General features: G+C 42.8%; 1 pseudogene; it reads left to right on the top strand.

Moving 5' to 3' along the window:
- The first annotated feature begins 106079 nt into the window (after positions 1–106079).
- LOC126096039 (5S ribosomal RNA) lies at positions 106080–106197 on the top strand (annotated as a pseudogene).
- Positions 106198–144179: the final 37982 nt, after the last annotated feature.

Below are 144179 nucleotides of genomic sequence, written 5' to 3'. Positions count from 1 at the left end.
TGTAATTGCTTATTTCATTTGATGTCTGGTTTCCAGCTGTGTTGCAGCATTGCTTTTATAAAATGAGATGCATTTGCTAATGTGAACTCTTTCTGTCAACAGATCTATTAAATGATAATTTTGTAATCCACATTCTTTAAAAAAGGAGCACTTGGAAAGGAAAGAACAATAAGAAGTAACTCGTAACAGTAACACTTAATTTTCTTTTCAGGTACATGGTAATATTTTTTTTACAATAAGTTGTTATGGTGCACCACTTTAATTACATAGACATTAAGATGACCACTTTAATTACATAGACATTAAGATGTGAATATGCATTTCCCTTGTCTGCATTGTTGTTTTTACTGTAATATTTTTTCTGCTTGCGCTATGTCATGTTTAGGTATAAGTTGCTGCTGTTTGCAAGGCATAGTGTTATTGAATTTGACTTTTGCTAATTTATGCTGCTAGCTTTGCCAATTTGCATTTCTTTGTCATTTCTGTTTGTGTTGATTTGTTGTGATGCTGCATTGCCTCGTCCTTTGGTATATATATCTGAGCTCAGTAGATTTAAGTTAGCTTAAGAGGGGGTAGACTATATAAGAAACTGAAGGTAAAGAATGCATTGCGAAGAAAGATTTGGGCCCCAATGAGTATTGTACAATCAGAAATAATTATTTTGAAAGAAATATGGATAGAATACAGGAACGAGGTATAGGTAGGATTTTCTTGGAAATAAATGATGAGGTAAGCAATGTGTGAACATATAAATACAGAAAGCATGCTTGGATAGGATTTTTTTGGTGGAAACAAATGTTGAAATAAGACGAAAGATCTATCGAATGAAGTTGTGGGGTGGACTGCAGTACCAAATGTTACACTGAAAACAAACCCTGTCCTTTCCTTTTGTGTTATCCCACTATGTGTTTGGGTACCCTTGTGTATTTGTGTTTTTCCTGTCTTTATGTGTTTAGCTGATGAGAGCTCTGTTGTAGACTTTTTCTAATAATATGTTATTTACTTTGTAAAGATGCTTAGACATTATTTATTCTGTGTTGTTTTAATGCTCATGTGTGAAGTTGACGTTTCAAAAGTGATTCTGATCTTTTATTTTTGTACTCATGTCATCATTCCTGTAACACTGATGTATATGTTTATTTCTATTGTTTTGTAAAGCCTGCACTACAAATATTATCTGTATTGTTATGTTTTTAATGATGTATTTTGTATCTTTGTAATTGTATTCTTATGTTATATAATTGTAATTGACACCAGTTACTCAAATTAAGTAACTTGTAAGCATTCATTTCACTGCACACATTTCTGTTGGTCATAGTATATGGACAATATGTGAGAAGTAGGGACTGTTAGTGTTTGCACGTGTGTTAATAATTCAGCAAGGGACTGGATAACAGCATTGCTGGTTCTAAGGACAATTCCAAAAACTTTGTGAGTGCACAAGTGGTGGTTATGGACTTGCTCTATTATCCTCAAGACTCTTCAATGGTGATTGTGCACCTGCACAGTCGCAACAGATGGCTGCTGGCCATCTCTACAAGGACAACAGTGGGTCTGCTCCTCTGGTGGCCCACCAATACCATACTCTCTACCAGGACTACAGTGGGTCTGCTCTGTGATGACCTACCTACCAATCTTCTTCAAAACGTCGAATGACTCTGCTGTGGGTTTGCTCTGTTGTGGCCCATTACCTGTCAGCATGTCAAGAGTCAGCACTGTCTTTCCGTTGTAAGGACAACACTACTTCTTCAAGACTGCATGGAAATCCACTACTTCTGTGTGCAATTTTTTTTACTAATGAGACTTTGTGAACAAACACCTGTAATTACTATTATGATGAACAATCTGGACTGTCTTTATGGACTGTGAGAAAATTTTAGCTTTTGACCAACATTGTATCAATAAGTGTGTGCATTGCATATCTTTGTTAGTGTAATTATGAAAAATTTTATCAAATCATTATTGGCCACCGGCCAAAAACATTTTGTAAAATTTTTTGTGGGGAGCATGGGGGCTATGTAAGTAGGCTGTTTAGGCTTTCTTTATGTAAGTTTGCTGTTTATGTTTTTTATTGGCAACGTTACATAGCACTCTGTATGAAAATCACTGGCTGTGCTGTGTGCAGTATGTGGCTAGTTTGCATTGTTGTCTGCCATTATTGTCATGAACTGCTATAGCTGGATGCGAACAGCGCGTAGCGCTGGGCAGTTGGAGGTGAGCCGCCAGCAGTGGTGGACGTGGGGAGAGAGATGGCGGAGTTTTGATAATCTGTAAGACTGAATGTCAATTATGAATATTAAGGTAAATACATTGTTTGTTCTCTATTAATATCTTTCATTTGCTAACTATCCCTATCAGTAGTTAGTACCTTCAGTGGTTTGAATCTTTTATTTAGCTGGCAGTAGTGGCGCTCGCTGTTTTGCAGTAGCTTGAGTAGCGAAGATTTTTGTGAGGTAAGTGATTTGTAAAAGGTATAGGTTAAAGTTTGTCAGGGCCATTCTTTTGCAGGGAATTTTGATAGTCAGATTGCGTTGCGCTAAAATTATTGTGTGCCAGGTTAAGCACAGTCTTGTACAATTGTTCTAAGTGGACGTTTCACATGTACAATTGTTCTAAGGGGACGTTTCATATTATGCGATATGCATATGTTGTTCAGAAGTAATGTGCATGTCCCAAGGAAGAGGCGTGCTGCCACTTCGACCGTTATGAAATACACGAAATGAATTCGCAGTTACGAATACGGACAACAATCAGCTCTAGAATGCAATTGCGACAAAGAAAATTTGTCTTGACCGGGACTCGAATTTGGATTTCCCACCTACTGCGAGCGGTCACTTTATCAGTAGACTATCCGAGCACAAATCACGGCCAGACCCAAACTTCCATATGTCGTAATTCGAGAGTCTACAACCTGCAGACTGCTAACTAAGGTATGAGCATATGGGATTGGTTCCCAAGTATGTGAGTGGCTCGGATACTTCTTAGGTAATAGAACCCAGTACGTTGTCCTCGATGGTGAGTGTTCATAGGAGGTCAGGGTATTATCTGGAGTGCCCCAGGGAAGTGTCGTAGGTCCGCTGTTGTTTTCTATCTACATAAATGATCTTTTGGATAGGGTGGATAGCAATGTGCGGCTGTTTGCTGATGATGCTGTGGTGTACGGGAAGGTGTCGTCATTGAGTGACTATAGGAGGATACAAGATGACTTGGACAGGATTTGTCATTGGTGTAAAGAATGGCAGCTAACTCTAAATATAGATAAGTTTAAATTAATGCAGATGAATAGGAAAAACAATCCCGTAATGTTTGAATACTCCATTAGTAGTGTAGCGCTTGACACAGTCACGTCGATTAAATATTTGGGCGTAACATTGCAGAGCGATATGAAGTGGGACAAGCATGTAATGGCAGTTGTGGGGAAGGCGGATAGTCGTCTTCGGTTCATTGGTAGAATTTTGGGAAGATGTGGTTCATCTGTAAAGGAGACCGCTTATAAAACACTAATACGACCTATTCTTGAGTACTTCAAATGGTTCAAATGGCTCTGAGCACTATGCCACTTAACTTCTGAGGTCATCAGTCGCCTAGAACTTAGAACTAATTAAACCTAACTAACCTAAGGACATCACACACATCCATGCCCGAGGCAGGATTCGAACCTGCGACCGGAGCGGTCGCTCGGTTCCAGACTGCAGCGCCTAGAACCGCACGGCCACGGCGGCCGGCTCTTGAGTACTGCTCGAGCGTTTGGGATCCCTATCAGGTCGGATTGTGGGAGGACATAGAAGCAATTCAGAGGCGGGCTGCTAGATTTGTTACTGGTAGGTTTGATCATCACGCGAGTGTTACGGAAATGCTTCAGGAACTCGGTTGGAGTCTCTAGAGGAAAGAAGGCGTTCTTTTCGTGAATCGCAACTGAGGAAATTTTAGAGAACCAGCATTTGAGGCTGACTGCAGTACAATTTTACTGCCTCCAACTTATATTTCGCGGAAAGACCACAAAGACAAGATAAGAGAGATTAGTGCTCGTACAGAGGCATATAGGCAGTCATTTTTCCCTCGTTCTGTTTAGGAGTGGAACAGGGAGAGGAGATGCTAGTTGTGGTACGAGGTACCCTCCGCCACGCACCGTGTGGTGGATTGCGGGGTATGTACGTAGATGTAGATGCACTCGTACGGAATACACATAACGGAAGTACTAGTGCAGGTTGTAGACAAACGGTTGATAACATATGGAAGTTTGGGTCCGGTTGTAGGTCATACTAGAACAGCCAGATGCTGTGGCGACTGTTCGTGATAAGCGGGAAATCCGGGTTTATTCCATTATACAACTGATGGTTGTTTATATTCCCAGCTACGAATACTTTTCATATACCATGTATCAGGGGTTAGTTACCATTTCATTTATCTCTCTCTTCGCTGGACGAACCGACCACAGACAAAACGGTACGGTTACCCTGAAACGATAACAAATGTCCACCTAGTGCTTGTTTTCTATCTTGATTGCCGAGAAATACAGCCGGCGGACGGGCCAGAGAGTCACGTTTCCCCCTGGGGCGCTGCGTATCACGCAGTTGGCAGACGGCGAGAGCAGCGCGAGGTGGCCGACCGCAGCCTATCGGTAGTTCCCGCGATAGCCACTAGTTCCGGGAGCGCTGCACGCCGCCCGCCGCCTCGCAACCCAGTTAGGCACTCGCAGACTGCGCGGTGTACATACTAACAGCCACAACGACACCGTACTCCTGCTGTCGTCACCCCACCACTCCATTTCTAACCAGTATACAATGTCTGGATGCGCAGGCCTCTGTGCGTCTTCCAAATGTAAGGTCTCGCGATATTATACGTTTATACAGTTATCCGAAGAAGTTCACGTATTTGTTTGAATTAGGTCCTTCCGGCCCCAAATGGCATCGGACCAAGGCTAAACACATACAAAAATAATTGTTCACAGTACAATTACGAGGGTCACACCAAAAGAAAAGCACTCTATTTTTGTAAAAACACAGTTTTCATTCCGCATGTGTGAAAGTTTTACAGTGTGTAGATACATCCTTCCCGCTTGTTTTCAAATTTAGTTCAACTTGTTCCCGTGAGTGGCGCCGTCACAGCGTGTCTTGAAGATAGCTGCTGCACTTGACGTTCGTCAGAAGCAACGTGCTGTCACAGAATTCCTGTGCTGTGAAAACGAGACACTGGGAAACATCCACAAGAGGTTGAAAAATGTGTATGGAGATGCTGCTGTCGATTGCAGTACAGTTAGTCGGTGGGCAAGCAGGTTACGTGATGAACGCGGGCACAGCAATATTGAGGATTGTCCTCGCAGTGGCAGGCCTCGTGCTGCACACACTCTAGACAATGTGCACAGAGTTAACAAATTGGTGACTGCTGACAGACGCATCACAGTGAAAGAATTGTCACGCTACGTTGGGATAGGGGAACGAAGTGTCTGCAGAATACTGGAAGTCTTGGCGTTAAAAAAGGTTTGTGCCAGGTGGGTTCCCAGGATGTTGACAATGGCTCACAAAGAAACAAGAAAAACGGTATGCAGCGAACTTTTGGAACAGTACGAGAATGGTGGAGATGAATTTCTTGGAAGAATTGTGACAGGTGATGAAACATGGCTCCATCATTTTTCACCAGAGACGAAGAGGCAATCAATGGAGTGGCACCATGCAAATTCACTCAAGAAAAAAAATTCAAAACCACACCTTCTGCTGGAAAAGTTATGGCTACGGTGTTTTTCAATTCCGAAGGACTCTTGCTTGTGGACATCATGCCAAGTGGAACCACCATAAATTCTGATGCATATGTGACGACACTGAAGAAACTTCAAGCTCGACTGAGTCGTGTTCGACTGCTTCGGCAAAAGCAGGATGTTTTGCTATTGCACGACAATGCACGGCCTCATGTCAGTCAAAAAACCATGGAAGCGATCACAAAACTCGGATGGACAACACTGAAACACCCGCCTTACAGTCCTGAGCTGGTTCCATGTGACTATCATCTCTTTGGGAAACTGAAAGACTGTCTTCGTGGAACAAGGTTTGAAGATGATGACTACCATGTGCACGCTGCCAAACAGTGGCTCCAACAGGTTGGTCCAGAATTTTACCGTACGGGGATACAGGCGCTGGTTCCAAGATGGCTTAAGGCAGTTGAGAGGGATGGAAATGATGTGGAGAAATGAGAATATTGTTCCTAAAGGATGTATCTACACACTGTAAAACTTTTGAACATGTAGAATAAAAGAGGGATTTAAAATAAAAATAGTGTGCATTTCTTTTTGAGTGACCCTCGTACTTAACGTCAACGGCTGTGCCGCAGTGGTACCACCAGGTCCCGTCAAATCACCAAAGTTAAGCGCTGTCGGGCTTGGCTACCACTGCGACAGGTAACCGCCTAGGCTAGAGAGCACTGTTGGAAAGCGGGGTGCCCGCAGCCCTTGTGAGGCCAACTGAAGATCTACTTGATTGAGAAGTTGCGATTCAGGTCTCGGAAACCGACAGCGGCCGGGAGAGCGGTGTGGTGACCACACGCCCCTCCATATCCGCAGGGCCGGCCTTAGCCATCCAGGTGCCCCGGGCGAGTCGTCCAGTTGGCGCCCTTTATTGTATAAATAGCGAACCTGGCAGTGCTTTGCAACACGGTATTTGACTGTTTTCTAGAAATCGTCTTAAGTGGTTAATGGCGTCATCTTATGATCATAACATGGTTTTTTCCATCGTAAATTTGAGTATTTTATTTTTTTAAATGGAAATGAAATCCAAATAATCTGAAAGCCCGCTAAGACGCTCCATGTGAGTCTTGTGTAGCCTGTGACGTCAGTCCAGCATGCTGCTGTCGCTGCCGTAACAGTCAGTATAGCAGTGATATATTGTTTGGGCATTCACATTTTTGGAAATTATCTAAAAATATTGCGTAGTACTGCACTGTACATCTACAAAAACTCCAGAAAATTGTTTTTGCGTGTTCCAAACAAAGAAAAGATGGGTAAAATGTGGTTGAAACAGGCCCGTATATCCCAAATATTTCTTTTCTTTTCTGAAGCACCCCTGTACTAAAGCGAACAAAACAAAACAAAAATTATTCAAATTGGTCAAGCCATTTCTTTGTTTTGGTGAGACTAACACACAACAATTGATTTTTATATATAGGAGGTAATATGTATAACGAAAAAACACTAATTTTGAATTGGGTACCATATTTTTATTGAATTTAATATAACTGTAAGCCATAAACCTATATTTTCTGTCAGTCATCTGAACACAAAACATATTACGCCTAATGAAAAAAAATTATAAACAACTAAAATTTTACTTTTCTCGCTTTTCTGTCGGCAAAGTCTCTGATCAGATTAGCAAAGTCCAGGTTTTCTGCAACTTCATTTTCAATGGACAGTGAGGCCAAACTGGTTAGTCTTGTTTGAGACATTGTAGACCGCAAGTACGTTTTTATCAACTTCAGTTTGGAAAAACTGCGTTCGCCGCTTGCGACAGTCACTGGTATTGTTAGCAAAATACGTAACGTTATCCAGATGTTGGGATATAACTCTTGAAGATTATGCTTTTTTATGAAGTTTAAGGCTTCAATAGGCGTTGCCTGGCTGTCTTCGAGATAGTGTTGCAGGCCTAAAATTTCGTCGCACAGCAAATTTCCATCAATATCTTACTTCATGTTGACAGTTAACTTTTCTTGTAATTTAGAACAGCATTGTATTAGTTCTTCTTTATTTTGATTTTTTTAAATGTCAAACAAGAAACACCACGTCGCAGAAAATTCTTGCATCTGTTCAAATCTTTCTTTCATGGATATGTGCACGGTGTCCAACAGTGCATTGAAAAACTCTACTTTAAACTTCTTTTTTGGGTCAGTTATTTGATCATTGTAATTTTTTTTTACATGCGTTTAGTACGTGGCGCCCCTTGGGCCCCGGCGCCCTGGGCGACCGCCCGGGTCGCCCCACCCTAAAGCCGGCGCTGCATATCCGCATCCAGTGACACCTGTCAGCTGATGATGACATTGTGGTCGGTCGGTACAGTTCGGCCTTCCGCGGCCGGAATTATAATTACATAATGATAAAATTATAATTAGTAATACAACACCTTTGAGAGAAAAATCTTCAGATATTAGATAAGCAAAATGGGAATGTCATAAAACAATAAGAGATTTACTAAGTTTAATAGGAAGCCAGATACAGTGCGTGTCGCTAGCAGAGACAGTAAAGAAATTTTTTGCCTAAGCGCAGTATAGAAATGGATTTAGAAGACCTTGTACCTGTCTTTTGTGCGACGCCGAAATAAAAAGGGAATGCGGCAAAGTAAGTAGTATAAGTGGGCTGCTTCTGTATTGGCAGCGCCGTGTAGCGCTTAGCATTGGACCTCTGACTGCGCTTTCTTTGTAAGAGACTCTGTGGCTGGTCAGACTCGTTGTTGGAAGTTAATCGCCAGCACTGTTGGGCAGTTGGAAGTTAGCCGCCAGCAGTGATGGAAGTACTGTTGGGCAGTTTGGGTTAACAGCCAGCAATGATGAATGTTAGATGTGAGAAGTTAGTATTGATGGAGGGTAGAGGTCTGAAGTGTTAGCGTAAGCTAACGATCTGTACATGTTCGACTTGGAGATTGAATTTTATTCATGATTATATACCTTTGTACTAGATGTCAATGACGATTTGTATTCGTGTTTGGACTGGATGTAACATTATTATGGTAAAAAATACATTATTTGGTTTGCAACAAAAACTTTCCGTTGCACATCACATGTCTACTGGTAGTTAGTCGCTTTAATAGTTAGAATCTTTTATTTAGCTGGCAGTATCGACGCTCGCTGTATTACAGTAGTTCCCGTGATGAAGATTTTTGTGAGGTAATTTCTTAATGAAATGTATAAGTTATTGTTAAGATTCCGTTTTAGTCAGGGCCATTCTTTTGAATTAATTATTTGAAGTCAGGTTGTAATTATTTTTTGAGCAGTGAGATTGCGTTGCGCCAGAATATTGTGGGTCAGTGTTGACATGATAAGAAAAAGTAAAGAGAAAATAGGCTCAGTACGTTCAGTTTTACTCAGCTGTTTCAGAATCAAATGACGTAGAAGTTTCATCTTCTCAGTCATTCTGCAATTTAAGCACAGACGCACTCATTTAAATAAAGAACTTTCAGTAGTTACGAGTACATCCATTATTCCTAATTGTGACGTAAACGGGTTATTTTACAGACTGTACAACAATTTAAGAAATTAATGTGATAAATTTTTCATTCAGATGAGAATGTCAGTGCGTTGATTTGACGAGCTATTGGAAATCTGCCGAGATGATCTGAGGGAGAAGGGTACGGTTTTATGGAAAAATCTGCTAGCCAGAGGAAAAGATTTCGTGACATTAAGATCTAATCCGTAGGTAATTATTTGTCGTTTGCAATCATTTTTACAATTTTAGTTATAACTCTAACGTATACATAAAGTGCTTTTTCAGTTTTGTTTGAAAAACACTTGAAAATACCTCAAATTCTATACTGCTTGTATTTGAGACAAAAAATAGGAGACTTACCCTATTTGTTTAAACGACTTATTTCTTAAACTAATTTTCCTGCGTTGGTGTATCGGATCCTTTATCGACACTCGCTGCAGAAGGAGACACAGCAGCTCCATTACGGATGTGATGCGCTTTGTCTGTGTACTGCAGTTCTTGTAACTGGAAAGGAACCCTGGGAACAAGGTGCGAGGAAACTGAGGGCGATAATTTACACGTTCTCTAACTGGCAATTGAATGAAAGTGCGTTGTTGTAAGTACTTTGAATGTGACTGTAACGAGGAGAGGCGATTTCTTGCAACTGGGCGTCCTTTATGACGCTCACGATTCTAGTTTTATTGGTCATTTCTTTTCCTTAGGAATACTTTGTAGTTGCTTCGGTAGAAACAATAAAAACGTTCTGTCTTCGTTCTCTTCTCCTTGCCGCACGCATAGTTCCCTTTGCTGTTCAAACCAGGTTGGTAGGTACTCAGAGAGCTCACAGGATAAGGTTATGACCATGGATGGGGCTGTAAACAGTTACTGTGAGTTGCACAATCAAAGACACAACTTTATTTTCTAAGAACGACTGATTTCTAAGAACTACTCATTGAGATGCTTTCTGGACTGAAGACCCAAAACCACGCCAAAAACAAGAAAGGCTGAAGACCTGGATTAGAAATCAAAAGCAATTAAAAATAGAAAGTATTTTTTTTCTTTTTAAAAAAAAAACATCTAATTGAAAACAATTAGCGGCTGAAGGCCTACACTACACGCCTGGAGGACAACTATAATTAAAACACATTAATAAGCAATTTTCCCAACCAAGAAATTTCTTTTATAACTTACAACAGAAAATCCGAAAGCCTAATTAAAGAAATATTAACTTATTTCACGGCAGAAGGCCACAAACAAATTTAAAGCAACGGCTGAAGGCCTGAACAACAAGTCAGACAAACAATTTAAAATGAACCCCTTCTCTCTTATAAAAAAAAAGTTCCTTTAAAGAATACACACGGCTGAAAGGCCTTATTAAAGGGGTTCACTTAAACCCTCGGCTGGAGGCCACACATAGCACATCGAACAACTGACGGCTTACGGCGTGGATTACAAACAATTTCAGATAGAACAAATTTTAAGAAAAAATTTTTAAAAATAAAATCAATTATCAAAATTTTTAATTTAACATGGCTGAAGGACTTTAAGTAAAATTTAAAAGAACTGAATTAATACACGGCCGGAGGCCTCGCACAATACTTGACACTAAAATAAAAATTACAATCTAAATCAAACAGAATAAATGGTGCTCAGAAGTGTTCCAAGGGATGGCCTGAGAAGGTAGCTCAAACGTAAGGTGAGGTGAGACAGGCAGCCAGGAGTTGAAGTTAAATAATTGGATTGCAACCCAAACTAGGGATGGCCCAAAGACCGACCAACAATTTAACCAATTCCCTTCCTTCCGACCAACGGCACAACGATGGAAAATATCGGCCGAGGACGAGGATACGAACAACACTACGTCTTCAGAAATTGGCGTTTAGAAACAGCTCTAAGCAAATATGAACCAAACAACTTAAAAGGCTGTCAAACTACATGCCGTGCCAGACAGCATCAACATGGCGAGGAAAGGCACACTGCCGGAAAAATACCCTAACGACCAGGGCAGGTAACTGGGGCGTTAACGGCGCAGGGCAGAAAATACCGCTGGTGCACTTCACTGGCAAGTAACAGTCAATTTAATAATTAATCACAATATAGGAAGACGGCTGCAAGATTTCGCCGAGTCCAGCACATGATACACTGCTGCTAGCCTGAATGGCCCAGGGAGCAACAACCTGCAAATGAACAAAGAGATGTCACAATAGTTGGGGTTTTATAACAGGTTAACTGCTCACTCAACTTCAGAATCCCGGTTCGATGGGCAACAAACTTTGTCACTCTCGCATCTAGCGCCTCTCAACCCGACAGCGCGTGCACGCCGCTAGCGATCCCGGCCTGGCCCCGCGCCGTGGAGACTTCCTCGCTGCTCTGTCCCAACCGTTCTACCTTTCCCGATTACTGTGGCACGTCGCATGTTGGCAGCGATGCCATCTTTCGTCAGCTCTGGGCTGTTGTTCAAAGTTAACTATGCAACCCTTACTCTTCCCCGTGAACGAGGTGGGATAGGTCTGTTTCACGTGCCGGATAGAGCTCGCGCCCTATTTTTTCAGATCCCAGATGACGGTATGGAGACGTTGCCCAACGAGCCTCACTGGTCTCCTCCTGTCGGCATATTCGCCGGTCTCACTGTCAGCCCCAGTGATGATCTCGGATGTTCCGGCCCAGTTCCATTATATACGGTACTTCTTTCTTGAACTCAGTTATCTACGCCTCACCTTACCAAGACCACTTTTACTCAAGACAAAGGCAGTATACAATATCCTCCAATTAGGTCGTCCACCTAACCCGATTGAACAAAAGTTCCCCCAGGTTGACTGGCGTCATGTATGGCGCGCGGTGTTCGCCTGTTACCTTGACACGAATGTTCAATGTGTCTGGTACCTAACTGTCAATGGTAAGCAAATCAACCAATTTCGCCTTCATCGTATCCACCTCAACCAATCACCTCTATGTTCCACGTGTGGAGTGCCAGACAATGACGAACATCGGTTTGTTTGCGGACCGGCGGCGGAGGTTTGGCACTTGGTTCGTCGTATTGTGGCTTTTCTAACGCGGGACATTCCGGATCGGATTACTCCCCTTTCATTATTATTTTCGGAACGTGACTATTTTCCTCGGACAAAGAGCAATGCTATGAATTGGATTCGCGGACATGCCATTCACTACCTATTTGGACACACTGTAGACTCTGTACTCGATTTTTGGACGTACCTCAATGACCGTCATTATGTCGTTGTCCGTCACCCAAAATACAGACAATTTTTCTCAAACTTCCTTGGGAGTGCTTTCCACGACCCGCCTCGCAGCTGGAAAGTGTTAAGCCAAGAGAGAAGAAGGTTTCCTGTTTGAACCAATTAACATTTCTGAACAATTTACCGGAACACATCAATTTCGAGAAGACGTGACTCAACATATTACCAGCGGGGCGCAGAAGGCCTCTGATCAATTACACAAAACAAAAAAAAAGAGGAAAAGAAAAAAAGAAAAAAAATAAATATAAAAATAAAATTCAGAAAAAGGAAGATTTTGTTTTGTTTGTAAGGTTCGAATGGTTCAAATGTTCCTTTTATCATATAAAAAAAAACTGACCTCCACACATGCAGACAGCATTAATATAACTGCTCAGGTGAAACCACCCAAGCTACACATGGTTGCGTGGAAACACTTCCACAAACAACTCGAACAATATTAAAAGCAGTGATTGTGGAATCACAAGTCGACACACACAGAGAACCCAGAAGCGGTCGGCGACCAAATACACGTCATCTGATGAGACAACTGACTGAACGACCAGCCAAGGTCGTTCCCACTCAAGTCATGTGTGTCGGCAATGGTCGGGCGAGTCATGACTGTCCAGACCTCGCTGCTGCTCCGTCCTGGCTGAACTCCTGACACACGACGACCCAGAAATATTATCGGTTCCTCCAAAGATAGTACGACAGTTCTCTTATCGATAAGCACAGCAGCTGCCACTCATGGACCGGCAAGCCAGCAAAATAGTGATGCCAGTAAATCGAATAAGAAATGGGACGGCAGTCCTCAAAGACAAGATGTCAAGCAATAAACGGCACAAACACGAGCTGCACACGGCTCAGCTGTATGCCTACATAAAGCTTCTTTATTAACAGGTCATCACCATCTTCTTTGTGCCTTCTTTTATTCTTTTGTAATGCAGCGGCTCTTTCTGTGCAGCTTCAGTTACTTCTTGTTCTCTTATGCCTGCAACGGTCTGGGAAAATGAATATTTTCAAAAATGTATTTTCACTCATCTTGACTTTACACATTTGCTATGGTGCAGTTCATGACTGAAAGAACCTCTGAAATCCTTCCTCCTCTTCTATAACGAATAATGAATGCTTTGCTTTTAAGGCAGAGGAGGATGACCTTTGCTTGCAGTGAGGAACAGATTTGCAGAACATATTGTCAAACATGATCCCCTTGAGTTGCAAAATACCCTTCTCTCACTCTTTCTCTCTCTCTCTCTCTATGTATATATATATATATTACACATTTGCTATATATATATATATATATATATATATATATATATATATTATGTGCGATTCGACCCATACGGATCACGCAAAGCTTTTCCGATTCAATTTTTTAATTCTCCAAACTTCTCTCATTCTTTCCCCATGAATTCTCTTTCTTTCCTCTGTCCATTTTGTCCCCTGTCTCTTGCAAACTTCATTCTCGGGTTGTACTTTCCAACTATTGGTTTTTTACCTGTATACATTTCTGTTTATAACTTCTGAAGAATTTATTTGTGCATTTGCTAGATCTGTTTTGGTTTCTTTTATCCAGGGTATAGTTTTCAATTTTTCAATGTATATTAAAATTTTGTGGGAGAGTCTGGGTGTTGGGAGTCTGTGGATATGACCGTAAAATTTTAGTCTTCTTTTCCGGATGTCTGCGGCGAGGTTAGATAATTTTTCTGTAGTTTTCCGAGACTGTAACCTGTATCCATCTTCAGTTCTTTTTGGGCCAAGAATCTTTCTAATAATTTTGCGTTCCTCTTTCAGGATGCCTTCCAGGTCGCCTTTTCTATGGAGTGTGAGTGTTTCGCTGGCATATAGTGCTTCGGGCTTGATTACTGTATTGTAGTATCGTATTTTTGAGTGAATGGAGAAACATTTTTTATTGTAGATGTTGTGGGTTTTCCAGTATGCTCTTTTCAGTTTTTGCAGTCGAACTTTTTGTGCAGTTTTCTCTCCCCCTGTGGGTTCTAGGACCTCGCCTAAGTATTTAAAGAATGGAACTCTCTCAATTTGTCCATATTTTGTAGTCAGTTTTTGAGTTTCAAATTTTGAGCAGATGAATTTGGTTTTTTGGAAGGAAATTTGTAGCCCAACTTTTTCGGCGCATTCTTTGAGAATGTCTGTCTGTTTAATTGCTGTGGTCTCGTTTTCTGCTAGAATGGCCACGTCATCTGCAAATGCCAAGCATGAAATTTTAATACCATCTTTCGATCTTCCTAGTTGTATAGGCTTCCAGTAATTTTGATTCTTCAGTTCTTTTTCCCATTCTCGGATGACTTTGTCTAAGACAAGGTTGAAGAGGAGTGGAGACAAGCCGTCACCTTGTCTGACGCCGGTTTTGATCAGGAAGGGCTCTGATATTTCACCCAGGAATTTTATCTTAGAAGTTGTGTTTGTGAGCGTTTCTTTGATAAGGTTTAGGGTTTTCGGATCGAGTCCTAGCTCCTGAAGGATAATAAAGAGAGATTGCCTATCGATTGAATCATAAGCCTTTGCGAAATCAACAAAGGAACAAATGATCGGACTGTTTCTGACTGCTTTGTATTTTAGTGTTGTCTTCAAATTGAAAATTTGTTCTGCACAGGATCGGTGAGGGCGAAAGCCAGCTTGGTATTCACCAATATTGTGTTCGAGTTGTTCTTGTGTTCGTTGAAGAAGACAAGCTGAGAGGATTTTATAAGTGACTTGGAGAAGGGAGATTCCTCGATAGTTGTTTATATCTGCCATGTCTCCCTTTTTATGCAGTGGATGAATTAGGGCGCATTTCCAATCTTCTGGTAGTTTTTCTGTCTGCCAAATGTCTGTGATGATTTGAGTGAGTTCTTTGAGGAGGGAATTTGGTCCAAGATTTTTAAGTAATTCTGCAGTGATATTATCTTCTCCGGATGCCTTGTTGTTTTTCAGTCTATGAATATGTCTTTGGATCTCCTCTAGTGTAGGTGGTGGGGATTCTGGATTTGTGTAGGCAGCAGTTTCTTGAGGGAATCTTGAAGAAGGTTCAGGGCAATTGAGGAGTCCGGAAAAGTATCTCGCCAGCTCCTCACAATTTTCCCGATTTGTGAGCGCTAGTTTTCCATCTGGTTTTCTGAAACATAGATTTCGTGAGCCGTATCCATTGATTCTCCCAGCAAAGGTCTTATAGAAGTCTCGTACATTATAGTTACGGAAATTTTCTTCAATAGACTCACACTGTTCCTTGAGGTACTTCCTCTTGACTTGTCTGATTGTTTTTGCCACTTGTCTTCTGGTGTTGTGGAAGTGATCTAGATTTTCTGGGGATTTTTTACTGTTATACTTCAGAAAGGCTTTCTTTCTTTCTTCCAGCGCTTTTTCACATCCAGAGTCCCACCAGGGGTGTTTTGTGTTCTTTTTCAATGGGATCAGTTCTTTTGCCTTCTTTGTAATTTTTGTTCGAAATTTTTCCCAAGAGTCAGCTGGTTCCTTTTCCCACTCCTCCTTCAGATTGGTTTCTTTGATTGTTCGTGTGTCAAATTTCATCATGTGTGTTTTCTTCGGATAGAATTTTTTGGGGTGAATTTCACTTTAATGCGTGTTAAGTAGTGATCTGAGTCAATGTTCGCCCCTCTGCGGACTTGGACATCATGGATCTCTTTCTGTACGAAATAGGAGATGGCAATGTGGTCAATCTGATATTCGCCGATCTCTTGTATGGGGGACCTCCAGGTCTTTTGTTTTCTAGATTTTTTTCTCAAAGATGTAGACATTATTTTTAGATTATTTTGTTGGCATTGTTCAATAAATCTCAGTCCGTTTCTGTTGGTGAATCTGTGTGCTGGATATTTTCCTACAGTTTTTTGGTGTTCTTTCTCTCTGCCAATTTGTGCATTGAAATCTCCCATTAAGATTTTGATATCGTCCCGGGGAATTTTGGCCATGACATCTTCAAGTTTAGTCCAGAATTTTTCAGTTTGTAGTTGGCGTTTTTTGTTGTCTATGTTTGTGGGTGCATGAACATTTATCAATGTGTATTTCTTGTTGGCGCACTGGATACGCATGGTCATGAGGCGATTATTTATGGAAGAGACCTCTCTAATTGAGCCTAATATATTTCTGTGCACCGCAAATGCCATGCCCAGGAGTGGCGTACCATTGGCAATTCGTTTGTCAGTCTTGCTCTTGAAGATGCGATAGTTTCCATAGTCTATTGTATTTTCATCCGTGAATCTAGTTTCTTGTAACGCTAAGATCTTAATTTTTTGTTGGTCTAGCTCTGTTACTAAGTTGTGTAATTTTCCAGGTTGAATTAGGGTCTGAATGTTAAAGGTACCAATGTACATGGGAACCTTGGGACGAAGTTTGCTTGAGAACTCTGATCGTGATGGCCCGGGTTCCCCAGAATCCGAAAACCCAGTTGTCGTCTGTCGACGAGTGGATTGGTTACCACCTGGGGTAATTCTGTCATTACTCTCACGAATCATGATAGCTTGTAAGTTTTGGTCCAGTGTTTCCACTGGGTGTTTAGAACCAGGGATTGTCAGTTCCTGGATCATATAATACAGCCGCACCTACTAGATGGACAGACGCTGACCTCGCTGCCGCTCGACTCGAGTACAGACGCATTGAGGATTTGGAATGTGAGATTTTTTTTCAAGGTTTTCTCCTATAGATCCGCCGTGTTCTGCGTTAACAGGGTCACCTCGTGTAGGATGTGGCTCTTCACCACGCACGGACGGTCTTGGACGTAGCTTCCTCAGAGGCAAAGGTCTTGCATACCTCCTCAGCTCATCCCTGGGGTGGTGAGGACCAGTACTGAGTCAACCCCAAGCAAAGGTGCTACCTCTACCAACCACCTTGTTATATATATATACAGGGTGTCCCAGCTATCTTGTACACCCAAAATATCTCTGGAACAATAACAGCTATTGGAAAACGACTTTCACCGGTATCAATGTAGGGCTGGGGCGCATGAACGTACATATTTGGAAACATTCTAAAACGAAACCATATGTGTTTTTTAACACAAACTTATGTTTTTTTAAATGGACCTCCTATATTTTTCTACAGCAATCCATAGCATGACAAAGCACATACACAATGGCGTTGATTGCATCGCAATATTCCCATTACATCCCGAGATATTAAGACGCTTGAAACACCCGACATCCGCTGCTAGCGCACGTCCTGAGGCTCAGGCGTGAACCCCATGCTGCCCGTAATCGCGATGTGATTGACATGCGTAATCACACTTCCATACTTATCAAGAGGTCCGAAACGAATAATACGGTCTGCTGCCATCCTGCATTAACGTCGTACATTGCAGCAGGTATTTATCCCATAGGCTAGGGGTGATGCGGTTCTGTAACATATCTGTGTACCGCAACGTTAGTCACAAAGTTAACTTCGCTTATCGTTAATCCGTTACTAAAAAGGTAAAGCCGTTCAACGTTAAAACTGTACTTTACTGTAGATCTAGCGCAAGTGACAGTTAATCATTCACTCGTAATACTATAATTCATGTTGATGGTTTTAGTGAAACGAGCAAGTGGACTGAAAGTTTTACCGTTGTTTAGGTAAAAATGTTTTGATTTGGGAAGTTCAGGTAGGACATAGAAGATGAATGTAAACATGTTTAACCAATTAGTTTTATTCTCACATAATTATCAATGTTATGTTTATCTAATGCATTAAATGACAAATTGTTGCAAACAAATGTTTCTTAACATCACTGGGTAAAATGGCCCTTTGTAGAAACTTCCACTGTGATACCAGCACTACATACTAAACATAGTGTGCACATCTCATGCTCAAAGTTATGCCCATTGGCTTGCATACATAGGGTCACTCTGCGGATGAAGGATGCCCTACTTCGTGCTAATGTTTCCTCTTTGATGGCTGTACAAGCATCAATAATGCGTTGCTTCATGTCCTCTGGTGTTGTTGGTTCATGTTGGTAAACAGCATCCTTCACTGCTCCCCAAAGAAATTAATCCAGCGGTGTAAGGTCCGGAAATCGGGCAGGCGACCTAACTGAGCCACCTCGTCCAAACCACCTACCAGGGAACTTACGGTTCAGAAGTCGTCGTGCTCGTAAGGCGTTATGTGCAGGGCATCCGTCATGCTGATACCACATGACCATTCTCCGGTTCAGAGGTACGGTGTCCAAAAGAACAGGAAGATTGTATCGTATAAATCTGGAGTATTGTCTGCCATTTTGGATGTCATTTATAAAGAAAGGTCCGATAATGGTATCTCCAATAATTCCACACCAAACATTAACTTTCCACGGACGTTGATGTTCTACCTGACGGAGCCATTTTGGATTGTCTGCGGACCAATAATGCATATTCCTCATATTGACAATTCCTTAGTTGGAGAATGATGCCTCGTCGGTAAAGAGAACATCTGCAAAAAAATTTGGATTAGTCAGAAGTTTTTGCTGAGCCCACCGACAAAATGTTACCCTATTGCGGAAGGCATTTCCATGAAGATCCTGGTGTAAATGAACATGGTAAGGATGAAATTTATGACGTTTAAGAATACGCTGTGCACTTGATTTCGACACACCAACTTCACGTCCAATTTGACGTGTGCTGATTTGAGGATTCACAGCTATGGTAGCGAGCACAGTAACTTCAGCACGTTCATCCATGCATGTTCTAGGACGATGTCGAGGTCTTGGATTTAAGCTTCCCGTTTCACGTAGACGAGATGTGAGACGACCAAACATCCGGCGCGAAGGCGACGGCTTGTCAGGGAGTCGTCTTCTGTACAGTCGTTCTGCCTGAACAGCATTTCGTCCACCTGCAACAGGGTACAGTACAGGTATGTAGAGTAGGGTAGAAAACAGACATATTAACTTAATAATCATAATGTTCGCTAACAGTACTATCAACGAACAAGCAATCTCATAACGTATTTCCCGTCAACGTACATTCTCCATAGATCAGCAGCATTTCTACCATATCTTCATGTGTGTACACTGTACAGTATAAGTTCCACAAGACAACGTTTATTCACAATGTGTACTACCTCCGCGCCGTCACTAGATTACTCTGATGTACGACTACACTGGCAAGCGGTGTACTGCACGCCAAAGCAACAACAAATGGGATGCTCGGAGGGTGGTGGAGTACAGGAGTTTGCATGGGTCGCAAATCATAAACAATGCGAAGTGGTAACTGTGGCAGTAGTGGAAACTACGTTGGACACTTGACTAGGTAGAGCCAGGCCCTGCGCGACAGGCACAATGGGTCATATAACGCATTAGATAAACCTCATTTTGGGTGTGCAGGATAAATAAGACAACCTGACGGGTGTACACCGATTGGTACTAGTTCGTATTGTGAACGTAGATATGTGAAACGTGCAGGAGGGAAACCATTATATGCTTATGAGAGTTGATGGCAGCAGACCTCTTGATAAGTATGGAGGTGTGATTACACATGTCAATCACATCGCGATTACGGGCAGCATGGGGTTCACGCCTGAGCCTCAGGACGTGCGCTAGCAGCGCATGTCGGGTGTTTCAAGCGTCAACTTCGCGTCTCAATATCTCGAGATGTAATGGGAATATTGCGATGCAATCAACGCCATTGTGTATGTGCTTTGTCATGCTATGTATTGCTGAAGAAAAATATAGGAGGTCCATTTAAGAAAACATAAGTTTGTGTTAAAAAACACATATGCTTTCGTTTTAGAATGTTTCCAAATATGTTCGTTCATGGGCCCCAGCCCTACATTGATACCGGTGAAAGTCGTTTTCCAATAGCTGTTATTGTTCCAGAGATATTTTGGGTGGACAAGATAGCAGGGACACCCTATATATAGTACATGTGTATGTGTTTATCTACTGGACCTCCTCCAAAACCCCTCAATTGATTTCAATCAAATTTGCCACAGAAAGAGCAGGCCTCACGATTATCAGCACGACGAAGCTTATAGCCTCCTAGATCCAGTATGGGCAGTGATACGGGCAAAAACGTTTTTTTTTAAGCTCCCTGGTTTTATAGGCATAAAGGTTGTACTGCACAACAGACGGATTGTGTGGGAATGGTATCGGGCTGCCTTATCGTCCTATGTTGCAGTGCAGCCTACACATCAGAGACAAGGAACGGTTTTCCAGCCACCAACGTGTAGAGTGCCATGCACAAGAGGCGTATTGACCTTCTTTGTAGATGTTACATGTGCAGATGAGCATTGCTGAGCAGGGATATGGCAAGAGGAGGGGAGAGGTAGTGAGAAAGGGCGAGGATGAGGTAGACAGAAAAAAGGGGGAGGAAGAGATGGACAGAAGGGTGGAAGGGATGGACAGAGAGAAGGAGTCAGAAGAGATGGGTAGAGTGTTGGGATAGGTGGGGACAGACAGAGGGGGGAGGAGGAGGAGACACACGAGTCGAGATGGGGGAGATGTAGGAGGCGGGTGGCAGGGGTAGGAGGGTAGTGGACAAGTGGAAAAGGAAGAGTGGCAGGAGGTTATGAGCACAGAAATGGGGGAGGTGGATGTGGACAAAGAGAGAGGGAGGAGGAGACGGGGAGAGAGGGCAAGGAGGACGTAAAGAATTGGGAGGATGAGTTTGGCTGAGAGAGAGAAGGGAGGAAATGATGAACCAACGAAGATATGTTGGCAACATACGTATCAAACAAGCACATGTGCAAAGACTTGGGGAAAGGCTTGTGTTCTCCAAAATGAAATAAAAATAAAATGTTTTTAAAACACTTGGCTCTTTTTTGTCTCCCAATGTCGATCGTTTTCTTCTGAAAATTTTCATAACTTTTTCCCATAACGTTTTCTTTCAATTTGCGGTTTAAATAGTTCTGAGATGAAGTGTCCCCAACTGCTGGTCTCGTCTGACTCTCACAGATAAAAGATTTGGTGTCAAAACTATACTCAATAAACACGGGAGTTTGAGGAAAACTACATGTGAGTTATTGAAAGGCAGCATGTGACAGCTCTGCTGGCGACCTGTAGTGGGAGTGGTGATAAGGCGCCACGCGTTTTACTGACACCACTGCCAGCCAGCAGAACTTCTGGCTACGATGCCAGTTGTGAGAGGCTCCATTGTTTCCCATCAATTGCGTCTGGCATCCGTGCCAGGTGATCAGCCGTGGGATTCCAGAGCTCAGAAAATGCCTCAACTCTGCAGGTGTATACTAGATGCAGAGTGACTATGACGAAGTTTACACTATGTGATCTAAAGAATCCGGACACATGGCTGAAAATGACTTACAAGTTCGTGGAGCCCGCCATCGGTAATGCTGGAATTCAATATGGTGTTGGCTCATCCTTAGCCTTGATGACGGGTTCCATTCTCGCTGGTATACGTTAATCAGGTGCTGGAAGTTTTCTTGGGAAACGGCAGCCCATTCTTCACGGAGTGATGCACTGAGGAGAGGTATCGATGTCGGTCGGTGAGGCCTGACACGAAGTCGGCGTTCCAAAACATCCCAGAGGTGTTCTGTAGGATTCAGGTGAGGACTCTGTGCAGGCCAGTCCTTACATGGATGTTATTGTCGTGTAACCACTCCGCCACAGGCCGTGCCTTATGAACAGGTGCTTGATCGTGTTGAAAGATGCAATCGACATCCCCGAATTGCTCTTCAATAATGGGAAGCAATAAGGAGCTTAAAACATCATTTTGGGCCTGTGCTGTGATAGTGCCATGCAAAACAACAAGGGGTGCAAGCTCCTGAACCGTGATTTATTTTCAAAGAATATTCTTAAGAATTTATTTTATTTACTAGCGATTCATCAGAAACGTTAACACGTTTAATCACACTATGTAAACGTGGAAGTAGTTGCCAGGGAGTAACTGATGAAATTATAACCAAATTGCTTTTAACAAATGGGAATTTTATTCACTTTACGAGTGCCTAAAAGCATTTTTTAAAAGAAACAGATTTAAAATTATATTTAGAAAGCACCCTTTTAATATCAAGTTACAATTTATTCAGAGACAGAAAGAAACAAGATTTGACAGTATGAGCTTTCGGGCAGAGAACCTTGCCGCTCCCTTTTGACACGGCCGTAGTTACGACCGCTCACAACAGCCTTTGAAAGACTATACTGGTGGAAATCTGCAACACACCAGATTACTTTAAACTAAAAGTTTTAACAATTTACACAAGCACACGAACTATGCACCCCCGCAGGAGGGATGGAAATGGTACAAAGCACTAAAATTAAAATATTAACTTTGCCACCGAAGGTGCAACTTGATTTTAACTTCTAAGAAAGTCTTACGGTGAAAGGGTGGCAACTTTATATACTAAAATGATCATTTAAATAAAACCCCATGAAATGCAATCTTATATAAAATTCTACAAGATTGGCCAAACAAGTTAAGATGCTCTACAGTGCACAGATACTGCCTCTCAAGATGATAGGCAAGATCAAAACATGTTTCAGGAATTAGGCCGTTACACTCCAAGCAATAAATTCGTTAACATACCAAATCCGACAAACATGACACAGGCTGATTCGAACGACAGACAGACACTAACTGCCTAACAAATGCGGACGAGAGACAGACGAGCAACCTGGGGACGAGAGACTGACCAAAAAAACAAGTAGAATTTAACTAGAGTAAATAACACAACATATCACCAATCACTTAACTTCTAATAAACTGCGATTTCTCGAGAAGACCTGGCGCAGCACCTCCAAATCGCTCTCCCGAACTGCCCGCTGCCAGGCGCTTCAACGGACGCAGGAAGGCGCGCCGATCTCCCGCCTCTCCTGGTCCGCACCTACCGACCGACTGCCCGCTGCTCCGTCCGCAACTACTGCCCCGTCGCGACTGCACTGCTGGTGCGTCTCCAACTTACTTCCAGACACACGAGAGCGGAAATACTGGTTCGGACCCAACCATGCAGAGGAAACACGCTCACTGGCAAAACGACATCCCTGCACCAGGCAAGGACTGAGCCAAGCTCCACAAGATGGTAACTGAAGGGGCCCAGAAGCGGTCGGAGAACCAGTTACACCACGGCGTCGCAGCTCGCACCGGCCAGACTGATGTCGTGGGTTGACTCCTGTTGCTCTCGTGTGGACCGCGAAGTCACTACCCCTCGCTATACGCCGCGGCCCACTGGACTCACGTGGCGACCTCACATGCGCCGACGCTCAAGACGGACCAGTCATCTTGTGTCTCAGTGTGCGACCGACCAACCGATCGATCCATTGCCTGAGCAAACTGGAGCACACTGGCGGCCTAACGCGCAGACTCAGATACAGGAACTAAGCCCCGATAGGGCGACCACTCGCTGAGTTCTCTTACTGGCGGAGTGGAAAGACTCTCATTCTGCCGGCTTTAAAGGTTGATCCGAACGACAGACATACTAGCACTCCGAACGACAGACAGACACTAACTGCCTCACAAATGTGGACGAGAGACAGACTAGCAAGCTGGGGACGAGAGACTGACCCAGACTGACCCCTGGCGAGCTCATAGCGCCCCTTAAATGCACGTGAACAGGCAACCTTTCCCCTTTCCCACCAGAGGGAGACACCGAAGCTGCGATTGCCACAGCGGCGCCCCTACCAGAAACGGAGGGCGACTGCTTCACAATACGCGCTGCGGCGCGCTCTTCAAAACAGCAATTTTTACCACGGCTCAGTCCCCTCCATGAGAAACGCGACCACACCATAACACGACCGAATAAGAATTTTACTGTTGGCACTGCACACGCTGGCAGATGACGTTCATCGGGCATTCGCCATATCCACACCTTGCCATCGGATCGCCACATTGTGTACCGTGATTCATCACTCCACACAACGTTTTTCCACTGTTCAATCGTCGAATGTTTAAGCTCCTTACACCAAGCGAGGCGTCGTTTGGCATTTCCCGGCGTGATGTGTGGCTTATGAGCAGCCGCTCGACCATGAAATCCAAGTTTTCTCACCTCTCGCCTAACTGTCATAGTACTTGAGGTGGATTCTGATGCAGTTTGGAATTCCTGTATGATGGTCTGGATAGATGTCTGCCTATTATGCATTACGACCCTCTTCAACTGTCGGTGGTCTCTGTCAGTCAACAGACGAGGTCGGCCGGTACGCTTTTGTGCTGTACGTGTCCCTTCACGTTTCCACTTCACTACCACATCGGAAATACTGGACCTAGGGATTTTTAGGAGTGAGGAAATCTCGCGTACAAGCGTATGACACAAGTGACACCCAATCACCTGACCACGTTCGAAGTCGGTGAGTCCCACAGAGTGCCTCCATTCTTTTTTTAAATAGAGGTGGAGCCCTCCACGCCCACACCGGCATGATGGCCAACACAAAAGGTCTACTGCCATCTCTGCATAAGGGTTAGTATTCACTAAAGTGAGGTGTCGCAGGATGTGGGTACTGCGATGTTTGCGTACATCTGGTTAGGATTAACCATTAATACGCGCTCATCTGGAGATAGATTGGTCGAAATCTGACGAAGGGTAGCGGTTTGAAGGGCAGAGGAAAAAAAGTGCCAAGGCAAGAGCCAAGGGAAAAAAACCTCTGCGAAAGTTAGGTCGGGCGGCAAGAGCAGTAGCGGTTGTTTTGCTGCCTGCGATAGGTTGTGCAAGGATAGGCTTTGTTAGTAGTGGGTATCATGCATGTCGATACCTTGACGTTGTGCGTTTGTGCTGCTCGGCGGCTGGCGCTGGGTGCTGGTGCAGAGTCCTCGTTCAGCGTCCTGCAACCTGCAACAGTTATGTTTGTTATCGGTCTTGTGTCCGATAGGTCATATACCGGAGGCACAGTGTGAGGGAGTGTTGGGAGATTGTTCGTGCGTCTGTGGGCGAGCTCGTCGGCGTCCCTGCTGTGGCCTGTTGGTCGGCTCTAATAGCAGCTGGTAGTTGCCAGTCAGTATTGCTGATATGCAGGGGCTTACCGACGTTTGTCGCTGTTTGCGTATGTTAGTTTACCATAGGTGGTTATGCCCTAGCTAGCAGTGTCTTTGGTCGCTTGTGTTTCCACCTGCTGTCACGATGTCTAATGACAACTGAAGCCGCTGATATGGAGTACCTGGCAGTAGGTGGAAACACAATGCACCTAACATGAAAAACGTATGTTTTTGGGGGTGTCCGGATACTTTTGATCACATAGTGTACTTTGCTACATTGTGAGCACCGGAAGGTCTGTTAGCACCTACATAGCAGAGAATGAACGCTATAGTCTGCCACATATCATCTCTCTCTCTCTCTCGTAACATGCACCAATGTTATTTTAGGGCCAACAAAATGTCACTGGCCTAGTGACATCGCCAGGATAAACAGGTGCAAACACACACCATCTAATCAGCCTCTGCCCTCCCGAAGTATTTAAGTAATTTACGTCTTTTAAGGTGACAAAGCAGCACACTCAACAGGATATTAATGAAATTAACACCAGCCGCAGCAGCCTACATGTTCATGCATGGTGATCCTGGAATATGTGCGGCTACAGCAAGACAGTGCTCCAGTACTCTTTGCTATTCAGGTGCGTAAGTTCCTTGAAGAACAGTTTCATTCCCACTGGACTGGCCTGGTTCAGCTAGAGCCTCAAACCCACTGAAATAGCCACCACGCATCCTGAGCCTTACCACGCCAGACAACTTATTATGGGGAATAATAAAGTACCCTGTGGCTCGATGTCAGTGCAAGACTAATAATGAACTGCGCAAAAGTATTGAGGAAGCCTTTCGAAAGATGAGTCATTAGATGCTCCGCAAAATGTCAGCAAGTTTGTGGACACTTCTACACGCATCATAAAAAAAGTTTTGTATTACCCCGGCTCTCAGAACACCTGAAGACAGACGTTGACTGTGCATATTGTACCACAGACACAGCCCCTTTGACTGTTCAGAGTTGTCACTAAACCCGCCCAAAGGTGTAAACAACAATGCATGATCAGCGCCTATTACACGGAGGGGGTCCGACAGCCGATCAGTTACAGTCATTCCACAATGAAGGAGGTATACGGCTCGTGTTGTCTGTAGTTGAACGATGCATAGACGGTCAATACCGCGGTTCGATCGCGTCCGCATTGTTACTTTGTGCCAGGAAGGGCTCTCAACAAGGGAAGTGTCCAGGCGTATCGAAGTGAACCAAAGCGATGTTGTTCGGACATGGAGGAGATACATAGAAACAGGAACTGTCGATGACGTGCCACGCTTAGGCCGCCCAAGATCTACTAGTGCAGTGGATGACCGCTACCTACGGATCATGGCTCGAAGGAACCCTGACAGCAAAACCACCATGTTGAATAATGCTTTTCGTGCAGCCACAGTACGTCGTGTTACGACTCAAGCTGTGCGCAGGAGGCTGCACGATGCGCAACTGCACTCCCGACGTCCGAGGTCCATCTTTGCAACCACGACACCATGCAGCGCGGTACAGATGGGCTCAACAACATGCCGAATGGACCCCTCAGGATTGGCATCACGTTCTCTTTACTGATGAGTGTCGCATATGCCTTCAACCAGACGATCGTCGGAGGCAACCCGGCGAGGCTGAACGCCTTATACACACTGACCAGCGAGTGCAGCAAGGTAGAGGTTCCCTGCTGTTTTGCGGTGGCATAACGTGGGGCCGACGTACGCCGCTGGTAGTCATAGAAGGCGCCATAACGGGTATACCATACGTGAATGCCATCCTCCGACCGATAGTGCAACCATATCGGCAGCACACAGAATATTGGCGCGGCATTCGTCTTCATGGACGACAATTCGTGCCCTCATCATGCCCCTATTGTGATTGACTTCCTTCAGGATAACGACATCGCTCGACTAGAGTTTCCAGCATGTTCTCCAGACACGAACCCTCTCGGACATAACTGGGATAGATTGAAAAGGGCTTTTATGGGCAACGTGGCCAACCAACAACTCTGATGGATCTACGCCGAATTGCCGTTGAGTAGTGGGACAATCTGGACCAACAGGGCCTTGATGAACTTGTGGATAGCATGCCACGACGAATACAGGCATGCATCAATGCAAGAGGACGTGCTGCTGGCTGTTAGAGGTACCGATGTGTACAGCAATCTGGATCACTGTATGGTTGTACAACATGAAATATGGGGTTTTCATGAGCAATAAAAAGGGCGGAAATGATGTTTATGTTGATCTATATTGCAATTTGCTGTACAGGTCCCGGAACTCTCGGAACCGAGGCGATGCAAAACTTTTTTTGATGTGTAGATTTAAGCCACGATTGTGCACATACAGATCCACTGTACGCGAAGGTTTTACATTTAAGTCCTCCAGTATACAATATACAGTTTAGGCCTACTCTATTTCAGGAATGTTGTTGTCAACAAACCATTGCCTCACAGATTGCTTTTCACAATATATATAAATGCTTTTCACAATATATATAAATGACCTAGTAGATAGTGTCAGAAGTTCCATGCGGCTTTTCGCGGATGATGCTGTAATATACAGAGAAGTTGCAGCATTAGAAAATTGTAGCGAAATGCAGGAAGATCTGCAGCGGATAGGCACTTGGTGCAGGGAGTGGCAACTGACCCTTAACATAGACAAATGTAATGTATTGCGAATACATAGAAAGAAGGATCCATTATTGTATGATTATATGATAGCGGAACAAACACTGGTAGCAGCTACATCTGTAAAATATCTGGGAGTATGCGTGCGGAACGATTTGAAGTGGAATGATCATATAAAATTAATTGTTGGTAAGGCGGGTACCAGGTTGAGATTCATTGGGAGAGTCCTTAGAAAATGTAGTCCATCAACAAAGGAGGTGGCTTACAAAACACTCGTTCGACCTATACTTGAGTATTGCGCATCAGTATGGGATCCGTACCAGATCGGGTTGACGGAGGAGATAGAGAACATCCAAAGAAGTGCGGCGCGTTTCGTCACAGGGTTATTTGGTAACCGTGATAGCGTTACGGAGATGTTTAACAAACTCAAGTGGCAGACTCTGCAAGAGAGGCGCTCTGCATCGCGGTGTAGCTTGCTCGCCAGGTTTCGAGAGGTTGCGTTTCTGGATGAGGTATCGAATATATTGTTTCCCCCTACTTATACCTCCCGAGGAGATCACGAATGTAAAATTAGAGAGATTCGAGCGCGCACGGAGGCTTTCAGACAGTCGTTTTTCCCGCGAACCATACGCGACTGGAACAGAAAAGGGAGGTAATGACAGTGGCACGTAAAGTGCCCTCCGCCACACACCGTTGGGTGGCTTGCGGAGTATAAATGTAGATGTAGACGTAGATGCTGTTTTATGGTAGGGTGCACTGACATGCTGATGCAATCATCGTCTCCAAACTTTTCCTCTAGTGCACATGGAACATAATGCTGTAAATGAGGCCATATTCTTCCACATTTACCGGTTTCTTAATCGCAATGAGGGCACTCCACTCTAACAACGAAAGACACCCCTGTACAGCGATACCACCTTCTGCATACTTCACTGTTGGCACTACACATGACGGCAGGCAGTCTGCAAGGTGGTTTCTTGCAAGTCCCATACCAATCTGACGAAATAAGATGACGATTCAAGGTTCTTGCACTAAAATAATAACAGTTATTTTCCATCAAAGAAACGTAGTTCTATGAAAGACATTATCATGGCAATTGACTTTCTAAAATTAAGTAAAGAACTTAAAGCAAGATATTTATCTAAGTATTGTCGACAGGTCTAAAACATATTTCAGTCTGAAACAGATAGGGTCATCAAAAAATCTGTCAATTAAGTTCAAACGTAAAGCCTATAATACTGTGATGCTGTTGTTACGTGGGGCAGGACATTAACCGCTACAAAACAAGATGATCCGAACTTGTTGATTTTTGGGAGGAAAATCATGGGAAAGTCCTCTGGATGAATCGGCGAAGAGAACGCCTACAGGCTAGAAGGAAAAAAGAACTGCACTAACCTCATAAAACAGCCGACCATTGTGCAGGTGGGGGGTGGGGGGCACGTTGCTAGTAGGTCAGACAATTTGTGGGCCAGAACTGTGATACCGGTCCAAATGGAAGACTAAGCGACTGATGGGAGGATGAACTGCAGAAGAATTTTCATCAGTTGGGTGTTCATGAGAATAGAATCCACAATGCACAAGACCGCCATCTGTGAAGGCATTTCGTCAATGGTCTAGTACCTAAATCGAGCGATAGGATACTTTACTACATGGTCGAGTCACATTAATGTCACCACAGCCTATCACCACAGCATATCATATCAGTGACACTCTCACCCCTGTTGCGCGATAACACGAAATGAGCTGCCCTTCTTTGCACTTTTTTGATGTCCTCCGTCAATCCTACCTGGTAAGGATCCCATACCGCGCAGCAATATTCCAGCTGAGGACGGACAAGTGTAATGTACGCTGCCTCTTTAGTGGGTTTGTCGCATCTTCTAAGTGTTCTGCCAACAAAGCGCAGTGTTTGTTTCGCCTTCCCCACAATATTATCTATGTGGCCTTTCCAATTTAAGTTGCTCCTAATTGCAATTCCTAGGTATTTAATCGAATTGATAGCCCTTATAATTGTGCGATTTATCGTATACCCAATTTAAGTTGCTCGTAATTTTAATTCCTAGGTATTTAATCGAATTGATAGCCCTAATAATTGTGCGATTTATCGTATACCCAAAATTTATCGAATTTCTTTTAGTACCCATGTGAATGACCTCGCACTTTTCTTTGTTTAGTGCCAATTGCCACTTTTCGCACCATACAGAAATTCTCTCTAGATCATTTAGTAATTGGAATTGATCGTCTGATGATTTTACTAGACGGTAAATTACAGCGTCATCTGCAAACAATCTAAGGGGGCTGCTCAGATTATCACCTAGATCATTTATGTAAATCAAGAACAGCAGAGGACCTATGGCACTATCTTACGCAACGCCATATATCACTTCTGTTCTACTCGATGATTTACCGTCTATCACTACGTACTGTGACCTCTCTGAGAGGAAATCACGAATCCAGTCACACAACTGAGACGATATTCCATTTGCACGCAATTTGATTTATAGTCGCTTGTGAGGAACGGTCTCAAAAGCCTTGTGGAATCTAGGAATATGGAATCGATCTCTGATCCCATGTCGACTGCACTCATTACTTCATGGGAATAAATAGCTAGCTGTGTTGCATAAGAACGATATTTTCTGAATCCGTGTTGGCTATGTATCAGTAAGTCATTATCTTCCAGAGGATTCATAATGTTCGAGTACAGTATATGCTCCAAAATCCTACCGCAAATAGATGTCAGTGATATGGGTCTGTAATTAAATGGCAGTGGGCAGTGGGGGTTGCGGGAAACAGAGCAGTCGTTGTAATGTGGAAACGGACCGATTTATCCGACGTTCATTGGATTTCGGACCAGGGGTGAAGAATTCCGAAACGGCGAAGTTTGTAAACTGTTTGCTTGCTAGTGTGGTTAAAGTACACCGTGCCTGAAAAATGACGCTGTCCAAAACTGGTACCGAGACAGCTGTGGTACACCACAAGCCATAGATGAAGGGATGAACGACAGTCGGGGAGATGTGTATAGCCAATTAGACGTCAACTGCTGAGCAACTGACAACCCAGACGAACCAAAGGGCTACCGACAGTGTCTCTTCAATGACGGTTCAGCGAACGTTGCTGCATATGGGCCTCTACATCAGGCACCTGGTTCATGCACCCAATCTTACTGCTTTCCATCGGCAACGAAGGGTGGAATTTGCACACCAGTACCACGACTGGACGTCTACTGACTGGCGACAGGCGGTCTTTTTAGATGAATCATGTTTTGTGGTCCATCGGACAGAAAAGCAACCTACAACAATTGTCGGTAGGATCCATGCCGAAGGAGGAGGAAGCGTTATGGTACGGGGAATGTTTTGGTGGCTCGTGGAATTCCCTGAGTGATCTCTTCATTCTGGAAGGCACGATGTCTCCTTGGGGACCGTGTCCAATCTTCCATGCTGTTTGATTTTTCCCGGCAGGATGGCATCTACCAGCAGGAAAATGCAATGTGTCACACACTCGCAATGTATGTGCGTGGTTCTAAGAGAACCAGGATGAGTTTACCGTGCCCCCCCCCCCCCCCCTCCCAACCCCCATCCTCCCTGCCAGCCACCAAACACCCCAGGTTTAAACCCAGTCAAGAATCTGTGGGACGATCGGGCTGTCGCACTATGGATTCTGAACAGAGAAACCTAGCGCATCCGCCAACGGCACTGGAGTGGGTACGACTCGACATCCCTGTCGGTACCTTTCAGAACCTCACTGACTCTCTCCGTGTGCGACTTTCAGCGCAGAGCCCTGCAATAGATGGTTATTCAGGATTCTGACAGTGTATTTCCAGTAAAAAGTTGTCTGGCGTGGTAAGGCCAATGGATCTGGCCCAATCCAGCGGCTTCGAAATTGTTCTTCCAGGAACTCACATCGTTTGTGTGTAGCAAAGTGCACCAGAGTTCCTACCTGCTATAAGCACACATTATCCATGATTCCCTTGTCTACGAGAATCACGTCTGTGACACATCCGAACAAGAATTTCCATTCACACATCCTACAAAAAATATGGTCCGGACAGGTGTCATGGGGATATCTAGCTGATATCACAAAATGAGGTGGGTTCCTTTCCAAACAAAGCTCGTGAGGAACATTCTTGTTAAACTTGTCTGGCTGTTCCCATACGAGTAGTTTTTGTGTAGTTTCCCTAAATTATCTGAGACGAGCCCTGGGATGATTCCTTTGAAAAGGTGAGTCCATTTACTTCCCCGTCCTTTCTCAACAAGAGGTTGCGCTCCATCTCTGATGACCTCATGTACTGACGGACAGGTACCGTCGAGCATCGCAGACAGCTGTCGTAAAAATAGCGTGAAATTAGCGGAAGGAATCACTCTTGAGTTCCAAAGTGCTACCGCCAGTCCAGCTAGCATCATTACTGTGCAAAGGGAATTAAAAATAGGGGGCTACAGTGGTCGAGCAGCTCCCCGTAAACCAGACATTTCTCTACTCACTGCGAAGAGGTACTTGAGGTGGTGTACACAGTGACGCCACAGGACAGTGGACGACTAAAAATGAATGATTTGGAGAGACGAATCACGCTATAACCAGGGGCAAACCGACGGACGGATTTGGGTTTGCCAACTGCCTGGAGAACGTTGCCTGGCATCATATGTGGTGACAACAGTGAAATACGGAGCAGGTGGGGTCGCAGTACGGGTATGTATTTCGTGGTCAGGGTGCGGTTACATCATTGCAATTAAAAATGCGCTAAATGTGGGAGGATATGGAAGCATTTACGGCATTATGTTCTGAGCCAATTAAGGGAACAGTTCGGAGACGATGATGGTTTGCGTCAGCGTGACTGCATCCTGTCAGAAAGCAGCCTCTGTAAGACAATGAATGATTTGTGGACAAAACGTTCCTGAAATAGAGTGGCCTGCCTAATGTCCCTACTAGAACACTCTTAGGAATAGCTAGAACGTCAACTTCGCTCCAGACTCCAGCATACAAAATCGCTACCTTACTTACACTACTGGCCATTAAAATTGCTAGTCCAAGTAGAAATGTAGATGATAAACGGGTATTCATTGGACAAATATATTCTACTAGAACTGACATGTGAATACATTTTCACGCAATTTGGGTGAATAGATCCTGAGAAATCAGTACCCAGAACAACCACCTCTGGCCGTAATAACGGCCTTGGTACGCCTGCGCATTGAGTCAAACAGAGCTTGCATGGCGTGTACAGGTACAGCTGCCCATGCAGCTTTAACACAATACTACAGTTCATCGAGAGTAGTGACTGGCGTATTGTCACGAACTAGTTGCTCGGACACCATTGACCAGACGTTTTCAATTGGTGGGAAATCTGGGGAATGTGCTGGCCTGCTGGCCAGGGCAGCAGTCGAACATTTTCTGTGTTCAGACAGGCCCGTGCATTATCCTGGTGAAATGTAGGTTTTCGCAGGGATCGAATGAAGGGTGGAGCCACGGGTCGTAACACATCTGAAATGTAATGTCCACTGTCCAAAGTGCCGTCAATGCGAACAAGAGGTGACGGAGACGTGCGACCAATGGCACACCATACCATCACGCCGGGTGATACGCCAGTATGGCGATGACGAATACATGCTTCCAATGTGCGTTCACCGCGATGTCACGAAAAACGGATGCGACCGTCGTGATGCTGTAAACAGAACCTGGATTCATCCGAAAAAATGACATTTTGCCATTCGCGCATCCAGGTTCGCTCCTGTCTGTGATGCACCGTCAAGGGTAACCGCAGCCATGGTCTCCGAGCTGATAGTCCATGCGGCTGCAAACGTCGTCGAACTGTTCGTGCAGATGGTTATTGTCTTGCAAACGTCCCCTTCTGTTGACTCAGGGATCGAGACGTGGCTGCACGATCCGTTACAGCCATGCGGATAAGATGCCTGTCATCTAGACTGCTAGTGATACGAGGCCTTTGGGATCCAGCACGGCGTTACGTATTACCCTCCTGAACCCACCGATTCCATATTCTGCTAACAGTCATTGGATCTCGACCAACGCGAGCAGCAAAGTCGCGATAGGCTACAATCCGACCTTTATCAAAGTCGGAAACGTGATGGTACGCATTTCTCCTCCGTACACGAGGCATCACAAAAACGTTTCACCAGGCAACGCCGGTCAACTGCTATTTGTGTATGAGAAATAGGTTGGAAACTTTCTTCGTGTCAGCACGTTGTAGGTGTTGCCACCGGCGCCAACCTCGCGTGAATGCTCTGAAAAGCTAATCATTTGCATATCACAGCATCTTCTTCCTGTCGGTTAAATTTCGCGTCTGTAGCACGTCATCTTCGTGATGTAGCAATTTTAATGGCCAGTAGTGTAGTTTCAGTTCTTGAGGAAGAATGGACTCCCATTCCTCCGTAGACATGCAGACAACTCACTGAAGGTGTCCTCAGCAGCAGAGGTCAAGCTGCCGTAAACGCGAAGGGTGGATACACCCCACATTAATGTTCACTAACAGGTTTCCAGGTATTGAAAGGTGGCTACACTGAGCCACAGCGCCAGAGATCGCGCCAGAGAGTTTTGTTCGGCCGCCTCCACTGGCAGTGATTATTGAGAAGTAGCAGCAGGCAGTTCTTGTCGAGAAGCGGTGCTAGGCGGTTCTTGTTCAGATGTAGTGGAGTTCTTGCCGAGAAGTTGTGGTGGACACTGCTTGTCGTGAAGTCGGAGTGAGATGTGGTAGTAGTGAGTGTTTGTTCCATGTTTTATGCAGTTATTTGATGGGAGAGATAGCAGATGTTATTCTAATGGAGATATTGTAATGATCAGAGTGCATTTCGTCAATATATATGAAGGTAATAAAACACTATGTTCTTTTATTATTTGTGTGTCTCAAATAATGCATCATTACAGGTTCAGTCAACAAAGCATCTGGCTTGTGTTCTTGTATTAGAGTGTAATTTTGGTTTTCTTGCACAATTATAGTATTTCTAATTTTCTTTTATCATGTCAGTATAATTGGTATTTAAAAATTCTTGTCTTGTTGAAGAAGAACCGTGCCAGATGTGCGTTGAGTCACACTCCCACACACAGAACAATTACACTTGTGCTTTGGTTTCGTAGGTCTTATAGATGCTGGGGACTTAATTAATTAATTGTGTTAACAGAAAATTTTCATTTCATTCTTTGTTGTTGTTCTAAGCAGTCAGATTGCGTACTAAAACTAGTCAGGGACAACCGTTTACGAGACTTGCGTAATCGGACAGACAGCTACTAAAAATGTTTTCAAGTTTGATATTTAATTAAGCCCCCATGCACGTGGCGATCCTGCCAGGATCGTCCCTTGGAATTCTTCTGATGGCAGAAATAATAGACAGTAATATTGTAGTATTGTAGTTTAGTAATTGTAGTCTATGTTGCATGTGTAGATTTGGTAATTGTCGGTCTTCTAATGGTATTTTTTTTCTCAGAATTTGATTTGTTGTCTTGTATACGCGTTTGACAATTTAGTGCAATTATTTCAATTGTTCGATTAATCGTGTTTGAGGGAAACATTTCATGTAAATGGTATTGTTGGAGATAAAGAGTCATTGTGTGTAATTTTCGTACAGTGACGAGTTTTGTATGTTTTGTAAATGATTACGCGATCAATGAAAAAGGCAAAAATGATGGATAGTGAGAATGACGAAATTGTTAACATGGCGAACTCGCCAACAGAGGAAAACAGTATCATGAATAATGAAGTGGAAAACAATTTAATAAGTCGGGAAAATAGTCCGGAACCATTTCAAAATTTTTCTCAATCAGAAAATTCACAGAATACGAGATTAACGATAGAAGATTCTGAAATATTATCGAACACAGATAGCGTTATGGCTATGCAGAAGGAAGTTAGTTTTGCGGGAAATGTTAGGGGCGAAAAGAATTTTGAACCAGATAATATGGAGCAGTTGATGGGTGCTATATTACATTTGGGATCACAGATGGGAACTTTACGATCTGAATTAAAAACTGATATGGGAACAATGGAAACACGGTTTTTGATCTGAATTAAAAACACAGATGGGAACAATGGAAACACGGTTAGACTCACTTGGATCACAGTTAGGATCTGAATTAAAAACAGAGATGGGAACTTTGGAAACACGGTTAGATTCACGAATAGGGACATGTTTCAAAAATATGAAAGATGAATTAAAGAAAGAAATCAGAGAAGAAGTACAACCGATTTTGAATTCTCACAATAATAGATTAATTGCAGTAGAGATTAGACAAAGGGAACAGGATAGAGAACAGGAAGAAAGAGATCGCGTGATAGTACAGAAATTTTCAGAGTTAAATTTACAACGTGCAAGAGATAAGCAAGAAATATTTGAGAGAATCGAGGAATCCGTACCAAATGACAGATTAAATAACCTAACACAACAGTATGAACAGTTAACTACTAAAAGTGGTAATACTGAAACGCGAGTCGCGACACTTACGGAAGACGTAAATAAACAGAAAGAACAAATAGATGATTTATCGGGAAGAGTTGACGAGATTTCAGACAAATTGACAAATCTTAGTTTAAGTGGGAACAGAGATTCAGATGATACAGCACCATTGCCATTTGCAGAAACCGAAGAATACCAGAACATAAATAAACATGTTGAAAATCAGGGGAAATTTAATGAACGCGTTAAAAGGGAATTTGAGGCATTACGAAAGCAAGTCAAACAAATTGAAGGCGAAATCGTAGGAAAAGACAGCAGAAGAAATTTAGAATCACGGATAGCAGAGGGCTTTGAAGAAAATAATTTGTTTCATTTACGGGATGCAACAAGAGATCGCCAGGCGCGCGAACATGACAATAATCAACATTGGGACTGGGACAGACGCGGTAGGTCTTTGTCGCCACGAGGCGAAAACTTTGACTATAAACACTTTTTGACTGTTCGGAAATTTAAGATCTTCCGCAATTCTAAGAATGACATACATCCATGTGCATGGTTAGATCAATTTATGTATGCACTTCCACCAAATTGGCCACTAAGTCACAAATTGGAATTTATGTGTGGATATTTAGAAAACGAACCGGCGACGCGGATGCGCGCACTTATTAGAGATTGTAATAATCTAAATGATTTTTATCATGCATTTCTATCGGCATATTGGTCCGAAAACACTCAAGACAGAGTCAAACACAGTCTTATTCTGCAGCGTAATTTTAAACAGTCTGAGTTCCGCACGCCAGCAGAATATTTTGAAGACATGATTCGAAAGAATCAGTTCCTTTCCAACCCTTACAGCCCGACTGAATTAATTCGCATTTGTTTAACTAAGCTGCCACAATCCATAAGACAAATTGCTTTAGCTGGAAGATGTAAAGACGACATCGAGACTTTTAAGACTTTGTTGCAAGAACTTGAGTATGACAACGACGACGGGACTTCTTGTAACTTTTTCAGTAACAGTATTTACAATAGATTTTCAGAAAAAAGAGATAGTGATCGGAACGGGCGTTATATGGGTAACTTTGAGAATGACAGACGTAACAGACAGGACAATATATACCAGCCTTATTACAATAACAGACGTTCTAACAGAAATTACAGACGTTCTAACAGAAATTACACAGACAATTATAATAACGGTAATTCCTACCGGAATGATCAATCATACGGAAACAGTAATCGGTATTATCAAGACACAAATTATTCAAACAGTAATAGAAATTCTTACTACAGAAATAATCAGGGTAGTAGATACAACAATAATTTCAGACGTGACAGTCGAAATTACACAAGAAGTAGTTATGCAGACAGACAGGAAAACAGAAATTTTAATAACAGACACAACCCAGAATTTGCATCTAACAGACAGGAGGGACCTAATTGGCATCCTCCACGTGACAGAACTTCAGAGAGACAAGTGCAAATAGTAGAGATTGATCCGCGAAATGACGCGAATAATCAAAGACGTGACGCAAACAATCGACAATGACTTGCAGCTTCGGCTTCTGGCAGCAATATAGACGGTTCAGAAAGTAATGACCCTACGACTTTACACTACGTACGCCTGGAAGACATGAGAGACATTTTGTTAGACGAAAAGGAAAATAATGTAGACGCATTTTTACATCCTGTTATTGAAGTATGTGTGGGTAAGAATAAGTTCACTGCAGTTTTAGATTCTGGGAGCCCACTGAATGTCATTAGTGAATCAGTTTTTCGTATATGTGTAAGAACTATTGCTTGTCCTGTGTTACCTATTTCTAAAACTACAATTCGAGGAGCGATTTCTGGAAAAAGTGTGGAAGTCAAACAACAGACCAACTTAAATTTCATTTGTCAAGGATACGAATTTTCTGCTAATTTTATTATTGTTCCATTACTCAGTACACAAATTATATTAGGTATGGAGTTTCTTAACGCACATAAGGCAATTTTGAACTTTAAAGAAGGAGGTGTGAATTTGACTGTTGCCGGAATGCCGATATGTTTGAAATTTTTCGAGTGTTTAGCAAGATCTGAGTCAGATGCAAAATGTTTAAGGTTTCTTACTTCTGATGTTTTCGTTTAGCATTATGACGACAATGTGTTTATTCATGACAATGACAATAGATACAGAGACGCGATGGATGATATAATTAATAGCGAAGAACTAATTAATGAAAAGGTTAAGAAAGCTGAAGTGCCAGATGACGTTGCAAGAGAAGAGCTGCACCAAATTTTGACTTCACATGCTACAGTGTTTAGTCATCACACGGGAACTATACAAGGCTTACAATATTTATTTAAAGTAAAAGAACACACACCATTTCGCGGGAAAACGTACGCTATTCCTTTGGCTTACAGAGACAAGGTTAAGAATGAACTTCAGTACATGTTAGATCAGGGCATTATTGAGCCTGCAGTCAGTCCTTATACTAGCCCATTACACGTTGTTCTTAAAAAGGATGGATCAATTCGTTTGGTTCTGGATTCCAGACAGATAAATAATATCATCATTCCTGAAACTGACCGTCCACAAAATTTAGATGAACTTCTTCAACATTTTCATGGAATTAAAGTTTTATCCACGATTGATATGCGCGCAAGTTTCTGGCAAATAGAACTCCACCCTGATTGTAGAAAATACACTGCCTTTTTAGCCTTTGGTAACTGTTACCAGTTTCGGAAATTACCGTTTGGACTTACTGTATCTTCAGCAGCATTCATTCGTAGCTTAAATGAAATTTTACCAATTTATCTTCGTAACAATATTACTTCATATGTTGACGATATTCTTATTGCTAAACGTTCTTGGAGTGAGCACAACAAAATTTTGGATTCATTATTACGTATTTTTGCAAGAGTTGGCATTACAGTGAACTTAGAAAAATCTGAATTTGATCGTTCTCAGGTGAAATTTCTCGGTCACATTATTTCTACAGAAGGTATTCTTCCTGATCCAGAAAAACTTGACGCTATTCGTAATTATGCTGTTCCTACCACAAAACGTGATGTTCGTAGTTTCCTTGGTGTCTGTAATTTTCTTAGACGCTTTGTTAGATTGGACAATTTGGTCACACCTCGTTTTTGCGATCTATCTGGAAAGTTCTTTTTAAACGAAAATCGGTCGACAACTCTGTTTGGTTAGTTTGTATTCCTGATGAGTGGGTTAATAAGCTGATTTGGTACACACATTTAAGTTATGCACACTTTGGTCCCAGAAAATGCTTTCATAAATTACGAGAAAATTGTTACTTCAGTAATATGGAAAAACGTATTCGATCTGTTCTTGCCAAATGCAAATTATGTCAAAAGGCTAAGCCGCCAACAATTTCTCACAGAGCACCGTTGTTTCCTATCATTCCAGCGAAATTAAAGGACATGGCTGCAGTTGATTTGTTCGGTCCAGTGGTTCGATCTACTAATGGTTTTGCGTACATTTTCGTAGCAGTGGAGTTGACATCAAAATATGTGTGTTTTACACCGTTACGCAAAGCAACAGCTCGTTCAGTATCTAACGCTTTCATCAAACATTTTCTTAAAGAAGTGGGTCATGTTGATAAGGTTATATCAGATAATGGATCACAGTTTCGTTCTAAAATTTGGCTTCGTACTCTACGGCGTCGTAAAATTAAACCAATTTTCATTTCACTTTTTCACCCCCAATCTAACGCTTCAGAGAGATGGATGAAGGAAATCAATAAATTGTGTCGTCTTTATTGTCATCAGAATCACAGAACGTGGGATCAGTATCTTCATATTTTTCAAAACATTCTGAATGAACTCCCTAATGATTCAACTTCTTTACCGCCTATATTGATATTAAAAAACAAAGCACCGACAAATCGCATATCTGAAATCGTTCCTTTTCCGCCTACACGGAAACTGCGGCATTTTGAAGTTGTGAATATGGCTCTGCAAAATATTGCATCCGCGGCTGCTAGAACAGAGAAATCAGCTAAGCGTCCTGGTCGTTTAAAAATCTTGTCAGTTGGTCAAAAAGTGTTAATTAAGTCTCATCGTTTGTCTCACAAAGGAAAAGGCTTGTGTCGCAAATTTTTTCTCCATTATAACGGTCCATATAGGGTTCGCAAAATTATTCATGATAACACTGTCGAAGTAGAAACTCTGAAATCACGACGCTCTAAGGGAATACATCATATATCTAACGTTAAAATTTTTGTGGAATGACGTACTTTAGAGAAACTGACAGCTACACGTAAACACGCAGAGAATACAAGGGTACCGCGCTGTGTTTTGGCGGCGGCATATACTCAAAGCAACAGTCAAGTCTGCGCGCCGCACAGGGCTGTCGTTGACCGCAAACAATTGCTTCCTACGTCACGCGCCTACAGCTGATCGAGCGCTCAGTGCGAATGCACTGACAGCCGTAAACAATTACACAGTGTTTAATTTCTCCGACTAAATTCAGTATAAAGCTACAGTGACTTGATGAATTATGTTATTAACGTTCAGTATTTTTCAGGATACGGTTGTATAAAGTATTTAAGAACTTCAGGTAAATTCTGTGTGTGTCCGACGTTAAGAGGACTTGCTATCGAGAAAATTTCAGGAAGAATGTAATTTCGAAGAAGAAACTAATAAACTAAAAAGGTAACTGTTAATTGAGTTTATTTTTCAGGTAACATAATTCCACTTAGGTACGTACTTTAGATGTAATTTGCTGCTCGCGATTACGTGATTCATACTTTGTGCTAAATTTCATGTTCTATGAATTTACTTGTGAAACGGCGTGCTTGCGTACATTAACTGATTTTGACAATGATTGATTAATGAATAGGGTTGTTACTTTTGTATATTATGCATCGCTTGGCTGCACTGCTTTTTCACTGATGTCATATTTTTTAATTATGTGCCTGCTGTGCTTATTTATTTAAATTATAATTGTCACCTGATTAATTGTGCTGATATGGTTATGTATGTAAGTTATACTTTGTGATTTATCTGCTTGCGCCTTCATGTTTACTTATTAAGATTACATATGAACATTTATTTGCTTATGCTGATATGATGCTAATGACCTGTTTAGTACGTAAGATATATGTTTACTGCTATGCGTATGGATTGCATATTTATACATTTCTGTTTGTCGTCACAACCACTCTTTAATTTGGTATACAGCAATGCTGATGTACAGTGTACGAACATAGAGTTTAGGTTACACTATGGTATTAGTTACAGATTGTTCGCTTGGCAGAGCCTCGTTGTAAGAATTGTGCTGCATCCACTTGTTGACATTCTGTTCACTACTGGTATATTTACTCGCTATTGCTTGTTTTGCTTACGCTCAGTGCCTTATATTTTTAAGATAAGAAAATGAACTGCTATAATTCGACGAACGACATTAGTACAAGAAACTTCATAGAAGTCACATGAGCTGAGGTTTTATGGAAGCTGTATAAATGTATGCTAATAGGAAGGAAGCTAACGACATGACATACCAAAACCAGGTTTAGACCATTGACAGTTATTACACTGCATTTTTCGTGAGCAACTGAAATAGGAAGTGACACTTGACACAAGAAATACTCCACATGTTTGCTTCTGTTTGCCATAATTCTTGAAGTGATGTACAAACTGTGAAATATTAGGATCATTCACACTCCGGAATCGTACTTAATTACTGAGAGTTATTCGAACTAAGTCTGTTAGAGGTCATGTATCCATTTCTTTTGTTTATAATTCATAATGAGTAGAAGATTTGGGTCAGATGGATTACACAGAGGTTGTGTGTTGACAGTGTGTCTTCGGATTGTATGGGATGATGAGGTTTGCGTTAGGATTTTATCTGTACTTGTTCGAGGAGACTGACTAGAGGAAAGAGTTGTTATGGAAGTGAAATGATATTGGTAATAAGGTTTGTATGTATCGACGTATTGAAGAGGTACTATTGAGGTATTATTGAGATTATGTGAAGTTGATGATAATTGGAGTTTTTGTGGACAAGAGGTAAGGTAAATGATATTGATGATAAGATTTATATGTATCGACGTAAGAGGTATTATTGAAGTATTGAGATTATGTGATGCTGATGATTATTGGAGTTTTGGTGGATAAGAGGTAAAGTAAGTGAGGAGCATATTTTTTTTTGTTGGTTTATATGGAACAAGGAAGATGAAGATAGCAGACTAGAACACTAAAGTGGAAGGAAGATTGTCTACACACACTTCGTTAAATCACTAAGCAGTATGTACTTTTTTTTTGGAGAGAGGAAGCATTTGCATATCTTGGGTCACTGACAGTTGTTCAGCAACCGTACATTTTGATCTGGCTTGGCAAACATTGGTCTTGACATGATGACTATGACGTTGACTTAACTATTATTGACTGTTATACATTGCTGTCACTACTACTTGATACACATGATGAACATGAAATTTTGACAGAAGTGGATTCACACAGTTAACACTATTCAATTACACAGTAGTACTTAATGTGGTTGAAAGATGAGTGAGTGTGTTTTGTGTGTTTTCCTTTCCTAATCCTACCCACCTATCTCCTAAATATTATTTTATTTGTTTGTAGTGGCTTGCACTGACACCCATAAATATTATAGGTTTACTGGTATTTGTGTATTTGTAATAGTTAATATGACAATTATCTGATATCATTTGTGTGTTTATTAGAATTTGTATGTTTAGTGTAAAAGCATTTGTATGTGGATTCAAACTATTGTTCATGCCTGAACTGTCTGAGTAGTGATGGTGAATATTATGAACTGTTACCTGCACTTGTTCAACAGTGATGTGTGACAGTTAGAAATGATTAATTTCTGCTGATGAACTGTATGATTAGTGATAGTGAATATTATGGACTGTTACTTGTACTTTTTCTACATGATTGGTGCCAATAGGACATGTTTACTTTCTGCTTATAAACTCTGATGAGCAGTGTGATCAGTGATAGTGAATATTATGGACTGTTACTTGTACTTTTTCTACACGATTGGTGCCACTAGGACATGTTTAATTTCTGCTAATAAACGCTGATGAACTGTGTGATCAGTGATAGTAAATATTATGGACTGTTACTTGTACTTTTTCTACATAATTGGTGCCAATAGGACATGTTTACTTTCTGCTTATAAACTCTGATGAGCAGTGTGATCAGTGATAGTGAATATTATGGACTGTTACTTGTACTTTTTCTACATGATTGGTGCCAATAGGACATGTTTACCTTCTGCTTATAAACTCTGATGAACAGTGTGATCAGTGATAGTGAATATTATGGACTGCTGTCTGCACCTACTCAACATTGCTGGGTGCCACTGATGGACTGCTTCTACTGAAATGATGTCACCTGTTGGAGTCTGCACCTACTCAACATTGCTGGGTGCAACTGATGGACTGCTTCTACTGAAATGATGTCACCTGATGCTGTCTGCACCTACTCAACATTGCTGGGTGCCACTGATGGACTGCTTCTACTGAAATGATGTCAGCTGCTGGAGTCTGCACCTGTTCCACAATGCTGGGTGCCACTGATGGACTGCTTCTACTGAAATGATGTCACCTGATGGTGTCTGCACCTACTCAACATTGCTGGGTGCCACTGATGGACTGCTTCTACTGAAATGATGTCACCTGATGGTGTCTCCACCTACTCAACATTGCTGGGTGCCACTGATGGACTGCTTCTACTGAAATGATGTCACCTGATGCTGTCTGCACCTACTCAACATTGCTGGGTGCCACTGATGGACTGCTTCTACTGAAATGATGTCACCTGATGCTGTCTGCACCTACTCAACATTGCTGGGTGCCACTGATGGACTGCTTCTACTGAAATGATGTCACCTGTTGGAGTCTGCATCTGTTCCACAATGCTGGGTGCCACTGATGGACTGCTTGTACTGAAATGATGTCAACTGTTGTTGTAGCACCTATTCAACATTGCTGGGTACTACTGCTGGAACTGTCAACTACTTGTTGTGAAAGCATTTTATGTGAATATTTGTATAAACTGATTTTTTGTGTATTACTGTTTGTGAAAAGTTATGAGACTCTTACCTGTACATATTCGTCATTGCTGACGCTATTGATAGAACTGTTTAACCACGTAATACTTGTGTAAACTATTATGTAAAGTCATATGTATGAAAGAATTTGTATTGCTTAGTGTATTTTATATATTAGGCTATTGAAAGGTCAGTGCAAAGCCAAAATTTTATCTAGTTATATGATATTTACGTATTAATATTATCTTTTATTTTTGTCTGTATTTTTTTTGACGAATTTGGTGGTATTTTCACCACCAATGCTGGCAAAAATACCATCAAATTCTAGCCCGTGGAGGAAGGGCATATGAAAGGTGGCTACACTGAGCCACAGCGCCAGAGATCGCGCCAGAGAGTTTTGTTCGGCCGCCTCCACTGGCAGTGATTATTGAGAAGTAGCGGCAGGCAGTTCTTGTCGAGAAGCGGTGCTAGGCGGTTCTTGTTCAGATGTAGTGGAGTTCTTGCCAAGAAGTTGTGGTGGACACTGCTTGTCGTGAAGTCGGAGTGAGATGTGGTAGTAGTGAGTGTTTGTTCCATGTTTTATGCAGTTATTTGATGGGAGAGATAGCAGATGTTATTCTAATGGAGATATTGTAATGATCAGAGTGCATTTCGTCAATATATATGAAGGTAATAAAACACTATGTTCTTTTATTATTTGTGTGTCTCAAATAATGCATCATTACAGGTTCAGTCAACAAAGCATCTGGCTTGTGTTCTTGTATTAGAGTGTAATTTTGGTTTTCTTGCACAATTATAGTATTTCTAATTTTCTTTTATCATGTCAGTATAACTGGTATTTAAAAATTCTTGTCTTGTTGAAGAAGAACCGTGCCAGATGTGCGTTGAGTCACACTCCCACACACAGAACAATTACACTTGTGCTTTGGTTTCGTAGGTTTTATAGTTGCTGGGGACTTAATTAATTAATTGTGTTAACAGAAAATTTTCATTTCATTCTTTGTTGTTGTTCTAAGCAGTCAGATTGCGTACTAAAACTAGTCAGGGACAACCGTTTACGAGACTTGCGTAATCGGACAGACAGCTACTAAAAATGTTTTCAAGTTTGATATTTAATTAAGCCCCCATGCAGTATTTTTGATCGAATAGTATACATGTAGCACTTCGGAACGCCACTAAGTTTCTGACACGAAATGCACGAACCGCGAAAAACCTTACGTAGTCTACAGATTTTCTGAGCAACTGCAACTTTGTAATACGCTTTCATGCCGAACAGCGAAACATGGCAACACTAGACAACATGTAGCATGCGACTTGCATTGGTTATTGTTGCCTCGGTGAAATTCTTCCTTAATTTTAATCCCTTTTTTTTATTAGTAAAGAAAATAAATTGTCGGAATGAGGCTGTAGTCAATATTGTGTTAAAGCTTCATTAAGCGTTATAGACGGCTTTATTAGAAAAATATTACTTTTTTTGTTGCACCTACGAGACAGTCGCGGTTAATTGGATGTTCCGTGAAGTCAGACTTAACGTGACAAACTGTCTACCGCATTCTGTGAGTCAAGAAATACTGCAGCCGCCTGACAGCCGTTACGTATAATCGACTACATCTACTGACCAAGGAGGGAAGGCAATGCGTCACACAGTAGCTGATGTCAATGTGCGTACTGATGTCAGCTAACCATCTTCACGACGTTTACATGGGATTGCCAGAACCGGATTTTGTAAAACGATTTGCAAATACTGCTTCTAGTTCGATATGTAAACATTCGAATATGGGTACCGGAAATGCTGTTCTAGTTGCTGGATTTCCTCGTACACAACCGATTTTCATTTCCACGTAAATGCACAACCGTTTATAAAACTTTCTAGGATTATCAGATTTCTTATCGTTTTTAAGGAATTTTCGCCTAATCTGGACGGAGTTTTTTTTTTTTTTACGGTGAAGGAGAAGTAAAAATATTAGGCTGAGCATGAAGTTGTCTACACTCGATATTTAAATTCAGAGAAACAGCCTACCGTGCCGACTAAATCACAAACCGGAACAGCTGATTTGCAGAGCCCATTGAAGGTAGGGAAAACGACAGTTGACTGGTCCAGCACAATCACCTCAGGGCTTAACATGCAAGCACAGTAGCAAAAAACGGTTTCTGATACTGGATTCTCATCTTCCGAAAACGGTGTCTGTTTAAACGTAGCAAATGCACACTCTAAAATAGTTATCCTAACTGTAAAATAAAATTCTTACCAGAATTCTATCCCATTTTCTGGACAGGGCACACTCTTAACAGAATAAAATTCAGTTTTAAAAATGTGGGGCATGTTGCTCAGTTAATTGCTTTGGGATGTGGTATACTTAGTTGCTTCGGGATTTCTCGGTTTGATAAATAAACGGCTGTTCTGTACCTCCTCCTCTGGAACGTAGAGCCTGAACCAGCGAAGCATGCCTAGACCGCTACCCGGAAATGCACCTCTGGTAACGTAACAGAACTCCTCACACGAATAACCACCCAGCAAGGAGACGTTGCCCATAAGGTAGCGGGTCCTCATTCCTGAGAAGCATTGTTCCAAGCGCCGTCTGTCCATTCGGATTTACCTTTCCCTAATACCGTTTACTGAATGATCTGACAACTTCTTCAACAAGGTCATGGCTATAAAAAGCGTGATCATCCTCATATTCTTCCTCTACATCTATATAATTATTCTGAAGTTCATAGTTAAATGATTACCTTCTCATTGCTGCGGTTCACATCATGTACAATTTGTAAAAGAGATTATTTTCGCCACTGACTGTAGAAATTTTCAATAAAATTCTCCTGAGCTGTTGACTGCACTGTCAACGTATAAAACTGTCCGACGTTTCGTCCACTATTGCAAGTAGACGAAACGTCGGACAATTTTATATATAGCCAATGCGGTCAACACCTCAGAAGAATTCCACTTACCGTGACAACACAATTGAAATTTGTACTACAAACGACTGTGCTTCAGCACATGTCAAATACTCAAATCCTCCGACCTGTACATATGTCGTCATAGTATCTGAGCCTTATAACTCAGATACGACGACGATATGTGTACAGGTCGAAAGGATTTTAATATTTGACTTGCGCTGAAGTACAGTCGTCTGCAGTACATCACTTGAAAATGGCATTGGGGCCGGAATTGCAGATGTGAAAATAAAAACTTTCTACAGTCAATCGCGAATGTAACGTCTCTTAAAAGACTTCACAGTCAAGTGTTTGGCAGAGAACTGACGGAATCACTTTCACACTATGAAGAAACAAACAGTCTTTGTTGCCAGGTTTTAATTATTATTGGTTTACCATTGACGCGTTTCGCTTGATTCAGGCATCCTCAGATGGCTGATATCAGATGGTGTTCGGCACGTGGATACCGAACATGCAAAACGTTCTAGCAAAACGTCCCCATGTCCCTAACACCACTTAATCCCAGCCAACTTGAAGTTGCCTGAATCACGCGAAACACGTCATTGGTAAATAAATAATAATTACAACCTGCAGACAAGAATGTTTGTTTCTTCACTGCATGCTCGGTATCCCATGTGCGTAACAATAACTAATGTCAGGTAATCTGAATATTCCTGAATCAGACGAAACGCGTCGTTGCTAAACAAATAAAAATTACAACCCTGCAACCAAAACTGTTTGTTTCTTCATTGTATATTACTGGTTGCTGTACCATCACTGCTAACAGCTGGAGAAAGATTTACTTTCGGACTATTTGCCGACCGTTGCACTCTCCAACAGCACATGTCGAAAATGAACACCTAAATCTTTCAGCACGAAATCTGATTTCTCTTATTTCATTACGGTGGCCATTTATTCTTATGTAGGTGCGATTCGACGAAATATTTTGGCATTCGGAGAAAAAGTTGGAAATTTCCTTAACTATCTGGATGAAATGAAAATGCTTTTCTTTTAAAGGCAGCCTCACAACCTTGATTATCATACCCGTGTTTCGCGATAGTACAAAACAAGCTGCCCTTCTTTGAATCTTTTGATGTCCTCCGTAAATCCTCCCACGTAAGGAAACCATATAGCGCAACACCACGTAGAAGAGGACGACATACGTAATGTGCAGTAGGCAGTCTGTAGATTTGTTGCATCTTCGAAGTGTTCTATCAACAAAATACAGTCTTTCATTCGCCCTTCCTCACAATATGATTTTTGTCGATTAAAAGTGAAGTAATATCTGGTATTCCCCACCGAACTTTATAGGCCCTCCTGCAGTGCCTGATGCAGACAAAAGGCTTAGGAGACAATCGGAGCAGCACTCTTAGACCGTTTGCAGATGATACTGTCATATACCGTCTTGTAAACCCGTCACGCCGATCAAAATTAAATGTAAAATTATTTAGACAAGATGCACCATGTGATCAAAAGTATCTGGACACCTGGCTGAAAATGACTTACAAGTTTGTGGCGCCCTCCATCGGTAATGCTGGAATTCAATATGGTTTTGGCCCACCCTTAGCCTTGATGACATCTTCCACTCTCGCAGAGATACGTTCAATCAAGTGCTGGAAGGTTTCTTAGGGAATGGCAGCCTATTCTTCACGGAGTGCTGCACTGAAGAGAGGTATAGATATCGGTCGGTGAGGCTTGTCTCGAAGTCAGAGTTCCAAAACATCCCGAAGGTGTTCTGTAGGATTCAGGCCAGTCCATTACAGGGATGTTATTGTCGTGGAACCGTTCCGCCACAGGGCATGCATTACGAACAGGTGCTCGATAGTGTTGAAAGATGCAATCGCCATTCCCGAATTGCTCTTCAACAGTGAGAAGCAAGAAAGTGCTTAAAACATCAATGTAGACCTGTGCTGTGATAGTGCCACGAAAAACAACAAGGGGTGCAAGCCCCCTCCATGAAAAACACCACCAAACCATAACACCACCGCCACTGTTGGCACTACACACTCTGGCAGATGACGTTCACCGGGCATTCGCCATACCCACACCCTGCCATCTGATCGCCACATTGTGCACAGAGATTCGTCATTCCACACAGCGTTTTGCCACTGTTCAATCGTCCAAAGTTTATACTTCTTACTCCAAGGGAGGCGTCGTTTGTATGTCTTATCAGCAGCCGCTCGACCATGAAATCCAAGTTTTCTCAACTCCCGCCTAACTGTCATAGTACTTGCAGTGGCTCCTTATGCAGTTTGGAATTCCTGTGTGATGGTCTGGATAGATGTTTGCCTATTACACATTACGACCCTCTTCAATTGTCGGCGGTCTAGGTCAGTCAACAGACGAGGTCGGCCTGTACCCTTTTGTGCTGAGCGTACCCCTTCGCGTTCCCACTTCACTACCACATTGGAAACAGTGGACCTAGGAATGTATAAGAGTATGGAAATCTCGCGTACAGACGTATGACACAAGTGACACCCAATCACCTGATCACGTTCGAAGTCCGTGAGTTTCGCGGAGCGCTCCATTCCTCTCTCTCACGATGTCGCTGTTATGGAGTACCTGGCAGCAGGTGGCAGCACAATGTATGGAAAACGTATGTTTTCGGAGGTGTCCGGATACTTTTGATCACGTAGTGTATCTTTATGTGTCAATAGATCATTTTCATCCACATATCTCATAATACTAGAAACAATATATCTTCCAAAATCCAACTACAAATCGGAGTCAATGATTGGCATTTAAGTTTAGCCGAAACGCGTAAGCAATAAATAAGATAAATATTTTGTGGTCAAGACGAAAGTTTGTTGTAAGTGCAATTAATTACCGCCACCTCACATAAAGCTTTCATGCAACACGTATCCAGGAACCTAACTGGTTCCACTCTCGACCAGACGACTTAAACTGCTGCACTATACCAACGGTACCTTCTTCCAGATTAGTCATTTTGGTAGCGGTCCTCGAGCCCCATTCTAGAATTTTTACAGCGTATTCTTCGGTGAAGAAATTTCAGAAAGCAGTGTTTAGTAACTCAGGGGCAGAGGCGTTGTCGTCGCTAACGGTACATTTGCTGTCACACAGTGGAGGTGTCGATTCTCTTGCCGCTGGTAGAATTACAGTTTCACAGCTTCTCGAGAGCTTACGTTACAGTAAACCCTACTGCGGATATCACCGAAAGCAAAGTACTATTGCGTCCTCTTAGCTCTACTAGAAATGCTGTTAAATGTAACGTTTCTTGCCGCTTTATCCTCGGATACAGCCACGCTCGGTGGCCCGCCTATCCTCTTGCAGGTAACGAAATGCTCGTCGCCATTGGTTGTCATTTCTGTTTACGCCCTTATTACATTGCCTATTGTCCGCACGTTCTGTAGGTTACACAGGAAATAACCAAATTCATTTCTGCGACACCTAGGTTCTATAATTTCCGGATTAACAGAGAGGCCATATAATCACCTAAGCTAAAAAGTAACTTTGAAAGAAAAGAAGGAAGTCTGAAATTAGATAACTTGTGAGCCTTAGTGCCACACTAAAGGCCATTAAAATTGCTACACCACGAAGATGACGTGCTACAGACGCGAAATTTAACCGACAGGAAGAAGATGCTCTGATATGCAAATGATTAGCTTGTCAGAGCATTCACACAAGGTTGGCGCCGGTGGCGAACCCACAATGTGCTGACGTGAGGAAAGTTTCCAACCGATTTCTCATACACATACAGCAGGTGACCGGCGTTGCCTGGTGAAACGTTGTTGTGATGCCTCGTGTGAGGAGGAGAAATGCGTACCATCACGTTGCCGACTTTGACAGAGGTAGGATTGTAGCCTATCGCGTTTGCGGTTTATCGAATCGCGACATTGCTGTTCGCGTTGGTCGAGATCCAATGACTGTTAGCATAATATGGAATCGGTGGGTTCAGGAGGGTAACATGGAACGTCGTGATGGATCCCAACGGCCTCGTGTCACTAGCAGTCTAGATGACAGGCATCTTATCCGCATGGCTGTAACGGATCGTGCAGCCATGCCTCGATCCCTGAGTCAACAGATGGGGACGTTTGCAAGACAACAACCATCTGCACGAACAGTTCGACGGCGTTTGCAGCAGCATGGACTAAAAACTCGGAGACCATGGCTGCGGTTACCTTTGACGCTGCATCACACACAGGAGCGCCTGCGATGGTGTAATCAGTAACGAACCTGGGTGCACGAATGGCAAAACGCCATTTTTTCGGATGAATCCAGGTTCTGTTTACAGCATCATGATGGTCGCATCCGTGTTTGGCGAGAATCGCGGTGAACGCACATTGGAAGCGTGTATTCGTCACCGCCGTACTGGCGTATCACCCGGAGTGATGGTATGGTGTACCATTGGTTACACGTCTCGGTCACTTCTTGTTCGCATTGACGGCACTTTAATCAGTGGACGTTACTTTTCAGATGTGTTACGACCCGTGGCTCTAGCCTTCATTCGATCTCTGCGAAACCCTACATTTCAGCAGGATAATGCACGACCGCATGTTGCAGGTCTTGCACAGGGCTTTCTGGATACAGAAAATGTTCAACTGCTGCCCTGGCCAGCACGTTCTCCAGATCTCTTACCAATTGAAAACGTCTGGTCAATGGTAGCCGAGCAACTGGCTCGTCGCAATACGCCAGTCACTGCTCTTGATGAACTATGGTATCGTGTTGAAGCTGCATGGGCAGCTATACCTGTACACGCTATCCAATCTCTGTTTGACCTAATGCCCAGCCGTATCAAGGCCGTTATTACGGCCAGAGGTGGTTGTTCTGGGTACTGATTTCTCAGGATCTATGCACCGAAATTGCGTGAAAATGTAATGACATGTCAGTTCTAATATAATATATTTGCCCAAAGAATACCCGTTTATCATCTGCATATCTTCTTGGTGTAGCAATGGCCAGTAGTGTAAATAAAGCAAACAGCGTTAACTCTACTCGACTATAAACTCAGTGAGTTTAGGCAGTCTGATAACAATGTGAACTGACCATTGCGAGGATATCTACAAGGAGCGTTTAGTAAGCAATGTAACACTTTTTTTTCTCGGCGAATTTCGGCTGGAAAGTTGCAGAATTTGTTGTAGTACATCGTAGATTAATCCCGCTTCAGCCTGCATAGTTTCATGAAGTTCCTATAGGTGGCGGCGCTATAGTTATCCTTCAAAACGGCGTCTGTAGCGGAGGTGCGTTCCAAATATAGAGCTGTCAGTGAGTTTCTTTTCGCGGAAAACCAGAGCAGCGCTAATATTCACAGGCGCTTCCAGAATGTCTACGATGACCTAGCAGTGAACAAAAGCACGGTGAGTCGTTGGTCGTCTGTCAACATCGCGCCGGCCGGTGTCACCGAGAGGTTCTAGGCGCTACAGTCTTTAACCGCGAGACCGCTACGGTCGCAGGTTCGAATCCTGCCTCAGGCATGGATGTGTGTGACGTCCTTAGGTTAGTTAGTTTTAAGTAGTTCTAAGTTCTAGCGGACTGATGACCTCAGCAGTTAAGTCCCATAGTGCTCAGAACCATTTTTTTTTTCGACATCGCAACATGACCCTGCAAACCTGTCCAATCTCCCGCGTGCCGGCCGGCCGCACACAGCTGTGAATCCTGCAATGTTGGAACGTGTGGACACTCTCATTCCAGGTGCTCCGCGGATCACAACCAAACACTTCGCTGCTCAACCAGATGGGTTCCTCGACGCCTAACAGAAGACCATAAAGAGCAACGAAGGACAATCTGTGAGAAGCTATTCTGTTTGATGCCCTCCATCATGGTGCAACAGTCAACTGTGATGCATATTATAATACCCTCAGGAAATCAGAGAAGCGACTTCAGCGTGTTCGTCGGCATAAAAAATGCAAACGAACTTCTCCTTCTCCATGACAACGCAAGGCCTCACTCAAATCTGCGCACCCGAGAGGCACTCACAAAATTTCATTGCACTGTTCTTCTTCAACCACCCAACAGCCCATATCTCGTACATTCCGTCTTTCATCTGTCTGGCCCAATTAAGGATCTTTCCGCGGGAAGCAGTGGGGAGGTAACTGATGCAGCAAGTCGTCGACCAGTAGAGTGATACCATGAGGGCATACAGACTTCCCAGTTGGGTGGCGTAAGGTCGTCGCATTCAATGGAGGTTATATTGAAAAATAGCGTCTTGTAGCCAAAAGAGTGGGGAATAATACGATTTGCTGGAATCCCAAATAAAGCTAACTCGATTTCACAAAAAAAATGTGTTGCTTTACTTATTGAAAGCCCCTTGTGTAAACAATTCGACTTGCTCTGCTTGTTTAAGTTTGCCACTGCTCTCTAAGCCTTTATAGCCTGTGATGATATCTCCAGCCTTGGAAAATGAAACACTAGGCAGCGAAATATGCCTTGCAGTGTGGCCTAATTCCCACAGAACAAATGTCATCAAGCGAAAAATAATAGAACTTTCGAAAAATATTCAAACTCTTATCAATCGAAAATTAACTGTAGGGACGTTCTAACACATCTCGTGAAATCCATCTAGAAGAATGTTCGATTTGAAATACACCGTGCGTCATGCTTTCGAAAACTACTTACAAAAAATATGCAGCATAAAATTTGTCATTCATTGAACGAGGGCCATAAGACACAGGACTTGAGATATGATGTCAGAATATTTTTCGCTGCTTGGGAAAATAATCTGTAGTTGCAACAGACATGTAAGAGCGCTCTGTGTGGATGTTCTAAGTGAACTCTGCCTTCAAGCTATAACAGACAAAACACTTCCGAAATTATTTTATTAGTGCAGTTACTACAATACGATCATATATATGTGCGAAGGTAAATGATTCGAAAACTTCTTATTTCTTAATTAATTATTTATCCTCATTTTTAGACTACGAACTTAATACATATTTTTTTCCTAATGCGTCGTGATAGCTGTGAACGTGTTCAGTCGTTATTGCGACATTTTCAAATGTGCAGCTCTTAGGGATCGTTGCTGCGAGCGTGGCATGCCGGGGCTCGCACTGGAGAGTGCTATCTGCCTGTCACACTCACCTATTCATCACACATACGATATCCATATTGGTGTAAGCCTTATATTGGATTAACCCAGCAAATTGCTAATCACAGTTAATTGAAAAAGCTCTATGATCTCAATACTATACTAAACTTGTAAGTATGCTGTTTAGGTTCTTATATTGGTAACGCCGCCGCCACGTAGCACTCTCTGTATGAAAATCACTGGCTGTGCTGTGTGCAGTCTGTGGCTAGTTTGCATTGTTGTCTGCCATTGTAGTGTTGGGCAGCTGAACGTGAACAGCGCGTAGCGTTGCGCAGTTGGAGGTGAGCCGCCAGCAGTGGTGGATGTGGGGAGAGAGATGGCGGAGTTTTAAAATTTGTAATACTGCATATTATGAACTGCTATGTATATTATGATTTTTCAACACTATTAAGGTAAATACATTTGTTTGTTCTCTATCAAAATCTTTCATTTGCTAACTATGCCTATCAGTAGTTAGTGCCTTCCGTAGTTTGAATCTTTTATTTAGCTGGCAGTAGTGGCGCTCGCTGTATTGCAGTAGTTCGAGTAACCAAGATTTTTGTGAGGTAAGCGATTTGTGAAACGCATAGGTTAATTTAGTCAGGGCCATTCTCTTGCAGGGATTACTGAAAGTCAGACTGCGTTGCGCTAAAAATATTGTTTGTCAGTTTAAGCACAGTCATGTATAATTTTTCAAAGGGGACGTTTCAAACTCAAATGAAAGCAGTTCTCGCTAGTCATACAAATTAATTAAATTTGCCAGCGTCCTTGGTCAGCCAGTGGCTGGTGCAGAATAATGGATGACAAATTTGTTGGTCCTCTTAGATTTGGTGGTTATCTGGGATGGAAAACATATGTTTATAGAGAGCGACTTACCACTATTGCTCGAAGATGGTAAGCTTCTAATAATGTGGTTCTAGCGTCATGGTTGCCAAGTACAGGAGACGTTAGATCACAGTTACGATGGTCACTGGATCGTAAGACGTGGTACAATAACAAGGCCCGCTAGATTTCCAGTTTCTTCACACCTCCGAGACTTCTTTCTTGGTTAGTTATTTAAAGAGACACTGTAGCCAGAAATGCGAGCGACATTTGCGAACCTGACTGAGTGTATTAGAAAAGTCTGTACATACGTTATTGAGGAAATACTGTTGTGTTGTCAGAACGATATGCAAAAAGCATCAGTACAGATATCGAGGTTGTAGGACATTCCTTCGAACATATACTGGAGTAATTCTTTTTTCGACATTATTCCAGATTTTTATAAAATAATCAGAAAAAAATGAAAAACATTCCAGTGCCAAATTACTTATTTTTTCTTCGTAGAAGACAAAAATTTCGTTAGAGGTAGGTATGTCCATTTAATCAAAATTGAGTTTCCCTCTTCTCACCGAAGGGTAGTGCCATGTAACTTTGGTCTTAATTGTTTTTAAATGGCGCTTTATTCTTTAGCTATTTTTATTTTTCAATGTCTGATAATGAAAGGAAGCAGTATGAGACGAATTTTTCATGTTTCTAACGACCCATTTATTGATGGGATGTTAAAATTTAACGCCGAATCTTCTTTACTGCCACAGAGAACCACGAAGACGCTGGTGACTACGGCGATCGGCTTCAGATGCTACGGATAAACATCGGTTGTCTCTTTCTCTGTAGAAGTAATTGAAAACTGTTGCTCCACAAATGCTTTTGTACAATAAAACCTGCGCATGTTCCTTAGTTCGCTTCACATTCATTACGCTTCAGAATGAGAGAGTTATTTCTGCTGCACCCTATGTTTGAACTCTACTTCAGTCACTTGCAGCTATTTCCAGCTCTGTCTCGTTTTACCGCGGGAAGGTTATAATTTGATGACACTGCAATTATTCCGTTCTTCTGCCCCATACCTTACGTCACAATGGATACGGAGGACGCGAGTACGGCTATTTCCGCTGCTGTCGTTAATATAATTACTGCTCCTGTCCCCTACAAGCGTTCGCTGTTACCTCCTACAGATACTAAAATACTTCACTTAAACCTTTGTCTTGTTAGTCACTTGTATCACATTCTGACGTAACCGATCAAGTCATTACTCAATGCACAGACTCTCAGTGCCAGTAAGTGCCGCTCTTATTGTACGCAAACAATCAATGCGTTAACCGTCGATGGTATGCAGATACGAATGAACAACTCATACAGTGGTTCTGCTGCAGTGATCTCGACTTTAATTCTTTAAAAATGGACATAAACAATCTCGACCGCAAAAACATTTATTTCGACGGTAACCAGTCAGTTTTTGACCATCCTGAGACACTCATACCGTGACGGTAGGCGGCAGCAGTAAATGGAGTGTGTGTTTAACTCCACGAACATAAACTGCTATCTGAGTATGGTCAGATACTGACCGAAAACGATGACCATCGAAACAAATATTTTTTGCGGTCGAGACTGTTTGCGTCCATTTTTAAAGTACTTATGGCCAGACTGCCGTTTCTCTGCGAGATGTCTTCTCAAAAATTACTCGACTTTAATTTTTCCTGCATGAGGACTTACAGCGACGATCACATACTAGGATTTTGTAAAATTTACCCCTGTATTCTGCTTCAGATTCAGGGATATTCGCCCTAGTTGCACCACACAGACTCATTTGTGAGTACTGATTTTCATAGAAACTTGGCTCCCTGTTCATAAATACGTTGTTGTTTCCAGAATGAGATTTTCACTCTGCAGCGGAGTGTGCGCTGATATGAAACTTCCTGGCAGATTAGTCCTATGTGCCGGACCGAGACTCGAACTCGGGACTTCGCAGGAGAGCTTCTGTAATGTTTGGAAGGTAGGAGATGCGGCAACGGCAAAAGTAAAGCTGTGAGGAGGGGGCGTGAGTCGTGCTTGGGTAGCTCAGTTGGTAGAGCACTTGCCCGCGAAAGGCAAAGGTCCCGCGTTCGAGACTCGGTCCGGCACATAGTTTTAATCTGCCAGGAAGTTTCATACGTTGTTGTTGTTGAGATCGACAGTCCGAAGACTGGTTTCACGCGTCACTCCGCGCTACAAGCTAATCTGTCCTGCGTGTGCATCTCCATCTCTGAATAAATACTGGAACATCCAAGCAGTATGACAGGGAGAGAGCTGGTGCATTTTTATCTAATTTACGATTTTGACCTCTGACCCCTCAGAAGGCTGCAACTTAATTAATTGGTCCCAAATAGGTCTCTTACGTAATTGTGCTCCGTCTCAGCCAGGACATTCTCTGTCACTCCTTCCCCCTCTGCCCCACACCTAATGTTTTGGGGGGGGGGGGGGGGGGGGTCCAGCAGCGTTTGAATATCTGCGTCTTTCGCCCAGTAGTTTCTCGAGCTGTGGGACTCATCGTGCAGTAGCAATTCATACTGAAACGTCCCCTTACCCTACTTACATAGCCCCCATGCTCCCCACAAAAAATTTTACAAATTGTTTTGGGCAGTGGCCGATACAAATTTGAAAATTTTTTTCATAGGCTGTTTAGGTTTTTATATTGGTAACACCACGTAGCGCTCTGCATGAAAATCACTGGCTGTGCTGTGTGCAGTCTGTGGCTGGGTGGCATTGTTGGAATTTGCTATTATAGTGTTAGGCAATTGGCTGTTAACAGCGCGTAGCGTTGCGCAGTCGGAGGTGAACCGCCAGCAGTGGTGGATGTGGGGAGAGAGACGGCGGAGTTTTGAGAGCGGATGATCTGGACGTGTGTCCATCAGAGACAGTAAATTTGTAAGACTGGATGTCATGAACTGCTATATATATTATGACTTTTGAACACTATTTAGCTGGCAGTAGTGGCGCTCGCTCTATTGCAGTAGTTCGAGTAACGAAGATTTTTGTGAGGTAAATGATTTGTGAAAGGTATAGGTTAATGTTAGCCAGGGCCATTCTTTTGTAGGGATTATTGAAAGTCAGATTGCGTTGCGCTAAAAATATTGTGTGCCAGTATCAGCACAGTCATTCATATAATTTTTCTAAGGGGACGTTTCAATACTATTAACTGGGTGGGCCGCACCAGCGCCACATGCATCCAGTACTTCGAGATGGCCGGCCGGGGTGGCCGAGCGGTTCTAGGCGCTACAGGTTGGAACCGCACCACCACTACTGTGCAGGTTCAAATCCTGCCTCGGGCATGGGTGTGTGTGATGTCCTTAGGTTAGTTAGGTTTAATTAGTTACAAGTTCTAGGGGACTGATGACCTCAGATGTTAAGTCCCACAGTGCTCAGAGCCATTTGAACCAACTTCAAGATGTAACCATGATGAATTGCGTCCAGCAGCAGCGAACAGCCAGGAAGAATAATAAGAACACTGCATTTGAAAGTAAGTAGTTGTTTATTATTATTGTTGTCGTTGCCATTATTTTTGTGTGTGTGCGTATATACTTAACTTATTATTATTGTTGCAGACCTGCGTGGCTTCACAAAGCCATCACCAACAGCAGAAGCAGCAGCATCGATACTGCAGTCGAGTGCTGTTACTACTAGCAGAATGCTGCCATTGCTATTCGCCAGTACGGACAGTTTAACGGCAAGTGGTTCAAACCAGAGCTAGTACCAGAGACGACGTTTGAAGTTGTCAGCCATAAACACAATGTGCAGCGAATTGACACTACAGTATACTATTTGTGGCTGGCATTAGACTGCTCATGTGGTATTATCGATTACATTGAAAGAAAAATGACCGATGAGTTTAGTCCATTGCTTACACTAATTAATGTCAGAATGTTAAAAGGTGAAGCAGCAGTAGTGGACATGTATGGGGAGGCAATTTTCGAGTTAAGAGCTAATGATGCAGCTATATACAACAGACACTGAAGTTTAGTGCATTTATGTGATCTATAGTATGCATTAATGATTGCATCGGGCAAACAGCGTTGCTGGCGGCAGTATGTTAGAAAAGTATTCCATGACTTTATTACCTTTTGCGCATGAACGAAGTTGAGTTGGACCAGCTACATCACCGTATTCATACTTGTATTCCACATGTGCCGCAATCTATAGAACGTGATCGTGTAAGTGTGGACATCGAATATATTGATGGGGTACCAATGTATGTAATTGTCACAATAGGATTATATGCAATCCAAATCGAATTCAAGTCATGTAAAGATGAACTGTCTGATCATCTTGTGGTGCTGCAGTTCTTTTTGTTATTTCCGTGTCTGCTACGAAATGGGAAGACAAATTCCTCTTCTGTGAATAGGATGGATGACACAAACCCCGGAATCGCGGTTGCTTGGTGACGAAAACAGTGAGAAAACTGCTACTGACTGGGGATAGTCTGGCGCTAGTACGCCCTATACACGCAGTAAGTGATAATGGAACTAACAATTGTCACGGAGAATGTTCCACCCGATCATCTTGCTTGCCCTGTAATGGCGCGCCAAATACCTGGTAATGACAGAGTGGTCGCCTTCCACAAAATTAATCACATTTTCCTCCAAGTCTGGTGCCCAAACATTTCGGGCACGTCTTTCATGATTTTCTGCTTCCTGAAACGACCCTGTCTCAGACAAATGGCGAAACACTGTTGCAAACACTGAATGCTGTGCATGTTGTCAGCGGAGATATGTCTCCAGATACAACTTCGCTCCCCGCCATCCGTTGCCATTTGGCTTTCCGTAAGTAAACATCATGTCGGTGAGCTCTCGATTCGAATAAGGAACTATTGTGTACAACCATGGAGGTAAGAATAAGGGGAGATGGCGCTACGTATCCCAGCCGTACTACGTTTTGAAGCCATGGGGGCGTGGCTCGCTGCCATGACACTCTGACCAAAACATTGCCAGTGTGCTATAGCGCTGCGTGTATTACAGTCGCTAATTGCACCATATACACATGTAACGTCATCAGATTGGTTGTTTCAAAGTTTTTGTTTAAAATAAAATGTCGTAAAGGCGAAATTCCGCGTTTCTTCTGATTAAAAATAATTTTTAATGTAATATTACGAATAGCTAGTCTTCAATGTAAACGATACAATTTTGTTAATTTAGTAATAAACGTGTATCACAAACTAAATAATAGAAACTGAAAACTAAGTTAGCTATACCCTCCCTCCAAAGCCCCATAAATACATCTTGTTTGTAATACGTACTGGGACATTTCAGTTACGTTACACTACTGGGAAACACTGTTCATTACCACCAATATATTTACTGAAATACGGTACATCGAATGGCAAATCTACACAGTGTCCTGCTTAGGCCTATACTTTACGCCAGTTAATGTAGTGTTAGCTTTTAATTTGGTACATGATGAAGACAAAGTGAGTTACTCAACACTTCGATTATCGACGATACGTACGTATTATACTGAAACGTGAACTTGAAAACTAAGAATTTAATTCTTTGAATTAATATACCTTTTGCAAATGTTTTGGGTGTGTAGGGAAAACTGATGGTACAGCATTTTCTCGGAGCCTTATTGTTGAAAGGGAAGTTCGGTCTATGTCCTCTTCTCGGAAATGCTGAGAACATATAGTGCTCCATTTAGATGCACGCCAAATCTTCCTCCTCACGGCATTCTCCCACAGAGCTTTCAGACTTTCATTTTTAGGAAATCTAAAATCATACAGGAGAAAAACACGCTATAGTACAAGTACCGATGTAGCACACGTTCATTCACAATGAAGTTGTAAGATCACACTTAACGAGACAACTTACACATGAAATGTTATTCCCTTCGATTTCGCATCACAATCAGAACGATTCGTACATCCGAACACCACACCATAATAGCGCAAAATCCTTCCAAAAGCGAGCGACAAGCCTATGCACGTAAGCTTACAGCAGCAATGTTTTGGTCGGACTGAGATGGCTACCCTCGGCTTCACATAGCTTCACAGCTGTGACGTCACGGCATCTCCCTCTATTCTTACCTCCATGTGTACGACGCTGTATCACATCCACAACAAGGTGAGTCAGAAGGAGAAATGAGTCGGACACGACATTACCAATTACTGCGGCAGCAGAGAGCGCTAGGGCATGACATGTGAGGGATAGTACAACATTCTAGGAGGGAACCACGCATACTGTAACTATGGCTGCATGATACAGTGCGTACTAGACCACTGTTTCCGTAGCAAAGTATGATTGAATAAATGGTCTCTAGCTTGAAAACCATGCATTTACGGACGTAGGTTCATTAGACCTTTTTTGTTCCGTATACGCTCACTGACCAATCGCTATAGTTTGTACCCGGTGGAAAAAATCACCCTGTATATTAATAATATGTAGCCAATATTCGTCCGAATGTTCATCAGATTACCGTGTGACAATTTGAAGAAAATCGGTCAAGAACTTTTCGAGAGGTTTTTCCCACATGTTTATATGTTTATTTATACAGGTATATAAAAAGACGCGTATATTCTAATGCAACTTTGTGTCAAAATTTCGAAGCAATCACTGAAGAACATTCGGAGACTGGCCAGGGTAGCCGAGAGCGCTAATGCGCTGCTTCCTGGACTCGGGTAAGCGCGCCGGCCCCGGATCGAATCCACCCAGCGGATTAACGACGAGGGCCTGGATGTGGTTTTTAGGCAGTTTTCCACATCCCGTTAGGTGAATACCGGGCTGGTCCCCAAATTCCGCCTCAGTTACACGACTCACAGACATTTGAAAACGTTCGCACTATTCCATGGCTTACACTAAAAGCAGACAGCTGGGGTACACTACGAGTAGTTCCATCACGGGGGGCTCGGGGTGGCGTCAGGAAGGCCATCCAGCCACCCTCTGCCATTAACACTGCCAAATCCGTCATAACAAAGCCGACCCCGCGTTGGAGCGGGACACAGGCCCCAAGAAAGAAAGAAAGAAAGAAAGTGAAGAACTTTCGGAGATGTAAGACTTTGAACATATGAACATTTACATTTTTATATAAATTTCCAGTATAATTATTACATTAATATTGATACAGTATATTATATGTGGTTCTCCAATAAGCGCGTATTCGAATGTAACGTTGTGTCAAAATTTGAAATCAATCGGTGGAGAACTTTCGGAGATTTAATTTTGTAAACAAAGTAGCATTTATATTTTCGTCTATAGGCGTAAATTTCCGTTTGTTCAAAATCTTAACTGTACGAAAGTTCTTCACATATTGTTCTGAAATTTTGAGACAACATTGCATTAGCATATACTCGTGTTTTTATACACCTACGGGAGGCCATATCATATGTATAAAAATATATTTTTATAATATGAAAAGGATAATTGCCACTCAACATATAGCGGAGAAGCTGAATCGCAGAAAGGTGCAATAAAAAGACTGTCGGAAAGTTAGCTTTCGGTCAACAAGACTTTTGTCGAAAATACACAATATACACACCCGCGCGAAGCGCTCGTGCGTCACACAAACATGACCACAGCCTCTGGCGTCTATAGTCAGTCTTTTTGTTTTGCCTTTCTGCCACTCAGCAACTCCGCTATTGTTACATTCCATCCTGGATTTTCCTTTGTTTAAATACAAATTTTTATATATAACATTTTAATTTATTATATAAGTAATATACATTTATTTATTTATTTCTATACCTACACTACTGTCCATTAAAATTGCTACACCACGAAGATGACGTACTACAGACGCGAAATTTAATCGACAGAAAGAAGATGCTGTTATATGCAAATGATTAGCTTTTCAGAGCATTCACACGAGGTTGGCGCCGGTGGCGACACCTACAACGTGCTGACGTGAGGAAAGTTTCCAACCGATTTCTCATACACAAACAGCAGTTGACCCGCCTTCCCTGGTGAAACGTTGTTGTGATGCCTCGTGTAAGGAGGAGAAATGCGTACCATCACGTTTCCGATTTTGATAAAGGTCGGATTGTAGCCTATCGCGATTGCGGTTTATCGTATCGTCACATTGCTGCTCGCGTTGGTCGAGATCAAATGGCTGTTAGCAGAATCTGGAATCGGTGGGTTCAGGAGGGTAATACGGAAAGTCGTGCTGGATCCCAACGGCCTTGTATCACTAGCAGTCGAGATGACAGGCATCTTATCCGCATGACTGTAACGGATCGTGCAGCCACGTCTCGATCCTTGAGTCAACAGATGGGGACCGTTTGCAAGACAACAACCATCTGCACGAACAGTTCGACGACGTTTGCAGCAGCATGGACTATCAGCTCAGATACCATGGCTGCGGTTACCCTAGACGCTGCATCACACATAGGAGCGCCTGTGATGGTGTAATCAACGACGAACCTGGGTGCACGAATGGCAAAACGTCTTTTTTTCGGATAAATCCAAGTTCTATTTACAGCATCATGATGGTCGCATCCGTGTTTGGCGACATCGCGGTGAACGCACATTGGAAGCGTGTATTCGTTATCGCCATACTAGCATATCACCGGGCGTGATGGTACGGTGTGCCATTGGTTACACGTCTCGGTCACCTCTTGTTCTCATTGACGGCACTTTCAACAGTGGACGTTACATTTCAGATGTGTTACGAACCGTGGCTCCACCCTTCATTCGATCTCTGCGAAACCCTACATTTCAGCAGGATACTGCTCGACCGTATGTTGCAGGTCCTGTACGGGCCATTCTAGATACAGAAAATGTTCGACTGCTGCCCTGGCCAGCACATTCTCCAGATCTCTCACCAACTGAAAACGTCTGGTCAATGGTGGCCTACCAACTGGCTCGTCACAAAACGCCAGTCACTACTCTTGATGAACTGTGGTATCCTGTTGAAGCTGCATGTTCAGCTGTACATGTACACGCCATCCAAGCTCTGTTTGACTCAATGCCCAGGCGTATCAAGGCCGTTATTACGGCCAGAGGTGGTTGTTCTGGGTAATGATTTCTCAGGATCTAGGCACCCAAATTGTGTGAAAATGTAATCACATGTCAGTTCTAGTATAACATATTTGTCCAATGAATACCCGTTTATCATCTGCATTTCGTCTTGGTGTAGCAATTTTAATGGCCAGTAGTGTATATGGCACTTCAGTAGTTTTTTAAGAGCACATGCGTATTCGAATGCAACGTTGTGTCAGAATTTCAAAGCAACCGGTGAAGAACTTCCGGAGATATACGATTGTGAAGAGACGAACATTTGCATTTTTACTTATACAGACGAAAGTCAAGTACCGTTGGATTCGTGCTGCCGATGCATTGGATGCAACGACTGTCGGGCAGAAAACGTGCGGCGCAACCACGGCGGGTGACAAAGAGTGCTGATGAAAGCGACCGCCGTCCGATTGGAAAATGAGTGCGTTAATGGGGCCTTCCGCCGGAGCGCGCATGCCGCGGCCGGCGCTGGCGGGACAGCGGCGGCGGCGCAGCCACCGATCTTCCGCTCACGACGCTAGCCGGACACCGTGCGGCCTGGAGGGAACGCGCTGGAGCCAGATGGCTGCGGTAAGTGCCACCGACGTCAGTGGACGAAGACCGTTCAGAATAGCCAACCTCAGGATACCCAACCTCCAGCGCAATAATGATCTAGAACTACACTACTGGCCATTAAAATTGCTGCACCAAGAAGAAATGCAGATGATAAACGGGTATTCATTGGACAAATATATTATACTAGAACTGACATGTGATTACATTTTCACGCAATTTGGGTGCATATATCCTGAGAAATCAGTACCCAGAACAACCACCTCCTGCCGTAATAACGGCCTTGATACGCCTGGGCATTGAGTCAAACAGAGCTTGGATGGCGTGTACAGGTACAGCTGCCCATGCAGCTTCAACACGATACCACAGTTCATCAAGAGTAGTGACTGGCGTATTGTGACGAGTCAGTTGCTCGGCCACCATTGACCAGACGTTTTCAATTGGTGAGAGATCTGGAGAATGTGCTGGCCAGGGCAGCAGCCGAACATTTTCTGTATCCAGAAAGGCCCGTACAGGACCTGCAACATGCGGTCGTGCATTAGCCTGCTGTGATGTAGGGCTTTGGAGGGTTCGAATGAAGGGTGGAGCCACGGTTCGTAACACATCTGAAATGTAACGTGCACTGTTCAAAGTGCCGTCAATGCGAACAAGAGGTGACCGCGACGTGTGACCAATGGCACACCATACCATCACGCCGGGTGATACGCCAGGATGGCGATGACGAATACATGCTTCCAATGTGCGTTCACCGCGATGCCGCCAAACACGGATGCGACCGTCGTGATGCTGTAAACAGAACCTGGATTCATCCGAAAAAATGACGTTTTGCCATTCGTGCACCCAGGTTCGTCGTTGAGTACACCATCGCAGGCGCTCCTCTCTGTGATGCACCGTCAAGGGTAACCGCAGCCATGGTCTCCGAGCTGATAGTCCATGCGACTGCAAACGTCGTCGAACTGTTCGTGCAGATGGTTGTTGTCTTTCAAACGTCCCCATCTGTTGACTCAGGGATCGAGACGTGGCTGTACGATCCGTTGCAGCCATGCGGAGAAGACGCCTGTCATCTCGACTGCTAGTGATACGAGGCCGTTGGGATCCAGTACGACGTTCCGTATTACCCTCCTGAACCCACCGATTCCATATTCTCCTAACAGTCATTGGATCTCGACCAATGCGAGCATCAATGTCGCGATACGATAAACCGGAATCGCGATAGACTACAATCCGACCTTTATCAAAGTCGGAAACGTGATGGTACACATTTCTCCTCCTTACACGAGGCATCACAACAACGTTTCACCAGGCAACGCCGGTCAACTGCTGTTTGTGTATGAGAAATAGGTTGGAAACTTTCCTTGTGTCAGCACGTTGTAGGTGTCGCCATCGGCGCCAAACTTGTGTGAATACTCTGAAAAGCTAATCATTTGCATATCACAGCATCTTCTTCCTGTCGGTTAAATTTCGCGTCTGTAGCACATCTTCGTGGTGTAGCAATTTTAATGGCCAGCAGTGTATATTTTGCAAACCATTGCGAGCATCATATATCTGGCGAACATGTTCTTTCAGTAAGGAACCAATATAGAAGTGTACCTCGACCAACTCGTGGAGGTATTTACGGCGCTGAGAGGGCGCAATGTAGTAGTGGTGGGAGGCGTGAATGCTAAATCCCCCCTATAGCTCAGTGCTACTCGGGATGAAAGAGGCGGAAAGCTGGAGGAGAGCATCATGTCCTTACAGTTTCTTATCGCTAACAGACCGGGAACCCTCCTCCCCCTCCCCCCCCCCCTATACTGGCGGAGGGGGTGAGGGCACCAACATCGACATCAGGTTAATGTCAGCAAATATTGCTGGCAATATTCAAAATTGGGTGGTCACAGACAGGGCCACACAAGTGACCATAACCTAATTACTTTCACGATCTCCGACAGAGAGTGCCGCTGGGACATAGGGTGGGAAGTGCAGCTCAACTACAACAGGACTGGGAGCGCCTTGCAAGTGAGTTTGACGCCCCAATATGGCCGGAAGGTGACGAAGATGTCAACAGGCGCGCCGAAGAACTGGTGAGTGCACTCACCAGAGCGGTGAGGGCAGCTGTACCAACCAGGAGGAGAGCCGTAGCGGCCTCTCCGTCGCCATGGTCTGCCGAACTAGCGCAGACGCGTCAGTCTGTCAGGAGGGCGAGGAGGTACTACCAGCGAAGTGTCGTCTGGGAAGAAAGACGACGTTGACTGCGAATCTATAGAGACTCCAAAGAGCATTTCCAGAAGGAGCTGAGAACAGTTAAGCTCCAGAGCTGGGAAAAATACGTGCAGAGCCAATTGACTTTTGGTCCCTGGGGCATTCCCTACAAGATGGTAAGAGAGAAAATCCGGTCGCCAATTGTCAGGGATGGGAACTGGATGACGGGATCTTGCCAGGAAACTGCTGATGTCCTCCTCCGATCCCTGCTCCCTGACGATAAAGAAGAAGAAGATACAGAAGAGCAACACTAATCAGGCAGGCAGTTCAGGGGGAATATGTAAACAACACTGTGGTGTATCCATTCCCCGAGGAATAAGTGGCGGCACATATAAAATCATTAAAGAGAGGCAAGGCCCCAAGACCAGACGGCATAAATTAGCGGTAGTAGTGCAATACCTCGCTCCTCAACTGGTAAAACCTCTGACAAGAATATACAACGAGACATTGCACCTGAGGATGTTTCCCTCCATTTGGAAACAACTCAATGTAGTGATCATCAAGAAAGAGCAGGACAAAGACCCAAAAGGAGTAAAGTCCTACACACCAATCTGTCTGTTGGACCTGCTGGGCAAATTGCTAGAGCGATTCTTAGCTGACAGTCTAACGGCACACCGAGTGCTGTGTGGGATGAGCGGCAGGAAATTCGGCTTTCGACTGGGGCGATCTGCGTCTGACGCAATTGCTCTGGCGGCCGAGGTCTGAGGCCGTCCCCACACAAGTACGTAGGGGCATCATGGTTGACAACAGCGGCGCCTTTGGCATCCTGTAGTGGCCTTCGCTCTTCTCCAGCTTGCGGCAGAAAGAGTGTCCAGGGCCGCTGTATGGCTGTCTCAGGGGCTATTGTATGGAAAGAGAGGTCTGGCTATCGTCCCATAGCGGAAGAGTTGGCAAAAATATTACGAAAGGGTGTCCACAGGACTCCGTCCTGGGGCCGCTCTTTTGGGACATAAATATGGAGTCGAGCCTGGAGAGCAGTGCAGATGTGCTAGAGGCGGTAGCCTATGCGGACGACCTCCTCCTGCTGGTGGGGTGGCAATAGCCGCGAAGATCTAGAACCTAAGATTGAAAGGGCAATGACTATACTGACACAATGATGCCAAACAACAAAAATGAAAATAGCGACCAACAGTCCCAATGTACCGATGGTACTGTTACCGACGACTGTGCCGCTAAAGCGGAGTTATTGAACGCAGTTTTCCGAAATTCCTTCACCAGGGAAGACGAATGGAATATTCCAGAATTTTAAACACGAACAGCTGCTAGCATGAGTTTCTTAGAAGTAGATACCTTAGGGGTTGCGAAGCAACTCAAATCGCTTGATACGGACAAGTCTTCAGGTCCAGATTCTATACCGATTAGGTTCCTTTCAGATTACGCTGATACATGGCTCCCTACTTAGCAATCATATACAACCGCTCGCTCACCGATAGATCTGTACCTACAGATTGGAAAATTGCGCAGGTCGCACCAGTATTTAAGAAGGGTAGTAGGAGTAATCCATCGAACTACAGACCTATATCATGGACGTCGGTTTGCAGTAGGCTTTTGGAGCACATACTGTATTCAAACATTATGAATCACCTCGAAGGGAACGTTCTATTGATACGTGATCAGCATGGTTTCAGAAAACATCGTTCTTGTGCAACGCAGCTAGCTCTTTATTCGGACGAAGTAATGGCCGCTATCGACAGGGGATCTCAAGTTGATTCCGCATTTCCTAATCAAGCTGCGGGCCTATGGGGTATCGTCTCAGTTGTGCGACTGGATTCCTGATTTCCTGTCAGGAAGGTCGCAGTTCGTAGTAATAGACGGCAAATCAGCGAGTAAAACTGAAGTGATATCAGGTGTTCCCCAGGGAAGCGTCCTGAGACCTCTGCTGTTCCTAATCTATATAAATTACCTGGGTGACAATCTGAGCAGTTCTCTTAGGTTGTTCGCAGATGATGCTGTAATTTACCGTCTAGTAAGGTCGTCCGAAGACCAGTATCAGTTGCAAAGCGATTTAGAAAAGATTGCTGTATGGTGTGGCAGGGGGCAGTTGACGCTAAATAACGAAAAGTATGAGGTGATCCACATGAGTTCCAAAAGAAATCCGTTGGAATTCGATTACTCGATAAATAGTACAATTCTCAAGGCTGTCAATTCAACTAAGTACCTGGGTGTTAAAATTACGAACAACCTCAGTTGGAAAGACCACATAGATAATATTGTGGGGAAGACGAGCCAAAGGTTGCGTTTCATTGGCAGGACACTTAGAAGATGCAACAAGTCCACTAAAGAGGCAGCTTACACTACACTCGTTCGTCCTCTGTTAGAATACTGTTGCGCGGTGTGGGATCCTTACCAGGTGAGATTGCCGGAGGACATCGAAAGGGTGCAAAAATGGCAGCTCGTTTTGTATTATCACGTAATAGGGGAGAGAGTGTGGCAGATATGGTACGCAAGTTAGGATGGAAGTCATTAAAGCAAAGACGTTTTTCGTCGCGGCGAAATTTCAGTCACCAACTTTCTCTTCCGAATGCGAAAATATTTTGTTGAGCCCATCCTACATAGGTAGGAATGATCATCAAAATAAAATAAGAGAAATCAGAGCTCGAATAGAAAGGTTTAGGTGTTCGTTTTTCCCGCGCGCTGTTCGGGAGTGGAATGGGAGAGAGATAGTATGATTGTGGTTCGATGAAACCTCTGCCAAGCACTTAAATGTGACTTGCAGAGTAATCATGTAGATGTAGATGTAGAAATCAACATACTTACTATTAAAGGGCCAACTGCCCAGAAAAAAAGCAACAGTGCAGATCAGGGGCTCACCAGTTATTCGGCGTCGCGAGGCATGATACTTGGGTTTCATTATAGACGAAAGATGGAGCTTCGTCCAACACATCGAAGCGGTGAACCAAAGATATCTAGAAGCACTGAATAACCTCACTATGATCGGGCACAGGGTATTCCACCTACCCCGATAACTAATCAAATTATATCGTAACACCATTCTCACCTCCATCGTGGGTTATTGGTCTGGAGTCTGGGCATGCAGGTTCATGACGGTCGTGCCTGCCATGGCCGTGAGGAGGGTGCAGCGCAACATGCTTCTAAGTTCGATTGAAGCTTACCGAAAATCTCCTATTTGTCATGGGGCTGTGTCCCTTAGACCAGGGAACAGGCAGCTTGGTATTGGGTCAGAAGAGGGGAAATTGAAAAGACTGAACATATTCGGGGTGTGTGGGTAGGGATTAAATTTGCAATCAGAAGAAGGGGGAAGAGTTGTGGCAAGAACTTTGGGATAAAGAAGAGACGGGAAGAAGGACTTACCAGCTGCTGCCTAACATCAAGGAACAGCTCCAACTTACACACTTCAAACCAAGTAAAGGATTCCTGCACTTCCTTATGGGGCATATCTTTGCCGGTTCGCGGAGAGGCCTACCCCCTCGTGTGACTATGGTGCTGAAATAGGCACTCCGGACCACGTGATGTACGAGTGTTCCTTTTTCGATGACATAGCCACCGAATTAAGACGTCAATTACCAAATAGAGACACATATCACCTAATCAGAAATCCATCCACATTCAGAATCATTGACATTCTTGCCAGCGGGGTATCAGCAAAAGTGTTGCAAGAATGCCGTAGGGAGAACCAGTGATTCGTAGAACATAAAATGACATTCCCCGCACCTATCCCATTCCGCCAGGGCGTGGAATGGCCGATCGCCGTGACGGTCGGAATCTGCCACGTCTTGGAACAGGGGGAAGGTGCGAAACAATCCCGGACTTGACTCATAGCACACTAATGATGGCTAATTTTTTGAACAATCACTGATAGTACCTATAGGGACTTCCAAATAAGGCCAGCCCAGTACCAGGGGCACGCCCACTGGGTTTAGCTCGGTGGGCATGGCCAAGAGATAGTAGGTTTATAGATCTACTGGCACGCTTGTAACGCTGCACTAGCTAGCTTCCTAGGATGGTAACAATAGTTTTTCAGTAGATAGTAACACTTGCCCATAGTGTAACTTAAATCCTCATATCCTGTTGTAAGTAGGAAAGTAGAAAATCTGGAACATAGTAACAAATGCTGCTAAGAAAACAATTGTACTGAAGATAATTAAGACCCACTAATGTGAAAGGTGGTGGGTTATCACGTATCAATACTATTGGCTGAATAAAGAATTATTTTTAAAAAAATATAAAAAATAAGAAAGCCATTGCGAGATGTCTGGGGGGGGGGGGTACTTCCGACTGTATTTGACACCGTCCCTCACAAGCAGCTTCTAGACAAACTGGGTGCCTATTAAGTATCGTCTCAGTTATGCGACTAGGTCCGTCGTTTCCTGTCACAAACGTTACCGTTCGTAGCAATTCACGGAAAGTCATCGAATGTGTCCCCCAAGGAAGTGCTATAGTTACGCCCCCTTGGCTGAGAGGATAGTCTGTGTCTGTCTCTAATAACAACGCAGTCGACCGGGATTTAGAATGAGAAGGTAGGAGAAAAATTGCAGCAGCTTTTGTGATCATTTGTGGACATTTCCTCACAATCTACATAATTCAGCATTCTCCCAGAAATAATTAACGATGTATGTTGGAATGGTCTTTTTTTTTAAAGCAATAATGTAATTCTCTCTACATCCTCATTTGCCAGAGAAAACAGGAACGATACTGTGTACATAATTTTCTCATTGCTTCACCTACAGCAGAAAAGCGAACAACTTTTTGCCCATTAGACGATGCTTAAGGGTTCAATTATAATTCGTATGGTATTCTCTATGCAATTTCGAGCAGCATATGCTTTTTTCTGGTTACTTCAAATGCTCGTTGGAAGTATTAGCCTATGTAATTCAAACGAATAAAGAAATTCAGTTATTTTAACACCTTTAATACAGCAGTGTGATGCTAAAGACGTCTTGGTGAGAAAAGGGGGGAAACTATTGGAAGAAACAAGTAAAGGGAACAGGAGCTGTGGTTCTCTCTGCAGCTGTCCCCCACCCCAACCTCCCTGTATTTGTATATAGGGTACCCCACCCAACTCCCTCCTTCAGTACACTGACACACACAAGCGCACACACACACACACACACACACACACACACACACACACACACACATACACATACACGCAGAAAATACTAGTTCTTGTCTGGGAGAAATGAAGACATTCTCCCAGAAATAAAGAAAAATAATTACAGTCCCCCAGTTCCGACCACACTTCTTCTGGTGGTGTCCTTTGGTGAAGCGAATGCCGAAACTGGACGTCCTTTTCCAAGTATTTGCAACTGGTATTCCCTCTGTCCCACTCCCAGAATGCAGGCACATTTGGGTGAGAACAACAGACACTCTTCAACGCGCAAGACGTCAAACAGTCCACTACGTTCCTTCAAGTGAGAAAAAAAAGATTGAACCAGAAACAAATTTGAATGGTTCTGACCAAGGGTTTTTCCGGAGGTTCCGTTGGTTATGAAGTGAGTACAAGAATTCGCAGTCCCCTTCTAAATATTCCCAACTGGGATTTGCTCCGACCCGCTGCTAGCTCCCCTCGTATTTGACTGAAAAGTCCCCTGACTACCGTGCGTCATCTTCGAACCTACCTACAGAACGACAAGAAGAAGAAAAAGGAGAAGAAGAAGAAGAAGAAGAAGAAGAAGGAAACAAAACAACAAAAAGTGATCAGAACTTCTGACTGCTATGCGGCGGGCACGTGTTCGATTCCCGGCTGGTTTGGAGATTTTCTCCGCTCGAGGGCTGCATATTGTGTTGTCCTCATCATCATATCATCGTCATCGACACGCAAGTCGTCCAGTGGGCCGTCAACTGAAAAGACTTGCGACTCGGCGGCCGAACTTTCCCAGGTGGCGTCCCGGCCATCAGTGCCAGACGATCATTTCATTTTTTTTATTCCTAACCCACATAAATGATCTGATAGACAATCTGAGCAGGCAGCTTAGATTGTTTCCAGATGCTGCTGATATTTACTGTCTATTAAAGCCATCAGAAGATCAAAATCAATTGCAAAATGATTTAGACAAGATATTTGTTGTTGTTGTTGTTGTTGTTACGGTCTTCGGTCCTGAGACTGGTTTGATGCAGCTCTCCATGCTACTCTATCCTGTGCAAGCTTCTTCATCTCCCAGTACCTACTGCAACCTACATCCTTCTGAATCTGCTTAGTGTATTCATCTCTTGGTCTCCCTCTACGATTTTTACCCTACACGCTGCCCTCCAATAGTAAACTGGTGATCCCTTGATGCCTCAGAATATGTCCTACCAACCGATCCCTTCTTCTACTCAAGTTGTGCCACAAACTTCTCTTCTCCCCAATCCTATTCAATACTTCCTCATTAGTTATGTGATCTACCCATCTAATCTTCAGCATTCTTCTGTAGCACCACATTTCAAAAGCTTCTATTCTCTTCTTGTCTAAACTATTTATCGTCCATGTTTCACTTCCATACATGGCTACACTCCATACGAATACTTTTAGAAACGACTTCCGACATTTAAATCTATACTCGATGTTAACAAATTTCTCTTCTTCAGAAATGCTTTCCTTGCCATTGCCAGTCTACATTTTATGTCCTCTCTACTTCGACCATCATCAGTTATTTTGCTTCCCAAATAGCAAAACTCCTCTACTACTTTAAGTGTCTCATTTCCTAATCTAATTCCCTCAGCATCACCCGATTTAATCTGACTACATTCCATTATCCTCGTTTTGCTTTTGTTAATGTTCATCTTATATTCTCCTTTCAAGACACTATCCATTCCGTTCAACTGCTCTTCCAAGTCCTTTGCTGTCTCTGACAGAATTACAATGTCATCGGCGAACATCAAAGTTTTGTATTTCTTCTCCATGGATTTTAATCCCTACTCCAAATTTTTCTTTTGTTTCCTTCACTGCTTGCTCAATATAAAGATTGAATAACATCGGGGAGAGGCTACAACCCTGTCTCACTCCCTTCCCAACCACTGCTTCCCTTTCATGTCCCTCGACTCTTATAACTGCCATCTGGTTTCTGTACAAATTGTAAATAGATTTTCGCTCCCTGTATTTTACCCCTGCCACCTTCAGAATTTGAAAGAGAGTATTCCAGTCAACATTTTCAAAAGGTTTCTCTAAGTCTACAAATGCTAGAAACGTAGGTTTGCCTTTCCTAAATCTAGCTTCTAAGATAAGTCGTAGGGTCAGTATTGCCTCACGTGTACCGATATTTCTGCGGAATCCAAACTGATCTTCCCCGACGTCGGCTTCTACTAGTTTCTCCATTCGTCTGTAAAGAATTCACGTTGGTATTTTGCAGCCGTGACTTATTAAACTGATAGTTCGGTAATTTTCACATCTGTCAACACCTGCTTTTTTGGGATTGGAATTATTATATTCTTCTTGAAGTCTGAGGGTATTTCGCCTATCTCATACATCTTGCTCACCAGATGGTAGAGTTTTGTCAGGACTGGCTCTCCCAAGGCTGTCAGTAGTTCTAATGGAATGTTGTCTACTCCTGGAGCTTTGTTTCGACTCAGGTCTTTCAGTGCTCTGTCAAACTCTTCACGCAGTATCATATCTCCCATTTCATCTTTATCTACATCCTCTTCCAGTTCCATAATATTGTCCTCAAGTACATCGCCCTTTTTTAGACCCTCTATATACTCCTTCCACCTTTCTGCTTTCCCTTCTTTGCTTAGAACTGGGTTTCCATCTGAGCTCTTGATATTCATACAAGTGGTTCTCTTTTCTCCAAAGGTCTCTTTAATTTTCCTGTAAACAGTATCTATCTTACCCCTAGTGAGATAAGCTTATACATCCTTATATTTGTCGTCTAGCCATCCCTGCTTAGCCATTTTGCACTTCCTGTCGATCTCATTTTTGAGACGTTTGTATTCCTTTTTGCCTGCTTCATTTACTGCATTTTTATATTTTCTCCTTTCATCAATTAAATTTAATATTTCTTCTGTTACCCAAGGATTTCTACTAGTCCTCGTCTTTTTACCTACTTGATCCTCTGCTGCCTTCACCACTTCATCCCTCAAAGCTACCCATTCCTCTTCAACTGTATTTCTTTCCCCCATTCCTGTCAATTGTTCCCTTATGCTCTTTCTGAAACTCTGTACAACCTCTGTTTTAGTCAGTTTGTCCAGGTCCCATCTTCTTAAATTCCCACCTTTTTGCAGTTTCTTCAGTTTTAATCTACAGTTCATAACCAATAGATTGTGGTCAGAGTCCACATCTGCCCCTGGAAATGTCTTACAATTTAAAACCTGGTTCCTAAATCTCTGTCTTACCATTATATAATCTATCTGAAACTTGTCAGTATCTCCAGGCTTCTTCCATGTATACAATCTTCTTTTATGGTTCTTGAGCCAAGTGTTAGCTATGATTAGGTTGTGCTCTGTGCAGAATTCTACCAGGCGGCTTCCTCTTTCGTTTCTTAGCCCCAATCCATATTCACCTACTACGTTTCCTTCTCTCCCTTTTCTAACTGACGAATTCCAGTCACCCATGGCTATTAAATTTTCTTCTCCCTTCACTATCTGAATAATTTCTTTTATTTCATCATACATTTCTTCAATTTCTTCGTCATCTGCTGAGCTAGTAGGAATATAAACTTGTACTACTGTCGTAGGCGTGGGCTTTGTATCTGTCTTGGCCACAATAATGCGGTTCACTATACTGTTTGTAGTAGCTTACCCGCATTCCTATTTTCCTATTCATTATTAAACCTTCTCCTGCATTACCCCTATTTGGTTTTGTATTTATAACCCTGTAGTCACCTGACCAGAAGTCTTGTTCCTCCTGCCACCGAACTTCACTGATTCCCACTATATCTAACTTTAACCTATCCATTTCCCTTTTTAAATTTTCTAACCTACCTGCCCGATTAAGGGATCTGACATTCCACGCTCCGATCCGTAGAACGCCAGTTTTCTTTCTCCTGATAATGACATCCTCTTGAGTAGTCCCAGCCCGGAGATCCGAATGGGGGACTATTTTACCTCCGGAATGTTTTATCCAAGAGGACGCCATCATCATTTAACCATACAGTAAAGCTGCATGCCCTTGGGAAAAATTACGGCCATAGTTTCCCCTTGCTTTCAGCCGTTCGCAGTACCAGCACAGCAAGGCCGTTTTGGTTAGTGTTACAAGGCCAAATCAGTCAATCATCCAGACTGTTGCCCCTGCAACTACTGAAAAGGCTGCTGCCCCTCTTCAGGAACCACACGTTTGTCTGGCCTCTCAACAGATACCCCTCCGTTGTGGTTGGACCTACGGTACGGCTATCTGTATCGCTGAGGCACGCAAGCCTCCCCACCAACGGCAAGGTCCATGGTTCATATTTGTATGGTACGAAAAGAGGCAAGTGACCCTAATTAAATATGGGAGATGGTCAACATGACTACTAAAAAGAGGCCGTTTGATTTCAGCTACACCATTAATCACGCAAATCGAAAGGCTATCATGCAGCTAAATACCTAAGGACAGCAATTACGAAAACCTTCCATTGGAACGATCACATAAATATTGTTGTGGAGAAGGAGAACCAAAGACAGCGTTTTATTGGCAGAGCACTTGTAAGATGCAACGAATGCTCCAAAGAGACTTCCTGCACTACGCTTCTCCGTCCTCTGCTAGAGCATTATTGTGCGTTACGTGGTCCTTACCAGACAGGATTGACGGAGGAGAGAGAAACGTTCAAAGAAGGGCAGCTCGTTTTGTATTATCGCGAAAGAGGGTAGAGAGTGTGAAATTTAAAATTTTCCCGGCGGATTGAATGATAGAAGAGATTTCGGAATTGCAGAGGCTTGTCGTAAACTTCGCTCGACTGTGGAGTGAAGTTTATGACGACCGGTTGCAATCCCGAAATCTCTTCGAACAGGATAGAGAGTGTCACGCAGATGTTAGGAGAGTTGGAGGAGGAGGCGATTAGCACTCATCCACATGAGTACTGAGCAAAAGCTCAGATTAGGGAAGCGTGGAGAAGGAAAGCGGCCGTGCCCTTTCGAAGGCAGCATCGCGACATTTGCCTCAAGCAATTTAGGGAAATCACGGGAAATGTAAATGACGATGGCCGAACGCGGGTTTGAACCGTCGTTCTCCCTAATGTAAGCAATTTGTGGTGGCAATCATTACAAGAAGGGCGGTTTGAGGCTGCAACCAGATCTTTTTACGAAATTTCATTCTTCAACATTCTCCTCCGTATATGAACTGGGAGAAATGATCCCAGAAAAAAAGTGAAATTAGAGAATATAGAGATAGATTTGACTGTTCGTTTTATTCGCGCGCTGTTCGAGGATGGAACGGTAGAGAAATAGTGTGAAAGTGTTTCGATAACCCCTCTTCCAGGCACTTAGGTGTGAAATGCAGATGTAGATTTAGATGTAACACGCTTTAAGTTCTCTTCCCGCTGCGTTCTCGCTTTAAGTTCTGAGAGAATAAATGCTTAAATGCTTCTGTGTGTGCTGCAATTAACCCACCTCACGTGCCGTATCCGTTCACCTTCCCACACACGGATCCGTTGCCATCTTATCAAATGCCCACCTCTCCACGCACGCAATCAGCACCTTCGAACGAACCTACACGATCCGCAAACTCGACTCCAGTAATCCTGTTGTCTCACCTCTAAAAGTCTTACACGATTCGCTAACTCGACTCCAGTAATCCTCTTGTGTCTCCTCTAAATCCAATCCTCGTACGCTGCCCCGCTTCTACAAACACACGCCACCTATACACACCCTACATTCTCTCCGAATAAAGATTTTAACCGCCATCTTCCAGACTATGAAATGCGCCTTAGTATACACGGTGAAGAAAGAACGCCGTACTTGGAAGTCTCCGTGTGATTCCTTATTCAGATGCAACATAAAGGTTGTTATTCCAGTGTTCAACATTCCATCACTGGAATCGATATTTTTGTTTGCTCGTTAAGACCTAATTTTGTGTAAGCAACATTGTCAGTTTCTAACTAAAAGAGTCACTGAAATAAAAAAGAAAGCCAGTTTTTAAAGATGGTAAGGATGCCTGCTCGCGAAAAGTCGGAAATCTCGGTTCGTGTCCCAGTTTGTCACGACAGGATGACCAAACAAAAAATACTGACGGTAACGCCAGACTTTTTGCAGATGATGCAGTAACCTAACATGAAGTACCATCTGAAAATGCTGATAGATATTGCGTCTTGATATGATATTGAAGTGGCGCAAAATGATTGGCAACTTGATTTAAATATTCACAAATATATAGTTTGGAACATCACAAATTTTAGAAACATATCCTCTGATTATAATATCAGTGAGCTACAACTGGAATAGTGAACTCATACAGCAAACGTGGGTACAACAGTTTGTAGGAATATGAAATCGAATGATCGCATAGTTTCAGTCATAGGTAATGCAAGTGCAAGACTTCCGTTAATTGATTGGGTACTTAGAAAATCCAGGAAATCTACAAAATGAAATTGCTTACAAAATAATCGTGCGATCCATTCTAGAATGTTGCCCACATAGCCCATTCTAAACAGGATCAACAACCGAGTTAGAAAACTGCTGCGGAAGCAAAGGGAACTTCACAGCAAACATAAACATAGCCAAAGCCTTGCAGACAAACAAAAATTACGCGAAGCGAAATGTAGTGTGAAGAGAGCTATGCGAGAGGCGTTCAATGAATTCGAAAGTAAAGTTCTATGTACTGACTTGACAGAAAATCCTAAGAAATTTTGGTCTTATGTCAAAGCGGTAGGTGGATCAAAACAAAATGTCCAGACACTCTGTGACCAAAATGGTACTGAAACAGAGGACGACAGACTAAAGGCCGAAATACTAAATGTCTTTTTCCAAAGTTGTTTCACAGAGGAAGATTCCACTGTAGTTCCTTCTCTAGATTGTCGCACAGATGACAAAATGGTAGATATCGAAATAGACGACAGAGGGATAGAGAAACAATTAAAATCGCTCAAAAGAGGAAAGGCCTCTGGACCTGATGGGATACCAGTTCAATTTTACACAGAGTACGCGAAGGAACTTGCCCCCCTTCTTGCAGCGGTGTACCGTAGGTCTCTAGAAGAGCGTAGCGTTCCAAAGGATTGGAAAAGGGCACAGGTCATCCCCGTTTTCAAGAAGGGACGTCGAACAGATGTGCAGAACTATAGACCTATATCTCTAACGTCGATCAGTTGTAGAATTTTGGAACACGTATTGTGTTCGAGTATAATGACTTTTCTGGAGACTAGAAATCTACTCTGTAGGAATCAGCATGGGTTTCGAAAAAGACGGTCATGTGAAACCCAGCTCGCGCTATTCGTCCAAGAGACTCAGAGGGCCATAGACACGGGTTCACAGGTAGATGCCGTGTTTCTTGACTTCCGCAAGGCGTTCGATACAGTTCCCCACAGTCGTTTATTGAACAAAGTAAGAGCATATGGACTATCAGACCAATTGTGTGATTGGATTGAGGAGTTCCTAGATAACAGGACGCAGCATGTTATTCTCAATGGACAGAAGTCTTCCGAAGTAAGAGTAATTTCAGGTGTGCCGCAGGGGAGTGTCATAGGACCGTTGCTATTCACAATATACATAAATGACCTGGTGGATGACATCGGAAGTTCACTGAGGCTTTTTGCAGATGATGCTGTGGTGTATCGAGAGGTTGTAACAATGGAAAATTGTACTGAAATGCAGGAGGATCTGCAGCGAATTGACGCATGGTGCAGGGAATGGCAACTGAATCTCAATGTAGAGAAGTGTAATGTGCTGCGAATACACAGAAAGATAGATCCTTTATCATTTAGCTACAAAATAGCAGGTCAGCAACTGGAAGCAGTTAATACCATAAACTATCTGGGAGTAGGCATTAGGAGTGATTTAAAATGGAATGATCATATAATGTTGATTGTCGGTAAAGCAGATGCCAGACTGAGATTCATTGGAAGAATCCTAAGGAAATGCAATCCGAAAACAAAGGAAGTAGGTTACAGTACGCTTGTTCGCCCACTGCTTGAATACTGCTCAGCAGTGTGGGATCCGTACCAGATAGGGTTGATACAAGACATAGAGAAGATCCAACGGAGAGCAGCGCGCTTCGTTACAGGATCATTTAGTAATCGCGAAAGCGTTACGGAGATGATAGATAAACTCCAGTGGAAGACTCTGCAGGAGAGACGCTCAGTAGCTCGGTACGGGCTTTTGTCAAAGTTTCGAGAACATACCTTCACCGAAGAGTCAAGCAGTATATTGCTCCCTCCTACGTATATCTCGCGAAGAGACCATGAGGATAAAATCAGAGAGATTAGAGCCCACACAGAGGCATACCGACAATCCTTCTTTCCACGAACAATACGAGACTGGAATAGAAGGGAGAACCGATAGAGGTACTGAAGGTACCCTCCGCCACACACCGTCAGGTGGCTTGCGGAGTATGGATGTAGATGTAGATGTATAGAAAAAAGGGTAGCACGAATGGTCACAGTTTGGCTTGACTAATGGCAGATCGTCAAGGTAATGCTGTAAAATATAGATTGGCTGTAACTTGAAGAGCGACGTTAACCGTCCCACGACCGTTTTCTTACAAAAGATTCAAGACGCAGTATCCAGTGGGAAATCTGGAAATGTACTACGTTGGACTGAGAGGACGAGATTAGATTAATTAACGTTGTTTTATCTTTATGGCTGTTTCATCTCCTTCGTCCCATGTGGGTGTGGGGTAGCTGTCAGTGACAAATTAACTCGCTCTTGAGCCAAACTGTTATTGTATACATAAGACGAAAACAATAAATTATAAGGTAAAATATGTAAACACGATTTTAAAACATGTAAAGGAAAGATTTTGATGAAGAATTTTGTATAAATTAAACTTAATTGCCTCATTTCTTAATAAAAACAGGAAAGAAAACTAAAAGGTAAAATTAAAACAACAGTAATGCATTTAAAACACATTGTAGAAACATAAACAAGGAGCGCTGCACCTTCAGTAAAAGTTGGAGGATCTGCACAACTAAAAACAAGAACGTATTTAGTTTGGGAAGGGAAAAACGTTAGGTGTTTCGTAAGGTAACAAGGTGTTTGTAAAAGAACAGATATCCGATGGGTGGTGTCTCTGGAGAAGTTACTGGAGTGGATGTCGGGATAAAGGAAAGCCGGCCGGAGTGGCAGAGCGGTTCTAAGCCCTTCAGTCTGGAACCGCGTGACCACTGCGGTCGCAGATTCTAATCCTGCCTCGGGCATGGACGTGTATGATGTCCTTAGGTTAGTTAGGTTTAAGTAGTTCTAAGTTCTAGGGGACTGATGACCTCAGATGTTAAGTCCCATAGTGCTCAGAGCCATTTGATAAAGGAAAGGAGGAGTAGCTTGGAGGTATGGGCAGGCCAATAACATGAAAGAGGTTACGAGGGCAAAGAAAAGATGGGGAGGGAAGAGGAACGGGCGAAGAAGTGGGATAGGGGGGGGAGGAGTTATACTTGATAGGGTGGGTTAATACAGGGTGAAGAAAAAAATGCCTCACTTGCTGGTCGGGATCCAATTTCGTAGCCAAGTTCAAGACAAAAGTGTATCTACCAAGACCTAGTGCCACCAAGAGGTTTAATACAAATGAGACTTAAAAAACGAGGCTCTGGTAAAGCTGTGAGTGTAAAATGGCCCAAAACAGCTAGCATGAACTCTGCACTGTGCTGGAGATGTCCCATTAGCTCAGTTAGAGGAAGCAACACAGTGGAGCGGATATGCAGACTCGCCGATGTTTAAGTCACATTCGTGCCAAAAATTCTTTTTTTCAGTTAAATGCATGAAATTGTATTCAGTTCACGCCTGCACAGTGCAGTATCTTGTGTATTTCTTTCTGTTACTAGTACTTTTATTTAAACATTAAGCCATAACATATACTTAATGCAGACGTAAACGATCAATTTGTTTCATCACTAACACAAATGAAGCCAGTAAAAATAATAGTGGATATAGCAACATTGTCTGTATCCAATGAGGTATAAAAAACACAATAGGCAGGCTGTACTATGCAATGCCAGAAATGAATATCCTCCTATTTCCATCTATTGTACTATAAATTTTTTCCTTATTTTGTTACCTGAAGATATGACATTTCTGTGTCTTTATATACTGTAATTGTTTTACAGTTTGTATATATATATATATATATGCCGGACGAAGTGGCCGTGCGGTTAAAGGCGCTGCAGTCTGGAACCGCAAGACCGCTACGGTTGCAGGTTCGAATCCTGCCTCGGGCATGGATGTTTGTGATATCCTTAGGTTAGTTAGGTTTAACTAGTTCTAAGTTCTAGGGGACTAATGACATCAGCAGTTGAGTCCCATAGTGCTCAGAGCCATATATATATATTTATGCATTTATGTCGATGTATAATTGGTTTGTTTTGTAAATACTATTTGTATTTTTACGCTGGGTCTTGCTTAGGGAAAACTATGCTATCGAACGATTACATCAATAGTTCGTGTGGAGAACCAAAGTGCTTACGATCTTTGGTAGTGTTGGCTCTGCCGCGTAGAGCGCGGGCAGAGCAGAGTCTGGCTGGAGTAGGGCGGTGGAGCAGGAGTGTTAAGTGACGCTCCCGCGAGTTGCCGCGCTTTCGGGGTTTGGCAGCATGTAATTGCGCTCGACTTGCTATGATAGTTTCTGGTACGGTGTCGCGGACGGGAAACATTAGCTGGCACGCATCAAGAGCCCGTTTCGCCTGGTGACCGTGCCGAGAAGAAGGCGCGCCAACATCCAGCTTCTGCAACAGCGACGGCCGACAGTAAGTGATGGTCGCCACCTCCTCGATCGACGACTTCAAACCTTCAATCAACCAACAAGGAAGTCTGAAAGTGAAATACAGCAACTTAGCATGAACCTTTGTTGCTTATTGTCCCAATTGCATTACCAAGCAGGGTCCCTTCCTTTTCCGAAATGAACCCGAGTGTCGTTGAAATTCAAACACCAGCATTAAAGTAATATTCCATTTCACTGCTTTAATTTCAAAGTTCAGTTAAAGTATTCATAGCTGGCTACAATACTTAGATTCCACAAGAACAAATTAAGAGTGCTAGTTTTGTTACCTTATTTTAGGTTACCTGTGACTGCAGCTCAGCTTGGTACGTAATAAATTTTACTATTGTTAATTGTTCAAAATCATTTAATTCAAGTTCAAAGCTAAATCTCTTATTTCTCAATTGCGTAGATTCAAGTAGCTATTGAGATGATTGTTGGGGTAGCCCAAGACTAACCTTATTTTATTTAATTTCGTAGTGCTTCAGAAACAAAGTTCACTATTAGTTTCAGTCACTAAATTAACTTTCAATTTCCTGGTTTTATTAATTATTTTGCTAAATTTCCGGTCGGAGTGGCCGAGCAGTTCTAGGCGCTATAGTCTGGAACCGCGCGACCTCTACGGTCGCAGGTTCGAATCCTGCCTCGGGCATGGATGTTAGGTTTAAGTAGTTCTAAGTTCTAGGGGACTGATGACCTCAGAAGTTAAGTCCCATAGTGCTCAGAGCCATTTGAACCATTTGAACTTAGCCACTCGCTGGATCATACTTTGCTGGACCCTACTCTATACACCTTCATTCACGGTTGCATAAATGGCATGCAAGCGAGTTATTAGGCCGTAGGTGCACATCCGTGCCCGCATCTCGTGGTCGTGCGGTAGCGTTCTCGCTTCCCACGCCCGGGTTTCCGGGGTTCGATTCCCGGCGGTGTCAGGGATTTTCTCTGCCTCATGATGGCTGGGTGTTGTGTGCTGTCCTTAGGTTAGTTAGGTTTAAGTAGTTCTAAGTTCTAGGGGACTGATGACCATAGATGTTAAGTCCCATAGTGCTCAGAGCCATTTGAACCATTTTTTTGCACATCCGTAGGTGGAGTACCATAAACTTGTTTCTGTAAGTATCCCCACAAATACCCGCCCGGCTAGCCGCGCGGTCTAACGCGCTGCTTCCCGAACAGGAAGGCGCGCCGGTCCCCGGCACGAATCCGCCCGGCGGATTAGTGTCGAGGTCAGGTGTGCTAGCCAGCCTGTGGATGGTTTTTAAGGCGGTTTTCGACCTGCCTCGGCGAATGCGGGCTGGTTTCCCTTATTCCGCCTCAGTTACAATATGTCGGCAATTGCTGCACAAACACTGTGTCGACGTACACGTGCACCATAATTACTCTATGGCGATGGGGTAGGTGGACTGCTGTGGCCTGTTGTGGGATTGTGGACCACTGAAGGCTAAGGTGGGGCGAAACCTCTCCGTCGTTTCTAGGTCCCCTGTTCAATATACAATACACAATATACAGGGTGTTTCAAAAATGACCGGTATATTTGAAACGGCAATAAAAACTAAACGAGCAGCGATAGAAATACACCGTTTGTTGCAATATGCTTGGGACAACAGTACATTTTCAGGCAGACAAACTTTCGAAATTACAGTAGTTACAATTTTCAACAACAGATGGCGTTGCGGTCTGGGAAACTCTATAGTACGACATTTTCCACATATCCACCATGCGTAGCAATAATATGGCGTAGTCTCTGAATGAAATTACCCGAAACCTTTGACAACGTGTCTGGCGGAATGGCTTCACATGCAGATGAGATGTACTGCTTCAGCTGTTCAATTGTTTCTGGATTCTGGCGGTACACCTGGTCTTTCAAGTGTCCCCACAGAAAGACGTCACAGGGGTTCATGTCTGGCGAATAGGGAGGCCAATCCACGCCGCCTCCTGTATGTTTCGGATAGCCCAAAGCAATCACACGATCATCGAAACATTCATTCAGGAAATTAAAGACGTCGGCCGTGCGATGTGGTCGGGCACCATCTTGCATAAACCACGAGGTGTTCGCAGTGTCGTCTAAGGCAGTTTGTACCGCCACAAATTCACGAAGAATGTCCAGATAGCGTGATGCAGTAATCGTTTCGGATCTGAAAAATGGGCCAATGATTCCTTTGGAAGAAATGGCGGCCCAGACTAGTACTTTTTGAGGATGCAGGGACGATGGGACTCCAACATGGGGCTTTTCGGTTCCCCATATGCGCCAGTTCTGTTTATTGACGAAGCCGTCCAGGTAAAAATAAGCTTCGTCAGTAAACCAAATGCTGCCCACATGCATATCGCCGTCATCAATCCTGTGCACTATATCGTTAGCGAATGTATCTCGTGCAGCAATGGTAGCGGCGCTGAGGGGTTGCCGCGTTTGAATTTTGTATGGATAGAGGTGTAAACTCTGGCGCATGAGACGATACGTGGACGTTGGCGTCATTTGGACCGCAGCTGCAACACGGAGAACGGAAACCCGAGACCGCTGTTGGATCACCTGCTGCACTAGCTGCGCGTTGCCCTCTGTGGTTGCCGTACGCGGTCGCCCTACCTTTCCAGCACGTTCATCCGTCACGTTCCCAGTCCGTTGAAATTTTTCAAACAGATCCTTTATTGTATCGCTTTTCGGTCCTTTGGTTACATTAAACCTCCATTGAAAACTTCGTCTTGTTGCAACAACACTGTGTTCTAGGCGGTGGAATTCCAACACCAGAAAAATCCTCTGTTCTAAGGAATAAACCATGTTGTCTACAGCACATTTGCACGTTGTGAACAGCACATGCTTACAGCAGAAAGACGACGTACAGAATGGCGCACCCACAGACTGCGTTGTCTTCTATATCTTTCACATCACTTGCAGCGCCATCTGCTGTTGAAAATTGTAACTACTGTAATTTCGAAAGCTTGTCCGCCTGAAAATGTACTGTTGTCCCAAGCATATTGCAACAAACGGTGTATTTCTATCGCTGCTCGTTTAGTTTTTATTGCCGTTTCAAATATACCGGTCATTTTTGAAACACCCTGTAGAATCCCCACAAATAAAATTCTATTGGTTTAAAGTCCTGGGAACGAGGAGGGCAGAACATTGGACCTCCACAACCAATCCGCTTCTCTGGAAACGATTCATTTAAATAGTTATGCACATTCATTCCAATGTGCAGCAGTGCACCATCATGCCTGAACTATAACTGTCGCCGAACACCAAGTCGAACGTTTTCTAATGTGTCAGGCAAAGTATTGCACAGAAACGTATACTGCAGGAGAGCAGTCAACATGTCCGGCAATAGATAAGGACCCAAAAGCACTCCTCTCACGATTCCACCCCACAGTTTTATGCCAACGCGTGCCTGAAAGCCACGTTCATGGTTGGTGTGTGGGTTGTGTTCCGACAATAATGGCTGTTGTGGAGGTTGAAAACACCATCACGAGTGAAGCTAGTTTTGTCACACCATATCACGTTAGTTACAAAATGTTCGTTATCTTCCACTTGGTGAAAAAGCCATTCACATAACTATAATTGTGGAGATACTTTTTCAATATTTCTTGATAAACCAAAATGTAAAATATTTGGCCAATCAAAGATAAGTAAGAGTACTGGTAGACTCTGAGAGACAATGACATAATTACGCTCTTCAGTTATTAGCTTTACTATAGTTCAATTCTTTTATCTTGGCGGCTCGTGCATGCCCGCCCAGACGCGGGAGATTGCTGCGTTGCCAGTTGCACACGACGCACGCGCCAATAGAAGCAGCACCATAGTATAGCATAGTTCGCAAGCTTACGTTCAGGGGGGGAGGGCGCAGTTCATGAAGTAAAGCCACCACGGCCGCATGAACCCTTTCGCCGCTACAAAGACGTGCTCCCTGCATTCCGCGCTGTGCGCGATTTTGTCACTGCACTGCTCGCCTGTGCAGACACATCGTGTTCCGACTGCTTTGACACACTTATCCGATTCCACAAAAACTATTTGGCCCAAAAATTAGATTTTTACACATCTTCTTGACTGATACCTTCCCCCCATAAATGACTTAATTTTGTTTCGATGTTCAACGCAGTTATTATGCAGCATTAAAAATAGTAAACCATTGCACGAAATTTTGAAGAGTTTGCAGAGGTAAAAGTCCATAGAGTATACTTTCCGTATGGTCGATTTTAGTTGCCACAATGTTGAGAATAAAATGTGGACAAGATACCTAAATTTCACATAAAATTTACTGTATAACAATATCTCATTTAAGTACCACATAGGTGTCGTATGTAATATTGAGAAATATTCCTTCTTTCGCGACTGTAACAAAAGTTTTATTTACACTGAGCACGTTTGGCTTTATTTTAAAGCACTTCAGTCAATCAAAAGGAAGTAGACAAAATACATTAAACAAAACTGTAGACTTACAAAAACATTACGACTTGAATATACCGTCTATCAGTGAAGTGCTCTGAGCTATGTCAAATATAATTTTTGTGTGTGGCACACACAAACATCATTTATTTGCTAAAACACTGATCAGCCAACACAAACGTTGAATATTGTGTTACCGCAGCACAAAACTACGAAAGGTGACTTGGCAATGGAGGAGACAAAATACTGTCCACTGAAGATGCTTCAAAAGAGAGAAACGCGTCTGGTCTAAATAAGTCGCTTATTTCAGTTGCAGAAGAGGAATATCTTTCAGTACCATTGGTAAAACTGCGACTGTGGAACAAAAACAAGAAAGAGAACATGAGTACCATTGTGTATGTGCCATAACTTTCATTGATTGAAGTGCTTTAAAATAAAGCGAAACGCGTCCGGTGTAAATAAAACTTTTATTACAGTCGGGAAAGACGGAATATTTCTCAATATTACATACGACACCTGTGTGGTACTTAAATTAAATGAGATATTGTTATACAGTAAATTTTATACGAAATTTAGATATCTAGTCCACATTTCATTCTCAACATTGTGGCAACTAAAATCGACCATACGGAAAGTATACGCTATGGAATTCTACCTCTGCAAGCTCTTGAAAATTTCGTGCAATGGTTTACTACATTTAATGCTGCATAATAACTGCGTTGAACATCGAAACAAAATTAAGTCATTTATGGGGGGGGGGGGGTAGGCATCAGTCAAGAAGACGTGTAAAAATCAAATTTTTGGGCCAAATAGTTTTTGTGAAATCGAATGATAAGTGTGTCAAACGAGTGGGAACACCATGTGTCTGCACAGGCGAGCAGTGCAGTGATGACAAAATCGCGCAAAGCGCAGAATGCGGGGAGCACGTGTCTGCAGCAGCGAAAGGGTTAATGAAGAGACAAAGCACTATAAATTTCAAAAAATTGCATTCAAAGAAATATAATTCGCGAAGTAAGGCACTTCGATATTGTTTTTAAATAATGAAAATATTTAGCATCGCACAAGGTTTGAACCCATAACCTTTCGTGTAGAAGCCCAACACCTAAACCATGATGCTAACGCAGCTCGTCAGACTACAATGCGTCTTAATGACTCTAACACGTCACGCAAAATACTGACAAACACTGTTGGTATGACTTCCAATTACTCACGCTTCGTCGAAGTACAATAGGAAAGAAACAATTACCGCTGTTCTTTATTGCGAAAAAGCGGTTCGTGAGATTGATACAAACACCTTTCCTTGCTATCGCCTGAATTAGGAGGCTTATTGCTTGTTTAGATTAATTAATTAATAGAATATGAAGCAATTGGTATAAAGAATGCTTTTTCCAAACTTTCTATAAAAGAAAGTCTGCTATCAAGACATTGCTTTTGTTCTATTACTTTATTTATGACTGAACGTTTCTAAAACTGAAGACACACGTCCATGCTCTGCACTGCAGTCGAGATCTGGCAACGTCGTTCTCTGTTCATTGGCTGACTGTGTTTTGTAACGTCAGATGCGCAGAACGAACCTAAACTCGGCCGCCAACATAAATGACGCGCACTTTAGTAGTCTTCTGTTTTGTTCTCGTTCCTCATAAAGTGTAGACGTATATGTGAAACCTAGTACTATATTTATGAAAGTTTATTTGAATAATCACCAGTTTAAGTCAAAACGAAATCTCCGCGTTTATCATTATTTATGGAAGCCTAATAACACAGTCTCCTGGAGCAGTATTGTTATTATTTATACGAGATGGATACAGATAGCAGCGACGAACTTCGCGACACCGCAGTACAAAAATGGAGGTAGGTGAACATGCCCTTTTCTTCCTTTTTGGCCGCCGTTTTCATTTTTTTTAATTTGGTCATTTGCTGTGACACTAATATCTGCGATCTCCATCGTTTCTCTGTTTCCAACGAATCCGATTTCTTTTGTTATAATTTTTATCTGACTCTTGTTACCATCATAACCGATATTCTGCGCCACCAGGCCACAAGGAAAGGTAAATCCAAGAAAATACGTACGTCTACATCTCCCGTACATCCGTCATATGTGAGTGACTTTCATAATAATTACAATTTCTTACCGTCATCCCCAAATGCAGTAGTTATTAGATAGCCCTCTCACTCGCGAATGTGCGCGCCTTTTCTCGTTGTTGCAGCCAGTCTGATGTTAAATATTATATTTTATTAATTTCTGTGGCATAGTTTCCATTTATGTATATTGATACTGTCGCAACGCTAATTCCTGCCGAGAATTATTACGCGACTTTATAATTAAACCCATTTTACAAATTACTGCACCAGCTGGCAAAATAATCAGAAAGATTAAATAACAGCGGAGAAGGCGAATTGCATACTGCTAAATGAAAAAGTCGTGTGACTAGGGCCTCCCGTCGGGTAGACCGCTCGCCTGGTGCAAGTCTTTCGATTTGACGCCACTTCGGTGACTCGCGCCTCGATGGGGATGAAATGATGTGATTATTAGGACAACACAACACCCAGTCCCTGAGCGGAGAAAATGTATGACCCAGCCGGGAGTCGAACCAGGGCCCTTAGGATTGACATTATGTCGCGCTGTCCACTTTTTTCGTTGGTTGCTTTTGGTCTGGGCGGACGTCACAAGACATCCGTTCAAGTTGATCGTTGATTCTTTGACTCAGTTTTTTTTATTACAGAGAGCACGCAGCCCTCTGACCGAACACGCATAGCTACCGTGCCGGCCCAACCACTGAGCCACCGAGGGCGGACTGCATGCTGCTAGAATGCTGTCTTCTGGCAACGGGAGTTGAGTAAACGTGTAATGATATGGATGCACTTCTTCATTGCGCAACACTCTCAAAACTAATCTTTGAAATATCTGGAACTGCCTTGCAATATGACGCGTGCTAGGCCGAGGTGAATGATGAACGGTTTCAAGAACCGCGTCCTCTTGCGAGGTGCCGGGGCTAGCAGTGTATTTAACACTAAATTCTTCTAGAATCTACATATGTAAATGATGCTCTAAGCCCCCCCCCCCTATTCTAACTCCGACTTTTGCTGTTGCACATGGATTAAAAAGATACGCGAACTGACTGTAATCAACCCTGCAAGTGGAGTAGAAAAGAGTTTGGCACCTGCAATAATTTAATTTGATAACTAAGTTAAATAAAGGACGGTTTCATTAACGTAGTGAGAAGTGATAGGGTTGCTCTACCAATTAACAGAATGAAAGTTCTGTCCAAAATAACAATATTATTTATTAAGACTAAACACAAAATAATAAAGAAAAACACATGAAACATTTACAATACATCAAATTGGTTCAAATTGGATACTCAAACAAACGCTGTGAAGGTGAAGTTGTCCCTAAACTAAATTGTGACGTTTATGACGAAGTGGTATGTGGAGCCAATTCCTTGCAACTCAAATCTTAAGAGAGACACACAGCTAACCCAACATTAATTGCTGCTACATTAGTGAGAACTCAGACAATGAACACCCAAGATAGAACAAAGTTAGAAAAGACGAACAGGCGCGCTCTGCTGAGCTCTGATTATCGCCTAGCAAAAATGCCTGCTTTGCCGGTGCTGCGGACGTACATTACCAAGCTGTCTTCTTAGCTGCAAGGACACGATCTGGCGTACTGGAAGCAACGGCAGGTTGCTTCGACGTCCCGTCGTGGTGACGATAATGTCGCGAGTATAGCCCGAAACAAATTGTCCTGGTCTGGTTGTTCCAGACTAAAGACTTCCTATCAATACAAACGCGCCTCTGAGGGAGACAAAGAAGGCTCGCCACACAATCACTGACGGTACAGTGATTGATTTTCACAAGCGAAGTCACACAGTAACTCCGATACAGTCAACTTTAGCCAAAACTGCCCAAGACAGACAACATAGGCCGCTTGTACGCAGAATGTTCAATTGCCAACTGTACTCGGAAAGTTACGTTGAAGTCGAAACTTCAGCAACTTCGTTAAACAGTTACAATCAAATAAAAGTATATTAGACAGCCAACGGAAGGCAGGCTGTCCAGAGCAGCGAGAGCTCAGTCTTGTAACCTACTCCAACTGAAAGGCGAGAGCCGACTACCTCACAAGAGCACCCATACAAAACCGAACACAGAACATTCCCGCCCCCACGACAGTGGCTGTAGTTAACTATTCCAATCATCAACTCGAAAACCGGCGGAAAATTCCACTCGATTGCCGGAGCACTACCATTCCACCAATGGAGATTCTTGGTGCCAATTTCTGCGCCGATTTTGCTACGTCACGGAGCTATGCCCTGAGCAAGCCAATCACAGTTACGATTTTGCAGAAAGCGCGGGAATCTGCCCGCCACAACTGCCTGGGTACACAAGTCATTCCCACGCCTCGCTGGTAGCCCGCCAGAAAGTGTTTCTGCGAAGTAACGGAACCTCTAGCCCAGCCGCTACGTCAGGCCCCTCCGAGCGTGTCTGCCGCTATTCTACAATGTCGGCGTCTGGAAAGCATTCACTCGACTCCCTCACACCCGTCGGCTTACCCTTTCAAGATCAGCAATGCCCGCCTGTCACCGGACCACACGGGTGACGAGAGACGCTGCGTGGGAAGCCCACGTGTGAAGGAATAGCAACTTTTCACTGCATGCAATTAGAGAGGAAAATCGTAAGATAGAAATATGAGAGGGGGCTCATGCCACCTCTCACTCTATTTCTGGAGAACGTCTACGACCTCTGTCCATTACTTGTGGACAAAGATTACTAATTTCCCGAAGGCGATGGAAAACTTCTTACCACGATGGTGCCTTTGAGGGTACCGTGCAGGATAAGCACGAGCACCAAAAGCATTTCGACGTATTCATCTTTTGTGTACTCCATCGCGAAGCCGCCCTACATGAACTTGACAGGACAAGTTAAGGTTGTGCACTGTGCGGTTACTGCAATTTAATGCATACCACTGTCATGTGACAGGCTATTGTCATTTGACAAAATGATGTCCTGCTTATAAACAACGAGAACTAGGGAACGGTTCAAATGGCTCTGAGCGCTACGGGACTTAACATCTGAGGTCATCAGTCCCCTAGAACTTAGAACTACTTAAACCTAGCTAACCTAAGAACATCACACACATCCATGCCCGAGGCAGGATTCGAACCTGCAACCGTAGAGGTCGCGCGGTTCCAGACTGAAGCTACTAGAACCGCTCGGCCACACCGGCCGGCCTAGGGAACGGAAGTCTAAAAAATAATAAAGGAACCTGACTAATAGTTTGCACATTGAAAGGTGGACATTCATAGTTTTTTGGAGAATTGGACACTAATTCTGCTGTTGCGCGCATACACAAACTCTTAGTCTGAGATGTTACTATCGAGAGAGTAGTCGGACGCAGACCAGAGTGGAGTGGAGTAAAGCTGCGGGGTGGCTGCCTGCCCTGACCATGCTACTAGTGCGAGAGGAGACTTTGGTATTAATTGAGGATTTCTGGTAATTTGCCTTTACGCTGCACGCAGTTGTTGCCTGCTTGCGCGCTGGAGAGATTTCGTCAGATTTGTGTATGCATACATTGAGAGTAATATTCGTACCTTTGTTGTGACTAGATACGTGATTATTGATTATAGACATTGTGCAATAATTCAAGTTTTCAAATTTCTCAAGGAAAAGAAAGGTCTGCGTGAAGTTTGTCAATGTATGATGATTCTTCATTTTCATAATATAGTAAATAGAATGTTTTCGTTGGTTCCTTTCACTTTCTTACACCGGTCAAGGCTTCTTGACCAAACCCCTCCCGATCATTCAGTTTCTGTATTAAAAAAAAAAGAGTAGTTGCATCAGTAGTTGTAACCATGCACTGCACTCTGCATGAATCGCAGTATTTCTTTTGTATTATTGTAGCATGTTGCTGGTCACGCAGTTGCAACGGCAACAATATTTCAAAATTTGCAGTCAGATACTAGAGAACTGATGAACAAGACTGTTCCAGAGTCAGGTTTCTGATACAGAACGTCATTTAGAAACCATAGCAGTGTTATGTGATGATACAGAAAGACTTTTATTTTGTTGAGAACGAGTATTTATGCTGTGCTGTTTAGATAGTAGACAGCGTTGAAGGCAAATAAGAGGGAGTGCAGCGATTGAGAAGACCATAGAACAAACATGAAGTATGACACTCTCTACGCTTATTGGCACTTAGCCACGATAATTGTTCGTAAGCTGCAATGATATGGTCGAAAAAGCGTACGTCACAAATGTATCGCGCACAATCATTCATCGTTAGCTGCAGCCTGCGTGAGCTTTCGTGTGGATTTCCTCGGAGAATAACATCACCGTAGTCAAGTACGATGAGTGTTAATGTCTCTATGAGTTTCTTTTTGACCTCGCAGCAAATACTGTCTTATATCTGGGAAGCGAATGAAGCGACGCTGATAGCTTCTTACAGGTCGTAGTTGTACGTTCGGTTCAGTCCAAGAGATGGTCAAGAATTACACCCAAGTAGATAGCATAAGACGAAAAGACTATTTCTGTGCCGTGTAAGATGAACGGTGGAAGAGATTCTTTGAACTGAGGGCGATAAGTCTTTTGTGAGAGACTAGGATTACTTGCCCTGGAAATGGGTTAAGTTACAAACCTATGTTTTGCGTCCACTCTAATGAGGCAAGTAAATCGGCATTCATTTACATGCTGGGTGGCTGTGGACTGATTTGTTAGACGTGCACTTAGATATAACACAAGTTCGTCATCTTGTAGATGGTATTTGCAGGGAATATTTGACACATCGTTAAATATAACGAGAAGAGTAATTGGCCCAATATTGATCTTTGTGGGACCCCAGATATTTCCTCCCTACATTGTGAACAATGTTGGTGAGATGTCGAAAGCTTTGCTGAAATTCGAAATGCACATAATAATCGCCTATTGTTTGCCCATAGCTTGTTTCAGTTCGTAAGTCGCTTTACAAGTGCTGCGATTTTGTCGGAAACTGGACTGGTACTCATCCAAAAGATTGATGTCAGTAATTAATAAACAGTTCGTGAATTAAGTAATCTAAAGCCTCGGATAGTGTTGGTAGAATGCAAATGGGTCTGTATCAGAAGGTCGTTTGCCAGACTCCTTCTTAGCTAATGGTTAAGTGAATCCCTGCTTCCAATCTGATGGGAATATGCTGTAGGCAAAGTATGGGTAAAATGTCCGGTACTTTGCCCAGTATTAGATCCACCCGAAAACTGATCGTTTGCACTGTAATATTATCGTATCCTGCAGCTGTCGAGCGAATTCACGCAACTGACTTCGTGACCGTGTTAGGGCCTACAGGATACAGAAAATAAATTTTCGTTTGTACCAACTACTGAAACCTTAAGGGAATCGATGGTTTGCACCTTTCAAGTAAATTTATCGGCATGGCAAAATACTAATTTAGATCCTCTACATGATATGGGCATTGCTATGATCAACTCAGAGAAGCGAAACAGTTTTCCGCTTTCTAATGCACTTGATACGGTGTGACGTCATCCCTTCTGGTACTATGAGTGTTACTTTCCTTACAGCACCAGGTTAGTATTTCTCTCTGAAATTACGAAAAGCATATTGTGCAAGCATATAATATGAGGGACTTTTTGAAGAACTGGTGTCATTACAGCACTGTGAGCGAGTATCATAAAGCACAGACTTGTAATTTGTCTACCCATGTTAGCTTCCCGCTGATAATAACATATTTTTCCTTTTATTTTATTCCTCGCATCATTGAACTATTGATTATAAAATTAAAAACAACAGTTCAGTTGATGTACGTAATACTGATATATTTTATTTAGACAATATTATGAGGAGGATAGTTGCTACTCACCATATATCGGAGGTGCTGAGTCGCAGATAGGTACAACAAAAGGACCGACAGAAAGTAGGCTTTTGGCCAACACAGTCTTCATCGGAAATACGGAAATAGACAACACACACAAACACACACACAGAAGCAAAGTTTACGTTTGCGAGAGTGTGTGTATGTGTGTGTATGTTGTCTGTTTACGGTGAAGACCGTGTTGGCCAAAAGCCTCTTTCTGTCAGTCTTTTGTTGTGCCCATCTGCGACTTAGCATCTCCGATATATGGTGAGTATCAGCTATCCTTCTCATAATATTTCCATATTCCATCCTGGATTTTTCATTATATTTGATTTAGTTATGATTACTACAGGCGTAAATCAAAAGGGTACAGGGCTATATGGTGGGAGAACAAGCGATTATATGACAAAATTTAGCGTGAAGGTGTTTTCTGTAGATGATCTGCTGAAGAGGTCCTTTTCCAGTACATCTTTGGAGGAAAAACTGAGATTTAAGGAGTTAAGTACATGTATATCAAATGTAAATCTAAAAACAGAGGAGTGTGGGACGAGGCTCATCGGTTTGGCTTACGTAAGTAACACTGAAGGTTTCGAAATACTTGCAATATATTTTGATCAGCTTCTTAAGTGTCTGGGCAATCTATAGGGTCGAATACTCAAATATTTATGAAAATCTAGAAAGATTTACCCCAGCTATCAAAGAAATTGAATACGTCGTTGAAACGCCATAAAGTTAGTTGAGGAGATTCTATTGCAGCAGAACTTTTGAAACGGTCTTACCCAAATAAAAAAATAGCTAAAATTATTCTTTAGAAAGCTCGGAAAACAGAAAAACTCCCATGAGAATAAAAGGTGGCCTTGATACATCCAATACATAAGAAATACAATGAACAAGATGTTAATAACAAGACAGAAATTTCTTTGCAACCAGTTGCGTGTAACATATTTTCCTAGATTATACTAAACAGAGTAGAAATAACACTGAAGAGTAATTTACGTGAATGTCAAAATGGTTTTAGAAAGAGTAGATTATATCCTGAACAAATATCTAACATGAAGTCAATCATTTTCCACAAATTACTGAGTTCAAAAGGTCAATACCTTTTCTTCCAAATTGTGTGTAACACATTGTGCAAGCATAGAGCATGAGGGCTTTTTAAAGCACTGTTGTCATGAGTCTACCGTGAGCGACTACTAAAAGGTTTCCAAGGTGCAAATCAACTGATATTTCACGAAAGCATTCCCAATCCAACGTTATGTCCCATTGGGTTGCCCGTATCAATGTTACTTTTGGTCATCTCTTAACCCATAAGATCAGCACATCAATGCAAAGATTACACTTTGGTGCACTACGATTCACTGTATACATCTACGCTGATGATGTTTCCATTATAATTATAGGACTCCAAGACATCACAAAAGCATCAATAATAATGGGTGACTATAAAGACGCAGTAGGAGCAGCGATAAACAACAATAGAACTACTGTAGATGTTGGAAGTGCCCACTCCCATTCCACACCCCGTCACCGAACGTGTTGAAATGAAATGCTAGGACTCAATTTAAAGAAAACCAAAAATGAGGTAATTACGTCAATTTCAAAAGAGTGGTAGAAAAAATAAGAGGTGTACCGACAGCGAATAGTACAAAAAAATATAACACCATTCAAAGGTGTGAAGATAGTAACTTTTCGAAACAACAGATACCAATGATGACCATGCAGCTTCACTAGAAAGAAATGATAATTAATCGAAACCCTCACCTGCCGGCCGGAGTGGCCGAGCGGTTAAAGGCGCTACAGTCTGGAACCGCACGACCGCTACGGTCGCAGGTTCGAATCCTGCCTCGGGCATGGATGTGTGTGATGTCCTTAGGTTAGTTAGTTGAGTCCCATAGTGCTCAGAGCCATTTGAACCATTTTTCGAAACCCTCACCTGCCAACAGGTGTTGCTGATATACCTCAATGGGGACAGCTGAAAATGTGCGCACCGACCGGGATCAGAACCCGGGATCACCTGCTTACATGGAAGACGCTCTATCCACCTGATCCAACGGCACAGAGTATAGCGTGACTTCAGGGACTCATCCCTTCCACGCTTCCCGTGACACCCAAGTTCCCAACTGTCCACAACCTACATTCGTAATGTTCCTAACGAATATTTGCCCATTCACTCATAACTCGCGCCAACTAAGGTGACGATTCCCGTAAGAGTTCGGGCAAAGTGTGCGCATTCGCACAGAGCAAGGTCAATGGCCAAGTAGCCTTTAACTATATGAAGATAGTAACATGGTCATCATTGGTATCTGTTCTTTCGGAACAGTTACTATCTACATATAGTTAGAGGCTACCCGGCCATTGACCTTCTTCTGTGCGAATGCGCACACTTTGCCCGAACTCTTATGGGAATCGTCACCTTAGTTGGCGCGAGTAATGAGTGAATGGGCAAATATCCTTTAGGAACCTTACGAATGTAGTTTGTGGACAGTTGGGAATGTGGATCTCACGGGAAGCGTGCAAGGGACGAGTCCCTGCAATCGCGCTATCCTCTGTGCCCTCGGTGGCTCAGATGGATTACGTTCCACTTCAGCCGGCACGGTAGCTCTGTAATAAAAAAAAAAAACTGAGTAAAGGGATCAACTCGAGCGGCTATCTTGTGACGTCCGCACAGACCAAAGGCAACGAACAATACCGAACAAAATGAAAAAAAAGACGTTTAAATTTATCACTTCTTTGTTACTAACTTTACTCGCAATATATTTTGCAGACATTATCCGCTTATGACGCTGAACGAATCTACAGAATTATATCTTCATATGTCACTTAGATCAGGGGAAACGACGCCATAAACACTGACATGCGTGAAAAAATGCCACATCATGTATGAAATTATAACACATTTGTTCCTTACTTCTGAGACACTCCTATAGTCAAGCCGACTTAAGGAAATCCTTGACTCCTGGCAGCGCTTTTGACAGCTTTCAACTGCGAAGCGCAAACGGCTGTATGTGAAAACAAAAGCCGTCTACAGAGATGTGAAAAGGCGTTGCCATAGAGACGTTTACCAAATCCCGTTGCAGACACCCGAAGCAGCTGCGCCCAATGCACAGGACTGTCCAGGGTCATCTCACACCGAGCCTACTGCAGGAGTACACATCAGGTAAATTTTCTGATAGAAAATTGGCAAATTGAATACCCGGGCAGCGTCGGGTTTGTCAGCTAGTAAATACAAAGTTGAAAAATTGTTAGCAAAAATGTCAAAAATTTCTTGACCGATTTACTTCACTCTAACACGATACTCTAACAAACATGCAGAGATACATATGCTACATATTTTTAATATTATAATTTTTCCCTTAAACATTAACAAAAAACTCGCAAAGCTCTTGACCGATTTACATCACATTTTTACACAACGCTCTAATAAACATTCAGAAGGACAAAAACTATGTACTTTTATAAAATAAAAATATACATAATATATAAAGGAGAAAAATTGTTAGAAAAAATCTCGGAAAGTTTTTAACCGATTTACTTCACATCTTTAAGCGATACCTAAATAAACATTTGGATGGACCTAAGTTATAGATTTTAATACATATAGTATACAAATATAAATGTAATATATAAAGGGGAAAGTTGTAAGTATAAATCTCGAAAAGTTCTTGACCGCCTTGCTTCTGATTTTTACACGATACTCTAATTAACGTTCGGACGGAAATAAACTACACTTTTTGTTTAAAAAACGATGTTCAGGGTTTCTGGTAAAATTGGCTGCGAGACAGAAATTGCTGTGATGCGAAAATGCACCGTTTAATTTTCTATCACGCGGTCAGATTTAACTACTACAGCTCGGAGTTCAAACCATTAGACAAACTGTTCCTCCCGTATACATTCTTTATCATTATGTATATTTTAAACGAAAATTGTATACACAATAGTATGCCACTGTTTCCTTCCAGGCAGCCGGTTTTAACACAAAACGGGGAAGTTGTATTTATAGCCTATCAGCTTACGATCAGAATACTGCTTTGAAATCTGAACTGCCCGAAAATTTGTAATCTACCCTTCACAGATTAAAACTACACAAAACGCTAGCACTGAAGCTACTGTCTTCAAATGGAGCAGCTGCAGAGTTCCCTCTCATACCCCATACACCAATAATCCCAACCGATTTACCCACTCATTTTAAGCGACTTCAATTCCCAATCAAGATTCTATTTGAAATAACCAAAAACAACGCTCAGGGTTGGGGGGGGGGGGGGGGGGGGGAGGGAGGAGGAGATAGAGAGAAGGAAGAGGAGAAGATGTCGTGAGATGGGGAAGTAAGAGGTGGAGGGAAAGGGAGCAGTAGCAGATGAAGGGAGAGAGCGGGGAGGAAGATCAGAACGTATATCCAATTCCAATTCTTCTTTAGCAATTGCGAAGTATTGTCGGGATCGCTAGTACAGAAAAATCGCATTTCATGCACCATTATAATAGATCTTCATACACCATAATCTTCGAAGATATCTCCAGCAATGATGCCATGTACAACAGTACAAAGACAAAATTTAAGGAACGCCATGCATGCATTTCCTACACAAAACCTATCCTATCCTACCTCAATGACTCCCTCGACAGTTCCCTTCTGAAGTCATTAGATATGTTCATAAACTCACAGCAAGGCAAAATTGATGCCAATGTTATGATGCAACATGTCTTAAAATTAAAAAGTGAACACAAAACTAAAATGATAGTGCTAGGAACGGGTATATCTGGAACCTTTGTGTTGGTGTTTCTGCTTTGTACAGTTTTCTTTTATTTAAGACGAAAAAATAAGCCAAATAATAATATACCACTTCATCAAATGCCCTTTGCTGTAACGCTCATCCTAACAATTGACTAGCATCAAAAGAGAAAACCCAGTTACATTTAGTGTCAGAAGTGCGATGAATGCAGTCAGCTTCCGGTACAATTAGCGCGCTTCACATTCATTTCTTCATTCCCTCATCTGTGTTATCACAGATAAACAGCAGCTGTTCCCTTCTGCACTGGAACGAAAAACATGCGACAAAGTATGTATAGTCTACCGCATCAAGGCGCAATACTGAGACTCTGTAATGACCACCAATCTGATATCTTCTAAAGTTGACCTTGTCGCCGGCTTCGGTGGCCGTGCGGTTCTAGGCGCTGCAGTCCGGAACCGCGGGACTGCTACGATCGCAGGTTCGAATCCTGCCTCGGGCATGGATGTGTGTGATGTCCTTAGGTTAGTTAGGTTTAAGTAGTTCTAAGTTCTAGGGGACTTATGACTTAAGATCTTAAGTCCCATAGTGCTCAGAGCCATTTGAACCATTTTTGACCTTGTCACGGTGCATACGTAACAGCACTCAGGTCGAGAATTCGTTGTTCTTGAGATGAGGCTGTAAAAAACTAGTGGAATGACTAAGCTCACTAAAAAAAGAAATAAAAAAGAATCTGTCAAATTTCAATTCAGGATGGTAGATGATTTTTTATTTCTCACATGAATCATGTCGCAGACAAAGTATCAAACTGCTGAAGATGTATTTTTTTTTAAAAAAAAAAGAAATGGTCGTGTGGCATTGACGGCCCGGAGGCCACATGCGGCGAAATTCGGCCCCCGAGTTGCAAGTCTTATTTCAGACGACGCCACACTGGGCGACTTGTGAGTCGCTGGTGATGAGAAGATGATGAGGACAACTCAGGACCCAGTCAACGAGCGGAGAAAATCCCCATCCTAGCCGGGAACCGAACTTGGATCCGCTGCATAGTTTCGTTTTGCTCGTTATCTTTCGTTGCATCGTTGCATTTGTTCGGGGCAGACGTCTCATAACATCCGTTCAAGTTCATCATTGATCCTTTTCACTTTTTTTTTTTTTTTTTTATTTTTTTTATCGTGGAAGGCACCTAACCCTCCGACCGAACACGCTGAGCTACCGTGCTAGCAGCTAAGCACGCGGAGGATCTGTGTTACAAACTTACGCCTACGAAGTCGCATGTTTCACGGTCCTTGTTAGAAACACTAATAAGGCTTGTGGATTAATTACGCTGGAGAAACTACGTTCGCAAAATAAGTTACAATGCTACTCTGTTCTTCTCTGCTTTGCACACAGAGTCGCGATTACTTTAGTTCATTCTATACGGCAAGCGACTCAGATTACATTCTGTTGGTTAACTGGAACTCAAATGCGAAAGTAGTTTAACTAAAACCCACGCTGACAACAAATACCAGTAATATAATACTTCGTTATCCTTGTTCATATGTATACATATACTAAGAGTTACTTAAAAACCGAGAGTTGGCACATACGATATTATCGGTAGTATTTTTAAGGCTATCTGTGTATCGATTAACTATCGACTGTTTTGTGCAAGTATTTTAAATGAAAAATATCGTTCTACGAATTTTTAATTAATAAAGACAACAATACAAGATATGCAAATGTTGTTTTATAGTAAGTAAGGTACTTAAATTCTTGCCCTATAGTCTATTATTTAAAATACATTACAAGACACGCAAATTTTGTTTTATAAAATGTTTAGGTAATTAAATTCCCCTTCTTTAGTCTGTTAGTTTTTCATTAATTATTTCTCCTGCCTTGGAGAAAACCCTCTACGCATGAACTGAAGTCGCTGGTCAACACATATACTTTGTGACACGGAACATACCATTACCTTTTATCCAATATTCTAATACACAAGCATGCTTGGGTATTGCAGGTTTTTCAGAATACTGACGTAGGTCAGTTATGGAAACACTGACTGGTGTAATAACATCGACGTTACTGAGAAAAAAAAAAAAAAAAAAAAAAAAGCACATTATCCAATTTCAAACTGGTAGGCGTGTCAGTACACACATTGACACTGCTCATGGATCCTTCTGTTTCACGTATTTGTCTTTGGTGTTGATACGATGATAGCAGCATACTCTTTCTAAAGTAATTCTCTTGAAAAATCCTTAAAACAGGTTTTTTGAACATAGGATCTAATAATGTCGGAAGCATATTAACAGTCCATGTGTTAGCCCGCATCTCGTGGTCGTGCGGTAGCGTTCTCGCTTCTCACGCCCGGGTTCCCGGGTTCGATTCCCGGCGGGGTCAGGGATTTTCTCTGCCTCGTGATGGCCGGGTGTTGTGTGCTGTCCTTAGGTTAGTTAGGTTTAAGTAGTTCTAAGTTCTAGGGGACTGATGACCATAGCTGTTAAGTCCCATAGTGCTCAGAGCCATTTGATTTGAGTCCATGTGTTAAATGGTTTAAGTCTTTCATGCACTGATTTAATCAAGGAATCCAGAACACTTCGTGCTTCATTAGTTGTTAAGGTGCTTTCCATTTCTGGAAACTTCGCATCAATACCTCGTATAAGAGGTATAATTAAGGAAGCAGAGGCATATGACTCCCCTGAGATTGTTGTTGTTGCTACTTCAAAAGGTTCCAGAAGACCTATTATATCTTGTATATCTAAGAAATTTTCTGCTGTGAGGGAAGGCGATGCTTTTGAACTTTCATTGATCGCATTCTAAAGCCCACTTTGTACTTCTAAAATTCTTTTGAGCATATAGTATAAGCTGTTCCATCGAGTTAGCACCTCTTGTATCTGTTTAACTTCTTTTTGTTTGCTCTTTTTTGAGCACTGCGCAGTTCATCACTGGCTAGTGTAGTGTTGTGAAAGGAAGTCACAATAGCCTTCCTTTTCAATAAAATTTCGGAAAATGATTCCACTTCGAAATAGTCTTGTACTGTTAAGTTGATGCAGTGAACAAAATAGGGTGAATGTCGAATCCTTAAGATATCGGCAGTTTGTTTCATAGCTACAGCGTTGTCTGTAACCTCTACTGCTGTCTTGTCACGAACATTGTGTTCTAATAATATTTGATCGCTGACCTGAAAAAATGTGATGTTAAAATTAACTGTCAATATGCCCGAAATTTTTCATAATATTCGCAAAAAATATTTTTTCAAATTCTTGTTATGTGAAGAATTACTTTCATTCTTATAAAAATCGGCCCAGTACATTACTTATCGATGCTAATCTGAACTCCAGCGTCTTACATGTGTGGGGAAAGCAGAAAGAGGAGGACGAAGAAGAAGAAGAAGGGGAGGTAGGTCACCATGAGCAATCGGTATGCGAGAGCAGAAATATTTACTGGTCTGCCATGCAATACTGCTACCTCAGGTGTGCACGGTTTCTGACTAACTGCAGCAGATATGGTATAAATTCCACACGGGAGTATAAAGTATAGCGAAAGCTCACTGAAGAGACCAAGGGTGTTTCTTCGTTTAGTTGACACTGAAGACAAAGTGACAGGGCCATCATTCCGCTGTAGCCCCACAGCTGATACACAGCTGAGTCGGCAGCATTCGCGATCTTAATGCAGTCGAAGCAACGTGTGTAGCTTGTACAAACGGCGAGGGAAGTGCACGGAGCGGTTATAATGAGCGTATGGCATTGGGCGGGGCGGGGCGGTTCGGCCGCCGCTCCACAAGTTCTTTAACGCCACTGCGCGACTTGCGAGTGAATGAGGATGAAATGATGATGAAAGACATATAACAACCAGTCATCTCAGGGCAGAGAAAATCCCTGACCCCGCCGGGAATCGAACCCGGGACCCCTTGCGCGGGAAGCGAGAACGCTACTGCAAGACCACTTTTTTTTGCCGAGCCGCGGACCACGTAGCGGTATAAAGAGCACAGTGATCCCAATGTGCTCCTATACTATACCCGGGCCGCTCAAAGTTCGCACTTGACAGACACTGATAGTGTTCCGTCGACTTCACTGTAGTTACGATACAGCAGCTTAAAATAGAAATAAATGGTTGTAGTTCCGTCGTAAGTTGCAACGAGAAATGTCTATTTTATATTTCTTGATAAAAAGTCAAGTTCTAGATTTATTTTTCACCTGCAGCATGCTGCAAGTTCGTAGCAGCAGCTTAAATTACACAATAACTGTGAGTTTCCCATTACCATTGAAAAATTTCAGTATAGTTAATTTAGCCTATATTTACAACTTGCTATGCTTAGCCTTTTTTGGCAAAAGATGTGTAGTAACATTGACGGCATTTTATAAGTTAATTCTGTTCCGATTCACTAACACAGTAGAACCACTTCAGAAGACAGCAACACAGTAACGCCACGACCAGCTGATTTTGAGACGCTGTATTAATTTTGGTTCAGACAGTGTTGGGGTTCGCGTTCGTTTCTGACTTCTTACCCTGTTATCATACAAACTTGAGATGCACCTTCGACGACCCGCTATAAATGGCACGCGGCCGTAACAATGTTTTGTGAAAGCGCATTACAGAGACATCCACGTTCAAACGTGTTTCTTATTTGTAGTAATCAATAGGAAAATAAATTCACTGTTGAATGGCAATTATTCAATGATTTTTTTGAAGTTGGCAGTGTCCATAAATAGAACACTAATGACACGACTTGGTTCTTTCTTTACTTTTGAACTGGCATCGAACAACTGACTTCTCTTAAAATAATTTTTTATAGACCTTCTCAGTTTTTTTGGTTGCACCTCTTGCATTTGGTCTAGCTCACTAGTTGATCCCTCACCCTTCAATCCTATCACTAATCCATGGTTCTCTAGTTTTACGCCATGCTTTCTTTTTAAGTGGTCTCTTAAATTATTTGTATTCCCTGAATATTTATATTCTTCACTGCGGATGGTACACTTCACAAACTGACTATTATCCTCCACTTTCCTGAAAAAAATTCACACAGATGATTGATTTTTACGATTCATTTTCAAAACAATAGCAAAAAGCTCTATTTATGCACTTCTCACACAAACAAAGCAGTCATGGAAGCACGGCATTTCCTCGACCAAGAGAGACTATAGGTGGCGCACGAAACTGATCGTTTCATGTCGGCACCATTCGGAACACTTCGTGGCGACTGTGCTCTTTGTCTCACTGCTGTCAACGACAGCGATTCGAAAACTGGGGCACAACAGCCCCGTGACGAAGAATAATCTTGTGGTTTTGTGGCGTTTAAATAACGAAATGAATGAGGAAGAAACCATTGAGGTCATCTCCTACTATAGCCAAAAGAATTAGAATCTTCAGGGGCAGCGTTCTTCCTCTTGACTCTCGAAAAATTATTAATCAGAGCCGGCCGGAGTGGTCGTGCGGTTCTAGGCGCTACAGTCTGGAACTCGGCGACCGCTACGGTCGCAGGTTCGAATCCTGCCTCGGGCATGGATGTGTGTGATGTTCTTAGGTTAGTTAGGTTTAATTAGTTCTAAGTTCTAGGCGACTGATGACCTCAGAAGTTAAGTCGCATAGTGCTCAGAGCCATTATTAATCAGATCTCAGAATGCTGTAAACTCGAAAAATAACTAAATGAAAATAATGGTGAGCTAAGTCACCCACTTCACAAGTTTCAAACAAGGGACTTAATCATTAATGGGCGAAAGCTTAAGAAATATCGGCAGAATTAGGAATGTATACAAAAACATTTCCGGAATTTCATCGTCAACTCTTGGCAAGAAGAGGTTAGTTTGGTCTCGCATCCATTGAAACAATCACATTTCGCCCGAATGACTTATTAACATACATTGAAGTACTGTGAAAGCCGATAGTATGTAAATACATCTATACATTTTAATGATTATGTCCAACCACCATACAAATAAAACTCTTGATACTCGACCAGTTGTATTTTTAATATATTCAGTTTTGCGGTAACTGGTGACTCCCTGAAGAAACAAGCTCCACTAATCGAACACAAGACAGGTGACCAACGTATGAAAGATCTTTGTACTTCTACAAAAGCAAAAGTGACGCATGGTCGTTATGATTACATCTATGTTTTGTGTTTAGGAATCGCCTTATACATGTACAATTGAAAACACTTGTAAGTACTATGTGGGCTCAGAAACAGAAAGAGCTTAATAGGGTTTGCATTTAATTAATAACGATAATAATCAAATTTATTTTAAAAAGCATTATGCAGTACAATCACAAACACTTAACAAATTAGTAAAAGTCATTTTTTACTCTAGTAACTGTGTTGTATTACAACAATGTTATTTATATTTGTATTCCTTGCTACAAGAAAGCATGCTCACACATTTGAAGACGACCATCTGTACAACGCGCATTCATGAATCAACGTTATTTACGTGTGTAATTTTTACCATAAGCATCTGATCGGTACAAGATGCGCACGACAGTGGGTTGTCATCACTGGAAGACAAACAAGAAAATTCCTTCTCACATGCCCCCTCCCCCACAGCGGCCAGTCTGTTTACATACGTTCATAAACGGCAAAGACTGGCTAAGGTGCCATAATATTTGACGTTGACTAAATACCACCATGGGGCAACGGCCTTGCCACAGTGGTTACACCGGTTCCCGTGAGGTCACCGAAGTTAAGCGCTATCGGGCGTGGTCGGCACTTGGATGGGTGACCATCCAGGCCACCATGCGCTGTTGCCATTTTTCGGGGTGCACTCAGCCTCGTGATGCCAATTGAGGAGCTGCTCGACCGAATAGTAGCGGCTTCGGTCAAGAATACCATCATAACGACCGGGAGAGCGGTGTGCTGACCCCACGCCCCTCCTATCCGCATCCTCCACTGAGGATGACACGGCGGTCGGATGATCCCGGTAAGCCAGTCGTGGGCTGAAGACGGAGTGCTTAAATACTACCATGCAATCTAATTTCCCTCTGCACTCCACACGCCACGAAGGTAATACGATCCGACAATTTTCGGATGCCTATTAAGGAAGAATTACATTATAAACAATATAACTGATAGATAGTTAAATCAGACTACCGATAGCGGCGATAGTGCAGATGCTATCGATTAATCGATAGTGCATCGATGTATAAGTAATACTACATATACTTGAATGCTAAGTTCCCGATATTGTAAATGAATAACTCATGTAATGGACTGTAGAATATAGACAGGTAATATTGAAAACATATTGGCAAACTTTGTACTCATTTAGTTTCGGAGTAGTTAGCATTCTTAGCAGAAACTTTGTTACTGAAATAGGGTACCATATTTGGCAAACTAGATGGCGTAATTCAATAGAAGCTATTGTTGTATCTAAAAGTTCACTTTCGGATGAATGTTCTTTTATTATTCAGTTACCAAGAAGTATAAACGTTTAACTGTAATTTTTAAAAACGCCAGCAGACAACAATAGCTAACTTCAGTTTTAATTGTGGTAACCTTATATAAGCGGCTCTTCAGAGGCCATTTTAGTCTGTCTGCGGAAGGTTATGAAAGGTACAAGACCTGTGTCCACCAAAGCGAGGAAAAGTACTGCAGTTGCATGTCGCAAAATACACTCCTGGAAATTGAAATAAGAACACCGTGAATTCATTGTCCCAGGAAGGGGAAACTTTATTGACACATTCCTGGGGTCAGATACATCACATGATCACACTGACAGAACCACAGGCACATAGACACAGGCAACAGAGCATGCACAATGTCGGCACTAGTACAGTGTATATCCACCTTTCGCAGCAATGCAGGCTGCTATTCTCCCATGGAGACGATCGTAGAGATGCTGGATGTAGTCCTGTGGAACGGCTTGCCATGCCATTTCCACCTGGCGCCTCAGTTGGACCAGCGTTCGTGCTGGACGTGCAGACCGCGTGAGACGACGCTTCATCCAGTCCCAAACATGCTCAATGGGGGACAGATCCGGAGATCTTGCTGGCCAGGGTAGTTGACTTACACCTTCTAGAGCACGTTGGGTGGCACGGGATACATGCGGACGTGCATTGTCCTGTTGGAACAGCAAGTTCCCTTGCCGGTCTAGGAATGGTAGAACGATGGGTTCGATGACGGTTTGGATGTACCGTGCACTATTCAGTGTCCCCTCGACGATCACCAGTGGTGTACGGCCAGTGTAGGAGATCGCTCCCCACACCATGATGCCGGGTGTTGGCCCTGTGTGCCTCGGTCGTATGCAGTCCTGATTGTGGCGCTCACCTGCACGGCGCCAAACACGCATACGACCATCATTGGCACCAAGGCAGAAGCGACTCTCATCGCTGAAGACGACACGTCTCCATTCGTCCCTCCATTCACGCCTGTCGCGACACCACTGGAGGCGGGCTGCACGATGTTGGGGCGTGAGCGGAAGACGGCCTAACGGTGTGCGGGACCGTAGCCCAGCTTCATGGAGACGGTTGCGAAGGGTCCTCGCCGATACCCCAGGAGCAACAGTGTCCCTAATTTGCTGGGAAGTGGCGGTGCGGTCCCCTACGGCACTGCGTAGGATCCTACGGTTTTGGCGTGCATCCGTGCGTCGCTGCGGTCCGGTCCCAGGTCGACGGGCACGTGCACCTTCCGCCGACCACTGGCGACAACATCGATGTACTGTGGAGACCTCACGCCCCACGTGTTGGGCAATTCGGCGGTACGTCCACCCGGCCTCCCGCATGCCCACTATACGCCCTCGCTCAAAGTCCGTCAACTGCACATACGGTTCACGTCCACGCTGTCGCGGCATGCTACCAGTGTTAAAGACTGCGATGGAGCTCCGTATGCCACGGCAAACTGGCTGACACTGACGGCGGCGGTGCACAAATGCTGCGCAGCTAGCGCCATTCGACGGCCAACACCGCGGTTCCTGGTGTGTCCGCTGTGCCGTGCGTGTGATCATTGCTTGTACAGCCCTCTCGCAGTGTCCGGAGCAAGTATGGTGGGTCTGACACACCGGTGTCAATGTGTTCTTTTTTCCATTTCCAGGAGTGTATATTGCAACTTATCTGAAATTCCGTGACCGAGAGTGTGGTCAGTGAATGTTTTAAATGATCGATTGAACTGTGAATCTGTGATTAGTCTCAGAGACCGTGTTAAATTTCAATAACGCTCACTGTGATCATAGGAACAGAATATAGCGTGTTACCTCTAATAGTTACTTGCTGCGCGCGTCGTTTCCGTGTTGATATGGCTTTTAGGCTACACGGACAGTGATCCAATAACTGTAACCAGTGACCGTTTTAATTACTTCTTTCCCACACGTAAAGTTTCGTGTCACTTCATCGTTACATTGCAGCACTCGAGCAATCACGTAATAGGCCAACGACAGGTGCAGAGTGTAGTATGTGGCTAACCATTTATCTGTGCATAAATTATGATAGATAGGACACGATCTGGTCATAAACGGTAGGTTATTCAATGTGAAAGAGTAGTTAAAGTGTCTGAACTGCAAATCTAGTATGCGCCACATCATTTAAAATTGCCTACTTTCCATACTACTTTTCAGCCAGATTCGACGAAGGTGCAGCTACTGTAGGTATGTTAGCACATTTAAACACGCTTGTGTTTCAAGCCGAAGATGCACGAACTGCTCCTTCTGAATATCTTTAAACTAATGCCAATTAAATGTGTTATCAATGTGACACCTGAAGTGACTGAATGATTGCTTAATTTTGAGAGGACAGTATGATCGACTGATAGCTCTGAGGTGTACGTTATAAAATAATAAATTAAGAACAGAGATTTGGCGCGCTGGCTCCTGCCAATGACATTAACCTTCTACTAAATTAGCGCAGTTTCTCGTGGAATTTGTACTCACTGGGCAATCTGTTGTCTGCCTGTTACTCAACTTCTTATGTCACACAACACCTAATGTAATCTCAACCAAAGCATGAAGTGAAGTTTGGGGAGGGATCGTATGGCTTCTAAGGCCAGTTCTGTCACAATGCCGGTGAATCACTCTACCAGTCTAACATTCTGCGTGGTGTCTGTTGTTCTATATCGTGTCTCCCTACCACTTTCGCGCAACGATGCTCTGAGCGTGTTTTTTAGGGAATTGACTAGTTTGAACCTGGGACCTGTTGCTGGTAAGGAGACGTCAGACCACACATGACATGTAGAGTTCAGAAGAGTTCAGTGAGACTAGCGATGATATAACCAAATACTTAATGATTTCAGCGTCAGCTCCACTGCACTCCCTGTAAAACAATCTTAATACTAACTTAATTTAGTGGAAGGGGTTCAAGGCTTTTCTATTTTTAGTTAGCTGGTAAAATAACGTCGAAAAAGCTGTTAAGTTTACCATTGGAAATTTTATTCTACTCACAAAACGTTGTTTATAAATTGCACTATTGATAAAAGGAAATGTTTTAATACAGCATGGTAAAAACCAACTGCGTTCAACAAAAATGTGACCGAATATTCCCTGAATGGGTTTCCAAGTTCTACAATGGATCGAAGGATGACCTATGCCATATCACATCTATAATCTAGGTTTAAATTAAGTTTCACAAAAGAGAAAACTATCAAAATGGTCTACAGTGACCCTCAATTATCTTTAATTACTTATCTAACTTGTCGTAAATTACAGTGGCTGATGTGGCTTCTCAATAACTATATAACAGAAAAATCATCGCGTTTCAGATTTTTACTTCAAGTGGCACATGTGAACACCATGAGCTTGAATTGACGATCGACACTAGTATTACGCAAAAAGGGGATGTAACAGATGAGACTTCTGCAGTTCTGAGTGAAGCTTTATGCGCTGTTATGCGGCATCGCGTGCGTTCATTACCTTGTCGGTGTTCGTCAGGGGGCGGCGAGCAGCACAGCTCCGCTTACCTCGCCGTCTCAGAAGCAACTCTCTCCTAACTTCTCCTTACTACAATTTACCGAAGTTGGTTTAAAAAAACTATCTGGCTGTGTTTTCATCTGACCAATCAGGGTCTCAATGTTAACCTTAAGCTCCGCCTACAAAAATTCTGTCTATCCAATGAGAAACGTTATACTTTTCGTGATGGGGCCATGTTTTTAAAGTTTGCAACGTAACAGAGACGCGAAAAAGTCTCACGCTAAAACTTGCGGCTGGGGTGGCCCTTTTAGTGTTATCGTAAGATCTATACTGTTCTTCTGGAGGGCTCTATCTTTTAACATGGGCTGGGGGGTGGTCCTGATGTAACAGAGACGCGGAAAAGTCTCACGCTAAAACTTGCGGCTGGGGTGGCCCTTTTAGTGTTATCGTAAGATCTATACTGTTCTTCTGGAGGGCTCTAGCTTTTAACATGAGCTGGGGGGTGGTCCTAGCGGTTAGCTGACGACGTGGGTGTCCGTCCCTTATCGTAGGGCCTTCTAGCTTAACACGGTTCTGCTCTCTGCTTCTGTTCTCGTTTCCCCCCTCGGAACTGCGTCTGTCTCACGGTGGGAAGGTATGACATGCATTTAGGCATTCTTGTGTTAGTCTGTGGTATTCCATTTGCTGACTCGTTACTCGTATTACTTTGCTTAATTTAATGTCACGATTTATTCGGAGCTATGTGACATACTACTGGATTTGCTTATCATGTCAGGGTTTTCATGGAAGGTGTTGGACTTGCCTGACACCTTACACCAGTACCAGGCTAAACATGTGCCACATAATGTAGAGCAACAATTACAATGGCCGGCGGCTGTGGCCAAGCGGTTCTAGACGCTTCAGTGCGGAACCGCGCTATTGCTACGGTCGCAGGTTCGAATCCTGCCTCGAGCATGTATGTGTGTGATGTCCTTAGGTTAGTTAGGTTTAGGGGACTGATGACGTCAGATGTTAAGTCTCATAGTGCTTAGGGCCATTTTTGAACAATTACACTTCAGTCCGGAACCGTGCTGCTGCTACGATCGCAGGTTCGAATCCTGCCTCGGGCATAGATGTGTGTAATGTTCTTAGGTTAGTTAGGTTTAAGTAGTTCTATGTCTCGGGGACTGATGACCTCAGATTGCCAAAATTGTCTAGTTACTGAAGAGTAGTAAAACTGTATCTGTTTATCTCACATAAAATCCTAAGAAGTTTTGGTCTTGCGTTAAATCAGTCATCAAAGTCAACTGTCCAATCATTTAGTGAGCCAACGGCGCCGAAACGGAGGACGAAAGTGAAAGTCGAAACATTAAACGCCTTTCTCCGAGGAGCGTTCAATAAGTAATGCAACACATTATTTTTCTAGACCTATATCGGTTGAAAAAAACGGGGAATTTGTTGTGTAACATAGTGGAATATTCCTGCTTCAGCCCTATAGTTTCATGATGTTCCGATACGTGGTGGCACAATACGTATCCTTCGATAAGGTGTCTGTAACGAAGGTGCGTTCCAAGCAGAGAGCTGTCATTGGGTTTCTTTTGGCGGAAACCAGAGCAATGCCGATATTCATAGGCGCCTGTAGAATGTCTATAGAGACCTGGCAGTGAACAAAAGCGCGGTGAGTCGTTGCGTGAGGCATTTGTGATTATCGCAAGAAGATCGTGCAAACCTATCCTATCTCCCGCATGTCAGCCGCTCAGAGCTGTGACTCCTGCTATGTGGTACCCTCAGGAAATTTAACAAACGACTCCAGCGTGTACGTCGCCACAAAAATACAAACGAACTCACATAAGTCCGCGCATCCAAGAGGAGTTCACTAAACTTCTTTGGACCATTCTTCCTCACCCATCCTACAGCCTAGATCTCGCACCTTCCGACTGCCATCTGTTTGGCCCAACGAAAGATGCATTCCGCAGGAAGTAGTTCGTTGATGATGTGGAGGTTATTGATGCAGCAAGTCGTTGACTTCGGCGTCGACCAGCAGACTGGTAACATGAGTGTTTACAGGTCCTCCCAGCTAGGTGGCGTAAGACCGTCTCACTGAACGGATCCAAGATGCTACTCCAGGCGGCTGTAAAATGAATCTGCGCAATGGAAAATAATAAACTCTAAAATCAAGATTTGGCCCTGTCTGACTACCTCCTGAAGCAGATCTTAGGATCTCTTAATTCTATATATAACAATCTAAACATAAATGAATGATGGAGGCAATTAGTCCTACTAAATGTTGTTCCTGTTTGTATATTTATTGTAGATTAAAAAAACCTTTATATTACAAAGTTTACATTTCCTAAGAAACATTACTAATCAATTGCCCAACTCTGCCCCTTAATATGACTGCGCGGTCTAGTATCAATAACGCGAAATGACTGACATCATCTACATACCAAACACTGGAAGACTCTACTTTCAAAGATGATCTACGGTGGTGTGGAAGCTCAGTGGAAATAAACTAACGTGATCACAGCCTTAATAAGCCGAAGCAATTTGCAATATCACCGTATGAACTGCGTCTGGTGCGTCGGCGTGCTGGTTCTCGTACACGTGTGCGTCGATGGAAGAACTCCAGCCACAAATAAACTCTTTCAAATACTAGGACGGCAGAACGTGGTACTCTGACTAATATACTCTGATACTGTCTTCTCCTCTCTGTGTTCTAGAAACGCGAACTCCCAGCCACAAGGACGGAGTTTAGATAACGTCTCAACGCAAGTATACGCAGAGGAAGTGCTCTCAATTACTGAACGTTGCGTACTCAATGACGACTTCCAACCCGGAGGTGAAGTTCAGAATCGTATAGGTTCGCAACAGTACAGTTCCTAACTGTTCTAACTATAAACTCTACTGAGAGCAAAGACAGCAAGTCCGTCTGTACCAACAAAAGCTGATATCGAGCGACCGTCACACACGGGCGCTCACAACGGAAGACCTCGTGTCTCCACCGCTGGCTTCCCAGCAAGGCTCGGCTCCCCACCATCGTAATTCCGAAAACGAATTGTATTCCCGAAACCACGGAGTACTCTCCCTCTCTACAGATTCTTCCGAACGCCGACCAACCATATTTTACTCTTTTGTCGTCCAGCGCGAAAAGTTTGCGAGGAAAAACCTATACTCGTACAATGGTACGCTTCTGAGTGTAAATCAATGGAAATAACACAGCCTGCGTGGTTTCGAGGGTGCTGCTTCTTCGTTCCTCTCACCTGCACCCAAGATTTTCGTAGTTTCCGAAGTATAATCCTTCCCGTCCGGCTACAATATCGACCCCAGTGCTAAGGTGTCCCAACATCCGTCTTGCTACTTCCTGTGTTTATGCAGGACCAACACACATGTGTGGGCCTTCCACCCAGAGCTTGAGTTCTGCCTGCAGTTTCATTTCCACTGTCGCTCCAACCTCTACTAGTGTGATAATGAAGACACCCCGTCACCTTTCATGCTTTATTTACAAGGCGTACTTGACAATGTCCGTCTCCTTTATATATTCATATATACAATGTACCACCTATCACATTATACCTAATTGTAAGTCACGGCAAAGTATGTGGACGGGTGCTTGTAAGGTGCGAAATTATAACAATCTTACACGGATGTTAAGTCGAAAAATAGGGTTTCGAGTCCAAAAGATTGGGGAATAATGTGCTGCATAGGAAACCTGGATGAAACCAACCAGCTGTCAGAAAAAAATGTGTTGCATTAATTATTGAATGCCTCTCGTACGTTCAGTTTGCGAAAGAGTTTGCTTATCTTCTAGAAACAGTCTACCGTACGTCACTGGAGTTTGAAGCTTCCCCAGCGATTGAAAAAAACGCGGTTCAGTCGCGTTTTCAAGAAGGGTCGTCGAAAAGACTGAAACAACTTTGGATCTACGTGTGTCGTTCAACTCCGTCTGTTGTAGAATTTTGGAACACCTTTTATGCTAGCGGATCATAACTTTTCTGGCCACTGAAAATCTATGAAAGAATCAATATAGATTCCGCAAGAACTCGCCCTGTCCTTCGACGAAACCTACGTACTGTACCGGCGCCCAGGTTGAGACAGTGTTTCTAGACGTGTGGAAGGCGTTAAAAACAGTTCCGCAGTGGCTCCTAATGAATAGAAAACGGGCGTACGTAATATCAGACCAGCTTTGAGGCTGTGCAGCGTGGGTGTTGGCTGGGAGGCTGTAACTATGGCTGCGGTCTCTATCATCTCTCTTCTTAAGAGCCCGAATTCACTATACGCACTATCGTTTTTCCCGAGCGGATGATCCACCTGCTCGTCTTCTGTACCAGTCGTCGGACTTCGTTTCTTATAGCAGGTGTATCGTCGCCCAGTGAAGAACTGGTTCGAGGGACAGCCGGGAAACTACAGACCAATGGAAGTGAGTATCTATATATCTACATCTACATCTACGTCAATACTCCCCAAGCCACCTGGCGGTGTGTGGCGGAGGGCACTTTACGTGCCACGGTCATTACCTCCCTTTTCTGTTCCAGTCGAATATGGTTCGCGGGAAGAACGACTGCCGGAAAGCCTCCATGTGCGCTCGAATCTCTCTAATTTTACATTCGTGATCTCCTCGGGAGGTATAACTAGGTGGAAGCAATATATTCGATACCTCATCCAGAAACGCACCCTCTCGAAACCTGTCGAGCAAGCTACACCGCGATGCAGAGCGCCTCTCTTGCAGAGACTGCCACTTGAGTTTGTTAAACATCTCCGTAACGCTATCACGGTTACCAAATAACCCTGTGACGAAACGCGCCGCTCTTCTTTGGATCTTCTCTATCTCCTCCGTCAACCCGACCTGGTACGGATCCCACACTGATGAGCAATACTCAAGCATAGGTCGAACGAGTGTTTTGTAAGCCACCTCCTTTGTTGATGGACTACATTTTCTAACGACTCTCCCAATGAATCTCAACCTGGCACCCGCCTTACCAACAATTAATTTTATATGATCATTGCACTTCAAATCGTTCCGCACGCATACTCCCAGATATTTTACAGAAGTAACTGCTACCAGTGTTTGTTCCGCTATCATATAATCATACAATAAAGGATCCTTCTTTCTATGTATTCGCAATACATTACATTTGTCTATGTTAAGGGTTAGTTGCCACTCCCTGCACCAAGTGCCTATCCGCAGCAGATCCTCCTGCATTTCGCTACAATTTTCTAATGCTGCAACTTCTCTGTATACTACAGCATCATCCGCGAAAAGCCGCATGGAACTTCCGACACTATCTACTAGGTCATTTATATATATTGTGAAAAGCAATGGTCCCATAACACTCCCCTGTGGCACGCCAGAGGTTACTTTAACGTCTGTAGACGTCTCCCCATTGATAACAACATGCTGTGTTCTGTTTGCTAACAACTCTTCAATCCAGCCACACAGCTGGTCTGATATTCCGTAGGCTCTTACTTTGTTTATCAGGCGGCAGTGCGGAACTGCATCGAACGCCTTCCGGAAGTCAAGGAAAATAGCATCTACCTGGGAGCCTGTATCTAATATTTTCTGGGTCTCATGAACAAATAAAGCGAGTTGGGTCTCACACGATCGCTGTTTCCGGAATCCATGTATCCATATATGTGGCGTCTGTTCTTCCCGAAATGACCGAAAGAACAGACGCAACATGTGTATAGCTAAGGCGAAGACGGGCAGTGATCTCTTCAGTACGGACGCACATCAGCGTCGAACTCTTATAGGAATCGGCGAAATGACGCGAGTACCGAGGGGCACTACGTCAGTGGTGTGTGGATAAGTTGAGAATGTGGGATTGGCGGGAGGTTAACTATGGTAGTCAGCTGTGCTGACCATTGCATCCGGATGGCGTAGTGGTTCAGAGCATCTGCCTAGTAAAGAAGGGGAGGGTTCGTATCCCGGTACGGCACATATTTTCAAATCCCCCATGCCCACTCGGGGCCAATGTCTGTAATTCCTTTGTGTCTTAAAGTCAGTATCTCGTGCAGCCTCTCCCGGTGGAGGTTCGAGTCCTTCCTCGGGCATGTTGTCCTTAGCGTTAGTTTAAGTAGTGTGTAAATCTAGGGACCGATGACCTCAGCAGTTTGGTCCCTTAAGAATAAACGCACCTTTTTGTAAGCTAGTATCGTCTGACAGTGCATCTCTTCAGAAATAGACACACAGCTGAGAAGTAGACCTGCCACAAATTTCCAACCGCAAGACGAGCAATGGACTTGCTGTAGGACAAGTCAAAAGAACACAAATTTACGCAAACAATAATGTCTCCAATACGAAGACCAGACCCTAGAGAGAGGGCAAAATGAATTAACACTAATCACAACAACAAAGAAGCTAGTCTTGGGTCAAGAATGCAATCACAGTATCAGGGGTTGGACAATACAACTTAACACGCTACATGTAGATTTGCAGGACCGATAGCTCGCAGTGCAAATACGAGGGTGAGTCAAATGAAAACCTTAAATTTGTAATAACAAATCGAAATTTCGCGCCGTTATCCTGTAAGTTGGTAAGCGTGCTACAAACAGCGTGCAGAATGGCCTGTAGGTTGCAGCATAGTGCAGATGCAGACATACCGTGGCAGTATCAGTATAAAAATGGCCGCCCCACTTGCTACTTGCACGAGGGAAGAACAGCGTTTCGTTATTCGGTTTTTGCGTAGTGGAGGTGTGAAACCTATTGAAAGGTTTTGTACGATGATGAATGTCTGTCACAGCAGCAAGTCTAGGAATGGAGTAGGAAGTTCGCAAATGGTGTGACTTCAGTGGAAGATGCTCCTCGTCCAGGTCAGGCACGAGTTGTGACTCCACAGAACATTGCAGCAGTCGAAGCCATAGTGAAGGAAAACCGCCGAGTGACACTGAATGACATTGCAGCATGTTTACAGATTAGTCATGGGTCAGCACACCACATTTTGCATGATGTGCTCCAGTTTCACAAAGTGTCTGCAAGATGGGTGCCACAGCAGCTGACTCCTGAAATGAGAGAACGACGTGTTGATGCTTGTGAAGAACTTCTTCGGCGCTTTGAACGAGAAGGTGATAGCTTCCTTGCAAGAGTCGTTGCTGGGGACGAAACCTGGGTTCACTTCCACCAACCGGAAACGAAGAGAGCGAGCAAGGAATGGCGCCATTCCTCATCACCAAAACCAAAGAAGTTTCGAGCAGAACCATCAGCAGGGAAGGTTATGCTCTCTTTTGGAACGAAAAAGGCGTTATTTTGGAGCATTACATGCCTAGAGGGGTCACTGTCACCAGTGCATCATACACATATCTGCAGCCCGCAATCAAATCAAAGCGACGTGGATTGCTGTCAGCACGTGTCCTTTTGCAACAATCACAGACCTGCATATTGAGTGTCTTCCTTATCCACCATACTCACCAGACCTTGCCCCAAGTGATTTCCATATGTTTGGACCACTCAAAGACGCAACGGGAGGAAAGAAGTTCCGTTCTGATGAAGAGGTACGCCACGTGGTGGATGAGTCGTTGCGCGGATTACCAAAAGAATTTTTTTCTAAAGTAATTTATGCACTCTGTAAGCGCTGGAGGACTTGCATTGAGCGTGGGGGAGATTAAGTTGAAAAGTGATACAGGTTTGTACCACTCCTGCACAATAAATAATATTTAAACAAATATTTAAGGTGAAACTTCCTGGCAGATTAAAACTGTGTGCCCGACCGAGACTCGAACTCGGGACCTTTGCCTTTCGCGGGCAAGTGCTCTACCATCTGAGCTACCGAAGCACGACTCACGCCCGGTACTCGCAGCTTTACTTCTGCCAGTACCTCGTCTCCTACCTTTCAAACTTTATAGAAGCTCTCCTGCGAACCTTGCAGAACTAGCACTCCTGAAAGAAAGGATATAGCGGAGACATGGCTTAGCCACAGCCTGGGGGATGTTTCCAGAATGAGATTTTCACTCTGCAGCGGAGTGTGCGCTGATATGAAACTTCCTGGCAGATTAAAACTGTGTGCCCGACCGAGACTCGAACTCGGGACATTTGCCTTTCGCGGGCAAGTGCTCTACCATCTGAGCTATCAGCGCACACTCCGCTGCAGCGTGAAAATCTCATTCTGGAAACATCCCCCAGGCTGTGGCTAAGCCATGTCTCCGCTATATCCTTTCTTTCAGGAGTGCTAGTTCTGCAAGGTTCGCAGGAGAGCTTCTATAAAGTTTGAAAGGTAGGAGACGAGGTACTGGCAGAAGTAAAGCTGTGAGTACCAGGCGTGAGTCGTGCTTCGGTAGCTCAGATGGTAGAGCACTTGCCCGCGAAAGGCAAAGGTCCCGAGTTCGAGTCTCGGTCGGGCACACAGTTTTAATCTGCCAGGATGTTTCGTATCAGCGCACACTCCGCTGCAGAGTGAAAATCTCATTCTGGAAATATTTAAGGTTTTCATTTGACTCACCCTCGTATAACGACAGCACAGACGCAACCTTCGCAGTTGTAGCTTGCCTCGTAACTGCAAACCACTCACGAGCAGCTCGTGGACGGCTAACACAGCGCTGCTCCCAAAGTAATGGAAGACAACACTTGCCACAAAATGGCGGAAACTGCTACACTATGAACCTCGCGATGTCGACACCTTTAGTAGCTGCGACGGAATGGTGTGCAGAGCCGCTCTCCGGTCTATTTAAAGACTCGGTCGACGAACTACAGCGCACCTCCGCGGTATACGAAATGGTTGTTATTGCCAACCTAACAAAAGTTGGTAAGTCGCTGCGGCTCTTCTGGAGTCGATTCGTCGCTGCTTGCGTGTATTTGGTTCGGAGTCGCGCGGTGTTACTGGGTGACCCTTCGGCGGTGAAGGCGAAGGGAAACTGGCGGAGTGCCAGCGAGGCGAGTGCACCGAGCCTGGCTTAGGGGCAGTGAATACCTCTGAAACAACCCGTTTTCGGTTAATCGGCTTTTTCCACGCCAGTTTAACCTTACTGTTAAAACTTATCGAAACGACGGTTTCTGAAATAACCGATTTTCGGTTTTTTATTCCTATTGTTTCCTATTGTAAACGTAGAAACCGAACAAAGATTGAAGAACTTTGACTCTGTTTCAAGACGCATAGAAAAAAAATACAAAATTAAATTGGCCAATAAAAGAAAACGTAGTCCGTCCATCGTTTGCTACTTTCCTCGAAAAGTGGTAAACAGTTGAATATTTAAAAAAATCCCAAAGCTTCTCCCACTGAGACTAATTATTTTAAACTTTGCTCAAAAATCTTGTTGTAATCGGGGATCGGACCACTAGTTGGACACTACGAATAGTCTGTGGTAAAGGGTCAAAAAGGAGGAAGAACTCTGTTTTTCGTGTACATTTGTCCGTTTTCAAACAGATAAGGCAAATTATCTAGACAATGGCATGTTTTTCGTGTACATTTGTCCGTTTTCAAACAGATAAGGCAAATTATCTAGACAATGGCAGCGGATCAGATACTTTCTACTTTCGTTGTATACTGTGAATGTTTTATGTTTATGACTTATTACTGTTACAACAATTTCTCCCCTCTTTTATTGTTTCATAGAAAAGCAGACAGACCATTAATCTTTAAAGCGAGTGAAGCGTTGTACTTCTTTGCCACGCCACTTCGTAAAAATATTTCCAGCCCAGGATTGGAGCCACTCTGCAAGACAATGGATGTCTGGCAACGATAGCGAAAAACATGCTGTATAGACCAGGTGAGGGCAAGTCTTGCAAACTTCAAGTACACACGTACCTCAAGCCACGACACAGTGGAACAGCTACATATTGTGTCAGCAATGCTGTACCAGTTCTTGCGCCGTGTGTTTGGTACTCGTTTCTGTCGGCAGTGTTATTGAAATAGCTGAAACGCCCCCTTAGAAAAATTTATGAATGACTGTGCTGATAAACCTCTTACATTATTTGATTTTCAAACAGCTGAACAGAACTGAACGTACTCAGACATTTCGCTCTTCACTCACTCTGATCAACAGTAAACTGACGCACTATATTTTTAGCGCAACGCAATCTGACTTTCAAAAAAACCCACAAAAGAATGGCCCTGACTAACAATAACCTATACCTTTCATGAATCACTTACAATAATTTTCGTTACTCGAACTACTGCAATACAGCGAGCGCCAATACTGCCAGCTAAATAAAAGATTCTAACTACTGAAGGCACCAACTACTGATAGGTGTACTTAGCAAATGGAAGATTTTGATAGAGAAGAAAACAATGTATTTACCTTAATAGCGTTCAAAAGTCATTTTTTATATATATATATATATATATATATATATATATATATATATCAGTTCATGATATCCAGTATTACAAATTTACTCTTTCTGATGGACATACGTCCAGATCATCCGCTCTCAAAACTCCGCCCTCTCTCTCCCAACATCCACCACCACTGGAGGCTCACCTCCAACTGCGTAGCGCTACGCGCTGTTCACATCCAACTGCCCAACACTACAACAGCGAATATTCCAACAATGCCAACCAGCCACAGACTGCACACAGCACAGTCAGTGATTTTCATACAGAGCGCTACGTGGCGTTACCAACATAAAAACCTAAACAGCCTACTAACGTCTAAACAGCCTACTCACATAGCACGGATCGCTTTCCCATTTTCTATAATAACGCAATATTTCAAAACATTGCAAATTGTACGAATAACAATTACTACTTTTTTTAAAAAAGGTTTACTTAAAAATGAAAAATTATAGCGTTGCTGCAATAACTGATTGATATTCGGTTTTTGTACTCGCTTATTAGTAAAAAGCACCTGTTGTACCCGAAACCAAAAAAATACCAAAAATATCGGTTATACAAAACTAAAAGACGGTATCGGTTTTAACCGGTCGCTTTTTCCTATCCCTAGTCTGGCTAGATCGCTATCGGCAGGTTATACGCCGGTGGTGGTTCCGCGGGCCGTGGGGCCCGGCAGCATTATGCAGTGAAGACTGTCCTGGTGATGGTGCTGTATTTTGGTTGCACGTTGGCCGACGGGCAGAACTCATTTTGGGGGCCTTACTTTTGTCCATTAAACCCATACTTTCGGAGAACGAAGCCTATCTTCTAGAAGCGAAAGTGTTACTTTCCCGAACTCTGGATCCAAGCACTATAATTGTTCCTGTCGTATGCGTATAAGCGTATTACCAGCATGGCTGAGGGCTACCTTGAGATTGTATTTTAAAAGACTGCCTTTAACTACTTTGACTCTGGCTATGCACAGTGTGGCGTGGTTAACCTTGTATGTGAGCGATTTGATTTAAATTCATGTAATTTTTTTGTACTGAAACTGATGGATGTTGCCTTGGTGTGTTCTAGTATTCCCCACGTGGACTGCTAAGTTTCAGCTACGGTTACGTCACTGGACGGTTGTTGTGTTGGGTGGTTCAAAAAAAAATGGTTCAAATGGATCTGAGCACTATGGGACTTAACATCTATTGTCATCAGTCGCCTAGAACTTAGAACTACTTAAACCTAACTAACTTAAGGACAGCACGCAACACCCAGTCATCACGAGGTGTGTTGGGTGGATATGAGCTGTTATTTACTCATGGGCTCGCTTCTGGAACTGTGGTAGACTGTACGATACTGATGCTTAAAATGCCTTGTTTTTAAGTTTTGGTATTTTGCGCGTAGCATGCTGCGCAGCATCCTAGTTAATATACTATTGCATTTACATATTTAAGATTTCTGCAAATGTCTGGTCAGCAGGTTAATTTCATGTTATTGGTTTCTGAGCTCATTTATGTTATTTAGGTTTCAATATAGTAAGCCCCAGGTATTTCGGGCGATTGCTTAAATTTGTGTCATTCCCGAGCACAGTGGTCTCGTGCAAGATTTTGCTGATGAAAATTTAATATTTATTCTGTAGTTCAAATTTGACCTACCCCTTTGTGCCGTTAACAAGAGTTTTTCCTTGTACCTCGTGTATCCTGTTTCTGCCTCCCATTATAGTTGTACGTACTTATTTGTGCGGAACTACTTTGCTTGCTTTAATCGCCCAGGCTTGGCTCGCAGAGAGGGTCGCGCTACACCGTCCGCACACCTGCAACCCGCAAGGGACACCTAGACATCGCGGCACACACCTTCTTGTGTTTGATCATCCCTCTGGCTCCGTCTGTATATTTTGTCCGTTGCAACTAGTCCAAGCAAGAACCCAACTAATGGGCAAAGTTAAGCTCTTCTTCACTGTGGTTTCAAACTGGCCCGGAGCCTTTAATATTTCATATAATAACAAAACTTCAGTTTTCATGTTCCCTGAAGTTGGTTACTATATTGTCTCTTCCTCTTGTATCTGGTCTGTTACCGTGTTGATTAATACCTGTATGAACCCAGTCTTTCCCTGATAATGTGTTGTTCTGGCTCATACTTCTCTGAGACAATATTGTTGGTCAAATGTTAATTATTCTTCTAAATTTGATCTAGTTAAATTTTTTTAAGTGTGCAACTTTTTATTTGTCTAGTTGTGTCTCAGTTCCCCCTGGTAAATGAATGTGATTTTTTTAAGAAAGAAATTTTGATGTACAGTCTGATTCTAGGAATTAACCAACAAGCCAATGATCTCTTCAGCACGGATGCACACCAGGCTCGAACTCTTGCCGGAAATGCCGCGAATAATGAGGATAATGGGCAAGGGTCACTACATTCCAAGTAGTTGGTTGATTTGGTGGAAGAGACCAAACAGCGAGGTCATCTGTCTCATCGGATTAGGGAAGGAGGGGGAAGGAAGTCGGCCGTGCCCTTTCAAAGGAACCATCCCAGAATTTGCCTGAAGCCATTTAGGGAAATCAATTCAGGATGACCAGACGCGGGTCCAGTGTGCTAACCACTACTCCACCTCGCTCGGTCACATTCGTAGTGTGTGGATAGACTGAGAATTTCGATCTGACGGGAGGCGTGCTAGGGACATTCCACGCAGTTGAGGTGACCACTGTGTCAGGATGGTGCAGTGTTCAGCGTTTCTGCCGAGCAAGCAGGAGATCCGTGTTTGAGCCCCGGTGTGGCACAAATTTTCAACCTTCCCCCTTGATTTAAATCAGTGCCCACTCGCAGCCAGTGTCTGTAATTCCTTCGTGTCTTAAATATTGGATTAATTGATGGCTTAAAGCAACTTTCTTTATTTGATTAATTGTTTAAATTGGGTGTGATTATAGCAAATATAAATTGTGTGTGAAATTTAACAGTGAATACTTTTAAACAACGTTGTGGGCAAGCTCTTCCATATAAGTAATTTGCTAGAAATACCTTTGGAGCGTAATTTACGCATTCCAGTTGGAAGTCTAACCCTTCCTGCTGTTCTGGCCGACTGGAGCGGCCGAGTTCTTGCCTGGGTGGCCAGAACTGGGGTAGATTCTGAAAGGTGGCTACACTGAGTCACAGCGCCAGAGATCGCACCAGAGAGTTTTGTTCCGCCGCCTCCACTGGCAGTGATTCTTGAGAAGTTGTGGTAGGCGGTTCTTGCTAAGATGAGTGGAGAGTTGTTGAGATCTCGTAGTAGTGAGTGTTGTTCCATGTTTCATGCAGTTGTTTGATGGGAGAGATAACAGATTTTGTTCTAATGGAGATATTGTAATGGTCAGAGTGCATTTCGTCAATATATATGGAGGTAACAAAACACTATTTTCTTTTATTCTTTCAGTGTCCTGAATAATGTGTCATTACAGGTTCAGTCAACAAAGCATCTGGCGTGTGTTCTTGTATTAGAGTGTAATTCTGCTTTCCTTACGCAATTATAGGATTTCTATTTTTTAGTTACTTCACTATAAATGGTATTTAAAATTTGTTGTCTTGTTGAAGAAGAACAGTGCCAGATGTGTACGTTGAGTCACACTCCCACACACAGAACAATTATACTTGTGTTTTGGTTTCGTAGGTTTTATAGTTGCTGGGGACTTAATTAATTGTATTAACGGAAATTTTCATTTCATTCTTTGTTGTTGTTCTATGCAGTCAGATAGCGTAACAATTACTAGACAGGGCCAGCCGTTTACGAGACTTGCGTAACCGAACATACACCTACCAAAAAATTACTATTATTTGCATTGAAAATTTAATTAAGCCCCCATGCAATTCCCAGAACGCAGGAGACTTCGTATATCTTCGCCTCGGCGTAGGTTCAACGACGGTTCGAAACAACGGCCAGGGAACCAAGCTAGATTTCGCCATCTTGAGCTTTTTCTGTATTAAATAAAAAGGAAACTCCAAAATTATCCTATACCTTCCAACTGGTGATCCTCTATGTAGACAATACCTCGGTAGTGTCTGCGGACTTGGGAAAATTAGCTCAGTGGTATTGAGTGAGTGCCGGCCGCTGTGGCCGAGCAGTTTTCTAGGCGGTTCAGTCCGGAACCGCGCTGCTGATTCGGTCACAGGTTCGAATCCTGCCTCGGGCATGGATGTGTGTGATGTCCTTAGGTTAGTTAGGTTTGAGTAGTTCTAAGTCTAGGGGAATGATGACCTCAGATGTTAAGTCCCATAGTGCTTAGAGCCATTTTTGTTAAGTGAGTAATTAAGAATGAATACTTGTTAATTAATTGACCGGACGGTCTCTGTTTGGCATCAATTTACTAACAACTTTATAGGGAGTCCGAATCTGTGATGAAAATTGAACGATTAATTTTATTACTCTCTCCTCCTTTGTAGTGGGACTGGTCTGGGACAGAAGCCGTGCCCTCTCCACGTGCGTTATATGCCTGACAAAGTCACTGTCTGATAAATGGGCCGAACCGTTCCTAACAAAGTAGGCATAGCATGTTCTTGTTAACCGAGCGCAGTCTTCAGATGTAAAACTAACTCCGGGCGTAAAAATGCTTTGGGACCGTTACTGTTCACAATAGACCATAAATGAACTCGTGGGGAACGCCGGAAACTCCATACGGATGTTCGTGAATGATGCATTGTCATTCAGAGTAGTCAAAACGCTAGAAAATCATAGGGAAATGCAGAAAGACTCGTAGACTGTCGATGTCAGCCACATGGAGTTGACTCTCAACGTGAACGAATCTAACGTACTGCCAATAAATAGGCAGCGCAGAACAATCACTGGAAACAGTCACATCCTTCTGCAGCCTCTGGTTATGCGTGTGGACATATATGTGGTAGAAAGACCGCAAAATCTAATCGTAGGAAAGACAAAAAATGGTTCCAATGGCTCTAAGCACTATGGGACTTAACATCTGAGGTCATCAGTCCCCTAGACTTGCAACTACTTAAACTTAACTAACCTAAGGACATCACACACATCCATGCCCGAGGCAAGATTCGAACCTGCGACCCTAGCAGCAGCGCGGTTCCAGACTAAAGCGCCTAGAACCGCTCCACCACAGCGGTCGGCCCATCTGGTGTATCCCAGCTGTTTTCCTTCTATCCGTCAGCAAACCAGTATCTCTGTCTTTTTGCCAACTATGTGTATGCCACCCAGATCCCTAGCGTTTTACAGGAAATGTTTCCGCAGTTGCGAATATGAACGATCTTCGATTGTGTATTAGTGTGACAACAATGAAAATTTGAGTCGGACCGAAACTCTAAACCGTATTTCCCGCTTTACGCGAGCGGCCGTCTTAAACACTTCGGCTATCCGTGCACGAACCAAGGCCACACCGAAACTTCCATATGTTGCGCTCCTTATATCACAACCTGCAATTGTTCGTTATATGTATTCCCCTCCAGGAGAGATATGTTTCCTAAGAGTCGAGGACGTGGTATTGGCGAATAGATACGAAATAGCAGTGCCTGTATTGTTAAGAAGTATGCAGCAACATTCCTTCGGACATTAATGCATGCTATTTCGTGCCATCTCTTTTTCTGAGTGTAACCCTATTATACCTCGCTATTCTCCTGAGGAGTAAACTTCTATACATTTCCTTGCTTCTGTACTGCTGCCACACATTTCTGTTGGAGATTATTACACACATTCGAGAAGAACGTAGTAAGAAACTTACTTCATACAGTTTTACTAAGATTCACATCGCTAAAATACCATTTATTCGTTATTGTATTAATTATTATTATCACCATTATTGTTATTATATACTCATAACAATTTCGTGTGATTCATTGGCCTTTCAACTGGACACCAATTCGGCGAGATGGGTGTTGCTAACCTACCCCCATTATCCAAGAAGGGAAAGGGTAGTAGATGAGCAGGGCCAGTACAGGCTGAGATAACGATCTTACCTCAAGGTCACTCCCGGTGTCAGGTTACATCTGACGCAATTGGGTGAATTATACCGGGTCTTCCGAAACTATTCGTTCAAATAAATACAGGAAGGCTGTGTGGAATGGCTGCACAGTTTGAGGCGCCATGTCACGGATTGCGCGGCCCCTCGTGCTGGATGTTCAAGTCCTCCCTCAGGCATGTGTGTGTGTGTGTGTGTGTGTGTGTGTGTGTGTGTGTGTGTGTGTGTGTTGTTCTTAGCATAAGTTAATTTAAGTCTAGGGACCGATGACCTCAGCAGTTCGGTCCCTTAGGTATACACATACATTTGAAAAGGAGGTAGAGAACATCAAAACAAATACAGTGGTCAAAATAAATGTTGCATACCACTTTACTGTCAATAACACCGGAACAAAATCGATTTTATTGTGTCAGGTTTGGTCATAACACAACAAGAATAAAGAAGACAAACACATTTCCACTTGACAAATACAAACAAATAAACACAAATAAAATATTACAAAAGATTCCATTGCAAGAAGTACAGTTTATTCTCCCTGTCGCCTTGCATGACACATCGTTTATGAACTACTCGCAGATTTTTTGTTCCTTTATTTTTACTATGTTTTCCTGTCTGTAAATCCAAAACATTTTTTTCTTCAAATCTCATATGATGTAATACTAAAGTTTCCTTCATGTAGATGTTTTTGGACTGTTCAACTGTTTGAGTAAATATTCTGCAATACTCTTTACTTTATGTAATGGGCACTTCAGTAAAGCCTAATAGATGGCTCTTAGTTGTACTTCTTTTACTTGACTACTTTGTATTTTCAAAAATACATTAAGCTCTCCTCCTTTTAATATCGTTTTTTTTATAATTAACTGTTTTTAATTCGATTTTTCTGTTGTAATGTCTGATATGAGCATATGTCACCGTCAGAACCCCATAGGTGGCGCAACTTCTGTCTTGTTTACGAAGCAGCAATGTAAGCCACTGAGCGCTCAGACTGATATTGGTCCTTGCAAGGTGTAGGTACCAAAGACTGGACCGTTTTTAATTTTTGAATTTTTGCCTTGAGCATGCCTGTTCTAAACTCTGACTATTGCCTTCTCGCAGTGTGAGTTTACGCAAGTATCCTTTCTACATTACAACATTTTTCACCTTGGTTAATGTTTCTGTCAAACTTATTTATTCTATGTATTATTTTGTAGGGCTTTTAAATTGTCATCCCGATGAAGACATCTTTAGAGGTGTCGAAACCTAGGTAAATGTATTAAACAATTATTTGGAACCCGCTGGCTGTATTATTTCTCCATTGAAACTTATAAACGGTTGCTGAAAGTCAGCTATGTTCAAAACTGTTTACGAACTAACTGGCCCTCCTCTAATTTGAGACACTTCTGCGACAACTTCTGTGAAGGTCCTCAACTGATCCTGTCACTAGAAATTTGTTCCACATTCTAGAGACATCACTTTGACTAAAAGTGGCATTCGCTGCAACATCGACCTACCTCATGCACTGCTCCGTTAGAGTGACTATACGGAGGCTCTGATTGCACTTTACTGTTTTCGGAACCATCACGGAAGAATACATTTCTCTTAACAACACACACCACAAGTATTGCAGTGTTTACAGGTACCACGGCTACCATACCGCCCCATCAAGGTGGAAACATGGACTAGTTCCGCTTGAATTACATTTGCAAACCATTATATCGAAGTCATAACATATTATTGCGTGACAGCGTTAAGTGTCAAAGTTTCGGCAACACACATCATTTATTTTGACAACTTTATATTCATTTATGCCAACGGTCTTGCCGCAGTGGTAACACCGGTTCCCGTCAGATCACCTAAGTTAAGCGCCTTTCGGCAGGGCTAGCACTTGGATGGGTGACCATCCGGTCTGCCCAGCGCTGTTGGCAAGCGGGGTGAACTCAGCCGACACCCCCGGGATAACAAGGCCGCTCAGCAGTGTTAGTGACGTCACACTAAGCGGCCCATAGCCGACGCAGCAGTCCACGGACACCTCCGTAAGACGCGCCTGATGCTAACGATCTTCTGTCCGTCATACAGAAAGGAGCGAACTATAATTCGAACCAAAGACCAAATTATATATATTCTTGTAAACAGCATAAAGGTTCATAACGAAATACCGATTACATATACGGGCAGGAATAGGTTCTACAACTCCTCTGAAAAGTGTTTATCTTCAGTACCAGAATGAACATCAAATTGTCAGGTTTCCTAAATAGAAAAGCACTTTGTTAGTAACAGACAGCAATAATGAGACTTGCAGTTGGTGCTTTCAACGTGGAAAAGGAAATAAGCTGTAGAGAGATTGAAAATGGTAAGTAAAGAGAGCCTCAGCCTTTTGCTCACATTCTTACATGTAATGCACTTGGTTGTTTTTGATTTCCTTACCTTTCATAACATTTTTAATATTGTTTCAAGAAGTGTATCTTCAATAGCAGAGTGAACTTCAAATTTTCAGGCTTTTCTTAAAGGAAAGAGCAGTCCCTTAGTATCACAGTGCAAGACAGAATCTTGTGTTCAGTGATGTCTATGTTAAAAGGACAATATTTGATATCTATCTTTTGTTTCCATTCTTTATTACTGGGGATACACTTGTAAAAATTCTTGAAAAGAGCTGTCACCATGAACATATGAGTAAATTCACAATAGTCATGTGTTTTATGAGATAAAGCGAACTCTTGTTACCTTATTATAAACGAAAGTTGTGAGGGTTTTGCTATGTATGACAGTGTTTAAGATAATTTACTTTCAGTGTAATAGCTTGAAAATGTTAAGTCCTGCTGTCAGTTGGCATTTGTCACGACCTGTATGCGAGTTTTAAAGCTAAATAGTGTTCTGACAATTATAAAATAGTGGCGAAGTTCCTCAATCGATTAAACTTATTCCTGCCCGTATATGTAATCGGTATTTCGTTATGAACCTTTATGCTGTTTACAAGTATATATATAATTTGGTCTTTGGTTGGAATTATAGTTCGCTCCTTTCTGTATGACGGAGAGAAGATCATTAGCATCAGGTGCGTCTGTACGGAGGTGTCCGTGGACAGCTGCGTCGGGTACGGGCCGCTTAGTGTGACGTCACTAACACTGCTGGGTGGCCTTGTTATCCCGGGGGTGTCGGCTCAGCCCTTGTGAGGCAAACTGAGGAGCTACTTGATTGAGAAGCAGCAGCTCCGGTCTCGGCATATGACGTACGGCCGGGAGAGCGGTGTGCTGAGCACATGCCCCTCCACTTCCGCATCCACCGACGTCTGTGGGCTGAGGAGGACACGGCGGCCGGTGGGTGCCGTTGGGCCTTCATGGCCCGTTCGGACAGAGTGCAGTTTAGTTTAGTTTAAATATTCATTTATGGCGCGTATGGTCCCTGACGGCAATTTCCGTCCCCAAGGATGATTTACACAAGAGGAAGATTAGCATGCTAATTATAACTGTGGAATTTACCGGAACTGCTCGAATGCACGCCGACTGGCCTATACGGACGCAGTACATCGTCGGACTACCGATGTTCCGTTCGAAGATTCCTGGCCCATCCGTGACGGTAATTCTAGCGACAAGGTCTTTTTGTGTTTCCACAACGGTTCAATACAGCAGCTACTTCATGTGCCCCCACAGTAAGACATACGGGCACATGAGGTCAGGTGACCTGGGTGGCCATGCTATAGGGCCACCTCGGCCGATCCGTCCATTCCCGAAGGTGTCTCAGACGATTCTTCACAACAATGCTGGAAATACGTCCTTTGTCTGACATTCAGAGATACATCCTCTAGTAGTTCTGAATGTGAGTACGCATTCCCGGGCAGCGGCATTGACACAACAGTTCACGGCATCACCACCAATAAAATGTTCCTTTACATTGCAACTAGCCGGCCGTTGTGGCCGAGCGGCTCTAGGCGCTTCAGTCTGGAACCGCGCGACCGCTCCGGTCGCAGGTTCGAATCCTGCCTCGGGCATGGATGTCTGTGATGTCCTTCGGTTAGTTAGGTTTAAGTAGTTCTAAGTTCTAGAGGACTGATGACCTCAGATGTTACGTCCTATAGCGCCCAGAGCCATTTTAACCATTTTTTACAGTGTAACTGACTTCCAAGATCAAATGTTCCGTATCGAAATATACATTGAAGCGCCAAAGAAGCTGATATAAGCATGCGTATTCAAATACAGAGATATGTAAACAGGCAGAATACGGCGCTGCGGTCTGCAGTGCCTGTATAAGACAACAAGTGTCTGGCGCAGTTCTTAGATCGATTACTGCTGCTACAACTGTAGGTTATCAAGATTTAAGTGAGCTTGAACGTGGTGTTTTAGCCGGCGCACGAGCGAAGGGACACAGCATCCCAGTTAGCGATGAAGTGGCGATTTTCCTGCACGACCATTTCACGAGTGCACCGTGAATATCAGGAATCCGGTAAAACATCAAATCTCCGACATCGCTGCGGCCGGAAAAAGATCTTGAAAGAACTGGACCAATGACGGCTGAAGAGAATCATTCAACGTGACAGAAGTGAACCCTTCCGCACAGAGATGCAGAGTTCAGTGCTGGGCCATCAACACGTTTCAGCGCGATACCTCTTCAACGAAACATTATCCATAAGGGCTTCCGGAACCGAAGGCCCACTCGTGTAACCTTGATGAGTGCACGACACAAAGCTTTACGCCTTGCCTGGGCCCGTCAACTCCGACATTGGGTTGTTGATGATTGGAAATATGTTGCCTGGTCGGATGAGTCTCGTTTCAAATTGTATAGAGCGGATGGACGTGGACGAGTATGGAAACAACATCATGAATCTATGGACCCTGTATTTCAGCAGGGGACTGTTCAAGCTGGTGGGGCTCTCTAATGGAGTTGGGCCCCTGATACTTCTAGATACGCACTGACAGGTGACAAGTACGTAAGCATCCTGTCTGATCACCTGCACCCATTCATGTCCAACGTGCATACCGTCGGACCTGGGCAATTCCAACAGGACAATCTGACATCCCACACATTCAGAATTGCTACAGAGTGGCTCCAGAAACACTCTTCTGAGGTTAAACACTTCCGCTGGCCACCAAACTCTTCACACATGAACATTATTGAGCATATCTGTGATTCCTTGCGACGTGCTGTTCAGAAGAGATCTCCACCAGTTCGTAGTCTTATGGATTTATGGACAGCCCTGCAGGATAAATGGTGTCCATTCCCTCCAGCACTACTTCAGATACTAGTCGAGTGCATGTCACGTTGTGTTGCGCCACTTCTACGTGCTGGCGAGGGCCCTACACGATATTAGGGAGGTGTACCAGTTTCTTTGGCTCTTCTACATCTACATCTACATCTACATCCATACTCCGCAAGCCACTTGACGGTGTATGGCGGAGGGTACCTTGAGTACCTCTATCGGTTCTCCCTTCTATTCCAGTCTCGTATTGTTCGTGGAAAGAAGGATTGTCTGTATGCCTCTGTGTGGGCTCTAATCTCTCTGATTTTATCCTCATGGTCTCTTCGCGAGATATACGTAGGAGGGAGCAATATACTGCTTGACTCTTCGGTGAAGGTATGTTCTCGAAACTTTAACAAAAGCCCGTACCGAGCTACTGAGCGTCTCTCCTGCAGAGTCTTCCACTGGAGTTTATCTATCATCTCCGTAACGCTTTCGCGATTAATAAATGATCCTGTAACGAAGCGCGCTGCTCTCCGTTGGATCTTCTCTATATCTTCTATCAACCCTATCTCGTACGGATCCCACACTGCTGAGCAGTATTCAACCAGTGGGAGAACAAACGTACTATAACCTACTTCCTTTGTTTTCGGATTGCATTTCCTTAGGATTCTTCCAATGAATCTCAGTCTGGCATCTGCTTTACCGACGATCAACATTATATGCTTATTCCATTTTAAATCACTGCTAATGCGTACTCCCAGATAATTTATGGTATTAACTGTTTCCAGTTGCTGACCTATTTTGTAGCTAAATGATAAAGGATCTATTTTTCTGTGTATTCGCAGCACATTACACTTGTCTACATTAAGATTCAATTGCCATTCCCTGCACCATGCGTCAATTCGCTGCAGATCCTCCTGCATTTCAGTACAATTTTCCATTGTTACAACCTCTCGATACACCACAGCATCATCTGCAAAAAGCCTCAGTGAACTTCTGATGTCATCCACCAGGTCATTTTGTAACAATAATGTACCTATAATAATTTTTTTCTTTATGCATTTAGATAAATGTTTCTTTCTGAATTTATGTAAAATAATGTAAATATTAATTTGAATTTTTTCCCTTTTCGTGTCATGTTAAAGAAACTGTACACAACTTTTTAAATGAATGTTATTATTTATGTTAGATTTCAAGCGATTTGATAACCAAAAGGAAATGTATTTAATGTTAAAACTATTGTAAAATGTGAAAATTGTAATTTAAACACTTGGTCCACACGTAGGTAATGCATTAGAATATGTGTAGTAGAAAACCTGTGGTGAATACCCTACCTGTAGGGGCGCGGGAAAAGGTGGATGCAGGCGAGCGCGGGAAAACGCACACTGGCGCGGTTCGGCACAACGGGCTCAGTAACACAGTCGGAGTTGAGTATCGGTCGGAGGAACATGTACCGTACTGAGGAGGCTATCCAGGAAAAGTGAATTCCATTAAGCCTCGGATGGACCGATTCCGACGACTACTTGGCAGGGCTATATTCTCAGGCACAAAAGTGGAAAGATTACGACGCCAAGAAGAATGAAAGTGCCGATACTGTGAGAGCCTTAGCCGTGCTTGTATGTGTGCTGTGCTGCCCGCTATCTCGCTGCCCGCCATCCGCCGCAACGACGTGCACAGGTCAAACATTTATTTCATCTTTAGAAGTGTATCTGTGTGGACCAGTGTTGAAACTGTTCTGACTGTTAAATAATAACGTGACTTTTACCAGAATTGCCTTAGCCGTCACTTATCCTTATCATTGACCTAGACAGGGTCCTTACCACATATTGTGCAACCCGAGTATCCTGAATTGAAAGTTTACTGTTAGTACTAAATTATCTGCAGACCAATTTAAGCTATAAAGCAGTTTGAGAGTTAGGAATGCCAATGTAAATGTTAGTAAAGAACTACAGTGTGATTAAATTGAAAGATAAATTATGAATTGAGCTAGCAATGATATTTAATTCATTTGAGATTGAAAGAATGTTAGTCAATTACTCCAGAAGCGTGACAAAAGAATAGTAATTCATAGGTTGATAATTTTGTGTGTTAATGTACCTTCAGGACTTACTAGTTTCAACATAACGACCGTAACAGTTTCAGGGCCCCCCCCCCTTCTCTTGCCTATTCTTGCACATTTTGAAGTGTACTGATCAGAATTGAATAGTAAAATTAATTTCTATATTAAACCTAAGTGAATTAGTGTTTTTTCCAATTTTAATAGTGACATTGTATGTGTGTTTTCAAAATTGCTGATTCTAGGGTAATCTATGCCCGATTTCAGTCTGATCAATCTACAAATGCAGTTCGTAGTAATCATTGCTGTGTGGTGTTGTGTAAATTTAGCTCTTCCAAACCAATACAAAAGGAGAGAACTTTAGTTCAGTGGATTTTTCCTATGCCAAACTCTGCCATATAACGCAGCAGTACTACGTGTTGTTGTGCTTGTACATGCACACACTTGTACAAGGAAAAACTCACTCAATGCCTAATTAGGCTGGCGACCGTATTATTTATCATTGGTAGTATCTACTGTGTGTACTTCTTGTCCATGTGAACGCGTAATTATACTTTGCATTTGCTTGACGCATCACTGTAGTTACTGACTGAATATAAGTCCGAATTGCTTCCATTAGGTACACGCGGTCAACTTATGTACTAAATCCTTGTTTACAAGGTGAAGCCCGTGAACTTATTACAGTACAGGCTTTAATGAGCTAACGCACGTCCGACAGGGCGGAAGTGTAACAAGTGGCTTCCCGGTGACAGGACATCCAGTTATTGTCGGTTACAAATTAATGTAAAGACCGAACAGTCGATGTTCAGTGGCACGAATAGCAATACAGTTCAGTAAAATAAACTGCAGTATGAGTCAAGTACAATAGTATGGTGTAATTGGCATTTAATATGGACAAGAACGGGGACAGGATAGATGTGCCGAGCGAAATGGAGAATGCGGCGAGTAGTAGCAGGAGTTTACGCGGCCAGATAACAGATGGCGTTAGCGGAAGACAATTGGCGTACATACAATACCATGAACACGTCAACGAACAGATTGAAATGTCGCGATCGCCTCGAACACAGCAAAGGACAAAACAGGAAGTAGAGGGTGACTTTGTAGATGATAGTGGGTACGTGAACGAATCCACTGACATATTTGATTCACCACAAATAAAGAAAGAACCGAAAGAGACTTTTGAAGTAGGATCGGAAAACACAAATTCCATAGAACAAAACATTGTAAAAATTTTGAGCATGAACGATCTATTAGAACAATTAACCAAACAAATTGCAGGACAGACTGAGCAACTTAAAACACAGAATGAGCAACTTAAAACACACGTTGATGAGCAGCTCAAAACACAGAGCCATCAACTCAAAACACAAAATGAGCAACTTCAAAAACAAGTTAGTAATCAGGTTAATCAGCTTAAAACACAGAATGAGCAGCTCAAAACACACGTTGATGAGCAGCTCAAAACACAGAGTAATCAGATTAAAGCACAGGTTGAAGGACAGGGAATTAAAATTAGTAAACAAATAGAACAAGTAGAACAAAAAGTAGGTAATTTAAGTTCTGTGGTAAATAATATGAAATTTGAAACTGATACTATTAACAAAAATATGGATACTATGCAGGAGGAAATTGGAAACATTAATAGTAGATTCGATGTTGAAATTCTCAACATCCAAGAGAAAGTAGAACCTCTGGTTGAAACTAAGGTAGACGAAAAAGTTTTCGGTCTTAAGACTGAGATCGTAAAAGAAAGTCAACACGGAATATCGCAATTGAAAAGGGTAGTTGTAGACACTGAAAAAGAATTAGGTGAAAAAGTAACCGGATGTGTTCAAAATTGTACGAAAATTCAAGGAAAAATTTTCGATCTGGAGAGCAAAATTAAAGATAGGCCTGGTGTGATCTGTAATGGCGCACCAATTACGAAGCTGTTAGAAGGCGAGGAACGCTTCGATCCAGCCAAGAAACATAACGGGTGGCATCCGTTAGACTTCATCAAAAATTGCGAGAGAGTATTTCCTGAGCACTTGTCTGATCAGGAAAAGATAAATGTAGTAATTAGCGCCTTAGCAGGTGACGCTAAGCGCTGGGGAATAAATTTAAATACCGAACGAATGACGTTCGAAGAATTTAGGCAAAAATTTACCGAAGAATATTGGTCTGAACAAAAGCAGGACCATTTATGGCGCGAATTTATCATGGCCAAACAGCATGATAACAGGGGCAGGAATTCTTTGAAAGATTTCTGCGAGTATTGGTACCGAAAATTGACACACTTAAGAGGTAGAAGATCGGATTCAGAAATTATCTGGGAGCTGTATAAGAAGCTCCCAGAAGATTCAAAGAGGTATGTAGGAAGCAACCATCGTAGCTTCCAAGCATTTCTGGAAAGGGTCGAAGACGAAGACCATTGGCGCGCAAGTCGTGCCAATTATCAAAATTTTGGCAACCATAATAACCGATATAATGACGAAAGAAATGACGGCGATGGATTTCGCGTCAATATAATACAGAGAGGAAGAGGCAGAGGAAGAGGCAGAGGAAGAGGCAGAGGAAGTTATCCAGGTCGCGGTAGAGGGTATGCCGCGCAAAATAATAACGACGCGGGAAACTAATTTCCGCGAACGTTGCGGGCCAAACGGAAGCGGACAATACATACCGGCCCCGATTTAAGAAAAGATACCGGACTGACCGCAATGTAATGAGAGAGGCTAGAGACAGGCGTGAAACGACGCGACGTGTTGTGGCGAGACAAGCGTCAGGTGCGAGCCAGCGTGAGTCATATAGGCCGCACAGAATACTCCAGGTTAACAGGCGAGTGGAGTATCAGAGGGCAACGGCCCAGCCTAGCGGAACATCTGTTCAGAGAGAAGCCGCTAGCAATCCGGCAGCAGTAGGTGCGAACGTAGCCGTAAGAGATAATGAAAATTTTACGAGTAATAATTCCGTGGCAAAGGAAACAATAAATGAGACTGTGAGTACACAGGGAGTTGCGGTTAGCAGTGTTCGCAATGTGGTAAAGGGCGATAATGAATTAGCAGAAGTAAATGATTGGCGTGTGCAGATCGACGATCTGTACAAGGGCCTAAAGCAATGTGAGTGGGAGGATTTTAAGAAGGAGTATGAGGCGAGGAAATTAGTTAGTAGAAAGGGAAATGATAGGGGCGTCAATAAATTGACGTGGCCCAAATTTGAAGAGGGGAAAATAAATAGCGCCGCGCAAAGTACGCGTGCTGCCGATAAGGGGAAGGTTAATGATAGGAAGGATTTGGAGGATGAAATTCTCAGCATTGACGAAGAAATAACTTCTGCTAACAATCCGCCAATAGTGCGAGCTGCTACCGAGAGGCACCGTGGAGAAGGGGTAGATGATTACATGAAAGTAATTAAAGTCCACGAGGATTACACCGAATATGAAGTCACAGTAGATGTAAATAAAGCTGATGATGAGGCCGTTTCGCCAAAAGAGGAGATTGGATTAAAGTCTAAGCCTGATGACAATACCGAGGAGGAACTTAGTGCCTGTCTCAGAAAAGCCTTTATGTTAGAACCTGATAGCGATCCGGAATGGTCGGATTCCGACGATAGTTCAGAAGATGAAAGATACGCTAATATAGACAAAACTGAATATACTAACTTTCCCCATTGTGCAAAAGTAGCGTACTTAAGCGAATCTGATGTGGAGGAAGAGAGTAGTGATGACTCGAGTGAAGATGTATTTTTAGGTGTAAAAGAAAATGAATATACTTTTACTGAAAGAGGATATGAAAAAATTAGTGAAATAAAAGGGGATGCAGTTAAGTACGATATTGTACCTAACGATGACGAGATATCAAAACAAAATCCAGATGTTGAGACCGAACAAAGAAAGAAAGAGCCGCCGGACGACTCAGAGTTTATTTCGCAAAGGGTTCAGGTAATTAATGACTTTGAACTCCCGGAACCAAAGAAACTGCCTGATATATGTGAAGTGAATGTTAAAAGCATATCTTGGGACGATGTTATCATCGACCCGGATTTGCTCAAGGAAGACCACGATAATGAAAAACATTCGACGGTTAAACAAACAATAATACCAGTTGAAATTTATAACATGGAATTGCAGGTACTTCTTGATACTGGGTCTCAGATAAGTGCAATTTCCCAATCGTTTTTCGAACACATTTGTGATAAGCCTGGGCTAGTAATTATGTCAGTAACAGGTGTAAAAATTGTTGGGGCTACTGGCAAGGCTAGCAAGCCGGTAAAGAACCAGATTTTGGTTGAATTTAGTATAAAAGGACAAAACTTTGAACACGATTTTTTGGTGGTGCCAGACCTGAGTACTGAAATGATTTTGGGGATAGATTGGTTGGAGAAAGAAAAGGTTATTATTGATTGTAGCCAGGGAGTGATCAAAATTAATAGTACATTTAGGAATTTGGAATTGAATTTTGAGGGAATTGGGGAAGTGTTTGATTCAGGAATTGATTCGTTGTTGTTGGAGACCGACCAAGGGAATGATGGGTTGACAAACAAGTATGAGGTGTACCATGTCCAGAAATTATTAAGTGAAAGTGACAAGCAGGGGCATGAATTTAAGGGAATGGTGGAAAATTTAGAGGGAATATCTCCCGAACAGAAAGCAGAGTTGCTTGAAATTTTAGATAATAACAGCCCCGTATTTTCGGACAAACCTGGCCTAGTTAAGAATTTTGAATACCAGATTGAGACAATAGAGCATAAACCTTTCTTCGTAAGACCGTTTTCGATACCCATATCAAAGAGGCAGGCTGTTCAAGTGGAAATAGATAAGATGATAGAGTGGGGGGTAATCGAACGAAGTAGCAGCGAGTATAATAGTCCCCTTATCATAGTGAACAAAAGGGATGGGGGAGTGAGAGTAGTTATCGACGCTAGGACTTTGAACAAAATTGTAAAAAAGGAAATAGATAGACCTGAGAATCTGGACGAAATGCTCCAAAAATTTTATAACGTAAAATATTTAACCAGTCTGGATATGACCGCCGGATACTGGCAAATCCCGTTGAGTAAAGAATCCCGTAAATATACCGCTTTTCTATTTGCCGGGAAATGCTATCAGTATAAAGTAGTGCCATTTGGGCTTAGCACATCTGTGGCAGTATTTATTAGGGCACTGGACTTTGTATTAGGGAGAGAACTGAGTTCCCGGCTAACCATTTATGTAGACGACTTACTGATTGCTACAGAAACATGGCAGGAGCATTGCGAGTTATTACGGAAAGTTTTTGTTGCTCTACAAGCAGGGGGCATGACACTTAAATGGAAGAAGTGTGAATTTGTGAAATCGGAAATAAAGTTTCTGGGGCACATTATTACTACCAACGGTATTGGCAAGGATCCGGAAAAGTTAAGTGCAATATCGGGGTGTCCAGCTCCTAGAAATAGAAAACAGTTGAAAGCCTTTCTAGGTTTGTGTGGGTTCTATAGAAAGTTCGTCAAGGGCCAAGTTTTTAATAGTCCTCATTTGAATAATTTACTTAAGAAAAATAGTGCTTTTGTGTGGACTGAAGAATGCATGAGAGATTTTGAAAACTTAAAAAGGGAACTTTTGAATGACCATATTTTGCATCACCCCATACTGTCAAAACCTTTCCATATGAGTACTGACAGCAGTGCTTATGGAATTGGCATAGAAGTGTTCCAAGAAATCTGTGAGGGCAAAGAAATTGAACACCGGACTATCGCATTTGCCAGTAGAACCCTAACAAGATACGAGAGAAACTACACTATTTCGGAAAAGGAAGCTTTAGCCATTATATGGGGGCTAAAGAAATTTAGAAATTATCTGTGGGGCCATAAGCTCATTATACATACCGACCACAAAGCTTTGACTTTTCTTAAAGATTGCCGTTTACTTAATGGTAGGCTGACTCGTTGGGCTTTGTACCTAAAACAATTTGATTACGATATTTGCTATGTTAAAGGTACTGAGAATTATGTGGCAGATGCCTTATCTCGATTGCCTAATGGTAGGAGTGAAGTGCCCAATGAAAATGGGGAAGAGGGTACTTTTCAGATAAGGTATATGAAAGAGATTTCAGGAAATAGGAAAATTGAGCAGATATGTAAAAATATGAGGTACCATCAGAATGAGGATTCAACCTGGAAATCAGTGAAAGTAAATTTTGACAGTGTGCAGTACCCTCAAATTAAGAAATATTACAAAATTTATAAAGGCATTTTATATAGGAGGAAAGATTTAGCTACTGAGGAATGGAGGGTATGTTGGCCAAACCAGTTTGATACTGATGTCATAGATTATTTTCATTTGGCATTGGGGCATAGTGGACCGAAAAAATGTTTGGATAAACTGAATAATGTCGTAGTGATTACCGGTAGTGTAAGTAAGAAGGTAAAGGAACGGATTAAGTCATGTGATGTCTGTCAAAAGACCAAAGTACCGAACAAAACTAGTAGGGGACCAATGCAAAGTACATTGCCTGAAGACACCCTAGACTTATTATCGGTAGATTTATATGGTCCCCTCCCAAAGACTTCGGGAAATTGTGCATATGTTTTGGTGATTTTGGAAGTATTTTCTAAATTTGTGAAACTATACCCCTTGAAAAAAGCCACAGCAAAAGCTGTGTTTAGTAGGATGGTCGAATACTTCAGGACCATCGGGAAACCCAAGGCAGTACTATCGGACAATGGACCCCAGTTCATATCCAAAATTTGGAAAGAGGGCATGGAGAAAAATGGTGTGGAGGTTAAATATATTGCAGCCTACCATCCTGCAAGCAATCCGGTTGAAAGGTACATGCGCGAAGTCGGGAGATTGTGTAGAACATACTGCAGTCACAATCATAGAGCCTGGGGCAGATACATATCGGATTTTGAGAATGTCATGAACACATTACATCATGAAACTACAGGGTTCCCACCGGAAGAAATTTTGTTAGGTAGAAGTAGTAAAAGTTTAATTGAAGAAAAATTAGAGTTTCCACCTTGTACAAGTTTGGGATTGAATCAAAAGAAAGAATTGGTTATAAAAAGGGCAAAGCAAAAAGCCGAATCTAGATCTAGAAGACACGATAAAAATCTAAAGGTTTCAAAATTCAAAATTGGAGATTATGTTCTTCTAAAAACCCACGAGAAATCTAGTGAACTAAACCATGAAATTTCAAAATTTAAATATATTTATAACGGACCATATATAATACAGAATATTCCACACGATAATGCTTACTACCTAATCTACCCAAAATCCAAAAGACCTTTAGGTGTAAGAAATATTGTGGACCTGAAACTGTATGTTCCCAGAAACGAGTAATTGTGCTGTATTTTATGCTGAACCCAAGTTATTTCAAATGTAACTATTCTTGGTAAATGTCTGTATAATCTTGAAAGTGTGCTAATGTAGTTATGTGCGTTTCAGATTACCAATTGTACTGTAACTATAAAAATGTATGGAGGAAAGGACTGAAAGGAAAGGATAAATGCTTTCAGCCAGATAAAAGATGGAACTGTCAAAAATGAAAATGGGCAGTGTATGAACCATAATATGAAGGACTGCCAAATACCATTGAGGGCAGATAAATAGTCGATGGAAAATAGTAAATGTAATCCAGAGGATGTGACAATATGAAGTGAAATGGACTGCCCAAATCCACAGAATAGGCAGCAAATATGTGTAGTTAATTTTACGAAAATTTTGTGTGTGTGTTTTGTTTAGTAAGTTAAGAAATGGACTGCTATTTAAAGCAAGCAGCGATAAATTATCCTATAGTGTATACGAAATATGCATTTGTTTTTGTAGTTAAATGTTTGCATTCCAGAATTTTAAATTATTTCTTTAAGAAATTTGGGAAAAAATAATTAAATTGCTATTTTAGTAATGTTAGAATGGGAAGTGGGACTGTGCAAAAGGCACTTAAATAAATAACAAGAAACTGGTCTTAATATGTTAAAATAGTGTGAACCTATATACAGTGAGTGGAAGGAAATATGTAGTGTAAATCTTCTTGAACATTTACGTGAAGATTCAGAACCAGTGTATTATTGTTAAATTTAGTGTTCCCATAAAATTTAGACTTAAGAAAATTTTCTGGAAACAGGGGCATGTGTAACAATAATGTACCTATAATAATTTTTTTCTTTATGCATTTAGATAAATGTTTCTTTCTGAATTTATGTAAAATAATGTAAATATTAATTTGAATTTTTTCCCTTTTCGTGTCATGTTAAAGAAACTGTACACAACTTTATAAATGAATGTTATTATTTATGTTAGATTTCAAGCGATTTGATAACCAAAAGGAAATGTATTTAATGTTAAAACTATTGTAAAATGTGAAAATTGTAATTTAAACACTTGGTCCATACGTAGGTAATGCATTAGAATATGTGTAGTAGAAAACCTGTGGTGAATACCCTACCTGTAGGGGCGCGGGAAAAGGTGGATGCAGGCGAGCGCGGGAAAACGCACACTGGCGCGGTTCGGCACAACGGGCTCAGTAACACAGTCGGAGTTGAGTATCGGTCGGAGGAACATGTACCGTACTGAGGAGGCTATCCAGGAAAAGTGAATTCCATTAAGCCTCGGATGGACCGATTCCGACGACTACTTGGCAGGGCTATATTCTCAGGCACAAAAGTGGAAAGATTACGACGCCAAGAAGAATGAAAGTGCCGATACTGTGAGAGCCTTAGCCGTGCTTGTATGTGTGCTGTGCTGCCCGCTATCTCGCTGCCCGCCATCCGCCGCAACGACGTGCACAGGTCAAACATTTATTTCATCTTTAGAAGTGTATCTGTGTGGACCAGTGTTGAAACTGTTCTGACTGTTAAATAATAACGTGACTTTTACCAGAATTGCCTTAGCCGTCACTTATCCTTATCATTGACCTAGACAGAGTCCTTACCACATATTGTGCAACCCGAGTATGCTGAATTGAAAGTTTACTGTTAGTACTAAATTATCTGCAGACCAATTTAAGCTATAAAGCAGTTTGAGAGTTAGGAATGCCAATGTAAATGTTAGTAAAGAACTACAGTGTGATTAAATTGAAAGATAAATTATGAATTGAGCTAGCAATGATATTTAATTCATTTGAGATTGAAAGAATGTTAGTCAATTACTCCAGAAGCGTGACAAAAGAATAGTAATTCATAGGTTGATAATTTTGAGTGTTAATGTACCTTCAGGACTTACTAGTTTCAACATAACGACCGTAACAGTTTCAGGGCCCCCCCCCCCCCTTCTCTTGCCTATTCTTGCACATTTTGAAGTGTACTGATCAGAATTGAATAGTAAAATTAATTTCTATATTAAACCTAAGTGAATTAGTGTTTTTTCCAATTTTAATAGTGACATTGTATGTGTGTTTTCAAAATTGCTGATTCTAGGGTAATCTATGCCCGATTTCAGTCTGATCAATATACAAATGCAGTTCGTAGTAATCATTGCTGTGTGGTGTTGTGTAAATTTAGCTCGTCCAAACTAATACAAAAGGAGAGAACTTTAGTTCAGTGGATTTTTCCTATGCCAAATTCTGCCATATAACGCAGCAGTACTACGTGTTGTTATGCTTGTACATGCACACACTTGTACAAGGAAAAACTCACTCAATGCCTAATTAGGCTGGCGACCGTATTATTTATCATTGGTAGTATCTACTGTGTGTACTTCTTGTCCATGTGAACGCGTAATTATACTTTGCATTTGCTTGACGCATCACTGTAGTTACTGACTGAATATAAGTCCGAATTGCTTCCATTAGGTACACGCGGTCAACTTATGTACTAAATCCTTGTTTACAAGGTGAAGCTCGTGAACTTATTACAGTACAGGCTTTAATGAGCTAACGCACGTCCGACAAGGCGGTAGTGTTACAATTTATGTATATTGTGAATAGCAACGGTCCTATGACACTCCCCTGCGGCACACCTGAAATCACTCTTACTTCGGAAGACTTCTCTCCATTGAGAATGACATGCTGCGTCCTGTTATCTAGGAACTCCTCAATCCAATCACACAATTGGTCTGATAGTCCATATGCTCTTACTTTGTTCATTAAACGACTGTGGGGAACTGTATAGAACGCCTTGCGGAAGTCAAGAAACACGGCATCTACCTGTGAACCCGTGTCTATGGCCCTCTGAGTCTCGTGGACGAATAGCGCGAGCTGGGTTTCACATGACCGTCTTTTTGAAACCCATGCTGATTCCTACAGAGTAGATTTCTAGTCTCCAGAAAAGTCATTATACTCGAACACAATACGTGTTCCAAAATTCTACAACTGATCGACGTTAGAGATATAGGTCTGATGAGCTGATGTTCTCCACCTCTTGTATTAATATGAACGAATAGTTTCGGAATACCCTGTATTCAAGGTCACAACATAATCGAATACCAGTGACGTGGTCGCCAGGTACCTGTGTGTATTACATTCAAGGTCAGTATGCAGCCCGATGCGCCGCACATGCCTCTCGTGCAATAGCAAGAAATAAAATTGGCAGGAAAATGAAGGTCACCTCCCTTCCCTCTGGAACAATAAGATTCAAGTTCCC

Source organism: Schistocerca cancellata, chromosome 8 (genome assembly GCF_023864275.1).
Source record: "Schistocerca cancellata isolate TAMUIC-IGC-003103 chromosome 8, iqSchCanc2.1, whole genome shotgun sequence".
Lineage (NCBI taxonomy): Eukaryota > Metazoa > Arthropoda > Insecta > Orthoptera > Acrididae > Schistocerca > Schistocerca cancellata.
Note: the sequence above shows the minus strand (reverse complement) of the source record. Positions and strands in the feature narration are given on the sequence as shown.